General features: G+C 39.8%; 1 protein-coding gene across 6 annotated transcripts; it reads right to left on the bottom strand.

The window, feature by feature from the left end:
- Positions 1–44,088: 44,088 nt before the first annotated feature.
- fgf13a (fibroblast growth factor 13a) lies at positions 44,089–143,393 on the bottom strand. Of its 6 annotated transcripts, none has more exons than XM_039813552.1 (7): positions 143,144–143,393; positions 141,268–141,430; positions 94,367–94,534; positions 68,283–68,393; positions 62,748–62,851; positions 48,603–48,801; positions 44,089–46,083 (listed from the first exon to the last, which is right to left on the bottom strand). In XM_039813552.1, the coding sequence occupies exons 2-7, from the start codon at positions 141,314–141,316 to the stop codon at positions 45,947–45,949; spliced, it is 768 nt and encodes a 255-aa protein (XP_039669486.1). In that variant the 5' UTR covers positions 141,317–141,430; positions 143,144–143,393; the 3' UTR covers positions 44,089–45,946. The 6 variants fall into 6 exon arrangements, with proteins under 6 accessions (XP_039669486.1, XP_039669485.1, XP_039669488.1 ...); XM_039813551.1 differs by lacking the exon at positions 143,144–143,393 and adding an exon at positions 141,693–142,289; XM_039813554.1 differs by lacking the exons at positions 94,367–94,534; positions 143,144–143,393 and adding an exon at positions 141,693–142,289.
- Between the last annotated feature and the right edge of the window lie 786 nt (positions 143,394–144,179).

Genomic DNA, 144,179 nt, shown 5'->3' with positions numbered 1-144,179 from the left:
TTGCCTCTGCACACAACATATGGTGCAGTGGGTATGCAGCCATATGGTAAGTGTCACAAGTATTTATCCATACAGTAACCTGTGCAGTGGAAGGTATATTTTTGAACACAAAACTTGGCTAGTAGAGCACTGCAGTATAGAAAGAAATAACCTGATTTGATGGTGGACGTTGATTATTTAGAAATGTTTTCCCACACGAACTTTTCTGAAAGTAATAAGCAAAACTTCTACAATAAGGATCTACTATTTTGCAGTTACAGAGAGGGATTGCTACTAATTAAAGGGATGCTAATCTGCACATAATCTCTCCAGTGCCATTAGACAGCAGAAAGTTGTTGTGCATGATCATTAATAGAAATGAATCTGCCTTACCACCCCAGGGAGGCCTGAATGTCATAGGTCCTCTCTGCACCTGAAGACACCTCATTACATATTTTCTGCAAAGCCACACAGGAGATGGTAACTAGGCACTTTGCACGAGTTCTTTGCTTAGAAAACCCTTAAAAAAAACAAGCAATCTGGCAAATTCTTGATAATATCCACCCTTGACTGTGTTTTCAGAGGTTTTCCCCACTGCAGCAGACATCATTTTCAACATGAAGTGGGAACAGAGTATTCAGAACTTTGCTCACCCTAAAAAATACAATTCTTATTTTAACTGCTCACAGTGTACTCAATAAGATAACATAATGAACTAATAGTCCCCCATTTGAAAAACTAACTTGTGAAGTGATGAGTATGCTTTATGGCAGCTAATGTTGTGGAGTTTGGTCTAACAGGCTTTGTTTCAAGGCATCACCAGAGCTTTCCCCATACGGGCTGTTTCTGTTCATCTCACTCGGACATTCTGCACAACAACCTTATGAAATATTGAGTAACTCCTTGCAGAATAACAAACCTACGTGCTGCCTGTCTTTGTTTTGTTGCGCTCTTTCCTTGTTCCTCACATATTGGACAAAGTTAGTGCACTGATATGGAACAACATTTGTGCACTCCTATATTGGGGATTACAAAAAATAGACTAGATGTAGCAATGCACTTTCAGAAGTTAAATGAACAGAATGGTATTGGTTGTGTCACAGAGTATCCTTCAGGAAGCTGTCTGGTAGAGAAGAAAGTATCAACATGCCCTAGACTGTTAAAATGTTTCATTTCAACGTGTTATTTTTATGTGCCATGAGAGTGTACAGTGATTCATATATCTTAAATTGTACAGAGTAGAATAAAAAGCAGCAATGTTGGCACCAGAGTGCTGACCCAGCATACCATAGATTATTGATGAAAGAGTAACCCATCAAAAAGCATGCACGTGTTATTGTTTTTAAAATGGCTCTGCCTCATGTCCTTGTTTTATTGTTTGCAAGAATGTCAATTTCTTTCTAAGTCCCTTCTCTCTCAGTCTCGCTTTTGTCTTCTTGACTCACTTCTTGTTTTAGTATTTTTCCCCTCTAGCTTCATCTCTCTCTCTCTCTCTCTCTCTCTCTCTCTCTCTCTCTCTCTCGCTCTCTCCTTCTATCCCTCTCCTCTTCCCCATTATCCTGCTTCACGGTTAAAAACTGCCATTAAAGCTGTGGAAAACTTGTGATAGGCCATTAACAATGGATTAGCCGTAATTCCATTTCCTGTTTCCCTCTGTGTGGTTATCACACTGTAAAATGCTCCAAACCTCTAATTACAGGCTGTTTTAATCATTGTCTCGGGACAAAGGGCTGGGCTAAATCAACTGAATTCAATTTATGCAATGTAAAAGGTACTGTACTGTACAGTATATTGTTACAATACGTACAGTGCCTAAATTGGGTTAAATGCCAGGGGGAATGCTAATAGGTATTGACATAATGTTGGTTTCTTTCTTTTCTATATGAATCTTTTTCAACACATGGAGCTTGGTAATCTAAATCCATAAGGGATAACTTTTAAAACACACACACACACACACACACAAATGTCAAAAAAAATGATCTTAATCACTTCTGACCTCTGCCATGATGCAGAGCTGTTAAAAAAGTAGGAAAAGCATGAAGCAGCACTGTTGCTGTAATGGAAGTGTCATAAATAGTTCATCGCAGTTTTCCTGCAAGCAGCAGCACACCTTGCAGCCTGTGAATTGATGCTCGGCTTTACAGTGGGAACTCCTCCAGAATTACATAATGCACCATAAGTGTGTTTTGTTTGCCAATATGCTGGCACACATTGTGAGTGGTACTTACATTGCATGGAATTAGTGATCTCTCTCTCTTGCTCTTATTTGCACAACATTTTTGCCCATTTACATAAGCTGTAAAGTATATTTTCCTGCAGCAATATGACCTGTCCTCTGCTGGTCAGTCCTTCTGCCCATGTTGTCCAAATTACAATGCGCCATGTATTTTTGTGTGTGAGACAGTAAAAGAAGGTTATCTTGATTTATCTATCCAATAAATCCTGATTTGTGAAATAGATATTTGTGTGTGGTCCCAGCCAAAGTGCCCACTTCACTGTAAATGTCATCTCTCTGTATGCTGGGAAGACATAAGCCGATTATGCTGCAGACAACAAACCTTAAATGTATGTAGCAGGAAGCTCCAATTGAGGCTGATCTGGAACACAACTGGTGAGCATGTAACCCGAAATCCCCTGTCTAAATATTTCCATTAAACAAGCCCTTATATAGAAATAACTTGGGGAGGTGCTTTTGAATGTTTGCCTTAATGCTTATTGTAGAGTTGAATCACAGCTGAGCGTGAAAGAAGTTAATGAAAAGGAGAGGGTTGTTGGGAAACTGCATTGCCTCTGTCACGACTCACTGCTTCCCCCTCTTGTTGTTGCTGCCAACACTGAATGGCCGTAACAGCCTCTGGGATGCTGCTGAGATGCTGGAAAGCAGGAGAATAATATGAAACTAGTCCAGTAAAGGCAAATCAAATTTGATTCAAAGACCGATCCCCAAGACTTACTTTTGCAGCCTGGTTCAAACTGTGAACTCAAATGTGCGCTAGGAGTGGTCGTGATGAGAGTCAGAACCTCCAAATCTGCAGCAATGATGATCTGTGGATTGCCCCCTTTGCTTCTGGGAACAGACTGGTGAAGATAGGAGTTTTATTATCTCTGGGACTTGTTCACAATTGTCTGTGGTGATGCAGGCATTGCACCAGACTGTTTTGATGAAGACAGCTGAGTCCAAAGCACACAATTTACTGGATAATCCATGCTCCAACCCTAAAAGTCACCAAAATAAGTCTCCTTTGGAAGGTGGCAGGGCTCACCCTAAGGTACAGGAGAAAGAAGCTCCGACATCCAGAAGAACCTTCAAGTAAATTGAATGCTCCTTGACATTGAGTACGTTTACATGCACACCAATATTCTGTATGACAATATTCCGAATTTGATACAGATCATGTAAACAGCATATTCCGGCTGGATATTCCGAATAAAGCCTTTTTCCAAATATAGCAATATAGCAGATATTCCGGTATTATTCGGGTTTTAGAGGCATTCTTTGGACATATAGCCTATACAGCGAATTTAGAATTATGCGTCTCAATCAGGGTTTTTACTCTGCCTCTTGCCTGTTTACGGCTTATGGTCAGCTCTGTGCGTTGCCATGGTTGCTGTATACAAACCAACCAGCCAGCAGTTTGCAAGGCTGCAGACCAGATAAGAAGGAGAAACACAGCTACTTTTAAAAATGATCAAAGACTTGGATATCAACAGGTTTTTGGATATGCACACGCATCGCTACGCCGACCTTTTCAAGAAGCTTGTTGAAGGAATGAAAGAGGGACGCTCGTATTTTGTACGGCTAAACGGGAATATAGTGGAATATTCACTTTCATTAGCCATGTAAACAGCTTAGTTGGAATATCGTCTTTTTCGGAATAGGTGCATGTAAACATAGTCACTGACATGCACCACTTGAGGTGGTTAGGGCATCTGATTGGGAGGCCTTCTGGATGTCACCATGTGGGGAAACCCAGAACATGATGGAATACATACTGTAATAATAACATTTTTTAAACGTATTTATTCATATAGCACTTTTCAAAACAAAGTTACAAAGTTCTTGACAAGACAAAAATAAAAATAGCAGGCAAACAATGATGAAAACAATTTAAAAACATTAATGTTGCTCAACACAACATTGAGCAATGAAAATAAAAAAATAAAAATGTTTTTAAGAGGGATTTAAAAGACGATAAGGAGCTTGCCAGTCTGATCTCCTCAAGGAGGTGGTTCCAGAGAGTGGGGGCCCTGACAGAAAAGGCGCAACCACTCTTGTTCCTTGGTCACATAGCCCATCCGGCCTGGGAAGTATTTGGGGTCCTCCAGGAATCATGTGACTGGGGAGACAGGCTTGGTTCCTAAAAGTCACAACCCTGCTAACTGTGATCAATAGAGCTGGCCTCATGGTTCAAGAACATGCTTGAGCAAAACAATGTACACTGTGCATTAGCTATATAAAAACGAAAAAAGCAAACAGTAAATTTGTTCTCAGGTTTTGAAGCTGATTTTAAAGGGTAGCCTGATAAATGAAAGAAAAAAAGAAATTGCCCATTTTCATGTCAGCATTTGTTCACCCGAAACACTCCGGTCATTGATTTTCACATTAAGCAGACCTTTACACCAACATTGTTTCCAGTAGCTGCTCAGAGAGCTTATTGATTGTGGTGGACAGCCAGACACCACAGATGCATCCTCAATCACCAATAGCAAAATTAAAAATGTCCTTACGATAGCTGGCTATCTAATTCTAGTTTGAGTTTCAAGGAGATTTGAGCAATACAGAGAAGAGAGAGAGAGAGAGAGAGAGAGAGAGAGAGAGAGAGAGAGAGAGAGAGAGAGAGAGAGAGAGAGAGAGAGAGCGAGCAACAGATTAGAGAGGCAGATAGACCCTCTAACCTCACATTACCGTAATGAGGTGAATTCCTCCTGTATGCAGATAGGGAACTGCAGTAATTCTGTATAACATAACAAATGGTCTAAAATGGTTTGAAGCATCTAATGTTAAAGTGTGCATATTATGCTTTTTCCTTTTCCTTTATTGTTTTATATATCTTTTTGGTGCACGTTGTAGGTTTACAAAGTGAAAAAGCCCAAAGTCCACCCCAAAGGCACTTACCATATCCAACAGAAAACACTGTTCACAAACTGCTCCAAACAGCTCTATTGTAGTCCAGCCTTTACTTCCGTGACGAACGTGCGTCACTTTGTAACACGTTATAATTCTCGCATAGCTGCTACTGGCACGCCCTCATACTCTACTGCTTCTGACTGGCTAGCAGTGCTTACCTAGCTACTGCGCATGTGCGACTCCCAATAAAGATGGAACAGAAGTGAGATGCCTCACTCTGTAGCTAAAACAGAGAGCTCAACACACAGGGTGAAAAGAGGAGCTGCAGCAATGTGCAGTACAACAAAAATATGGTGTTTTTTGAAAATTAAACCACATAAACCTATTCTGATATAACCTCTAAATACAATTATGAACCGGAAAATGAGCATAATATGAGCACTTTAAGGTAGAATAAAATAACTGAATCATGATAAATAAAAAAACATACAGCAACATAAGAGTCACATGCTATACATAGTGTAAAATGCATCTTTGCTGTAATATCAACATACTTTCATCAGACATTATTCTCAAGATACAGTATATCAAGACTAAAAAAAAAGAAATGTGAGGAGTCGTCCACAGTCTCCATGACAGCGAGATCCGAAGGTGGGTGTTGAACTATTCACTAGGGACTGGCCCCCGCAATGTGACCCTGATCAGTGGAATCAGAGGAACTTAGCTATTCTCCTCTGTTTCCTTGGTCCTGAAGCCAGGCTCTGGGATGCCCGCTCATCTGCTCCAGGCTACAGCCTTTACAAAGGCATATTAAGTCTTGGGTTGCTTTAATAAGGAATATAGTCAATGCACAATTATAGGCTCTTGCATGGTGTTTGGTGTAGAACGGAGAAGCCAGTGGGCAGAATGTGTGGGATTGGATCTGCATACTGTACTTGGGTTTCTGTGCGTGAGCATGATGTGGTTGAAATTGCTCGACATATAAAATATGTATTTATTAAGAAGTAGGTCATGGAATGTGAGAAAATGTAATTCGCTTGCGGATGTATTCACTGTATGCATGTACTATATGGATGTGTGTGTGTGTGTGTCTGTGTGTGTGTACTTTATGGGTGTGTGTACAGTATGTGTGTATGTACTGTATGTATCTGTGTATCTGTTTTAATTACACTACCCAGATGCTGTTTGTGGAGCTTGCCAGGACAGAATGGTTATAAACACTGGAATGAGTTTTGTACTTAGACTGCGCATGCATGTTTTACCATCAGAATATTGTTTTCTACAATAACATATCCAAAAGACCTGCACTACTTTTATATATTAGATACAATTGCATGCATGTATTGCAGGGATCACTGTGGTTGTGAAGCTCCTGAGCACATTCATATACTCTTGATTGGGAAAAGTGACGGAGTGTGGTGGCGGCCGGGCTCTTCTACCGAAGTGAGGTGATCGACAAGGGGTGCGTTTCGGCCCCCTGCTGAGGCGCAGCAGGGGGGTATGTAAAGGTGAAGTTCTGGATCTCAGGGCCCACAAAGCAGACCCCCCGGGGAGGGTAATCACCATGAGGCCAGCAACAGTCAGCACAGCAGTGGCCCCTCGTCACAAAGACACTCCTCTCCAGAGACATGACTGCGCCTTTGTGCTCCCTCACATTCTGAGTGTGTCCCACTCCAGGGGGCTTGAGAGGCACAACAGGGTGCCCATTAAACCATTAGGAGTGGAGGACAGCCCTGACAGCCTGATACACAAAAACACACACACACACACACACACACACACACACACACACACACACACACACACACACACACACACACACACACACACACACTTAATCACGTACAAATACACTCAGTTCTCCGAGATCCTAGACATGTACTGTACGTACACAAATGCCCTGAGATGACAAAAGCTAGTATTGTTTACCTAACATTGATGTCTGCTATTTAGAGCTTGAATGGCAGAACAATCTGTCATTTTTCTTTGCTGACTCACTCACTTCCTGGCCAATCACTCATTGACTACGTTTACATGCAGCCAATAACCCGTTAAAAACCGGAATATTAGCAATAACCCGGTCGCGCACGGCCATGTAAACACCGGCAAAAACCCGAATATGCTCATATTCCGGTTTTTAAAAACCTGAAAATGATCCCTGGGTTACCCGTTTTCTAACCCAAAATTTTGGTCATGTAAACGTGTATCGGCATATCCCCATCAAAAGGAACATTGATTTGTGTTCTGCGCATGTTCTATTCGCAAGGAATCTTGGTCTTTTGAGTAGAGGAACTTCTTGTATGCGCCAGAAAACCTGCGCGCAGTATACCGGAAGTAAACAAGAAGTAGAGGTAAACATGGCGAGACGCAGCACAGCACCACACTTTTGGAGTGAGGAGGAAACCAATTTCTTCATTAGTGTGGTGTAAACCATGAATATAATGTCTTTTGTTGACGGCAGAAAGTACCGAGATAGTGAGATTTATAAGAAGGTGACCGAAAAGTTACGCAAAGCAGGGTTTGTCCGTACATCCAGACGCTAACCGTGCATCGCCGTTTACATCGGGATATTGCCAATTGATTACAAATGCCATGTATACAGGAGTAACTCTCTCTGCTCACGCATGTAAACGGGTTATTCCGAATGTTTCAGAAACCCTAATAGTGACCTTAACCCGACCATAACCCGAAAATTGACAGCTTGTAAACGTAGTCAATGACTCACTTACTAACTGACTAACTGGCTCACTCATGCCCTGTTCAATAGTTTATTGCCATGTGACCTTAGCACTAATATATATATAAAACAGACTACTGTATACAAGAATACTGATTGTTAATACCTAGCTAAGTGTAAAATGTAAGTGTCTGATGGCCTAAGGTTCTGTAGAGATAAAGTGAGAAGTTCTGCATTTCATGTTCCTGCACCTCCTGCCTGTTGGGAACATTGGAGTTGAGCTGTCTCTGGTTGTGCTTTTTTTCTTCCTTGTTATTTTAGTTTTGAGATTGTGAAGTATTAAAAAGCAACCTATACTGTTGGTAAGTATAGGTACCAGTCCATTTAAAAAAGTATGGAAGTTGTCAGCAGCACACGTGAGACATGATTACCAATTTTGACAATTTCTAACCAGAAAGGGAAATGACTGCAATGTGATATCTATCTATCTACTGTTTCAGTGTGTGGAAGCCCATAACAAGAACAATAGTGGTAAACTCTGAACTGATGTCAGTAAAGAGATCTTAAGCATATGTGAACTTCATTATGTAGATTAATTGAATGTATCACCCACAGGGCTAGTTGCCTTAATGCAAATTGGCCAAGTCCAACCCTGGAGAGAAGTTTACTGTACATGTCTCTTGTCATTAAGATGAAGAAGAAGAAGGGATGTTATTTTTCCTAAGGCACTTAAATAAGAACCTATTCCTAGAGCAAACAGGAACCTTGGAGGGTTGAAGTGACCAATTAAAAATGGTGGTGAGTTTAACAGCACAGTGCCCAAGGGTGGCTATAACATGGCTCCGTAGCCATGATGTTCATTTGACAGATCAGGGTTCTGGCTTCATTTTCTGAGATAGTAAAACGTTGGTTGCCATTAACAAGAGCGAGGGGGTGGGTGGTGGTTTCAGTTCCAAGTCTGCAGTTGAGTCCAGTAGAATCAAGCATTGAAAGAAGCATTGCAGCTTAGACTAGGCTATGGCACTTGGTACTGTGCTCAGTGATGTCTGCAAGCCTTGACACCCTTGACATATTTGCCCTGAAGCTTAGTCTCTAATTTTTCTTTGTAGCAAGCTTTAGTTTTTATTCAGAGCCTTTTGAAACTAAAAGTTCAGATGTTTGTACTGACTGATGTTGTTCTTTAAGGCTTCATGTTTCTTGTTACAAAACAACCTGACTTCATCCCTGAACAAGGGTTTTGTTGTTGCTAAAAACAGATGAACAGATGGAAGTGAAATGTCGACATCAATAATGTCCTCTTCATCAGTCTAAATAAACTCTCCAATTGGTACTGTTTTACAGCATGTCAGTGTAACTGACTCAATCTAACATTGTATTCAGCTTCTATCATCAGTTTAACCAAATACTAGATGGTTTGTGTAAATGTAACTACTGTATATCTTCCACTGAATGCCTTTGGTTCCTCATATTAACAGTGTTCATTGATAACACATGGCTATTGTAAACACAGCTGGAAGGTTGTTTTGATGAAATAAGGTTAGTATTTAAATGCATCCATGTAAAAATATTACAGGATTAAGGGCATTTACAGAGTGAATCAGGATAAACAGTAGATGTTAATACAGGAATGGAAATCCCTATTATTTTTGATGATGAGACCATACCAACAAACGGTTGAATTTTACTGTATTAAAATGGAACAATGTGCACATTATAGTGTGGGTGGGGGTTGGCTCACTCACTTATCCACTTTTACATTGCTGACACCCATAGATGTCAGCATAATGAATAGGTACAGGACAGAAGACATACTACCTGCTAAACTGTGATAAATAAATATATGTAGGCTGTTTCAATGTGCTAAGCATTTGTCTACCTATGGAAAATGTTTTTAACAAATCACAAGGACTTCAAAAAGTGTTGGTTTACCGACCTGTCACGTTTTTCAAAGTTAATTCCATTTAGCACAAGTAGCACAAGACTACAAATGTCTAGCTAGGGCCCTTGAACTAGTTAACTTATGGGGTCTGATGGTTGAGAAATTGAAAAAAGTGGATTTAAAAGTTGCTAGACTAAGTTTGGAAGAAGGCCTGGTCAGCTATAGCTGGTGTTTTTCATCAGCAACAGCTGTGGAGGAAAGCTTGATACTACCGAAAAAAAAGTGAACCTTAAAGTATGGAAATATACAGTTGGACTTGTCAAAGGACGGCTGTGAGCTGCGGGCATTGTTACCACAATCTAGACCTACAAATAGTAAGTGCAAGTTTATGATATGTAGACCTATGCATTGTTGTGTTTTGTTGGCCACTGTGCCCTTAACGTGTAGCTTTGTGATGAATGAGATTGTGATCTCTTCGGCTAAACGTGTTCCTGTGCAGCCTGTTTTTATGTGGCTGCTGCTGAGTTGTGGAGCCTTTTCTGATCAAGCTCTTTCACACTGTTGGATTAGTCTGGTTTTATGGCAAATTAAATACTCTGTGATCTTTATAGTAGGACTATGTTTTCTTTAGCATTATATTTAGGTTATTTTGGCTGCCATTCAACCATTAAAACTGCCTGTGCCTTATGTAACCTTTGTCTTGAAGATTCATAAAACTAAACGTTAAGCTCACTGAGATTTGGTAGATGGAGAGAAAAGCCAGCCGTGTGGCAGAAAAAGTAAACATGGTCTGAATATTGGTATTCAATGTTTAGTCACCCTGTTTGAATGACTGCTAAGGAGAGTGACATAGGCCTACGTTATTTCAGTTCAGTTTATTCTTTGTCCCAGAAGGGCAATTTGTATGCAGCAGGAAGACATCACATGAGAATATACAACACAAACCACACAACAATTAACACAATAAAAACAGCAGCTTCAGCCTGAGTTAAAGAATGAATAGTAGCAGAGTTGTGTTGGAGACATAATGAAAGTAAAAAGAACTACAAAAACTCAAGCAATAGATAATAATAATAAAGATATTAACCTACTTAGCCAGAAATGTGAAATATTTGGCATTGAATGTGTGAATGATGCTTATTTTTTTGCACTGATATGACTCTTCCTATCGTAAATTAATATTACAATGCACACATTGCCAGTGTATTTCTGTTGCAGATTACTAAACCTTTGCAGAACTATGTGCTGGTCATCCGGCATTTATATTACATGGGGAATATAAATGTACGGGTTATAATTCCACAATATTCCACTCCTTGCAGTCATATTTATGAATAAGAATAAAAGTGATGCACAAAACATAAGAATGAAAGGGCAAGAGGCTGGTGTCTGTAATTAAACTTTTATGGCTGAAAGTTTTAGAAGTCTTCTACTGCATTTTTCAACATCACTCACTCAGTCTGTAGAGCACACACATCCATACATAAGTTGTTCTTTATGTTTTTCTTTGTGCTTTGATTGCATTTAGGTTGATTTTTTTTTGATAAAATTATAATGCTGTAGCTGGTAATCAGACTGAATTGGCATTTGGTTTCACTTTTATTAACATTATTCATGGAAGTCTGTGGCCCTAAATCATGTGTAATTGGAGAGGCAAACAACAACAACATCATTGAGATCTTTTAGAGCTTTCATGTTATTTATTTTTAATACATGACTGTAACCTTTTAGTAAATACAATATTGCGTACTGATTTCCACCTCAGAGTAGCCCTGAACAACATGAAGTAAGGATGAGAGCTGGGTCATCTAGCAGCAAGTGTCAGTTGTAGAATAAATTGTCAGTGTCAAAGTAGCTCTGCGGAAGTCATGAATCATGAAAGGTGTGGTTAAAAGGCTGAGGTGAATTGGAATTCCCACTTGCATCAGCATTCAAAGTCTTTAAAGCATAACTGCTGTTTTTTCAACCTGGAACAACAATCTTTGACTGTTGTTTAGTTCAGTATTAAGCAAGATCGCTGCAGTCGGCAGTGGAAAAAAACAAACAAGCTAGAATGTAAGTTAATAGGGCAATTATCCTGCTTGTATATGCCTTCATAAAAGTGCTTGTTTTGCCACTGACAGGCTCAGATTAATATTCTAAGTGTCTGACAATGACTTAAATTGAAGCTTGTTTCGCTGCTGCTGACTGCAGTGATCTTATTCTTATTCTTTATTTTATAAAAAGGATAACACACATTAATTAACATTTCTGTAAATGTGTTAGCCAGCTGGCTAATTTTCAACCGTAGTCCTTTGGCCAGATGATTTTAGACCAGAGCAACAGGAAACAGCAAGACATTAGTACAGGTTAAACTATACAGACAGAAGTCAACAAGACACCATACAGACAGCTAGAGCAACAACTCAGTAAGCCATGCAGAGCCACAGGAAGCAGCAAGACATTAGCACAGTTACACATCAACAGTATCCCCATTCAGTATAAGAAGCCATGCAAGCATCAAAACGCAGCCAAGCAACACAGACCCGAGCCATCTTCTTGCACTGTTCAACCATGCTAAGCAGTAACAAGCAGCAATAAAAAGATGAAATAGGGTACATCACTCATGAGGGAGGCGTTAATACAGCACACAACATGGCATCATGACTTTGCGTAAACGTACACGCCACTTTCCTAAAGCCAAATGGCGTGTTATCTGTACGCATTTTGAGCTATCCATGTGTATGTCTACGCTGTATACAGCGGATGTAAACAAACATCCACGTGGAGATTAAAAATGTTCACAAGTCTGACTTTCCAAGAGTCAGTCTGTGTGAAGTTATGGTAGGTGGTGCAGTTTCTTGTTTAATTTGGTAGAATGTTCTACCTATTAGAGGCTCTAACAGAAAAGCATGATTGACTGGACCTGTAAGGGGTTACACAGTCCCCTCTCAGAACAGACCTAGTGGTTCTATTAGAATTTCTTTGCTTAAAAAGGTCCCATGACATGGTGCTCTTTGGATGCTTTTAAGTCTCTATTTATTAAAATTGTTTAACACTGCACTGTTCAAGTAAAATTAATTTTTAGTGCAACCTTAAACCAGATGTAGGCTATCAATCCAACCACAAAATAAAGTCACTTTCAGGAGGAATACAAAAATAAAAACTTAAAGTAAACACAGCAAGTGCAAAAAGAGTAGCCTGTATTTGCTTTTTTTAACAGTAGGTAAAATAATGAATAAGCTCTTGTTTAACATCCAAGCTCTTTTCCCTTTAATTTAACTTTAATTATTTGTATCTAAAGGCTGGTTAAGCACTGTAGGGAGGAGAAGTTGGACAGTGTTTTTTTGTCTCGTTCCAGTGATTAGCACATCTGGGTGATGGTGTCGGATATGCGTTAGCATGTTAGATGTATTTCCACTCACATACCCAACAACTACTGAACAACGCCAACACACAGTCCTCATCTCATCCATCACTCTCTCGCCTGTAGCCTACTACTGGAACTGACCCGAAGACCGAAGTTTTCGAAGCGGGGACGGCATGAGACGAGAGGACATGACACGGGAGGCTCCAGGCTGCAGCCATACAGTCTCAAAGTTTTCCCAAACTTGCGATCTTAAAGAGGCTGGTGGGGAACTCTTGCGGGTCACCACCACTCACCATACTCGTCCTTTCGTGCTGCTATCTCTGACTCACTCACTGGACCTTTCGACCTAACAAAAAAGTGCATGTAGGTGGATCGAGGAGCTCGGCTAGCTTCAGAGCTAAGGCGGGGCTACAGTTTAGGTGTCCCTAGAACCCGCGTATCTAACAGTAGTTCCACATTACATTAGTTCAGCATTACATTAATTAATTTGCACGCAAGTTTTATTTATTTATTTTATTTAGTGACGCGTCAACGCCAATTATGTAATCGATGACGTCGACGAATCGTCCCAGCCCTAATTGAATCCAAATGCTGAACTTGTTAGGCAGCTTCTTAAATACCTAAAATTGGCTAGATTGTATTTAGTTATTCGCATTACTTTTTTCACTTGTTTTTTGAAAGACAAGGTGGAGTCAAGGATGATACCGAGATATTTGACATGAGAGACAACTTATGAGAATATTCTCACAAGACACATAGACTTTGTGATCACAGTCAGATGCGGAGTGTGTCTTTGAAAAAAAAACATGCAGACAGTTTTCTTTACATTTAGACACAGGTGAGAATGTTCAAGCCATGTAGTTAACATTTGCCATTGCTGCGCTAAGTTTAAAAGCTGCTTCTTTTTTGTTAGCATGGACGTATATTATTGTTGTCTTCCCGTCAACCTTGAAAAAAACACTTTTTTTTCCAAAGTTTTTGACTCCGTTTGTTTTTGCTTTTTCCAACGTTTTAAATTGTAAAATTTTTCTTCTACACATTTTCAGCGCTTATTTCTACATCTCATATTTTATGATAAAAAACAAAAATTGAAAACGGGTCTATTTGATCGAAATTCAACACAAGGGTTGAAGTATCATCTGCATACATCTGAACTTCACACTAGGGCTGCATGATATGAGGAAAATATCTAATTGCGATTATTTTGACTGCGATATGATTCACGATATTGGAGGGAATGATCGTTTTTGTATCATTATTCTATATCTCATTGATCATAAAGGGTGATGTTTCACTACCCACCCTTACACATTGAACCCTATCTGCAAGATAGGACTTCATCCAATTCAGCATGTTAGAGGAAAAATTAAAATTTGCTAATCTAGAAATTAGTATTTGATGATTAACAGTATCAAATGCCTTTTTAAAATCCAGGAATATAGCCCCAACGACACCTCCTTTATCCAGTTTAAGTTTGATGTTCTCTAAGAGGAAGCAATGTGCCGTCTCAGTGGAATGGTTTACTCTGAAACCAGATTGCATTGGATGTAGTGTGTAAGGGCAAGTGTTGAGATGGGTGGTCATTTGTTCAAAAACACATTTCTCTACGATTTTTGAGACAACTGGTAAAATGCTAATAGGCCTGTAATTGCTCACATCAGTTGGGTCCCCTGATATATAGACTGGAACAACTAGGGCTGACTTCCAATCTTTCGAAAATTTCCCTTCTCTAATTGAAGCATTTATTAACTTTGTTATTGGCTTAATTAACGTATATGCATGGCTTTTTAAAAGCATGGCGTCCAGTCCAAAAATATCCTTAGATTTTGAATTTTTAAGAGAGTTCAGAGTTGTTTTTACTTAATATTAGGGAAATCTGTTAGGGAGAAGACCGGTTGAGAGCCATCTATAGATGGTAAATCTTGAGATGCAGGATAATTACAGTTTACTATTACCTTAACAGAGTTCACAAAGTAAGAGTTAAGGAGAGTTGCTGTTTCTACAGCTCCTTTTACCAGGCAGCCATTGTCATTAATTTCTAGTTGTTTTGTTGTCATTAGGCAGTTTTTCAGTTAGTTTTTTAAAATTGTCCCCAGATTTGTTTGGGATTTCCCTTAGCTTCCCCTATCAGATTAACAAAGAAATTAGCTTTGGCCGCTCGGATGTCCTTTGTTATCTTATTTCTAAGTGAAGTGAAGATGTGTCTGTCATTCAATAGTTTTGTCTTAAGAGTTCGCAGGACAAGGTCTCTCTTTTTCATTAGGTTCCGTATATCACCATTTATCCAGGGCAGAGTATATTTACTGTCACCTTTACTTTTCTTTAGAAATTGTTCTGTTGTATTTTCAATTGTGAATAAAAACGCATGGGTGTCAGCATCCACATTTGTTCCAGACAGTAGTTTATTCCAATTAATCAGCCCCTCCAAGATTTCGCGGCCTTTTTTTTAGATCGTTGCGGCCCAAAATGCCTGATTTTGCGGGAGCTTTTGTAAAAAATTGCGATAAAAGTTGCAATGTCTTTTGTATGTTTGTTGCAATGAAGTTGTTTCGGGGAGAATAAAACTACTCTGGGCTGAGATTTCCTAGTAACCTTACCAAAAAGGCTCAGGATGCTGCAAATGTTAGTATAATATGAAAAAGACAAAAAAATAATAATTCATTGAATTAATCAAATTTGAGCATATGTGTCAATGGCTTGTTGACCTTTACATTGTTAGTTCATTTCCTATCCTGGCCTGGGACACACATTCATACGGTTTGATAAAGTAGTTATTGGACTTAAACTTATCATTGCACTTGCAACGAGCGTAGCTGTCCTCAATTTAGGTCATTGGGCCCTATTTTAACGATCTGAAACGCAAGTATCAAAAGTGAAACGCAAGTAGCTTTGTGGGCGGATCTCAGCCGCTGTTGCTATTATACCGGCGGGATAAATGACTCTTGCGCCCGACGCAAATCTAAAACAGGTTGGTCTGAAGTAGCTAAGTGTGGTTTGGGCGTAACGGGCAATAAACCTATCAGAGCGTCATCTCACATTCCCTTTAAGAGCAGGCGCGCTTGTTCCATGGCGGATTGCTATTATAACGACGGATTTGCCTGGCGCAGGCCAGCGGGAGCTGTCCGAGATGCGGCAAAGTAATAAATGCCCGTCTTGGCCGGGTGGCGATGTTGCTGGGGCCTCTCGGGCGCATCTCCTGCTCCTGTTGTGCCCTTTCCTCCTCCCCCCACTCCATCTCCGTCCACCCGCTCCACCAGGAGCGCATCGCGCATTGCCACTCCCGGACCAGATTCCGCCGGAGTGTCCAATCCCACCGTAGTTCAACCTCACATCTCCTGAAGTCCTCTAATATTTCCACATTTATGTCATCAACACATCCATAATTTATGGAAATGTGTAAAACACAACAAGCCACAAAGAATGCTGTGACTTTTTGAGGACTGTACTGTAAAGTGCCTCCTGACCTATCCAAACACCTGAAGCGCATTTTCAGTAATATTTTTCTTTGTAATTATGTATGGTTTGCAAAAATGGGAACTGCTGCGTCCGTGTAGATGAGAGAAGCAAAGTGTATGCGCGTTGTGCACACGCTACATTATGGCCAAGCATTCGTCCCTAAAATAACATCTGAATAATGCGCTACTGACTTTAGACTAGCGCCACTGACTTTAGACCAGGTTTTTCCTGATCAGTGGCGGAATTGTTTTCTGAAATTGCAAAATAGCACCAGGGAACATTTCCGCCGGAACACGCCTCCTCTTTTCGCTGAACCGCCCCCGGGAGCGCAAATACATTCCCTAATTTACCGACATGCATCTGTGGAGGGAAAAGTCCGCTGTGCGTCGGGTGCAAAATAGCAATGATACACACGTCGGTGTACAAAGGCAATTGCGCTGAGTGCAAGATAGGGCCCATTGTGTAATCTCATGTCCGGTTTTTCCTGCATCCACCGTGTGTGTTTGTGTGTGTGTCTGTGTGTGTGTTCACGCGTCAGGCGTGGGGGGAACGGAGCAGCAGCTCCGCCCGCGGCAGATAGCCGACATGATTGAAACGGCAGCAGCTTCAGCGACTTTACAGTGAAAAATTTTTACAGCGTACCTACAGGTTGGCAGGACGGTCTGAAATGTTTTGCACGGTCTTTCGCTGTACGTTTTGTTGGTCATTGTGAGATGTTCGAGTCACACACGTCTTGTCTTCATATCAGAAATAAGGAAATGATCAACCCGTTCTCACTCCCGCTTGATCTGTGGCTCTCAGAGTGCACGTGGGACTGCTGGGATTGGTTGAAGTCGCGGGAAACTTCAGGTTATTGGTCTAATTTGCGGAAAAGTTCCGGTGATTGGTCAAAATTGCGAGTCACGCCAAATTCACGGTGATTGGTTGAATTCGCATGAATTGGCGTGATCACGACATCACGAAATTCTGGAGGGACTGATTAATGTTCTTAATTGCATTTTCATAAAATTACATAATTCACGTTTTTTTGTGAGTTTTCTAGCTAAAAGGATTAGATTATGATCTGATAGACCTGTGATCATGTTGAAGGATTTCATTACTCTGTCTGGTTTGTTGCTGAAAATTAAATCAATTTGTGTTCTGGATGATGGTGTTATCCTAGTCAGTCCCTTCACTAATTGCCTGAGATCAAATTTATTTGTGATTTGTTTCAGTGCCTTTTTAGCTGACTTATCATCCCAGTTTATATTAAAATCACTCATTATAATTACTTCCTTCTCTGAGCTGCATTCTCTTAGTATAGCATTTAATTTTTTAAAGAATGCAGATTTTGCATAGGGTGGTCTATATACCAATGAGAATAAAACAGATTTCCGGTGACAGTGTTACGTTTAAACAAATACATTCTATGTCATTCTCAACCAAGGTCAGTGTATGTTTTGGTCATTAGATTTTCATTTCATTAACAGGTATTAAAAAACAAAAAAAGAATGATTATTTGATTTTCGTTTTAAAATACAAAATTGAAAAACAAGGCGTTTTTCCTTTTCATTGTCAAAAGGGAATGTGGAAATTTAAAGGGTGATGCTATTTGCACCCCTGGTACAATTAGCAGTGTATGATATTTGTACCCTGTTGCAATTAGAAGTGCTATTCGTACCCTGGTGCAATTAGAAATGAATGCTATTCGTACCCTGGTGAAATTAGAAATGAATGCTATTCGTACCCTGCCAGTGCACACAGCAATGTGTTCTATTAATACCCTATCTGGTACAAATATCAATGTATGCTATTTGCACCCCTGTGCATTTACAGTACCTTGGCATATATTTACACACAGTTATCCATACTACTCATGTATTACACCTTTTTGGAATATTATCACCCTGACATTCTTACCTTAACCAACCAATCCCACTCCTCTTGCCTAAACCTAACCAACCCAACCAGAGCAGGCAAATTCATGAGTCTTGCCCTACTACCCCGCGTTCGTGGGCCCTGACTTGCGCAATTGCATGCAAATTATCTAATCCAAAATAAAAAAAACAACAACACCTCTGAGGGGAATCGAACTCCAGGTTCTAACCACTCACCTAGCAGTTATTACTGGTTATACCATGGTCTGGGTGAATACTCGATTCTGATTGGCTGCAGGGTGTCCATTAAAAAGTGATGTAGGACACCTACTAAAGGAGTTCGGTGAAACTGACTGTTTACTGTTCTAAATGAATGCGCTACATTAAATCAATAAGGAAATGTGGATTTATTATTTCCAACTCGTCCTCTGAACACCACAGGATGGCGCTAAAACACACAGGCTGCAAGAAGTAAGTTATACTGGCCCTCTGGACTGACTTAGTTTCACAGAGAATAACGTTCGGCTGCGCGTCGGACGGTTCACGCCTCGCCGTCGTCCATTAATACCTGACAATGGACACCTCGTCGGGCATTAACCCTTACATGTTACACAACTGTTTAACACTTGGTGTCTTCAAGCCTCGGTTGCTAGGTAACCATACTGTTTACCAAAAGTAGCTAGGTAGCCTACTATGGAACTAACAAACTAACGGTTGTATGCTTCACTGAAGACAGAAAGTGCAAATGTAGTATCCATTTTCCGCTAGAAAGAGACAAAACTTTCCTAATATGCCAGTTTCTGCGGTCATGGAAGATGAACGTCCTGATTTCGGTGCACGCAAGCAACGTGTTTTGTTGTTACGTCACAGGGTGTGAATAGCTGAGGCTATTCGTACTGGGGGTGCAAATAGACACTCTGAAATTTAAAACATGCTTTGATTTTCATTTTCTATTTCATATAACAAAAAATTAAATCAATAGACAACAGAAATTAAAAAATGCCTGTTTTTTCATATTCTCAGACCGGATGTTGCATTTCCAAGACAATAGCACCGGTGTAGCCCATTGACATATATAAAAGGTGTAGCCTACCAGTTTCGCTTTAACCCAGGCTGCAGTTGAGGGAAACTTGTAGCCTTACTTCCTGAGCGACTGATCATCCGTTTTTTGCACTTCTTTACATACATATAAATATGGCTATTAAATACATCATGAAATACATAAATGAGGCAATACATATAAACAAATGCTTTATTCAGTATAGTTCAATAGCCTAAATACATACGTTTTACTTTTATTTATTTCAGGGGACTTTTATTTATTTCCGTCTATTTATTTGCATGTTCAAAGGAAGTTTGGTTATCTCACAGACTAAAAGCAACTAGCAAGCCTGCCTGGCATCAGTGCATCAAAGCATATCACTATCTGCAAAGAAAAGAAAATATGACTAAAACACGAGCGCGACAGATTCGTCTGATTCCCAGCTTAGCTAGAGCGGTAACGCCAGCTCTGCAGATGGACCAGAGTCAGTCAGCACCGGGGAGCAAACCGCGGGGACCCAGGTCACAGGGCTGGTGCTTAGCTGCTATCTAAAGCAGCAGCAGCAGCAGCAGCAGCGAACATTACAACATTAGACCCAGCACCGGAGGTTTGATCCTCATGATCTGATCCCGAACCGCCGGTGACTTTCTGCCAGATCAGCAAGCTTAACGGCAGCTACAAAAAGTTTGCTGGGATCAGACATTGGCGCTGTAACAGTAACGTTACAGCCGCGAACTGAAAGTCTATTTCCTCCGCCGGTTCGACTGTCTTCGGGCGAAGTTGTCTGCGGCTGGTAGAGACAGAGAGTCAGAGGGAGGCAGGGAGAGAGGGTAATGAATAAATGTGACATTATGAAATAAAAGTCCCCCCAAGCATTATCAAGAGTATAGGTTTCTAAAGTCATTTACACCTGTGCTGAAAGCAACACTGGTACACTGGCGCTGTTGCATTGGAAATGACAACATCCGGTCTCTGAATATGAAAAAAACCGGCCTTTTTTCGTTCGTATTTTCGAGGGATTTGATTTTTTGTTATATGAAATAGAAAATCTAAATCAAAGCATATTTAAAATTTCTCCCATCCCTTTTTGACCACAAAAAGCAAAAAAAACTCCTTGTATTTCAATTTCAAATTTTGTATTTTAAAACGAAAATCAAATAACTATTTGTTTTTTAATACCTGTTCATGAAATAAAAATCGAATGACCAAAATATACACTCACCAACCAAATATTGAATCTCTTTACATGATATTTGAGCTTTAAAAGGTCCCATGGCATGAACATTTCACTTTGAGGTTTTTTAACATTAATATGCGTTCCACCAGGCTGCCTATGGTCCCCCAGTGGCTTCAAATGGTGATAGGTGTAAACCGAGCCCTGGGTATCCTGCTCTGCCTTTGAGAAAATGAAAGCTTAGATGGGCCGATCTGGAATCTTGCTCCTAATGAGGTCATAAGGAGAAAGGTTACCTCCCCTTTCTCTGCTTTGCCCGCCCAGAGAATTTGGCCCATCCATGAGAAAGAGACATCATGACTTTCAAACGAGCAAAGTGGCAGTTGGTCAAGGCCACACACCCACCCTCCACCTTGCCCCCCCTCTCTCCTCCTCAATAGCTACAGACACAGAAATAGCACATACTAAGGAAAGCTCATTGTGGGACTGGCTCTAGTGGCTGTAATTCTGCACCAAGGCTGAATTTCGGGAAAGAGACTTCAGATACAGTATTAGGGAACCACTAAGGTCTAAAAGCATCCAAAGAGCACCATGTCATGCGAGCTTTAATATAAAACAACAAACCTCCACCTCTTCCCCTTACTCTCTTTCGTAAAGGCATTATAGCCGTGGATAGACAGGGCAGAAGATGGGGGGGGGTTTATGTAGCCATCATGTCTCCGACAAAAATGTTTAATTTGATCACTTTTTTGGATAATGCTGCTAATATTCAGGTGCCCCCAAGCAGAACTTTAGGTTTAGCACCAGGATCTCACAGTACTTTAGCACTGTTAACAATTTGAAAGAAGTTCAATCTTCGTAGTTTCGTAATTGCTGGATTTAGTGCTGTGATTTTCCGTAGCTGATTAGGTTGAGCTATGCTGCTGATGGAGTTATATTTGAACAACCATTTAAAACTCTGAGAGTGTTAGTTGGCCAACGGTTACCTGACCAGCCACGGGAATTGACTTGTCGCTTAGGATGAATAGAGCCAGCAAAGTTGGACCCAGCGGTCCGTGGATCATTCACAGTGATCGACCCCGAGAATGCCTCCCCGTAAGCTCGCCACGCTGTAGGCCTTCCCGTAGCTAGCACTGCGGTAGCCTCTGGAACTCGCCACTCTGTAGGACCGCTGCAGCGTGCCATCGGGTGTCCACGCACTCCCCACCTTTCGGGTGTCTGCGGCTCTCCGATACACCCCGTCGGAACACCCACCTCGCCATCCAGGCTCCCAGGTCCCGTCCGATCAGCAACCGAGACCGACATGGTCCACATGGTGCTTTGTTTCTACCTGTAGAACAGAATACACGCCCGTGGTGGTGTGTTTGGAGACCGTAGGAGTTTCTGTTTCAACTTTGGAACTAGACAATGGGCCTGGCCATTGATGAATGTCACCCGCTAATAGCAGGCTAAATACAAAATATAAGTAGGTCCCCTCGTTGGCGATCTGCCCGGATGAGATACTTTTTGTTTGTAGACCGGTTTTCCATACCTGGCCAGATAAAGGTATTGAACAGGGCACTTCTACCAAGTCCAAAGTGTTTTTTTGCATCCTCCTGATTTCTTTGTTGGATCAACAGATTCAGTTCACATGGATGATCATAAAAACAAAATTCCGATTTAAAATGGGGGTTAAACGATCCCCAAGAACCATAAAAGTTTGTGATAAGTGCTTAAATGAGATCTGCTGCTAACACGCCCGTCCTGCCCGCCATTTTTCCAATCCCTCATGCTTTGACAAAGACAGCCTTCTTGCTTAATACTAGACCAATTTCAAAGATTTTTGTCCCAGTCAGTCACTTAGAGACAAACACATAGGAAAATAGGGTCCAGGTTGAAAAAAACGGTAGTTACCCTTTAAGGACTACGGCTAGAAACTTTAGAATAACACTCACTAATACACAGCAGCGTTACTACTCTCCCTCACCCCAACACATTGCATTAATTGTGCCCCTGTACACACACATCCGGGTACTTAATTTGCTGGACTAGCCAACAGACATTTCTGTGAGTGAGACTCTGACTTTCATCCTCTGTGGTGTAAATTTGTTTTGGAAATGATTAGCCTCATCTACATGTGATAAGTTACTCTAAGATTTGTGGATGAACATAATACTAATTTAATAACATAATAGTAATTTCATTTCAAAATGGACCTTTTATGAAGTATTTTGGTCTTGACGGCTTTAACCTGTCAAACATTTGTGCTGTATGTTTGACAGGTTATAACAGTATTTTTATAAGAGGATTGTGCCAAAGCAACTGAAAAAAACTGTAAACGCTGGCCAAGCTGGATAAACCATTTAAATACACAAAAACCCTTTCCTTGATTTGGTCACAGCCACTGTTTTACTGTGCCTGAGTTATGTGTTTTCATATCCGTGAATGGATTATGCTGTATTCTGTCAGTCCTATGACACCCACAGAAAAATCAGGAACTAATCTCTCAAAAAATGCTGCTATGCACATATTATCGTTACATTCATGTCCTCTTATTTTGGCCTTTAAATGGCAGCAAAACTACAATAATTGAAGAATCCCAGCACTAAAACTGCCATAATTTGTTCCATTTACAAAATTGGTGTCAGAGTGACTGTGACCCTTTCAAATGGATGATTGTTTGTTTTGTAACAAATCTGTGCCGACGCTGACAACCATGAATGAGGACTTTGTATGTTAGCTAGTCTTGTTTGTTGTGCCAATTGCCGTTCGTGTGCGTGTATGTTTGACAGTGTGTTTGTGTGTTCAGATACGTGATGGGTGTGGTCAGTCACATAGTGGCTCATAACATCTGGTTAGTTTGAACTGCCCACAGTTTACAGGGTCAAATTCAGTGTGCATCAGGCTATCGTGTGTGAAACAGTCTTTGGGTTTGTTGCTCCTGTAACCAGAGGTGTCAAAAGTATTCACATTCATTACTCAGGTAGAAGTATAGATATTAGGGTTTAAAAAGACTTCTGTAGAAGTTGAAGTATCAACTCAAGCTTTTTACTCAAGTAAAAGTGTAAAAGTACTGGTTTCAAAAGTACTTAAAGTATAAAAGTAAAAGTAATGTAAGGGGAAAAAAATAATATCAATATGCTTTTTCAAATTAGACGGCGACTTTTGGAAACAGTTAGCTCGTGGTTCTTGGGTGCGCAGAGCTTGCAGTGCATTTGAAAGGAGTTGTTTTTGCATCCAACCATTTTGAAAAATTCTTCCAGGTACAGCCAGGGATGTAGAAGGGTTGGCTGGGCTTCCTGGCTACCAACCTTCTCGCTGGTGCTTGGTTGGGACATTTCGCTCGAGTTCTCTTGAGTCTCTGCCACGGACATCTTTGTACTATGATACATCAAGGGGGTAAGCTTCGCTTCAGAACTCGAACCTCCTATGGCGCCATTTTTATGCTACAAATGTATCACCTCCCGTTAGCATTCCACTGACTAGCATTCATTTTGACGTCACTTGACAGCGAATACATCTGAAGTGTTTAAAGACTATTTGTCCATTGTTTAGTTCTAAAGAAACACGACAATATATAAAAGGCTCCATTACCTTGTACCTCACATTATGGCTCCGTAGCAGACGTTTTTGTAAAAATAGGCTAACGATTGTGTCACATAGTAGAGGAATTACCGTATAGTACAGGAGAAGCTCGCAGGCAGTTTCAACTTACATGAGCTGTTTAGGTTTAATTACTAATGTTAACTAGCATTTTAGTTAGCAATAATTAGCCTGTGCCTATGTTATCTCCTTACATATACCTAAGCTCTCTGTCTCTGCAAGATTGGGAATGATTGAGATTTCTCTTGGCACAGCTACCAGAAGACTTACAACTTTCAGACAGGTTGCTCACGTCACATTTACGCTGTCTCTCTCAGTTGTAGGATGCACAGTAAAGCAAGAGATCACCGGAAAAGTGCTTCTAATATCCTTCACTGGTCTCCATCCAGAGCAACGGGGTCTGTTGGTCCATTATATACTGTCTATGGGATACATACGTCTGCTATTTCCTTGCTGAGTGTGACATGATTTGTGTCATGTGCCGGTGCGATGGATCGCATACAAACCAATAGGGTGTCGGAATGGTATATGTTTATGGCGCGATTTATCTGGATAGGTTTTTTTTTTTAGCGATGACAAGCCGGAATGAAAACAAGCCGAACTGAAATAGGAGTAACGAGGCTATTTTTAAAATGTAAGGAGTAGAAAGTGCAGATATTTGCGTGAAAATGTAAGGAGTAGAAGTAAAACGTCTGTAAAATAATTACTCCAGTAAAGTATAGATACCCAAAATTTCTACTTATGTAAGGTAACAAAGTATTTGTACTTCGTTATTTGACACCTCTGCCTGTAACTGTCTTTGTCCTATTTGTTTCCTTTTCAATAAAAGAAATTGTATATGCTAAATAGACAGTCATGAAAAATATTGTTACTGTAGATCGCTTAATAGCAAAGCATAACAGTTCATTAAGTCCAGGTCAAAGGAGAAACATGGAACATAAAGCACATTATCCATTCAGACGTGTCATTTAAATAAAAAAGGATATAACAAAAGGGGCTGTCAAAATGCTAAGTTTTAATTACAAATCTATGGTAAAAAGTCAAGGGACTTTATTTTCTGTCGCATGAATAGAAAAACAAGAGTATGAATCAATACGAACATATTCTGTCAGCTAGTGTTACAGGTGATGTTAAAAAAAATCCTGCTGTGGGAAATTACAGACCAGGATTTATAGCTATGTGAGAAATGCATAGCACTTTATTGAAATGATGAATTGCCTGCTGTATCCTTGGAAGTGAATCAATATTGAGTTCATACATCGGTGTACTACACATTCAGTACAAGTGAATTTTTTTGCATAGTGCTTCTTATAAACTCCATACAATATCTTTGGGACTCTGTTCCGCTCAATGCAGTTCAGTATATCCTAGCAGCAGCCTGAGGCCTATGGTGAGTTTCTCAGTTTAATTTGAATGCCCTCCTCCATCTCTGTCATCAGAGGGCTTATTTTGGACCTGGCTACCACATTATTAATAACGCTGATACATCCTCATTTGGCCCAGCAGGGGAAATTAATTATTCTAATAGGCATAATTCCACTGTCGCTCCAATTTCCCCTGCTTAGCATGTGGGGCAAGATAGATGAGATGTGTGATTGAGGGGAACAGTGACATGGATGCAGTGAATAAATGTTCTTAAGCTGAACTGTGAGCATGACTGAAGTATGTGCTGCGCAGGAAAACCCTTTCACCAGTGACATTGTGGTGGTTGGGAGCTGTTCAATGAGTAATCATGTCTTAATGTAATGAATATTAATTACCAGATATTAATAGGGCCCACTCTGGCCTAACTATCTTCAAGAAGACAGCCAAGCCAGTGCTGTCCAAACAGGAAGAATGCTGTTTGTTTATCGCGAAGATTGCTCCATTTCTTGAGTGGGCCTCTCCTCCAGTCAGTCAGTCAGTCAGTCAGTCTCTCTCTCTCTCTCTCTCTCTCTCTCTCTCTCTCTCTCTCTCTCTCGATTGCTCTCTCCACTCTTTTGCACCCCGTGTTTTGGTGCAACTTTGCTCTTCTACATGCTGAAGATGTGACAGGGGAGAGAATGGGGGAATACATGCAGTTTTTTTATTGTTGGTAGTGTATATCACCACACAGCAGCCTTTAGGCTATTTTCTGTTTTTAGCTGGTAGACGAAATTGATGAGGAGGCACCTTTACGCAATACAAGTCAATGGAGAGTGGAGAGTTCTTTTCCCCTCCGGTGGGGGGCGGGACTTAAATGTGCTCTGTCTCTATTACTCAATTTGGTGCAGAGCCATGCTCTAATTGGAAACAGTGCCATCATGCTGGACTCTAATTATGGTTTCCATAGCAAGGGCACAAAGGAGTCTTAGAGTTGTCATATATAATGACAAGAGCAAGGAATGGCATGCTTTCATCTGTTTTTTCCTGCTCTCATACCTGGTGTCTTATATCTTATCTTATATCTGCATTAATGGGTGCCCGGATAGCTCAGTTGGTAGAGCGGGCACCCATAAGTGGAGGTTTATTTCTCAGCGCAGTGGGCCTGGGTTTGACTCCAGCCTGTGACCCTTTGCTGCATGTCATTCCCCCTCTCTCTCCCCTTTCATGTCCTCAACTGTCTTGTCAAATAAAGGCCTAAAAATGCCAAAAAAATAATCTTTAAAAATATATATATATATATCTGTATTAATGATTTGATGCCATCCTGCCAAGGTGTATGGCAAAGTATTTCAATACATATAGGATTATGAAAATGATTCTGTGTATTTCATATCTCATGCTGCCTAGCTATTATTAGACTTATCTGGGTGAGAGCACAAGTCTGTAAAAATATTAAAGTTCAGAGTCGTGGGTTCAGTGGTCCTATGGTTATTGTTTTCAGCTGCCTCCTCTGCTTATCTCTCTCTATCAACTTGCACAAAGACACACACAAGCACACATGAACATGCATCCACGTGCAATTGTGCAAAGCACAGTAAAATACTTTTTAGGGGCTACAGCAGAAACCTGCTAGCACACTTTACAGCACAGAAGAAGCATTTTGTGGTACTGTATATGTGTGGGTGTGCTTTAGTTTTTCTTGGACACATCTGCTTATTTTTTTATATAGTTAGGTTCATGTGCTTTTTGTGAGAGCTTAACTAGCTCAAGGAATAAAACTGATGATTTATAATTCTGTAAAATAAGCAAGTAAGCAGCATCCAAACTAAATAAACCAACAGATAATTTGTAACTCCACACTTAATGGGTTTCAAAGTTCCCTTTGATGAGCTGAGCGAATGGTGTTTACACTTTTTTTTGTATCTATTTGTGTACATGTCTGTGTTGTTTGTTTGCCATTCATTCAATTTAGATACAACATTGTATTTCTTTTACACATTGTGAATCCAGAAGATGAGTTCTCAGTCTCTACGTAAAGACAGCTGGCGTCATGGTGCTTTGTTCTGTGTATTCTGGTGGTGAAGATGCTGCCACATAAAAGGCTAAAAGCCTGCTAAAGCTCAGTCACACAGTCCCCACTGAGTAGTCTGGTGTCTATCTGTTTGTAAATGTGTATTTGTGGGTGTGTATGTGTGTGCACTGTGTGTGAATAGGATAATGATGACGGGAATGATGTGACACATGTAGGCGAGGGACAGTGCCTGTGTGTTCATGAAAACCTGCGTTGCTCCATCTGGTGCTGTTAGGCAACCAGCTGCCTGCCTCCCATCGGCCCAGCAACACCAGCCACAGCTACTCTGAAACCATGGCAACCAGCTCCTTTCTGTGGGCTGCCCAGAATGACTGACCCACCTCCTCCTCCTTTCTTCTTTCGCCTTCCCTTCTTCTCATCTTCTTTTTGAAAAAAATGTTAAAGGTCTTTTTTATTTCTAAAATGAATCGTGAACTCCTTGTTTAAGATCTGCTTTTCACATGTTGCAAAGACAAATGTATCCCAGTATTGTACTATGCAGTGTAGTGTACTGTACCTGCATGAAACATATGCACTATGTCAATACAGGGTGGCACTGGGAATGAACATTCCCAAGCGCACCCACATTACACACCCACACACCACAGTGTCCCGCTTTTTCAAAGGCTCACTCATTTGCAGACACATAAATTCCAGCCATGCACACACAGACAAATTAACTTTGACCCAAACTGTCATCCTCTCTCCCCCATCCTGAAGTAAACACAACCAGAGAATCCCTTCCATTCAGTGAGGGCCTCTTCTCCACATCTCCTGTTGAGAGAGTGATTATCAGCACTCAGAGCTTCAGAGACCCCCACCACCACAACCTCAAATCTTTATCACCAACAGAGCCTTCACATTCTCTAGTCAACAGGCATCCACACCAAACAAGCACACTCAAAAAATGCTCAGAGCAGATGCACAAAATTCATAAAATGTAATTCATAGAAATTCATATTCAGAAAGTAGATTATATCTGCATCTATATATTTATCTATACTGTACATATATATGTACAGTATGAGTGTCTGGCACCTGTAGCCTTACAGTGATTAGTGATGCTGTTTTTGCGGCTTGGTATGAATGCTTTTCATGAGCTGTAATTAATAAGCTCCTGGTCTCATTACAAACAACAGAACTTATTAGGTTATCAAAGATATTGTTTGACATTATGTGTTCATTATTAAAGGGATTGAAAAGGGGAGTGCTTAGAAATGATGACAGAGAAATACAATATATCCTTTCGCTGATTAGGTCAGCATTGTTGACATGAACATGATTAAGGTGCATTAATAAGATGTATGTAAACACAAGAGCAAAGCGATTCTGGCAACCTCTTTGACAGGTTAATCATTATTCATTTTAAGTGACTGCAGAGCCTCTAAGCAATATGTTCATTCAACGTAGACATACAATACGCTGTAATGGGGTATGACAAATGCAGCAATGCGGTACACACACACACACACATACACACACACACACACACACACACACACTCCTATTACCACCACAGCAATCTCTTGCCTAACAAATACATATAGTATCCGCACATGCAACCACCAACACCCATTCTTAACATGCTGGTGATCTATCACATTTCTCAGCACATCAGGCATACAGCTGCCTGCTCCGCCCACTACAGAGTTCTGGCAATGAAAATCTTGGTTAAGAAGTACAATTTTACTCACTGTGTAGCAGTGGCAAGGTTCTCAAACAATACCTGTAACCCATCATTGATATTGTAATCATCATTAAGCGTCAGGAAGATGATCAATTTATAGCACTCATATTGAAGCAGACTTGGCAAAGTGTTTAAGAAGTGAGGATAAAATGAAAAGACCATTAACACAGGAATGGCTTGAATGTAAATAAAAATAATGGAAAAAATGCATCACTAATAAGTAATAAGGTTGTAAAGTTGTTCGGTCTGATACCGTAACTACTGAGGTGGTTTTAACCCGGAGTGACCTGGCTGACACGCTGATGTTAACATGCTGTGTAGCGTTCAAGAATCGTCTGACGATGTTGCATTGCAGAATAACAGTATGTTTATTTGGTAAATCGTGCAGCATGAAATGTCCATTATTTCATGTTTTCAGCGATAAATCCATAAACAATTAGACAACTTTAGAACAAAGGCTTTGGCGCCAATGCACTCCAGCATCACAGCATTCGGTGTCACAGCGTTAGCGGTCAAAAATCATTTGCCCTTTCCGGGCCAAACACCTGCCAGCAACAATTTGGAGCTCACCTTTATAACCTCACCCCAGGTAATACCACAGCAACACCCAATGTACATACAAGAAACCACACCCAAAGTCTGAACACTTGAAACAACATATTTGGCTCCTACAAAGGTCTATAAATGTGCCTTTGATTTTTTTGTAGATTGCAATAAAGAATAACTCAATTGGAGAAATTGGCAAACAACCTAGATAAACAATGTTTTGGTAGTTTTATTCTGCCTCTCACCTCATATTTCATCACCTTATTATTTCACCTGCATCTGGCTCTAGAAAACTGGTTATGCCTGATAGAAGTATGCATCTCTTATGAATACCACTTTTTATGTGGGGAAATGGCATATCCATGGATTTTGTGCATACCCAGCATTTATACCGTTTATCTGTGTTTTATCTTAGGATCTGATGCATGGCCACGCTGCCTGGAAGGTGCCGTTGGGGGCAAAAAACACCATTGAGCGTTTATACCCCAGGTCTTCATATCCTGGGTTGGGTGTGATCAGCTGTGCCAACAGCTGCCAATAGCAAAACATGCTGTTACTTGACTGATTGGGGTGTAGCCAGAATTGCAAAATGCCCACAATTTTAAACCCACAGTACCACTGCAGTAGAATATTTCTGCCATATGTGACTCAATGTTGAATTGTTTTCTTTAACACACCAAGAGAAGAAAAAAAGAAACTTAATTAACTTGGCAGAGCAGAATAACTATACAGATCTAAAATAATCAGAATCTGCTACAGTACAAAAACGCTTTAAACATAATATGTACTTGTGTATATATGTATGTAGGCCTATATGTTTTTACTGTATATGTTGCATGCATTGTTTTTTGTGTGTGCTTGGGGTTTGTCCTGTACACTAATTTCTTAAAAGGGTTTTGCTAAATGACCTGTCACTGGTGATGCTGGGCTGTCTTGTATTTCTGTGTGCGCCTTTTTGCGCAAACGTGCATATGTGTTGCTGATTAACAGTGGGTGGCGGAGATTCCTTCTTCTTGCCAGCTCACAGTGAGAACTGGCAGACAATTCTGCCTCTCGGTGAAACAAGCTAAACTCTCTGCTTCACAATGTAAACACCCGATGGCATTATGCTAACACAAGATCAGATAACTCACCAAAGACATCCGCTCTGACATACCCAGGTGGTATAAATGTCCTAATGTAAATTATACTGCAAAGCACAGTTGACAGTAGTAACATGGCGTCCAATTGGAATGGTTGTTCACCTGACATGATATTTCATAGTCATTATTAACAATGAATCCTTTTCATGGTGATGGTGGCAACAGAGAGTGTAGAGATTCTGTGAATTTCATTGAATACTGATACCTTATGCCCAGCAGGTCTATAGGTCTTCTGATAGGCTGTTGGCTCAGTTCCACTTAGAGAGCTGAAAGACAGCTGGCCAAGATATGGACATCCTGGTACATTTGAGCTCAGAGGCTGAGCTGTTAATGGGGATTTAAGCCACAGATCTCCAAGCATGTGCATTATTCGTCCTAACCACAAGTCCCACTATTGACAAGTGGAATCAACACGAAATTGTCAGGACGGTGTACTGCATGAAAGCAATTTCCACAACATTACACTACTTGTGTGAAGCACTGAGACAAAAATCACTGATAGATACAGACTAGAGATATCACACACGAGCATACAGCAAAGCACAAGAAAGCTTCAGCTGGGAGGGAGAGAGAACGTGATTGTGTGCAGGAGATAAGACCGGGAGATAGCAGAACAGAGAGCCATGAGAGAAACTGAGAAAGGGAGTTGTAATGGTGTGGAAGAGGAAAGGAGATGGTGTGGAGTTGTGTGATTTAGGGGGAGAGAGAGATGGAGATGAGAGAGGGTGAGAGATCTAAAAGAAAGCTTGCAGCTTTGTGTGTAAAGAAGGACACACATAATTGTCTGGCCTATACTAATAATTCAAGCTGGACTGAGTCCGTTTTAGTCTGGGCTAGTTGCTTTTGACAATTGAGAGATAAAGCTATATATTGGAAATAACAAACATCTTATGTGGACAGCAGCAATTAATTAAAAGGTTCTGAAGCTCTTTAACACACATCTGAGAATATTTCCTTCCTTTTTCAGGGCAAAAACATTATAAAAACTGAAATGACAACAGCCATAGATTGAACAAGATGCTGATTTGCATTTTCTTTTGCTGGCATTTATGTTCAATCTAAATTTGGATGGAAACATAGAGTACCAGTACAGTATATAAGGTAGCATGGATACAGTAGAATTTTTCAGCTTTGGCGGACTACATACTAATCTGCTACAATGCATGCTCCCTTTAAAAAAAAAAAAAGAAATGAATTATTGCAAGCATCCAACCTAAGATTATATAGGGAGCTACCCTGCAGGGAGCTTGATATGTTGCCCCATATTTCTGTTCTGTTGATTTCATAATCTGTGTCTTCTCCGTTCACCCTTTGTGTTTCCTCTGGCTCACGCATGTTTTAAGTCCTTTTTATTATCCTCTGTTCGCTCACTCCCTTCTCGTCACATGTTTAATGTCAATGCCATTTATATGTGTGGGGGTGTTACTGGTGCACACGTAGAGGAGGACATGTTTCCTCAGCAGAGCAAATCCTCAAATATCAGATCAGTAAATCACGCCATCCCATCAATATGATAAGGGCAGCTATATTGATTCATTCCCGGACCTCGGCAATCTTACAGGATATTAAAGCTGCTCTTGTTGTTTTGATAGACAGACATCACAGTAGGGCTACACGATATGACCTTAAATCAAAATGATGATTAATTGCACATTTAACCTCGATAACAATAAATGAACGATAATTAATCACGTTGTTCTAAATCGTCTTTTCTGAAGCAAAATTTTTTCCAGACGACGAAAATTGCGTTTTTTTCAGGCACAAGTTGCTTAGTTGACACGGACACATTACCATTTAATCTTGTTGTTTACCAGTGAAGCATATTCAATGTAATATCAAAATGTTATGACACACATTTCATTTTGTGGTCTTAGTCACTAATTTTATCAGATAGTCTAAAGATATCCATCTGTCTGCTCAGTTCTATACATATTTTCTGGTTAGACAGGCAGTGATCAGAGTTCTCATTAATGTTCCCTCAGGCTCTCTTGTTTCTTCTATCTCTGTAAGTAATACTGTACTACATGTTCCACGTCCCTATTTGGGGGGAGATGTGTTTGCACGAGTGAATGGTGCAGGACTGGAGGCAAAATGTTTTCCCCATGCAGCCATTTACCAAATCTACTGTAGTGTAGCAGGGTAGGGAAAGAATGCATTTATGCTGCAGAGGCTTCATAAATATTAAATATGGCCCCTGCCTGCTTGCTTCTCACTGCCGACCATATTTCTTGACTGCATGCTAACAGAGGTTAGCGCTGGCTGTCTGGCTCATTCGTTACGTAATGCCTGACTTTATCCACTGCAGTGAGGCAAGAGTTGGGATTCCCTCCTGCACATGGAAATGAGCCGTGGGGAGAATGGCAGGAGTGAGATGGAGGGGAGGGAGGGAGGGAGGGAGTGAGAACACCATGCAGAAGAAAGAGAAAAATGGGTGGTTATTATCGATAAGAGTGGAGACAGGCAGAATGGAAGGAGAATGCTAACTGGAATGCATTTGGACTTTAGATGGCAAGGATATGATGCTAACAAGAACAAGAATGACAGGAAACAAGTATGATGCTTTATTTGTGGTGGAAACATGTTTAGTGTTGTTCACTAATTGAGTGGCTGATTATGGTAAATAGAAACGCGTGATTCATAGTGCTGGAGATGAGACAGTGACTGTGTTAGTCAAGCCAGGGGGAAATGAGTAGTACACAATTGTTTCTTCTAGTCCTGAGGGAGTGAATTGGCTTTTTCAGGACTGAGATTTGAATATGTTGAGGTAAAAAGTACTGAAGCAAATCCAGTTGGAACAGGTAAAGAAGTAGTGAAACAATAAATGGAAGCAGTATTGAAATGTGCTGCAGTTGCACAACACACCATGCTGGTTGTTTGGACATCTCTTGAATTAATCTAATTTCAAATAGTTTTTCAGCTACAGTAGTTAAATTAATTGGTGATGTCCCTGTCTAAGAATCGATTACATTTATTTATATAGCAATGTGGTTGAAAGGTGTTAAAGACTGCAGAGAATACCCACATTGATAACTGAGAATAGAGTACAGAAATATGGTTGGTTGGTTGGTCTGATACAAGATCAGTTCATAGTATCTGATAATAAAAACACACAAACCTCTCGAAAACATGATTTAAAAGGTGCCATAATAAATAAAATGGTCTCACATTTTGAAAAGAAAATACAATTATGTAACATCTTCCTTCTTTTGAGGAGAGTGACTGAAAAGACAAGAGAGTGAGGGTATGACCTTAGACAGTGGCTATTTGATATCAAATATCAAAGTAGATGAAATGTTTCTGATCCTATTCTGTTACATAAGACTCACAGCCATACAGTCCCAAACTAAGTGTACAAATAAATGTGTGTTTTCATACTATAAAATGATAGTAAATGCTGAATTTGTTGAACACAAATTCTCATAAAATCTCACACCAAAGATTTACAGATATTATCACCAAATGAAAACGCTACACCTATATTTCGAGGCAAATTATGTTTCAGTGTGGTATACAGTATATTTCTCCTTATCATACCAAGACATTTTAGGAGAGTTAGTTGCACAAAAAAGTTCAAACATATCTGACAATAAACATCAAGCTTTGGTTTCAGTCCCAACATTTTTCACTGACATTTAATAATCCTTGAGGGAGAAATGCATCATTAATGAACCAGAGATACAAACTCCAGACGTTAACCTCAGTAGACCAGAATACAATATAGCCACATGGAAATATTGTAATTTATTGTAATTTTGTTTGTTTTGTGCAAAATAACCTCCTGGCATTTACTGATAACATATTGATAATGTTTAATACTGGGAAGAGAGGTGTTGCTTAAAGCTCTTGCAACATGCTCCATGCCTTTTTTTCTTCCTGATATCAAGTGTAAACATGTTTAAGGCTCAGAGTTGCACATCTCATCAATGTCACATTGAGGTGAGACAGCCCCAGGTGTGTCCACATGTATATTGGCATTTTTGAAGTGCGTGTCTGCAGAGAATCCTCTAGGAGTAGCTTATTTTGGAAACATATTTTCATTCTTTAGAGCTAATTTCCATTTACAAAGTACTGTACCGTAGACGACATCAAGATCTCAGCAGTTTGATAAAACATGTAAAGCTAAACACTAAAGTTTATAAAACTGTTGCATCCCCTATGGACATGCCCATGACCCTCTCGAGTGATAAGAGAGCTTTACATAAAACAATAAGACTACAGCTGGTGGCGTTTTCCCAACAGGACCACTAAAATGTTTTTGGGTGCAAAAACATAGTAAAAAACAGTAATGAACAGCTGCCATACACAATAGAGAAAATATTTCCTCTACATTATCCATAATTCACATTCAAAGCTCCGCTTCTACGTTATTAACTGGGGATTATTCATTAAAGTAATGGGTTGCTCTATTTGTCTGGATTAAAGTAATGCTAATCTGACTCTCCTGGCTGAGACTGGGATGTGTGATCACTCATTGGTTGGTCAAAACCCTGCCAGTATTTCGTGGTGCTGCATCGACCAATTATTTTTCTCCATTCAGTCTTTTAACTCGTCGTGTATTTATTTATGTAATCTTTAATACAATGGGTCTTGTGCAAAACGCATACTGTATAATAATAATAAAGGCCAGGTGTACAGCTGACCTATGACATATGACAGGTGTGCAAATTAACACGTCATTACTGGATTAAGCAAAAGTTGCTCTAACCAGACAAAGAGCTTTTTATAATGGATTTTGTACAAGCTTTTGTGTAATTTGTTATACTGTGTGGTCTAAATCTGTTACCTAATAATACACTGAAAATACAGTGCTGTGCTGTAACTAAAGGCTTCCACAATGATGCAGTTACCCTGTCCAGCCAGAGGTCCTTGGATGTCCAAATTCTTTCAAGCTAAATCAGCAACTTGATTTCCTCTCTTGAGAAGTGATACCTTACTAAAAAGGGAGTAGAGTCAAACCGCCCACAGCATTGTACTCTGATTCAAACATTAATTTGCATTAAATTTGAACTATTGCCACTCTACACTGATCTATCTGCAACTATGTGCCATCCATGGTTGATGAGATGAATGGATGGGTAGACAGACACACACATATGTGTGTGATGTGTTTTTCATGTTTTTTATTTTGCATTTGATTTAAATGAAACGATGACTGTGCTAACTTTTTTTAGCCATGCTAGCAGTAATGTTGGTTGGTCAGATGGTCGATCCACCACTTTTGGTCCAGATGGAAAAATCTCATCCGCTGTCTGCCATGAAATTTTGTCCAGACATTCATGGTCCTCAGAGGATTGTTTTCACTAACTTTGGTGATTGTACCTGTACCTGGAACAGAAATGCTGCAATCACACAGCCAGCGCCCTAAACCCTTGTGACACCTGAAGTGCTGAGTTACGGAAGTTTGAGATCATTCACATCTAAATCGGACCAGTAAATTGTGTAGGACTTGCAGGCACTTTATTTTCCGTTACATTAAAAAGACGTAATAAGCAGTACTTTGTATCAAATTAGATCATAACTAGAAATATTGTTGTTTTTCAAGCCTATTATTATCCTGTAATTAGTACATAAATAAGATATAGTAGGCCTTACTTTCTATCAAATTAGACCAAAACAAGAAATTATTTGGTCTTTATTAGACACAAAAACGAAAACAGTTAGACGCTAATAAGAAACCATACACCTAAATTATGCTGTAAGTAGAAATGCATATATTGCCGTATTAAACTCAAAATATACTATATCTAGAAAATATATTATACCAAATTACACTCTATTTAGAAACCAAATACCCGTGCTTATCAGAAGAAAGGTACTGGTAATGTAAATCCGTGTCGTCACATCTACCGCAACTTCAGTCCATCATGCCTGGAGGCGCTCCAGAGTCCCGTGGTGTTTGTAGGTTCATATATATATATATATATATATATGGCTATACATTTACATGTGTTATCGATGCTCTACTTCCACATTTATGACATTAGACCATGTAATGTTACTATCCGACCACATAAGAATCTTTATTTCCCAGTCACATCCTTATTATTGACTTATTAGTGGGTAATTAACAACAAATAAAAACAGACCTGTACCGTAAAATAAAGTTTGCGATCCGAGCGCATTTTACGAGAACCCTGTCAGCGTCTGCAGCCCTTTTCAGGGGCATGACAGTAGCCGACATCTGTGCAGCGGCTTCCTGGGCATCCCCATGCCCATTCATCCGTTTCTATCTGCGTGATATGAGTCCTCCATGACCCACTCGGTCCTATCCTCACTCAATGACAAATGATGCTCCGCTGCATGTGTGCTTTGCCTGCTGTCCCCATCCCTCCTGCACTGGGTGGCTGAAAGGAATGTGGGTATCACATAATTATTAATCATGATAGCAATTATCACTAATAATGCACTTCTACAATCATGACAATCAGTATTAGGCCAATTCATAATCATGACAATTTTATTATCAAAATAATATATTATTTGATACATTGACTTGTCAGTGTAAATAAGTAGATAAGTTAGTCTATGTTCTGCTTGTGGACCCTGTGTTGCAGGTGGCATTGACTACATCAGCTTCGCCATAACCCAATAGCAACAGCCCTTAGAGGGCGAAGCCTATACGAAATAGAACGATAGTTACGTATTGTAACTCCAGATTCTATGAGTATAGGCGTAGCCCTCTAAGGTTCGGGCCACCTGCCCCACTAACATTGGCTGAAGAAAAGAAAATTGCTGATGTTGGGAGCAGAGCGATTCCGCTTCTGTAATATACAGTATTTGTGGACGTAGTTGAAGCCCACGCTGAGTGCTAGGGCGGGAAATAAAATCTTCACGACTGTGCATGCGCGAAGGGATTAACCCCATAGCGACAGTCCTTAGAAGGCTACACCTATACTCATAGAATCTGGAGTTACAATATGTAACTATCGTTCTACAGCCTATATGTGGTCAGATAGTAACATTACATGTTCTAATGTCTAAATGTGGAAGTAGAGCGTTGATAAAACATGTATTAGTATAGCCATATGTATATATATATATATATATATATATATATATATATATATATATATATATATATATATATATATTAGAGATGCACCGATAGACTGGCTGGTGACCGGAATTGGCCGGTTTTCATGTGCTCGGCCATGACCGGCGACCGGCAGGTCAGTCTGACATATGCCGATTTCATGCCGGTCAATGCTACAATTAAAGCTGCTGTAGGTAAGATTGTGAAGAGCCAGGACTTTGCTAACAAATTTGAACATCGACAACTTCTCAGTCCCTCCCCCCTTTCTGATGCACCCCAAACCGTCTCATAAGCCCCTCCCACACAAGGGAGTTTGACAGAACTGCCGGCATGTCAGACAGACAACATTTTCAATAACTAAACACTAACACAATGTTAACTTTACTCACCAACAGTAAAACGATGCTAACTAGCAGGCTAGCGTTAGCCATTTCAGCATCATATCTGACCGACCACTTTGCAAACATTACTATTATCCTCACCAATGTAGCTTTGTGGACTTTTGACTACTAATAACCAAGTGAAAGATAAATCATTCATAGTAATTATGTTTAATTATGTTACCTGTAGAGAAGAAATGTGGCTACGTCTGCATCATTCTTCAGATCTTCAAAATCCTGGAGCTCATGCCACCTCTGAAAAGCCACTCCAATATTCACTGGAGTTTTGGAGAGTATTGGAGAGTGTAATTTGGTAGAATATATTTTCTAGATATAGTATATTTTGAGTTTAATATGGCAATATATGCGTACAGCATAATTTAGGTGTATGGTTTCATATTAGCATCTAACTGTGTTTGTTTTCTAATAAAGACCAAATCATTTCTTGTTTTGGTATAATTTGATAGAAAGTAAGGCTTATTATATCTTATTCATGTACTAACTACAGGATCATTTAGGCGTTTGGCCTTTAATTAGGGTATAACTGTTCGTTTCCTATCTAAGAAATACAACATTATTTCTAGTTATGGTCTAATTTGATACAAAGTACTGCTTATTATGTATTTTTATGTATGGGAAAATAAAGTGCAACCGCCCTTTCTATACGTAGCCCCAATGTAGCATGCAATTATCTTTAATGTAGAAACAAGGACTCCAAAGAGTGTATTATTGTCAAACTGGGGAATGTTAACTGACCAAGTGAATCACCTCACCTTAGTCTAACTTAGTGTGGTTTTCACATGCTGAAGACAGGTCTACTGATGTCTGAAGGTTACAATATACTATGTATGCTGTTTATCTGATGTGAATGTAAAGCTTAAAGCAAAGCTTAATGTCAGCACTTACACCTTTTTACAGCCATTGCTCCATTTCAAATGCTGTTCCAGGAGGCAACACCCCAGCTGTCCTGCACCTCTAATGGGGGAAGCAGTGATGTTTTATGCTATTTGTGGTGGATGTTATCAATGTGCATTCTCTGGGAAGTGTGTCTTACCCATCTTGTCTGTCCCTGGTGCTCTGATGAGCTGGTAGGACTGATAAGCAGAGGTGCGAGACACTCTCTATTCGGGGTAATCTGGTGAGAATGAAGCTACTGCCCTTACTGTGCCAACCATGGGGAGGATGATGGAAGAGAAGTTGTTTAGAGGGATAAATGGCAGCAGACTCTATTTGGATTCTTGGCTCTCAGAGGGCACTGGGGTGTTGTGGGACTAAGAGGCCTGGCACTTTCAGGGTTAGCAGTGGTGCATTTCATTCAATTTCATCAGATTCTCGACCTGACAATTTTCTCTTGTATGCGCTCAAGGCCTGCAGAATGTTTGGCAGCATGTGTTTATGACTGCTGTCACCTGATACGCTTATTTTTTTAGGTTTGTTTTGTTATTCATGTGAAAGCCCAGGCATGTAACCCTGCTCTGTGCACTGCTTTTTACACAATAACTAAACTCAAGTGTCACTAATTTCTGCTGTCTTCTCCCCAGCAGGGATATGCTTGTTACACTATAGCTGGTTGGTTGACTTTATTTATTTTGCTGTTAAATATTTCTGTCCTATTTCTTTCTCCTATATCACATGTTCTTTGTCCCCTGCAGTCTCCTGTCTGTTTACTCTTGGTATGTCGCCAGGTTTTAGAGCCATATAGCTCGGCATTATTTATAGTCTGATGGCTTCAATTGCTCCCATTTGTTTTGGTATTGTCCATTTTTAGGGATTGGGGTCTGTGAAAAATGACAATAAAGCTTCATGTTCAAATTAGACCTATTCTTGACAATATACTTTTCGTTTATCCCTTTCATTTGCAAATAACACATTCATGTATAGAGTAATTTATTTCTAAATTGTCCACTAGAAACTGATAAAGAAGGAGATTGATAAGGAGAGAAAGAACAGGATTTAATGAGAGCTCCAGCTGCCTCTTGTGGGAGGTTTCTGCATTAGCCTGTCAATTCAATTAAGTTGTCTTTGTCTTCTTCTGAAAGTTGTTAAAGCATCAATATTTCTGGAAAGCTGCAATTGACTCAGTTTGCTGTACATTCAATTGTGTGCAAAATGCGAGGCGCAAATCGCTCTAGCTTGTTTCATAATTGGAATCATTTCATGCATTGACTTTTTGACCGGCAGGTGGAACATTGTTTTCTTATATAACACACTTCTTGTGACAACACTGTGAGACAATTATAATAAAAGGCAACAAGACACATTTGTAACATTAACATTGTATACAAGGAAGAACCAGTCCCAATGGAATATTAAAGAACATAACGATAATGACATTGAAAAGAATTTATTTTACAGCTTTCACTGTAAAACTGATTAATCTGATTATGATGCATATCCTTTACATACCACATACAGTAAAACATAGTCACTAAGGGGTTGGCAATTGTTATTTATGATTTTATCAATGTTAATACATCTTTTATTAATACTTTGCTTACTGTAACTGAATATCTTATTGCTGATTTGTAAAGCATTAATACATAATTTAGTAACCATTAATACACTCAATGATAACAACTGTAAAGTGCCACCAAAAAAAAAGGTCACGCTAAGATCCTTGCTATTTTTCCATAGGCTATAGAACTATATAGAAACCGTCTCATATCAGAATGTTGCACTTAAAATTACAGCAAAACAGAAGTTATCAAAGATGGAGAGACACAAAGGGAGACTAGGTGAGAAAGAGGAATGAAGCCAGTCAGCCTGTGCTGGCAGTGATAAAGGGTAATGAGTTATAGCATTCACAGGTACACAGTGCTCACATATATCACAGCTCCATCAGCTCAGCCTGTTTCGTGACAGATTATTGCAGACTGATCTCGCTACTCGAGATCTCAAATCCTTGTACACTGGAGTGGCAGTAGTTTTGCTTGACATGCGTATATGTGTGGCTTTGTGTGTATGTGCATCAGATGCACCCTCAGGTTTTGCATCTGCTCTTTTCGGGGGCTCTGTGAAGACTCAGACTGATTTTGATTATCAAAATAACTGATTGGTCAATGAGCGAGAGGAAGATAGAGAAAGAGGGAAAAGGAGAAAGAGATACTACAGAATTACAGTAGCTGCTCCTTACATCACCGTCTCTGAATAAGGCAGGCAGCCTTCGTTAATGAATTGGACTGCCCAATGTAATGAATGGAGTCGAGAGATAGGCAAAAGGAAATGAGAGGAGTAGGTGGATGTCAAACTACATGAACGATAAAGTAGCTCATATCGGAGCTTATATTACAGAGGCCTATTAGTTCTACTGTCTCTGCTGGCAAGGGGCGTAATGAGGCATAGACCCTGTCCATAGACCAAATTGATGCCTACTGTCTCACACTCCAAGGAGTGAGCTTAGCGTTGTGCAAAAGGCTGTAGTAACCAGCAAAAGTCTTTTTTGCTCTTATACTGTGACACGAATCAGACTTATATCTTTAAGCAAGTGTTGAGACATGTTGAGGACAACCCATTACGTTACTATAAGTGCAATAAAAGCTTCCCAGTACCTGTGCGCTGCACAGTAAACCTTTTTTTTTATCGTCATGTGATATCAACTTGCCACTAAACACACCTCATAAAGACTGCGACCATTCGCGGGAAGACACTCATGGATATTTTAAGCTATTTGAAAAAGAGGATCAGTAGAAAATTGCACTTTTTTAACTATTATTCTCTTTTTTCATTGGTGTCTTTTGTGTTCAATTCAATGTTCATTTTATTCAATAAAATAAACTTGGAGATAATTTCCTTTCAGTTTTTTTTATTCAACAAGCAATTTGTTGCATTTTAGCAGTATACTGAAAAAAGCAGAAAGGCAGATTTGAGTACCCATTAATATCTGTTCATCCATCGCAAGTAATAGCGTTATTCAAGAATGGTAACGCATATTTTCCTCATGTCATGCAGCCCTACATCCCAGCAAGAGTAATTTATCCATTTAAAACCAAAGATGGACATCTCAAATTCAGGCAATAAATATCTGCGTTTTTTTTCTTCAAATGCACCCAACCTGAATCTGGCAACAGCGGCGAGGATGGTGGAGGCTCTGCAGCTATGGGAGGGACGCTAGTTCTGGCCAGAGCACCAGGAGCTCTTCTGCTGATACAGCTGCAGCTACATTCGATAGGCTTTGATCCATATTGGTAATGTTAGGTGCAAAAGTAGGGAAAAATTATTACAGGAAAATAAAATATGGGAAAACTTGCAAAATATGACTGTTTTGTTAGTTTAGGTCCAAATGTTCTGTGATATTGTGATCATGGACAAAACCCCTCAAGAAAGTGCTTCTTCCTGAGATGACCCAGGTAGCGAGGGGGATGGCTGACCTTATTAACAAAGCCTGGTAGGTTAACGCAGTGTCATGCACTAGTTCCCCTCACTAAAAAGGAACTCTGAGACGGATGGGTCTACATGTGTGATCTTATGCATTGGCCCAAACATAATTTATCTTGTAGGTAGAGAATATTATAAATATTTGATCACTTTTACCAAAACCAAACTCAAGATCAACCTTTGGAGAAAACATTAAAAGTGATCTTTCTTACTCTGCAACCATAGACTAAAAATAATGTCCATAAAACATGGACATATGTCTCCATGACTCATAGGTTTCTGAAGAGCCATCGTAAAGCTCAGTGTGGGTGGCTCTGGCCGTCACCATCTTGGCAGTACCTGACATCGCCTGCTCCAGGCTATTCCAAAAGTGGGTAAAGAGGTGGAGCTAAGGCATAATACATTTTAAATGGGTGAGTTGTATAAAAACTAGTCTGGATGAAAGGAAGTACATTCCCAGGATAGTTCCCAAAATCCCTTTGCTTCACAACAAACTTTGAACTAGCAAGTTACATGCTGGAAATGGCAAGTTTTTAATACAATTTGGATAGTGCAATAGGGCAGGCCTGCTTGGTTCTTTCGGTGAATGATTGTAAAGACTTACAAAGAATATGTTTACGGCATTTACTATCTAACTGGGACGTTTTGGGACTGATTGGCTGGGATTGGTATGGACGAAGTACACACGACGATACACTGGTAAGGGCAAATTTTGTTTAACCATGTATCCAGCTAATTTGAATGGCTCCTGTTACTGTATTGTGTGAACAGTTAACTTCATTTAAAATTGTTTGTGGCGTTTTTCTTTTGCGGATCCAAATATTCCACCAAAACAAGTTCCTTCCCGACACTATTTAGCAGAGCAACCTTTGCTGCGTCTGGAGATTTGCGCTGCCCATGGCGATTGTGATTGGTTTAAAGAAATGCAAACAACTTTTTTTCTTCTATCCCAGGATTTATGTGTGGTGTAGCCAGACCTTACTCCACAGCGCTGTGGAGATAGGTCTGGCAATGCGAGACTATAGAAAACTTCACCCCCCGTACAGTTGACATGAAGGGGGACATTAGCTAGAGACCAAAACCAGGCTGTAAACATGTTCATTTCTGCTATAAAGTTGGGCATTTTAACAATTGAAGTCTGGGGACTGACTTACTTTTGGAGCCAGCTTCAAGTGGCCATGCGAGGAACTGTAGTTTTTGGCACTTGCGCGTTGGCCCTTATTTTTCAGCCCCGGAGGTTGCTGCTTGTTAACAACATTACTTAGCCAAGGCAGCACACATGCAGACATAGGGTAAGATTTCCAAGTATCTAGTCTTCAGCCTTTCAAATCCAAAAGAGACATTGATTTATTAGAAAGGAGCCCTAAAAGCCTGTCCTCCTCTACATAGATAATGTTGAGTACATAAATAAGGCAATTAATAGGACAAAGAAGAAAGTCTGACACATTTTAAAAGTATATCTTAATATAAACATTTTATTCAGTGCATTTTTGTGTATACAACAAATAATAAACAACTGGAAGTTATCAGGCAGCCACAATGTCTGTCTGTAAATGTTGTTTTATCAGATTTAGCCTGGTAGTTTGGAACACATGATCCAACATGGGTTAATACATATAGCCTACATCATGCAGCTCTAGACCAGAATTTCCCTGCTTTCTCCCATGCAACAGATAGGTTCACCTAATACAAATCACCTCTGGAGGAAACCAAGAAAAGAAAGCCTCCCAGAAGCATGTACCAGAAAGAAGTTATGTAGCTGAAGGGAAGAGTACCTAGCCCACAAAAAGGGTCCTTTTTGTACATAATTGTGTTTGTACATGCCCTGTGCAAGAAAGGGAAGATGTTCATTTTTGTATTTTTTTTCTTCTTTTTTTCCACTTTTACAAATATGACGCGACCTATAAAATGTTAAGCCACCTAAAAGTCCACAGTATTCTTTTTTTAAATATAGAAAATATTGTCACCACAATAAGTTACTCAAACACATAACAAGCATCCTGGTAAGGGGCTTGCACCATATTCCTATGGTATATGGTATCAGTCAATAAAAGTCGACAAAAAAGGATGGCGGGGGAGTCGAAGTATGACACAAGCACAGAGGGAGGAAACGGATCACAAGGACAAGAGACGGAGACATTGTGACACAGTGGTAACAGAAGGGAATGGGAACACAGAATAGTCGTTTCATACCATCGAGTCATCGAGCATATCGGCAAAAAGCACAACACCAAGCACGCTGCCAACTCTAAAGTGTTTAAAATCACTTCCTTTGTCCACTGTTCCTTTTTCCACAAAATCTTTCCTTTCTTTCATCAAAAATGTACAATGAAAAAAAAAATTCCAGCTTTGCCTTTGTACTGACTTGGGTTTTACGGCTTAAAGGGACACTCTTTCGTTCTGTCTTTGGTTTGCTGGAACCCCTTTCAATGATGAAACAGCAACACAAATATAAATACTGAACAATGGTGGACTGAAAGAGGAGAGAACAAGAGGTGACAAAAACAAAACCAGTTATCAAATAAAAAGCTCTCTGCTAATTCAGAAAATTAGCAAAAACCAAGGTGCAGCCATTTCTAAAAAGAAAAGAGAAACTGCAAGAGAGCCACACTGCCCCTTTTATATTTCAGGTCAGCTGAACATAGGCTTCATTTTCCCATGCTAGAGAGCTCAGTCTCTGAGCGTGTGCACTAGGACGCAGGAGAGCTACCATCTGGCTGGCCACAGTCCCAGCAGCACTAGGCTGTACCACACCAGAGAGTTTATAGGCTTTGTATTCACAGAAGCATGGATAAGACAGAGATCAGGGCTTGTACTGTACCACTGCAGCCGTGTAGATCAGCATTATTACTGGCTCCCCTGAATGCCTACATGTCTAACTTCCTGACCCTGTCTGGCAGATGCACGAGTGCTTGGTGTCTAATGATCTAATAACCAAAGAAAAGTTATTGTCCACAGGAAATTGAAAAAAATAAGATAAATATGGGCTAACTGGTATGCGATCATCACCAAAAGAGAGTGATCAAGGTAATAGATAAATCTCTAAACCAAAACAAAAATGTGTTTTTAAGTCCAGAATAGTTTATCTGCCAATATGTTTCTTACTATTGATGATTTTTTTTTATGATGATTGACCAGGATGGTACCTAAATGTTTTTTATTGATGGAATTTGGGTGTTTGTGTGTGGTTTGTTGTCATAGCTAGTCCTGAACCGCTGATCGGTGAGAGAAGTCTGCTTGGATTCACGCTCTGCTGGAGGTAAGGTTTCGTGGTTCGGCCCCAGGCCTGGGTTGGGCTACCGGGCTACGTCGACTCATTCTGGCTCACGGCTTTGCCTCCATTGAGCACAGCCGAGGCACTCCGACTCTTTGTGGGTGTGCCGCTGCCAGAGCGGGAGAACTCTGTCAACTCATGGAGGGATGGCTCTCTGTACATTGCCACTGTGGAAACAAAATAAGTGACAATCAGACAAACTGACATTTTTTATACATTAGACAAGCAACAACAGAAAAAATAATAACTGTGATTTATAGTATACAGATAGTAATGAAGTGAGACTGCACTCTGTTTTGTTTAGAATAGTTCCAGTTATGGTATAACATGAGATTGTACTCATAGTTCCCTGCAAACTGCTGAATCAAGAGGTCACAGCAGACCAGGTTGGTGCTGAAGTAAAACATCTTATATTCACAGCATGGCATTATAAATTCAGGAGTTGCTAGTGCTTTAGCTTTGCTGTGTATGCATCATTGGCCCAATATGCATCTCAGCAGTCGCTTTTCAGAAGACATATCAGTAATCTGAGTCTTTGGTTTCAGAATGTTGTCAACATCCTTCTGCCTAGAATGCTATTTGATGTTCATTCCTAAGGGAGTTTGTGGCTGAGACAGCAAACCCAGTCCTTCAGACACTTCACTTAGCCCAGCATTGTTTCTTACAGCAGCAATCCAAAGACCATCATTATACACATCAATCAATAGCAGGGTTTCATTGGGAAACTGCTGATAATTGGTTCCAATCTTATTAGCGACAGTACTGTATTATTATAAAGGTTGGCGACTGACCTCCGGATTATGGTATCGGCGCAACACCGTTATTGCTATTAAACATTAATTCCCAATAGCAACCATCCATCTTGTCATTTTGCACATTCCTTCACAAATCTCTGTGTTTTAGTGACAGATGCCACTTGAAAGACTACAGTACACTTTTTCAGATAAAGGCAGCTCTTTGTGTGTTATGCATCAAGAACTTCCGGAAGAATTGTAAGAGGATTTTCCTGTTTGGGTTTGAATGACATGAGCTGAACTCGCTTCATCCAGACGAAGATAGAATGAGAGGCCATGGGCTCAGACTCATAGACTGAAACCTGAAGAGTAGTAAGTAATGGCTGGAGGAGATGTCATTGCCAATGCAGAGACAGCTTTTTAATTGGTGCCCTGTAACACCACTGCCTCTAAATCTGTAGGAGCTGCTGGAACAAATTCCCCTTTATTTCTCTCTCATTTTCTTGCAAAGCTCTTTCCACACCACTGGCTACATCTGGAATTTAAATTATGTACAAGATTTAATAAATATTGGGCATTACTGGATAATTTAATATGCATGCAAAAGAAGAATTATTTACATCTTTGGGTATTACAACAAATGTAGTTATTTTCCTAATTTTGGATTTATTGTTGGACCTCCAACATACTATATTTCTCATTGTAGATATAGGCAGCATAGGGCGGTGGTTTTTGTAATTGGTTAAATTTACTGTCTCACCCAGCCTGTATATATCCTTGTTATTCTATTTCTCAGTATTTTTTTGTCAGCATAAAGCAAGGCAATTGTTCTCTGGTTATTGCTCTTAAGAATGTTTGAGACCCCCTGAATGGCCCGTTAAATGGAAAGCTCCATGATCTCAGAGAGCAGACATACATTCTTAATTAAACCTACAAAAACAAAATATATTAAAATTAAATTAAAGTATATACTGATACCAACATAAAACTTGATCTTTTAAATTTTTCCAAAAAAAGACATAATCCTTGATCATATTATGATAATATACTGTATCTGGTACTTAACCAAAGGGTTTGACTGAGTTTACGACTTAATTATCTTTTCACCCAGTTACTCTAGAAGCCGGTAATAACTTGACAGTGCTAGTAGGCATGTTAATGTGCACGCACACACATGCACGCACGCATGAAAATAGTGTAGTGAAACTATATAAAGAGCCACGTGTGACAGACCCAAACCTTGGAAATCTACAGAAACTGCCCTCTTTTCATCATTGTTTGGGCTTTATGTGCTACAAGCCTTTTATTCCTTACTGAGAAAAAACATACTCTTCTTTTATCCCGCTGAAGTGAAAACAGACTCTGTCTCTCTCCTCTCTGTTGACAGGTAAATCTGTGTCTTGTTTAAGATGCTGCTATTCAGAGCATTAAAACATATTGTTCCTGCTGCTCCTGGTCGCAGCGTCCTTCTTCACTGTGTCTGCAGCGGAGTGTGACCAGCTAGAGGAAACTAGGCCCATGCCAGAAATTCAAAGGGGAATGCTAAATTGCAGAAGGTTATATAAAAAGCACCTCATTTAGTCTTTAGTTTAAAAAAAAAAACTCCAAGTATAAAGAAAGTGCGGATGTTCAATTAGAGAAAAGCTAGTGGTTCTCAGGAAAGGTCTCTTATTGTGAAAAATAACCACTTTGCTAACTAGAAAAGTGACATTATTGAATACTTCAGAAACTTCCTTAAAGGATTAAGTAATTACAGCAACTTTATCTCTGATACCAAGCATTGCACCTAAGTTGGCATATACTATATGCGTATACTCAGAGCTGCTTGTTGGATGGTCGAATAGCTTCAGAACCCCCTTCACACCACACCTTTCTGACATTGGATCAGTGGGGGGCTATGTCCAACCATTTCTGTAACAGTGTGAAAAAAAAAATGGTCTAGGCAGGCTTACCTTTTAGAGGTTTGGGAAGGAAGTGGGCTGCTGGCTTGTTCTTCTTGACATGGTTCCCCTTCATGATTTCTCCTTCCTTGTTCAGACCGAGGTACCAGCCCCTGCCCGACTGCTGCTGCCGGTACATCATGGAGGAGTATGTCACATAATAGTTCTCAAACACCGACTCCTTGAATTTGCACTCTGGCGTAAAGTGTTCCTGAGGGAAAAAGGAGAAGCAGATACAGTGTATAGTAGTTATTGGACAGTAATTCACAAGGTCCCAATAGCCTTTGACATCCTGGTATAAACAGAAACAGCTGAAATGCAATAGTTCACCGCTTGAGAGTGCAACGGTACATTGTGCTGCATCCTAAACTCGAAAAGGGGGAAGAAGCTATCTCAAGGCTTAGGCCCCTGCTTTAAAAATGATGTCTCTTGAGAATATTTTTTAAAACTATTAATTCCATTTACTGTTGTGAATAATGTAGCACTTCATATCATAAATAATGGTGATATGACAGATACAGAGGAGCATTAATAAAACATACAGGCAAGATGAAGAGTGTATTCTCATTTTGCTCTGAGCTGTTAATTATGTATGGGCAGTTCATTATCTTTCAGAGTATTGTCCGCTATATACAAGATTTTGTGGGACACAATAATTTAGTACTTCCATTTGACTTATTACATTACATATTTAAGTACTAATTCTCTTTTAAACTACAAAAAAAGATTTAAATGCTTTCACAAGGTGGCTTTAATATATATTCTGTATATGCAATTTGTGTGCACTTAGGTAGTGCTTGGAAGGTGTGTGTTTTCTCGACCTATCTTTTTGTTATCCTGGTACTTCCTTATCTCTTTAACTAATGAACTGGCTGTGGGGAGACTCCCTAGAGACATGGGATTTTGCTGTTCATACTCCGGACTCCATACTTTCACTCCCTGTTTCAGTTTGGTTTCTAGTGCCTATATACCATTTGGCCATTAATGCTACAACAGTGTGGCTGAGGTTTATTTCATCTGGGGCAAGGATTTTGTGTGTGTGTGCTGAGGTCTATGAGAGTGTGTTTGTCTAATTTGTAGAGCTGCTTGGGCAGTGAATGTACAAAATCGAGTCTAATCAGTTAGAAAACAATTCCCCCTGAGAGAGTTTGAGGGACAATTTGTGCTTGTCAGCAGTGAATTGTTATTGCCATGCTTTTACATTTCTAAAGTTCTTTGTCCACAAAGGAAAATACATAAAGTATATGCAAAAACCACAACACACAGTTACTTACACACAGTTGGAATAGCCAACAGGTCAAACTCACAATGGGTATTACAAAGTGAGCTCTCTTAGAAAGAGAAGGAGGGATGCCTCTTTTAGACCAAAGCAGGTCTACCCAGGATCAGTCCTATCCTAGTTATAAAAAACGTTGGTGTGTGTCAATGGTGAGAGTGATGTGTCCCTCAGGGCCAAAGACCCGCTCTATGATCATAACAAACAACCTGTCACTATTAGACAGGGAGTCATCTATAACAGCCTCTCGTTTTTTGTTATAACGGCGTCACTCTTCATGTGCAGCAGGTTCATGTCTGGTGATGCACTTTGCTCTCATATTGAAGCTTTTGTATACAATGCAATTAAAAACATACAAAAGCTTTGTAATGTAAAGCAGTGAACTGTAATGGGGCGAAACATGGTCATTTGTTGAACTCCTTAAAAGAGCAACCTAGTTTACTATCATTTCGTATTGTGCCCGTTTGAGACATAAAACCCAGACCCACCTACAGTATCCAACAACCACACTCATTCATCATCCCCCTCACTGATCTAGCAGACAGAAGCAAAGTGGAAGTCCCAGGAAAATTGTGATATATAACCTCAATGGGATACATCCTGTTGGATCAGTCCTGGTTCTCAGTTCAGCTGCAACATCACAGGGGTACCAAAGACTCCATTTCAACAAATGCTAAGCTAGGGCTGGGCGATATGGAGTAAATCAAATATCACAATATTTTTGAATATACCTCAATATTAATATTGCAACGATATTTTAGGGTTGACTGTTGGTGCTTTTACAAAATGTTTAAACAATGAGATTTTTTATTAAATCATCAGCAATGTGGATATAATAACTAAGTGGTTAAAGGCAAATAATAGAACAGCGAGAACAGTCTGGTAAGTTCAAAAATGACATAACTTCAAAGTATTGCATCCTTTACAGACTAGGAAAAGACAACACTTATGCCATATTACGATATCCAAAATCTAAGATCATATAGTGTCATATCATGATATCGATATAATATTGATATATTGCCCAGCTCTATGCTAAGCCCACCAGGAGGGCTGCAGAACCAGCTGAAAGCTTACAGTGTTACAGTTCAGGAAGAAATAAGTCTTCAAACCATAAAGAAAAAAAAGCTGAGGGACTAGTCAAGTAAAATGACAACATGCACTCTTTGTTTCACCTCTTTTAATGTAGACGATGGTTTACGTTCAGGTTTAGGATAACGATAATGATCATATTTTACATACACACTTGAAAATACAAATGTTTCCCCCATTTCCCATTACTGTCCCACAGGTGCCCCATACCAAACAGAAATGATCACTAGTACAGTGATTAAAAACATGGTCCCTAAATGGCTTCCCACAAAGTGATCAAAGCCAAGACAATCTCACCCAGATGCTCCAAAAAGAGTCCTTAACAAGGCAAGATGGGCAAGCAAAGTGGTGCCTAACAGATAATAGTACTCAAACTACATTTTAGACACTCACTATCCAGATAATACCAGTTTGGATCTGATTTGAGTTCAGGTAAGGGTTTTCCTTTACTTTGGCTGTAACATCCAGGAGCTCCTCATTGACCGATAAATCTGTCTTCACTCCTCTTAAAAAAATGGCGAGTTGTGCCGTGTCTGTGATGTCGGTGCTTTCATCAACAGCTAATGAAAACGCCAGATAATCACTTGCTTCTTCATCCAGCTGAGTTGTCAGATCTCCCACTAGCTCCCTGACTCGGTCTGCGATAGTGTTTCTTGACAAGCTGACATTGTTAAAAGCTGGTATCTGGTCCAGGCACACTTGTTCACATAACTGTACCTTCAGCATACACTGCTTCAAAAATGTGCCTTCTGAAAAACACTGACGATCGGGGAATTTCTTCAGCCACAATAAATCTGGCTTTCACTGCTGGACCATTTTTTGCTGCAACTCTTACAAACATATTCTGTTGAGAATGCAGGCTGTCTTTTAATTCTTGGACTTTTTGTTGCTTTTCTTGGTGGTTAAGGTTTGCATATTTGGCTCCGTTTTCGGTGTCACCGCAAATTGTATTCCTTTGGCACTGACAATGACACTGCCTCGTTACAAATAAGACATACTGGCTTGTCTCCATTACGCACAAACATGTACTCGCTTTCCCATCTCTCATTAAATTGCCTTCCCTCCATGTCGACATTCTGAGACATGTAGTTTATAGACATTCACAGACTTCAGTAACGCAGCATAGAATTGTATTGCGAAAACTATATATATCTATATCCTAAAACATGTGATCCACATCAACAATAACATATGAAGGAATTATTTAAAAAAATACATTGACCGCACAGCTTAGTCACTAACCATGTGCTTCGTTTTCAATAATGGAGGTGAGGCCATATAAATTAATATTATAATAATAATTATATACCAAACTCGACCAAACTCCTATGCAAACTGAGCAGATTGTAGCAATATTACATTCACAACAACAGAGTGGTAAAAGATTTGCTTGCTGCACATATTAGACTGCCTTGGCTCTTCCCATAGGCAGAACACTGGTCTGCATTCTTTAGTGGTAAGCTACTATAACAGTATTCTACATAATGAAACATAATGAACACTACAGTGTAAGCAGGAACACATAGCGTAAACCATATTTTCATTTAGGGATTGGAGATATGACGATATATATCATCCAAACGATATGAAAATGTCTATCGTATATACTGTATATCGTTTGTATCGCAATCTTGAAAAACCAGCAGTCTAACTGCATTACGGCAATATTTGGACGCCGCTTTACGTTCTTAACCTTGCATGTTATGTTGATTTTGCTTTGCTTTTATTTTATCTTAGATTTACTACTTCCTATCATCTCTACTTTATTACTTATTTCAGATGTTTTGTCTTTCATTGCTTACTTAAGCCTTATCGCACATTGTTCATTGTTTTCCTCCCTCAATACCTCTGTCTTCTTTCTTTCTTGCCATATGACTCTGATTAGCAGCAGCAGTCTAAGAGGCTGGGCAGCATCCATCTCAGTTATACATGGGCAGCAAGTGAAAGCCAAACAACGGGCTGTGCAGCTCTCGAGCCAGGATCTCTGTTCTACCTCTAATAATGAGCTTATGTGGATTTGGCTGGTTACACTCAACCAGGAGAAGAATAAGAGTCTATTGATAAACATACGCATACAGATAGAGGCACATTTAGAGCCAAGATGGAGGAGAGGCTGCTGGCCGGTACTGCTGTATTGGAGTGGGTCTATGGACAATAGGCTCACTCAGACTGACACAAGGAGGGGCCAAAATGGCAGGGGATCCCCATTTCTATTCTAACAGGACTGTGATAGCCAGAAACATTCAGATTCATTTGAGTGGGCTCCAGCAGCATCTCCTTCAGTCAGTAGCATATCTATTGTTCACTGAAACCAATCCCCTGGCAAAAAAATCTCACATCACTTTAATCATGACTCCAGTGCCAGATGGAGCGAGGGGAAATCACTTTAGAAATAAAAAGCAGGACACTCTGCATAGAAATAATATCAGTCGTGTCATCTCCCTCCCCCCACATCTCTATGCTGGTTTGGCTAAATGGACGTTTAATGATCCTATTACACTACATGGGCTTTTCCTTGAAATATGCAACTATGACAAGTCCTTGTCCAAATGATGTACAGCTGGCAACCTCACTTACACAATGTCCAGGCAAGCGTTTTTGTAAAATCTAAATTATTACTTCATTGTCTGAGTGCACTGTACATAATGCTGTTAGGAGATGTGCCCTTATCAAATAGAACCAATTGATAATCTAGATCTGTATTACATTAAATTACATATAATGTACATAGAATGTAATGTAATAATGTAATGTAATACAGATCTAGATTAGCTGCACAACCCTGTTGTATAAGTCTATCAGCTGTTCCTTGCCCTCGCCTATTTCTTTAGCTGTGAGAAAATGTGTTTTAATGGTTGTGTTGCTGGGAGCTCTGTGATAAATTTCTCCACATGTTATAGCAGTGGAATAGAAAAAGGTCCTTCCTTATTCATTCCTCTTTTCAAAAGCATCTGGGTGAGGGATGAGCAGTGCTTTCATTTAATTTAATAGATCTCTCAGTTTTCACCCATGCTGTTGGATCTGCTTGGTAGATCAGAGGAAGAAAGTGAACAGGAGGGCAGAGGATTGAAAACTTTAGGGTCTTCTATTCATGTTCTATACCAGCCTCATTTTTACCTAATACAATGCTAACGGTGACATCTAGTTTCTCTTCCTCCTGCCCATTATTTACATATTCATTGCTGCTATTCACATGCAGGGTGTTTTACATACATGTGTGTGAGTTTTTTTTCACCCTGATGATGCGCCAGTTATTGTCACATGACAACTGTATGCAAAGCACTTTACTTAACTTTAATTCATATGAATTTGAACACTAAGTCCACAAAAATACAATAACATGACATCAGGATATCTTTTTACAGCTTTAGACTGAACTTTGTTAGAAGCACGAAAGGTTTCTAAGGAATCCTTTGATCCTTTCTGCTCCATCATCCCTCCTCTCTTTTGAAAGTGTCTGTAGTTACACAGGCATGCAGCATGCATCTCATTTCAGTGCAGTGTAGTTCATTTCAAACCTTAACATACATCTGCAGATGTAAACATGTCTGTACATTTGTATTTGTTCTTGCATACAGACATTTCTTATACACAAATTGATTTGCACTTGTCTTTCTAAATTAAGTGAATTTTCTTATAAGCAAAGGGCATATTATGTACTTGTGTTTTACAGAGAGGGGGAATCTTGGCCTAAGTTATGGTAGTGTTGCCTGAGCTCTTTATGATCCAATAACTGCGTATATGAAGGAGACATTTAAAGGCTGATGCAAGATGCATGATGTTGGTTGGAACCTCCTGAAGGATGTTTCCTTGCCCGTGAATGTAAAACACACAGACAAGCAGGCACACACACACACCTCTCTATCATAAAATTTCACAATTTAGCAGTGATAAGGGTAACTGTGAAATGAATATTGCATTAGCAAGACAGTTGTGTCAAGAAAACATGATCAATTATGATGCACTTTCAAACAGCATTCTGTTGGCTTTAGGGGAGGGATTAAAGCCCAATAGTGTTTTTACTGATCCATTCAGCAGCAGGAGAAATACTAGCATAATGGATCTGATCTCCTCTGTAAATATATTGGCTGGATTTTTACAAGACAAGCCAAATCAGTGCTACACACTGCCCCATGCGTATTCAGCTGCCATATCAGGACTAAGATGACACCAATTACGCCAATGGAATCAGGTGCTGTTCTAGTTTCTTTACAGACACTTCAATGCTTGTAAGACTCACAAAAGCTAATGCTATGGCTGGGCAGTGAAGACAAATCTGCCTAAATCCGGCTTTTCAATGTTCCAGTCTTTTCAGTAGAGTGGAGTTGGATTAAAAGGCACCTTTTTCTTTAGCTAACAATAAAGTACACTCATTTGTTTGGGAATAAATTGGAGAGCTTTAAGCTAGTGGAAAAGACCAACCGCAAATAGACATACACACACACACACACACACACACACACACACACACACACACTAGTTAATGACACAGTTCAATGGAGTGAAACCTTACAGCAGTGGTTATTTACCAAAGGGCATTGTGCTTGCTAAATGGTTGATAGGGCATGGGTGTGAGCCAACTCCATATCTAACAAAGGTGTACTAACAAAGCAAAATACACAGACGTCTTTGCAGTTTTTTTGTTTCTATTTTCATTCATGTTTATCCTACATAGGATTTTATTGTTATAAAAATATAAAATATGCTCTTACACAACCTCTGCATCCCTTATTCAAGGTTCCAGTGACTCTCCTGAAGCACTATTTGAAAGTTAGAATTTATACCTAAGCCTTGACTCAGATCAGAGGAAAATACTTAAGTGACTTGAGTGAGAGTGCAGATGTAATGCTGGTGTCACATTCATCCAGCAGCCTTTTCTTTTTACTTCCACCATAATAATCATTCTTTTGTCTTCTCCTGTGCATTATTCACATTACCTTACTTTTCATTTTAGATGTTTAGCTAGCACATAATGCATATCCAGAGTGTGTTTATAAATGAGTGAGAATGTCATAGGTATAATGTCTTATGCAGGAACTCTATTAGAGGATGCATGACCATTGAAGGGATTTAACTGGCCCTGCGATTTAGGATAAAAAGAGCCCGTAAAACCACAATGCTGATCTGATAAATATCTCCACACCAATAGCCCTGAACTCTATTTTACACACACTCGCACAGAGCAGTCTAGACAAGACTCAACTGGAGCCTCAGTGACTCACACTAATTCAAATATGACCCACCACGAAATTAATAACACCACTTCAAAGGCACCTCGTGAGATATGTGGACACCACTTAGCTCACGATCTAAAAATATACCCATGCATCTAAAAACCTATCAAGAAAGCTCAAAGGCTTTTTTCACATTCAGTAGAAATATCCACTGCATTGCTACAGTACAGATATGTGAGAGGGTATTGGGTTGGTAACTATATTTTTGCAGATTATTTTGGGGTTTTGTTGACAACACTTTCTACATGTGTATACTAGAGGACACTGCTGCAGTTCTAATGCAAAACTTGCTCCACTACTTTTGCAAAGGTAGAGGAGCAAATGGTACAAGAGACGATAGTAAAGTAAAATACATATAAATTGGTTCTTCCTCTCCCACACATTGATGTTGATGTATGAATATATTTTCACTGGTGCATTCTGCCTCTCCCACACATGTGAACTCTTTTTCCCACTCCTCCTCTCTCTCTCTCTCTCTCTCTCTCTCTCTCTCTCTCTCTCTCTCTCTCTCATACGTGCAGAACACATAGTTATGTATGTTGCATATGTATACAACTCTAAACTCTAAAGGCCTCTGAAATGAATGCTATCATAGGAAATGCATAATGTTGTGCCAAACATACATACATACATTTATAATTTAGTATGCATTAGAGTTTGTGTCAAAAATGTAAATTGACTATACATGTAAATCATATGAATCCTATTTATTATACTGCAAACATTTACTCACGTTTCCATTCATGCATGCACTTATGTACTGTACACACAGATATGGGAGGCATCCAGGTCCCAGCAGCAGCTTCATCCCCCGACCCAATACGTCATCTGTTGTCTCTCCGCTGTGGATTGGGAATCTCCCTTCAATGCTGACCTGCTATTGGCTGGTTTAATGTGTGGCTTCAAGGCAGCACTTTACCATTGCAGCAATCCCAGCAAGACCGGCACTATTAGGCAGTCAGCTACACATTCAATTCAATTCCCTCTCTAATTTAGCTGAAACAGAAAGCTCTACAACCCATCCCCCAACTGTGTTCTTCCAATTTAACACACCTACAAGATGTACTGTATTTCATATGAGAGCTTGTATTTAAAACGGCATAGATAATATACGTTATGCAGCCAGCAGCACATTTATACATAACAGAAAAACACAAAATAAATAAAAAATTGCAAATTCAGTGCTTGCAAGAAGAGTATAGTTATTATTAGCATATGGATACCTTTAAACTACTTATCTATTTAAGGGAAAGCATATAAAAGACAAACTAAATATCATTCCAGGACAGAACCTTGGTGCACACCACAGATGGAAGCAAAACTGAATCTTATTAAGAAAATTATGCACATCTAAGGTAGTTGTAAGCTGCTTGGCATCCACTTTTTGCCTAAAACATCAGCAATAAAATACAGTTTAGAAATAGGCCAATACTTCTACTGCTGCTACTCCCTGCTTGTAGAGCCTTTGCCAGCAAGATTCATCTTTATTAAATTAATCCTACAGCTTGCCGCATATGCTTAATTACTGAAAGCCAAGTTCATATCATTAACATCACTCACTAGGAGCTGTGGACTGCTGGGGAGCATGTTAAATGCATTGCATGGATGTGTGTGTGTGGGAAGGGGTTGAAGGCCTATGTTTTATTTCAATTATTCCTGTATATTCCCCTCAGGCATGCTTAGCTGGGGCAACCCCCATGCTGGATATGTTGTCAAACAATTGCCAGCGCTCATTACAATGAAATTGTAGGCAGACCATACATTTGCAGTGGTTGTGTTGTCACTCTTGGGATTAAAAATACTATATGGAGTGAGTTTTTTTTTTTTTCTAAACATAATTGTTAACTAGATTAGATATTCATTTTCAATTTATGAAAATATTAAAATAGATTTGGTAAGAACATTATTTCTATGGACAGCAGCTTGGTTGTATTTACTAAATGTTGAATGACAGGTAAAACAACACAGGCTTTAAACTGTCAAATAAAACCTGCCAGTGTTGTGCTGTTGTAATTGCAAAACTGTGGTTCTACACATTATAAATATAGAATTCAGTACTGGATATGTACAATATAATTAGGTTTTAACCCTATTGTTTTTCTCCCAGTTTAGTATTATTTTTTTAACAATTTAACAATCAAAAAAGCAATTTTGGAAAGAAAACGCCCCTCAGGCCGTAAGTCCGATTGACTTGAAATTTCGCACACATATGCAGCTCAATGTGTTCTACAAAAAAGCCTCTTGGACCATAGAGGGGCACAGTGATGGCATTTTTGGCTAATATGCATAATGTGAAAAACAGTCAAATTAATAGAACTTTGTCAATTTTGAGCCTATCAACAACAACATTGGTATGGAGCCTTTCAGGACTGAGATACACATGTCTACTATAAATGAGCAAAATTGGTGAAAAACATGGCCGCCATCAATTAAAGAATTACGCCAACTAATGGTTTGACCAATCATCATAAAATTTGTATCTTCAGTGCGTCATGAGGAATAGGCTCACCCAAGGATTATGAGTTTAACCCATAGGGGGCGCCAAAAATACCACAAGTTTGTACCGCAAAACCCTGTAGACGGAATTTCACCAAAATAGGTACACATGGTCTGGGAGCGAGTAGTAATCAGAATCTGAAGTGTCATATTGATTGGTAAATGTGGGCGTGGCCTATTTTGCATTATATGCTAAATTATGCATTTTCTCAAGTTACTGGGGGCTGGAACGAGCTAGAGACATGCAAATTGTCATCATAACTGATGCTGATGTGCTCATGCTCCCCAAAGAATATGATGCAATTCGGCCTGATGGTGGTGTTATAACTTAGGCCAAAAGTTTTGAAGGCCACGCGCCTCACACGTTTAGTCTGATTGACATGAAATTCCTCACACAAGTCCAGCTCAATGTGCTCTATAAAAAGTGTCTTTTGAACATTGAACATCCGCGATGATGGTATTTAGCTAATTTGCATAATGTGAAAAATAGTTAAATGAACTGCACTTTGTCAATTTTGGTTCTATCAAGACCAAAATTGGTAGATGGCCTTGCGGGACTGAGATACATATTTCTACAATAAATGAGCAAAATCCATCATAAAACATGGCCGCCATTAATCAAAGAACTTCCTAAAGGGCGGGGCTAGCAGAGAATTGCCTATAACTCAAGTTCTGCCTTAGCAATCCTGTCTAAAATTGATGGAGACATTTAACACCATGACTTGAATGTATGTACAGAGTTTCATTAAAATCCAATAAAGGGGGCGAAATCACGGGACTTGCTGCATCTATTGTAGGGATGAAACAGGTGTGTGGTGATTTTCACCACTTTTTCTATAAAGAATTAAATCATCTGAAGCCTGCTGTAGAGTGTTTACCTAATAATCAGAAGGTATGTGGTTTGATCCTAGGCCCTGCAGTCTGATCTCAAAGTTTGTGAATGTGAGTGAAAGGTACCTGTAACAAGTGAAAGCGCTTTGAGAAGCCGAAAAAAGGGTTTGAACCTGTGAATTGCCGCTTGCAGAGCCCTATATTTGACAGAACAATTATAAATGGAAGACTATTTATCCTTTGCAGAAATATTAACAGCTTCATTCTTCTAATGAGAGGTCAGAGCACAGCAAGAACAACAGAACAATACTCTCAAATCTGTAGAGATTCAGTTAGAGGTCTGCAACTCTGTCTATGCCACATTGGACCAGAGGGTATTGGCATAGTCACTCCAGGTTTGGTTTATTGAAAAATAAATACTGTATTATTATAATGATTAATTGACTTGAAGTGATTTAATACAGTGATTGTGCACATAACACTGGGTGATTGCAGTCTTTTCATTACATATATTATTGACGAAATCTATGTATTTACATTGTTTTAATTGCAATTAAATAGCATTGTGTTTGTCCATGCAAAGAACTTTAAGTTAACCGCTTCACTATTAGTGGCGCATACCTCAGTTAATCTGCTACCAGCTTTCTGGGGCCGTTTTAGGAAGAAGGTTTAACAAAGTCTGAGTCTAACCCTGAACTCTGAGTTGATTTACCCTGAGATGGGAAACAGAATTTTCGGTTCCAGAACAGCTGATTTGAGTTAATTCAATCAACACAGAGTAGGTTCATTCAGAGTTAAGCGGGTGCACCACCACTATAAAAAGGCAACATGAATGGAGCCATGATACCACGATTCACCATGGTAACAACCACAAACGGAAATACTCATGTGCACATACAGCGAGTTTGAACATATATTTCGTTAAAAAAGCAACACAGCGGCTGTTGCAAAAGAGAGAGAATTTTTGTGGGAGAAAATTGCTGCAGGAGTAAATGCGTAAGTTCCAATATAGTGTATTAATTTCATACTTAATCATAAGTATAATGGTATTGAACCTATAATCTATTTCATTTAGGTGCAATCCTGTGGGCAAAAAAGTCCTAGGCCTACTAATCCCATTCTGAGGCTGCAGCACCATGTCATTAACAGAATTATAATTCATAATCTTTTATTTCAAAGGGTTTTACATCATTCACCTGCAATACTGTGGAACTCCTTTTTAATGGCTCTTACTGGTTTGTGTCCAGGGAACACTACAGAAACGTTTAAAAAATGTTTCAGAGCGAGTCACATTCTTCTGACGGCTTTACTAATGTGCTCTGCATCACCAATGTTGTAAAGAAAACTGCCGTTTGCAAAATAACGTAATGTGACACAAATAATCTGCTCGGATGTAAGAGCATGTCCCCGATGGGTGACGTTAGTGATATGAGGACGGATAAGGTTATGTAGGCTACATAACTGATAGACTGGGAAGAAAAACCATACCGCTCAAATAGGTAGGCTAGTATCTGGAAATTAAAATGCATCAATAGTCGGGGCATCAATATCATCTCCCGACATATGTTTAACTCCCTGCGAAGTAATACATCTTCTTTATCATCGACAAAAGGAAATGCCATATTTTCAGAAAAAGAATGTTTCATAGTCTGCCTAACACAGTTAATAAACCAACCCTGGTCTTTTATTCATGCAGATAACAAACTGCGCTAAAATGCGCCTGATACAGACTGAATTAATGAATGAGGAAATTAAAGAGCGCTGTGTCAGAGGGAGGAGACTGAGAGAAACTCAAGGTTTATTGAAGAAAAGCTGCTCCCAACCAGGTTAGAGGTTAAGTTACCTCTCTTTCTGAAACGGGCTGAAGTTACCCCTCTCTCTCAAGTTTGATTTACCTCCCTTTCTGAAACAGAAAACCCAGAGTTTCCCTCATCTCAGGGTTAACAAACTCAATGTTTTCACTAAACCTGCTTTCTGAAACAGACCCCAGGTTCAATCCAATCGTACTGCCGATGACAGTTCTCACTATTATTTTACTGATATCTTTATAATGCTGCTTGCTGTTGTAGCTGTCACCAATACCACAATCCCCTGTTTAGTATGTGTAGAACCTTTTGGTTTTGTTGTCTTTGCTGAGATCTAATGGTCATGTGTGTGTTATTTAGGGTGTTAGTCCTTTCAGCAGTATAATAATTGCTTATTGGATTCCTTGAGAGCTTCCTCAAAGAGCATAGCCTCTTTCACCAAATCTTAATGCATAACCATCTACAAATCCTTGACGTTAGTGTGACTGAACTAAGGCTTAGTGCTTAGTGAGAGCTATCACATTAGCCTTGTTTATCAATGCATTTGTTTGAGTGAAAAGTAAGAGAAGAGTGAAGTCAGGGGAGAGAGAGAGGAGCCAGAAAGCCGGTTTTCCTTCTTCCTTCATCACATTACTGTCTATCTATTTAACAGATCATTTGTCAGCAGCAGCTGCAGAGTAAAAAGCTACACGATCATTAGGTTTTCTTGCTGTTTCTTAGCTTGTTTCCATCAATCACCATTGTGTCTGCCTACTGAGACCTTTACCATACAGAACAGTCTTTACTAATTTGACTATGAGGATTTTCTTTAAATGGTGAACATGTGTGTCTGCTCGCCCTCTGGGTGCACATCCAACCAGCCTGTCAGTCTTCTCAGTGACACCTGCCACACAATACGATGGTGGCATTTTGGAGGATGACGAACAGGAACGTTTTTCGGCCTGCAACTGAATTATTCATAACCTTGCACATTTAATCAAAGATTAAGAGCCAGCTGCCACCATCGGATTTGTCACTGCTCCGCCTGCTTACACTATCCTTGAACTTTTTATTGACACTGAATTATATCAGAAAATGATGTTGCTCTATCATCAGACATAGGATGATGTTGTGTTTGAGAGGGCACGGTGATAGTGAGTTACCTATATTCGCAAAGAATATAAATAAAATCTGCCTAAAATATAATCACTTTAAGCCAAATCACTGCTATTTTTTTTAAAAAGTATTTTCTCTCTTGCATGTTTTTGTTGTGTTCCTTCCAATCACTCATGTCACCATAGTAACTCAGATGTTGACCTAACATTCTCTCTGCATACAGCTAGACTCGAAGGTCAGCAACTAGGATAAAAACCAGGACCCCATCCAATATACACACATGCATGCAAACACTCACACACGCACATACATTAAGTTAGACACTTACTGATGTGTATAGGTAGCCCTCATTGTTCATAGCCAGATAGAGTTTGGTCTGCACCCCCTGGATGGCCACCACTCGCAGCCCCACTGGAATAAGGTTGAACATGGCTGGAAAGAGACGGACAACAGAAAAATGATAAACAAAGCGTGTACTTTCATCTCCATTAATACACTTATTAGAATAGAAAATAAGTAGTCATAGTAAATGAATATATATATATATATATATATATATATATATATATATATATATATATATATATATATATATATATATATGTACTTAGTACTTAGCCAGAAATGGAGTTAAACTTGACAGAGGCAAAATGTTCCACTGTCCGAAAAGTGGACACGTTACTGAGAGAAATCCAAATTTTAGAGCAAGTCCAGTGTGAGTGAGTTCTGCCTGTTAGCATTTACCATTAAGAGGTTAAAATAATTGTTATTAGTGTTGTGTATTAGTAGTGTTATTAGAGTATCTCTGTCTGGATGGAAAAGTGAGTCGTCAAAACCAAACCACAAATAGAGGTACGACATAAGCTTGGGGACTCAGTCACTCTTTCCCAAGGGTGTTTTTAAAAGCAAACAAAATTAGAAACAAGAGACAGAAACAGAGAAATTATTAAATGACAGAGCAGCTACACAATGTTGTGTATTCGCACACATGAACTAAAATCCTAGGCTGTGCAAAGTTAAGCCTAGGTATTGCAAACACAATATGTACAATTCTCTAAGTTGGAAAGAAATCAACTATGAAAACAAACCAAATATAAATCTATGACAGCTGTTATCTGACAATGCAGCTATCTTATTATGCCATTTACCAGCGGTCGCTATGGGCCAGTTGCGATGCAGCATATATGAGTGCGATAAGAGAGAGCCAGCGGCAGCCCAGCTGGTCAATGAGGTACACCTCTACCTAATTAATGTCAAGCCTGTACTGTATACAAGTGTGTCTGCCTATGTTTCATAAGATGCTGGCAGGGAACCCACGGGCTGAATAGAGGGAAGCACATGTACATCCACCTGAAAGTCTGTAGTCGTGCTTCTATCCCAAAAAATGAAACTTCTCGCCTTTTGTTTTGACTAGTGTTGGACATACTGCCAAACAGTGATGCCATATATGATGTTTGTTGATGCCAAATACAGTAAATAATGAGCCACAGGAGAATCATAACATTAATCTCAAGTGTTAAGAACCCTAACCCTATACATTCTCACATTAGGATAGGGACTTTTGAGTTCAGACACATGAGAGGAGAAATTAAACTTTATTCTCACATCAGTTAAGATGTGAGTCAGAGTGCCCTTACTATAGGTCCTCTTGTCAACCACTTAGTAGATCCCTATCTGCAGACTCCTTTGAGCGAATTGCACTATAGAGACTTTTTGATGGGCTATTTCATCTGCCTTTATCACTTTACCACTGCTCTCCGGGCTTTCACTGTAAACAACAGCCACAGGAATACATAATGTATTTACTCTGTAAACAGGCACTGCCAGCATATGTCTGGTTCAGTGGAAAGGCATTTAAGTCCCAAAACCACTCGCGTTGTGGTTCTCTGTCTTCCCTTTCTCTCTGTTTCTCCCTCTCTATCTCTGTCTTTATCATTTTTTGTTCAAATGCCATGTTCTCAACCTACACTCTGTTCTCATGTCCCCAATGACATATTTGAAATGATTTAATGGTCAGAGTATATCAACAATAACAACAAAAGAATGTCAGGCTTGTGGACAGACAAAGATCCCATGAGTCTATTTGTCAGCAGTACTTTAAGATTGACAGACACATTGAATGGTGACTTAGCTGATCATTCAGCTGTCATAAACATATCAAGTTTTAGTCTAGCCTGTAGTATATCACTCAATAGCATTTTTTTCATGTATTTTTACATAATCAGAACTCCTGTCCATTGCTCCTGAAACTGACTCCTCCAAACTGATACTGATGCTGTTTTCTGCATGGTCAAGGGTCCTCCGTACATCTTAAATTCTCAATTACTGTATATTATCAGGTACAGCATGGTCGAGTTACTTTGTTAACTACCTTCAGCTCACAGTTAAATTGCCCCTTTTTTCAATTACATAGAGGCAGTCCTGTAACGGTACATCAATCAAAAGATGGCTCCCTAGGTAAAGACACACCGCTCTCTATGGTTTATCTATGTTCTTTTTTTTTGGTGATGCCTGCTTTGGCAACTATGTACAGGTCATACTGCCAGTAAATGTATTGTAACAGATAGGACCTACTGTTTACAACCTTTATATCTGCAGTGTTTTAGGCACACTTTACAGTAAACTTGTGCATTTATTAAGCTGACAAACCAATGATAGATCTGCTTGCCAAATTTGTATTCACAGACTCTGTCAACCAAAGACAGAGAAACTATAACTATAAATATTGCAATTATGGGTTAAAATTTTAGCTGCACTGGGATGAACTTTGAACAGCATATCTCTCAACCCTAACATAAACTATACAGTAATTAGTAGTAGATGTACATAATTACTTAACTAGTTACTACAATAAATCACTTCCAGCATTTTCTAAACAAATAATTAGAAAGAGTGAACGAGCATGCAATACTTTTATTTAGATAGTTCATTTTAGTAGTTGATTCATTTTAACAAATGCCCTCACCAACTTTTTTGGAGCAATCTTCAATACTGCAGCGCGGAGGCTTAACTATTTCTTTACAGAAATTCATGGTTACAGGTTACAGATCAGCAAAGTTTCTCCACAACCATTGCTCACAGTGATCCATCTTGGCTTTGCTGTATATGGAACTAGAGGTCGATGTTAGTAGTGAGAAGAGATTTCTCATTAAAACACTACCTATGTCACGATTTGCAGACTTTAACAGACATAAATTTAACACATTTGCATCTGTGTAAATACATGTTGTATCCTTTGTTCTTGTATGTAGCATAGTTTTAGATTTGATGATTGATTTCTTCCTCTCCTGAAATATCTTACTACCGCAGTTCTTGTCTTCTATAATTGCACCGTTCTCACTCTCCGTCGCTTACTGAGTTTTCTCCCATGGTACTTCCACCACGTTGCACACGTACACATCTGCAGTCCACTTCATTTCAGAAGGATTACCAGTCGGTGTACTGATGGAGATTTTCAAGAGGGGAAACTCAATTACTTCCTGGCTCCTAGAAACACCTGAGCACACTGAAGAGGATGACAGGGCCCCCACCCACTCACAGACCTTTTCGTGCAGGGAGGCACATAGAAGAAGGGTGAGGAGGCCTGAGGGACAGTTTTCACGATTGCTTGCAGGCTGTCTTAGTGCTTAGTTTCACCTATTAACAGCCTAGGAGTCATGACCAATTCAGTTCGACAATTAACCTGACTGTTTACAACAATCACTAGTCACATTTTAAACATTTATCCTATCTGTTGCTCGTTCTGGGAGCAGCATGCCTGCAATTTAAGCAGCCTAAATGTGAAAGCAACGACAGCTAAAGAGTAAGCTGTTGTGACAACATTACACAGAAGTTCTGTGATCTGTTTACCTGCTGTGGCTCTTTGGTTGAGGTAAATTGGGTTACTTAAAGAAAAATATGGGTATAGTGCTGTTGCATGAAGGATGGCAATGCTTTTTGACTATTGCATGCTCAGGAAGCTCAAACGGGAAATGAATGGTTCAGTAGTGAGAAACATGACAACTTGTTTTAGGATTAAACCAAAAACACAGAAATATAGTTATATATTAATAACAGGAGTCAAGCTTGTCAACTTGAACAAAAAAATGTCAATGGCATTTAAATTGGCACTTATCTAATGTAAAATACACATCAGAATACTTATACATGTATTTTGTTTGCCTAATTTTGTGAACCAGCAGCTTTAATCTTGCTGACAATAAATTGGAAAATTGAACATATTAGTAATCTTTCATATTTGAATTGTATTTTCTATTTACAAAAGATGAGGGTTGAAAGCATAATATCTAGGACAAGACTGAGAATGGACTGCATCTTGAACACTGAAACCGTACCCTTCATCTTTCGAAGAAAAGGATTTAGAGTTGCCCTATGTCTTTTTTCCTCTTGATACCCAGTGGGTTTGCTCAGTTGTGATGCAACACAAGGCAGTGGTTTAAACTGGGATATATGAGACTTGGATGTGGTATTTCTGAGTTTGGTTTTCTAATGAAAATGTCACAGAAATAACAAACTTCTTTATTACCACAGCCAAATGGCCAAATCTGTCTTCTCAGCAAGCTAATGTAGCAAAGATCAATTCCTTGGTGTGTGTGTGTGTGTGTGTGTTGTGTGTGTGTGTGTGTGTGTGTGTGTGTGTGTGTGTGTGTGTGTGTGTGTGCATTTGAGTAGGTCCTCTCCCACCATCACAAGACACCAGTAGCTCCAAGAGGACTGCGCTCTCCGTCACCATGGAGACAAGCGCACCCAGCGCCTAACAACGCTATTTTTGGAGCAGTGCAAAGAGCTTCACTCTTTTTCCTTTTCCTATTCAGCAGCACTCTTTAATTTTCTCTTCAAAAACTATTTTGGTGCCAATGCGGGCCAGTTGTTATGTAAGTCAACAGAAAAGTGAGTCCATGCAGACATGATGGTGTGTGAAGAGAAGTATAACATTGCGTGTGTGTATAGGATGCTGTCACTTCATTACCGTGGTTTCTACTTGCTGCAGCTTGTCTGCTCTGTGTAGTATTAAGTAGTAGTAGTAGTAGTAGTAGTAGTAGTAGTAGTAGTATTTTTATCACATCTATTTGCTATCATTTTATTTAGGAAACAAATTCCACACAAATTCCAAGGTGTTGTTCTGCTATGACAACATCCCACTTGCACAGAGCTGTTATTTATATGTAAGAGACACACGCCATCTCCATCAGGGGAGTAATTGAATACAGAGGTAGTAATTCAGAGGTTTCAGAAGTGTTTACATCCGCTTAGTGTCTGGATTATACAGTAAGTATTACATCACAGCTGTTTCAGTGTGCCATGCAGATCTTTTTCTCAACAATATTGTGTTGGTATGGGGGGCAAAGTGGATTTCACATAGGTCACCAACTGCGTTACTGTTCTAATCTTTAAACGCATGGAATGTTCACTGCACTGTCTAATTATAAGGTGGTCTATTTCTGCTGTATTGTTACCAGAAAAGTCGTTGTGCTGCTTTCATTGATCTTCTCTTTAATCTGTCTATTGGAAAACAAAGAGCTGGTGGGTGTAATGGCGATGATAGGGATGCTTCAAAACATAGTACAAGACAAAACTGGCTCTCACAACAGAGGCAGTGTAGGAGAGTATAAAGCCAATCATCAGTGTTAAGGTTAACGTAGGATGACTGATTAGATGACATTAACCACTACTAAGTACTGCAGCACGGAAATGCATTGGCAAAGAAGAAGTTCATGTTTTTCTCTGTTTTCTTATGCAGTTCTGTCTGTAGTACATGGAATTGACAGTAGCTGAGGTGAAAGGGCCCCTCTGACCAACAGTACAGCATGGCAATGGATGTATAATAAACAGTAAGGGAACACAATCTTAGAGTGAATCTTACTGTAACCATTGTCCTCCTCCTTCGTTCCATCAATGGTTCCATCTGCCTGCAGCTGCAGGTGGAAACCTTGTCGACTGTACAGCTTCGTCACAATCCCCTTCAGCTGTGGCTCTGTGGAAGCAGAGGGGACAGAAAGACAGGAAGACACAAGAATGAAACCACATACTGAAAAGCATTAATGTAGCAATGAGATGTCACCGTAGCCTTCTAAAGGGACATTTTGAAGCTTCATTTTCAGTTTACAGCTCAACGCCATTTTGGAAACAACTGGAGCCACAAAATCCCGTTTAGTTAAAGGGTAGGGAGGCTGGGTGGAGCTGAGGTGGGACAAAAAGGAACAATTACGATGACTGACTATAATAGGCTGATACTTCTGTCAACCAAGTGAAAGCGATCGCCACCAAAAACATGTCAGAAAAAGCTGATTTAACTATTAAGATATGATCTTCTTGTGGAAAAGATAGTTGGGAATCCTGTGTTGTTTGATAGTTTTGGAGCCAGAATGTGGTATCCATTAGAAGAGCTGCAATTCAAGATACTTTCACATTGGCTTGACCACTTAGTGGTGGTTGCCCCACTTTATGAAACTAGAGGACTGATATACGCTCTGTGCTTGCTGATATCCTATATGCAAAGTCCCCTGTACAGTCCTGTAGCCACTTTACAAGGGTCATTTCACTTTTATATCCAGGGGGTATATAAACAAAATAGCAAGATTTCTGATGAATTGAAACAATATAAGTAACATTTCTCTTGTTCTTGTGTTGTTGTGCTGTTGCTGTGCTGTTAGATCAGACACAGACATTTATGTTAATAGTATTTTATGGCAAAATGGTAAGAACTACAGTTTGATCAATGTTGCTATGTCCACAATAAATTATTCTATCTTTCCTTTACAGCGGAACAGAGGTGACAAAAAAGGCAGCCCCTAGAGAAATAAGACCACAGGTGGACAAGAGCAAATTGGGGCTTTGGGGGGGTGTTTTGGCTCAGTGATCTAAGATGGCTGAGGACATTTCTTGTACATCACCCCCTCTTTCTCTCTCCATGCTTTCCGTCCAATATATGTCAAATTTCAGAAAAATTATCTTTTTAAAAAGACTGCCTTGGTTTCCAGAAAATCATAATAACGTGTTTGGCATATGTGCATCTAAACAAAACAAAAAAATCCAGTCTGGCTCAACAGATTTGCATTGCTGGGATAAAGCCTGTCTCTCACATCCCGGATGTCCCTCCACATTCACTATCTCTGCTAACTATTTTGCAAGGGCACCGTTGCTGTTTCCGGGGTTTAGCTCCACCCAGGACAGTTATGATTGGTTTAAAGACATCCAAACAAGCCAGAGTTTTTTTTCCCCTTCCCCAGAATAGATAAGCAGTGTAGCCAGAACATACTGCAGCGCTGACACAGTGCTGTGGAGATACAATGCAAGACAAAAAAAAACCTGGTACATACTAGAATTTGAGTACATTGCATTTCAAATTAAATTACACCGAAATGTACGTGCAAATGTATTACTTGTGATAAATATAGTGCTCAACATTTTAACATATTTTTGACATAGTGAAGACGGAGCTGGATTTTTTTAAATATCTGTTACTGTAGGAGACTTAAAACAAGGACAAAATAGAATAGTTTTACTAATCAAAAGGGCAAAAGCCACACTGTGTATCTATCAACATATGAAACGAGCCCCAAGACAATAGTTTGAAGTGGCAGATAATTTACTTTTGAAGTGGCTGGGCAGTCTGACTGTGTTGCATCAGTATAATATCTGATAAGAGCTAAGTGCTCTCCATTCCCTGGTTACTGTCCCTGGTGGAGTGTCCTTTACTGTGGTTTACCACACCTTTCATCTATCCTTTCATCTCACTTGCCTTTCAATACTGCCATTTCTGGCCTTACAAAGGTTACAAAAAAAAGAAAGGTCCAAGGCAAAAAGTTAAAAAAAAGCCTTTATTTGAGTGACTACTACTAGTACATGCTAAAATAGAGCTGAGGAACAACTCACGTGTAGCAGCACAAACAAACAGCATGTTTGTGCATAAAATACTTGTAGCCATGAAATAGCATTAAAAAAATATAGGCTTTTTAACTTTTTGCCAAAAGAGTGCCTTGGACCTTTCTTCTTTTTTAACTTTTGTTCCCTTCCATAGAGCACCTTCATTATTTGTTTGAACTTCCAAGCACTCCGAACCTTTTCTCTCCTTAACTAACTAAGGTTATGTTTGCTGCAGAGAAGGGTTATTCAGTGTGAACACCGGAAATATAGTAATTATTCTGTTGTAAAATGTTGCACTTTTCATTATCGAATTATGACACCTAACTGTAGCCTGAACATAAGCATCAGATCTACATTGGATGGTTTTCACACATGGACATACATTGAGAAATGTACATATGTCAGCATTTACTGACACGTGCACACTGCATTACCAGACAATGCACCAAACTACATACACGGTCCACACTGTTTTTCCGAAAGATGCCAGTTCTTGTGTTTGGTGTAAGTCACAGACAACGCCTTCTTCTTGGCGCTCACTGTTTCCTCCTTAGAAATGGAAATTGGAAGTGAAAGGGGTGCAACATCTGGACGATATTTATGCTGTTTAACATGCACCATAACCTCCAGGTGCATCGTATACGGTTACAAAACAGCTTGGAAATGAATCATGTGGATGAGATTGAATAAAGTTTGGGAGAAAACACAGAGCTGAATCTTCGTCGTCATCATTTCCACACACACAAAGAATCTGTAAGAACTAAGGTGAGCTTTTGGCCGGAGTAAGATATGATCAGATCAGGTATGCAGCCGTGGTCACTTCTGCACTAAGAGAGCGGGTGCTACAGACACACTTCTGTCACTGCAATAAGAGTGCTTTAAGAGCCACATGTCCTTATTATATATATATAATAAGTGTACGTATATTTATAAAAGCTAAGTTATGACAATCAGGTCCCACTTATTTTGTTTTATCTGACAAGTATTGTTTTAATTGGATACATATCAGCGACAAAGAACTTGGCCAACAGTAGGAAAATATAACTTTTGAGCTAATTATAAGGGCTGCTTGCAGACACCTGCATATTTAAATCTAAATAAACATGTGTCTCTCTTATATCTAAATTATGACCCAAAGGTAGCATCCATGTATAGTATTAATCCATTTGGAAACTCATAATACAGAATTTTTTATTAATTACATGTGATGAAGTTATTATCCAATTTACATAATCTGAACAGTGAACAATGACCCATAAGTGACAGTGAAGTGATTTCCAAAATTGACTTAATAAGCACTTATGTATATCTTGTCCAGTGTTGCCTGAATAAATGAAGGATTAAGGAAGGATGAAGTAGTTTAATATATCCCTCAGCAGTCTGAGATGCCAAAGGTGACTTCTCTGTGGACAAACTTCATAAGGGAGCCCCGTTATTCTCCCACCAACTTTGGCAGAGTCATTAATTTTTTTTTTTATTTGCATAGCAATAGAGCAGTACTCAGTATGTTCTATGTTGTTTGGATGATTTATGAAATATAATGGCATCCTCCAATAGATAAAGTGTCCTGAGTATAATAGCCTGACAAAATTGCACAACAGACCTGGTCGTCTTCTTCGCCTCTTCTTTGAGCCAAAGAGTTTGACCCGGGAGAAAACGTTCAGTCGACTGGGTTTTTCACAGCTTCCTTTGGCTTTACTGGGGCTGCTAACGCAGCGGCAGGCATTAGACTTCTCCCGCTCCCTCGCCTGCCTTTTCTGCCTTATGAGGGAGCTGGCAATCGCTGCAGCCATGGCCAGTTTGGCTGCGTTTTGTAAAAAGAAAAAACTTCCGAAGAAGCGTAAAAACAATCACCCAGAAAACTGGATTCCGAAGTTAAACGTCCAGGCGCACTGGTAACAAACTAAGGCAACTACGACGATTCGTTAAATGAAGAATTTGCCAAGTGGACTATGAAGAGTAGACAATAAAATAGTCCCAGTAGTGCAGTAAAGCCAGTTAGATAATGTCCGAATGAATACTTTTCTCGTGAATGTGGGCGTTATTCAGGAATTGTCCGTTGTATCTCCGAGAAAAAAGTGAAACTTAAAAAAAAAAAAACACACACGTTCCACTGTGAAGCTGTACAAAGACTTTCACCAAAGCACGTTGCATGTTCCTCCAACTCCATTATTTTCTCTGCATCACAACAAACACGCACAAACCCAGTCTCGTAAGCGGTTTAGCATCATCCCACTAAACTACATGGCCGCACACATGCGGGTAGGCAAAGAGTCGTGAATGAACCTCAATGCGACGCCAAAGGATGGAAACACCTGTTTGCAGACACCGGGAGTGTTTGCAGTGCTCTTTATCTGGGTTCTTTAATCCCTCAGTGAAGCTGTCATAGACTTACACAGCGTTTTAGAAAGGTAAACGCAGAGGCTGGGAACCAATCACTAAATATATTCCATTTGTTTTTCTCTCTTTTGTTGAAGCGAGGCAAAGCAAGACAACAGCAGGCGCATCATTCTGTATGCAGTATCCGAGCACAGCGCAAAGCAAAGACTGTGCTGCTCAGAGCATCACACCGACAAGCTGGAGGATGAGCAGTGGGGAGGAGGGAGACGACAGCAAGTTTAACTAGTGAGACACAAACCCAGTCAATGTGCACAGTTAAGAAAATATCCCTATATGCCGTCATATGGGATAATTCATGTTATTTATCAAGAGAAAGGGGCGTATTCCGTGGGGGCTGGGAGTTGGCAAAGAGGAGAAAAACAAGAGCGTGAGAGGAGTGAATGCCACAGATTTTCGATTTTTTTTATTAGATACAAAGTCACTGAAAAAAAACTACTGATACAGCTGGGTCGCTTAGGCTGCGACGAACTTCAACAAATAAATCCCATGTTTCTAACTTGTGTGATGGCGAGCGTCCAACCTTTTTTTATTTTTTTATTCCATCTTTATTTTACAGGCAAGTCATTAAGAACAGGTTCTTATTCGCAATGGCGGCCTGACAAGTGAAAAAGCCACTTAGGGGGAAGGGAAGGAGGGCTAGGAAACAATATACATTAGACATACAACCTGGACTACGGGCCGTAAAAAGATTAACTATAGCCTAATAATAAAAAATGTGATTTCCCGCTTTAGCGTGCAGATAACTGCGAGGGATAAAACAGCAGGTAGCCATCATCAGACGTCAGCAGTGATGTTAATGCAAGAATATAGTGGAATAAGCAGTAATAGGATAGGATGAAATAACAGAAACAGCCTTAAATCGGTGGATTATATGGCATCACAAATTCCCATATAATTACACTATAGAGAAGCTGAATATCCATGGCATTCCACCTTTAAGGCGTCTATCCTCATATAGTCTTTCAATTGGTTACCACTGGTAAATTATGAATTTAGATCATAAAAATGCCATCTGAAAACAGTGCTACATTATGTGTGTCCTGACACTGACGTCGCTGACATTTCCACCCCTGACTGCCGGCCTCAATTCTCGCTTGCTTCCCCTCAGTCCTGGATTGGCAGCCTAACCAGTGGTGCCATCTGCAGTCCTCAACCAAAACTGTCGTAGACGTTGTATTTTCTTTCCTCTGATTAATTAGGTGCCAATAACACAACTCAAGATTTAGCATTTCACGTGGCTTAATCTTAAGAAAACAGAACTAGAAGTGAAATAGAAGTAAATAGAACAACTCTCTAAAACTAAACATTACAACTAAAATATATATCTCATACCCGTGTTCTGAATAAACACAAAAGCTCTAATCGAACAGCGCCAAAACTCCAGAGCAGATATACTGTAAAGTGCTCCAACTGTTTATCGTTTAAGGCATCTCCACTTCAGCACCACGGACAGCTCCAAGGCGGTTAACTACTACAGTAGCCTACAAAGAAAAACGCCACTTATCAATAGAATAAAATACTACTAAAACTATAACTAACATATCTAAAAACCATATACAACATTTTACTCAAGATAACTTTATAAGCTTTGTCTCAACCACACTTAAACCTATTTTGAAGATTAAAAAAGGCAAAAAAAAAAAAAGTGCAGTAAATTTTAAAACAAAACAGCAGCCTACCTGAAACTGATTTTCTCAATGGAAAAGTCATGATTCTCTACAGCGATGCCAAAGCAGTGACTCGGATACTTGCAGCGTTTGGGTAGTGGAGTGAAAGCGAGAAGTCTACATTCAGAAGTTCAATCCACTGTCAGACAACTGTCAGAGGCGTAGTGGGAGAGAAAGCATCGAGGCGTGGCCACCAACAGGAAGATCGTTACAGGACATTAGCGACATGCCATTATGACTTCTAAAATGCTCATTAAACATTCATTTAGAGGTCTTGTTGATCCGGCTAACGCGGGCGTGTGTTTACTGTATTGCTGCGCATTGGTCGGATTGAAGAAAAGTGATCGAAAATGCAGGCTGAGATTGTACTTCCTTCTTGGGGCAGGGAAGACTTTGCTCTCATATTACAAAAAAACGATGTAAAATGATCCGATAATGCGTTGACTAAACCGGTTATACAGGCCTGTCCACTTTGGACTGAAAAATATCGATGTACAATCAACTAAGACAACATGCATTATAGGCAAAGTGTTTTCACAAAGACAATCCTCTGTTCTGCGAAACTGTAGAGGACTTTCTTTTGTTCACAAATCGGCCTAATACTGAGATTGACCAAATATGGCATGTTGTTTTCCAGCATCAGGGCATAAATGATCAATGCAATGCATGAAGTGTGGTCTCTTGGCTTGTACAGCTCTATTTCATATCAATCCAATTAAGGCACAATACTGCTTATTTTGTACGATTTTGAAACCTAATTTTACATACTTGGCGATTTTATAATCATTTAAATTTGGGTGGTTTGGGTTTCTGTGGTGTGAAAACTAAGAATACATATTTATTGTTGCTTTACCAGGACTTTAAATGTAGAGTATCTCTTTATAGATGTGATTACAGAAGTGAAAGTAGATTTATTGATTCCCTGTATGTAATGAAAGACTAAACAATGAACAAGATATAATGAGCCTTACACTTAGTACTTAGTGTAAGTGGACTTTGGTGCCCACTGACTATGAGCAGCTTTGAACACTAGATGGAGCAAGTGGACAGGCTATCAAGAGCAGTAGATTCACCCTAAAGGAAATATCCACCTAAAACAACAAAACTCAAGTCATTTATTAAACGTGTACCTCTTTACACAGAGCACCAGGACTTACATTAATAATGGAATCACAATTTGGTCTGTTCACATGAAATTAGCTGCTGACTTTTTGATCTTGACGAACATCACTTTAACATGCAAATGTGTTTCATGATTTAATGTAGCTCATAGTCAGAAAATGTCCAGTAAAAATCGCCACTACTCATGAAGTAGTTCCAGGATTTATCTATAAATTACCATAATTCACAACTACTATTTATTTACAATTACAAATACCTATCTGCAATTATCTTAAAACGCAAGATGCTGACCAGACAGCAATGTGGACAAAAGCTATTTTTGTGATTATGTACTAAAACTAGATAGCAACATAAATAATTCATGGGCCAATACTAATATATTGATTTACAAGGGATGTGGCTCAAATTACATGAGGCATGCTGTAGAGATGAAAGCATTTGTTTTCCTTTTTTTTTATAAGTGATTTTTTCTTATATTGTTTTACAGTCATTGATATTCTGCTTAATGGCATAGAGGGAATTTAATCTTTAACCCCACACATAAAAGATGATTGCCCAATGTTGAACTGGGCTTTATAAAATCATCATTATTTCAAGAACAGCCGGTACCTTAATATATAGTCACAATTATATCTATAGGGGCAATCTTCACTGTAATTAGAAATAGGATGCTTACAAAGATAGGCTTTCATAAAACATAGAGAAACCAAAGCTATTAACTCAAGCAATACCGCAATACACAATAAAACATTTTCATTGATAAGAAAGCAGTCTAAGAATAAGCATATGTTTCTCTTTGTGAAGCATAACTACATTTTTTTCCTTTCCTTTAGCCAGTGATAACCTAAACAATGTAACACTGTTAGTTGGTTCAGCCAAGAATGTTGTAATGTTTTAGTGCTGTTATAATCAATACTGCACAATTTCCTCATTCCCTTCCATCTCTGTGTTGAGCTCACAGGAAACGTTTTACACAGCAAAAACAGTCTAGTGCTACAGTTTCAGTAGAGCTGTATATCTTTCACATACATAACATAAATAAGTAGTTTATAAGTAAAGTAGGTTCTCAATATTACTGTATATGTGCAATACACTGTAAGTCCTTGTCAAATGTGATCTTTCCTACTAAAAAAGTGCACAATAAACCTCTATACTCCAACCTGATTTACACTGCAGCATATAGTATCACTGCCTTGTACGATCTGATACCTCTAATTCTGCCATGAGCAAACACAGACAGACTCAATACTACCAGAAGCAAATCCCAGGTTTTGCTTCAGTCATCCCACTACTGATAAACCTGGGCCATCACTCAGACAGACAGGGTGGCTCTTCAGGAGGATGGCTGGCGTTATCACTGACAGTTAGGAGGACAGAAAGAGGCGACGAAAGTTAGGCTGCATTGTACAACAGCGACACTAATCAAACACCTAAGATGATACTAAAAAAGTGCAAATGTGTATAGGCCTGATAAGGTCTGTCACTCTGTCAGGCCTTTATTTTAGCAGAAGCCAAGCAATGATGGAGGAGACAACAATACAAAATAGCATAACCTGGCACACGTGGAAATGGTGAGATAAGTACAGGATAGAGACGTTTTATTTTTTAAATAGACATGGTGTTAAAACAAAAATAGTATAAATCATAGAAATTAGTTTTTTCCTAATTTCGTCTGTATTACTTTGTATTCAGAAGTCTCTGAAGAAAATATAGCTCTAGTCCCCTTTTGTCTTGCAAAAAGACAAAAGAGGACTATAGCTATCTGCCTGCTATATTTGACTCACCTGACATCTACCACAGACTTAAAGTGTGCTAATTTGCAAGTGAAAGTTGGCCACTGATGAGCGCTGCATTCATGAACTATGCTGTCGCAAAATAAAATCTGTCTCAAAACATACAGACACAAGTGACCTCTATAACCTACACCTGTAGACCCTATAAATAAGACAAGCAAGAAAGACACAAGGACATTCATTCACAAACACACACACACACATACACAAAAACTGCCTCCTTGTCTATGTGAGTGAGTGTGTGTGTGTGTGTGTGTGTGTACTTTGGTTGCTTGTGTAGCAATGTGCCATGGGCACATTAATTACTGTAGTGCCCCAGAATGCCAGTCTACTGTGGCCTCCCGGGGGCACCTTCACTGTACTGTACTGCACTCACACACAAACACACACACACAGTGAGAGAGGGAGAAAATAATTGAGATTAACTAAAAGGGCACACTTCTGTTAGCTTCCATCATAATGCAATCATAGTGATGTGTACAATAAACTCTGTATCACAAAAGGAAACAGTCCAAACCTACAACACACATGCTAAATTGTTTTGTTTTGCAATATACTAAAATGTATAACATTATTAACCGTCCAAGATGAAATTTAGATTTACTACACTACTTTACTGCTAAAAGGTACGTTTAAGAGACAGAACTGTGAGAAAGTGTACTGCAGAAACTTCTGTCATAGAAAACCTAGTGTTTACTCTTACATAAACTGATCAGACATAGTCCTACGAAAGCACCACTCAGGCTGCAAACATCCCTAACTGTGCAGGGACCACATGACTTCACACAGATCCAGAAGGTCCCAGCACCCTGCTGCTCTTGTCATTTCTGGCCACTAGAGAGCAGAGCTCCAAAGTAAAAGTGGGAGATAGGCCTGTGTGCTTCCAAGGTTGAGCACTGTGTTGACCTTTGTATCATAAATATAACCAAACAATTAAAGCTATCTCTTCTCATTAATAACCCAAGGCTGTCATGATAACACCCAGGGTTTAATTAATTTTTAAAGTCATAGAGAAAAGTGGCCTCCGAGGGCAAACACTGGATAAATGGGGAGGTTAACCTTGCTCATGGTGTGTAATAGAGGGCAAAGTTGCATACTAGGATTGTGCCACTGATTATATCGAGAAATTAACTCTCCAAGCAAATGCATATCTTAACATACCATTGGAAACTGCAATAGCAGGATTTTTAGTTGAACCTCTCAGTAGAGAGTGAGGGGATAAAGTGAAATATCAGGGGGAAAAGGAATGATCTCTGATAAGCCCAAAGGGTTGCTGCTCAAACCATTCAGCCCTTTGGCAGCATTTTACTAGCTGTCTGCTTACGTGCGTGTGCTGGTACAGTAAATCCACTATAACAGCAGCTTGCAGCATGCTAGGCCACCAGTGCCATAGTGATACCACGCGTTACCATGGAGACTCCACATACGTAAGAGGGTGTGTGTGGAAGATAGACAGAGTGTGCACTGAGAATGGGGGTTGGATACTACAGAACAAGAAGCCATAAGTCACTGAAGGTTCCTGTAGAGGAGGGGGGTAGAATACAGTCATGGCCGGCTGCCAGACTCATGGCATGTCTTGGTTGTAAGGTGTGAACGTGATGTGATGGATCATACAGAGGGCTGTGTTCAAGATGTGAAAGCAAAGATTTATTAGTAGGAGCTAACCATCAGCGAGGAACAGTTATATGTCACATCTTTTAATATGCTTGAACTCTTAGATATCATGGATCATCAACGTGCTTTATTTTTGGGTGTTTTATCCCGTGTCTAAAGCACCAGAACGATTTGAGTCATTTATTAAAAGGGTAAATGTAGTTTTTAGTCACAGTGAAAATAACATAAACAAATATATTTTTAAACATCAATAACAGTCTGCTCCTCATTAAGCCACCACCAGTTCTATCTGTATCTTACTTTAAAAAACCAAAACTAATTAGAAGCATATGAACACAACGTCTGGCATTTTTCATCTAACCTCTCACCTTTTGTTTAACAACTGACTTCAAAGTCTTTGTCTACTGATCAGTCCTGCCATATTTTCTCTCGCACAGAGAGAATAACTGTAGATATTTTTGCTACCCAAGTGTAAGGATCATAATTGTATTTCATACATCAATAAAAGCTAAATATGGCACTGAAACATAGAACTGAAACAATTTCAGGAGCTGAGGATCTGTCTGCTTGATAATGAGACAAATAGATGAGGCGGTGCACTGCAGAATAATGTTCATTCTTAGATCTTTATTTGCAATCTGGACCTTTACTGCTAAATGCAAGAGTCATAAAGTGGGAGAAAACGAGGTTATGATCATCTTAGAAAGTGGAATTTCAATGAATCTTCATCCACGTGTGACGTACATATTTATGCAGTTATTTCATTTTGTAAATAGGTCATTTTAACCATTAACTACAAGAATATCCACCAGTGTGATTATGATTGGTCACTGAAATTGAGGACATTACAAACACAAGGACATAATGAGAGGTTCATTTTTTGTTTCTTTTGCTATCTGTACTATCTGTACTATCTTTTATTTTATTTTATCTTTCATTCTCAGCCTAATAAGCAGTGATGTGAGGTTCAAATTACAGGGGCTTTATACTGAAAATTAAAATGTTTATATGTTCCTCTTCAACCTGTACTGTCAATTAGAAAATAACAATTCACTTGCACGGTAGGTGTTTGGGAGTAGATCAAATTAGCTCTTCCTTGCAGGTACTTTGTATACCCTTTGGCAGATATCAGTGAATAGAACACAGCTAATACACTAGTGAATATATTTATTCACACAAGCTTTGCTTTACAATCTGTCACTTCTTAATTGAACTGTATGTGAACTACATCATTTAGCTGGGAAGCATACTGTGGGCTTTCACATGCTATGGCTTTTGCACTCTTGGTGTCTGTACAGTACTGTATGTGTGTGTATATATGTGTGTGTGTGTGTGTGTGTGTGCGTGTGTATCTGTAAGGCTGTAATAATGTGAAGAAATCTCAATCAGAGGCACCAAACGCTGTGTGAAATGGCCAGAGTTCAGACAGCAGCCTGCTCGGAATGACTAATGCTGTACCAGCGATGTGCTCTCATTGCCCCCGACACAAGACTGTAAAACTTCAGGCCATAGAGGCTCCCTATTTCTCTTGTCTTCTAACCAGCTGACCCTTACTTCCCTTCAAAATTCATTTAAAAAAAGATGTAGATGGTTGGCGAGACCTTGAAGCGGATTCTCTCTGATAATAACAAAGTCTGGCACGTCCTCTTTGTTCCTCAGGTGCCCTAAGCAGGAATATGAGAAAGCAGCAGCTTTATTTAACACTCAGGATCGGTTATGAAACATCAATGAGATGATGTCAGCCGGCTATGGTTTTGTTTGGGCCACTAATGGAAATTGAAATGTAATATCTGTGTGTGTACGTGGAAGCAATGTGTGTGGTTGTGTCTACCAATTGCATGACCCTGCAGTTCTCATGTCCCCTGGGGGATTGTAGTTGAATCATAGCCAATATTGTTGTAAGCCTTAGGAAGGTGGCTAAAAGTCCCTGAGACTGATTGCTGTGTATGGAGACTTAGACAGTGCAAATTTTTTTAAACAGCAGCAGATCTTACAGAACTAAAGCCACATTGTAAGGTTGATTCAATAAACAAGAGGACACAGTTCAAAACGATTACAATAATAATGTAATTTTATACATACTATGCTGTACACAATCAGCTTGGTGCATATGATGCCTGTTTCTAGGTTAGCAGCAGCACACAGTCTCTAATGCCACATACTTTTCCATCAGCTAGCTGAGGCAGAACGAGTGGAAGATAAGAACATACAGTGTGATGTATGCACACATGCGCTTGTGCATGTAGATAATTCAAAAAGCACACATAGATACATACACACAGGCAGCCAGCCCGCCAAATCTAATAGTAGTCTCTAAATGCCTGTTATCAGAACAACATCCAGTATCTATCTTTGCCAGCATCACAACAGGAGGTAGCCGGAGGAGGAAATCAAGTGCGGGAGATGATCCCTTGACAAAATGGATGACTGAACAGTAACGTATGAATCATAGATGGTGAGTCAATAAAATCCCTTGGCAATACCCATCACGTTGGCAAAAGCTACAGAGAGACGACATTTAGCAGTTGAGAGACCATAAACAACAACATCACTTTTATTCTATTACAAGTTATCCCTCCTCCATTAACCAGAAGACACCCAGAAAATGGGCTCTTGTCACAGTGAAGAGGGACATCTGGTATCAAAGAGAAGTCAAGGAAGTGTGCTGCAGCCAAAATAAAGAAGCTCAGACTTTTTGAAAGTTTGTATTAATAACTCCATGCTAATTATACCCCTTCTAGCAAGAGCAGTCTTAGTCCCAGAATACAGTAAGTGAAGTGATGTTGTCCTACTTATCTTTTCCAGTATGATACATCAAGGAAAGGAATGTAGTGAGATTAAAGGCATCATCTCAGACACCAGCTGGCTTAAACTGTCTTCTTACTGGAGACACAAAGGAAAGCTCTGAGACTGGCACGAGAGCACAAGGTCATGCTTGCTTCTTTTTTAAGAGTTGCTATCTTAGGACTCATTGTTGTCTTAGGTGATGGGCACTTCTTGCTCACTTGGTGAGAACTCCTGTCTAGGCGTTTGTCATCTCTTTCATCCAAGTATCTGTAATAGACCCTGATCTTTTCTATTTCTATTAACCAGGTCCCTGTCCTCAGAATAACCCTTTTACATCCCTTGTCTGGCCTCAAGAATAACTGTGAATATTATGCAACAAGGTCAAATGTGCAGTGCAGTGAACTCTGTGTGAACATTAATGAAGCTCATTAAGTCTGGTTACACACTCTCTATTTTCCCTGCTATTGATACATTTCCTCGAGGAAGGTATTGAGTGTTTCATTCCCCTGACTGCAGATCTGAGAGACAGGGAATCTGCATGGAGAAAAATGGTTCTTCCTACAGAAAGCGTTGAATGGTTGTTTATTGGTTTTACATCTCCGATCTCTGGCACTACACTTGAGTTTAAAATGATTATTTATATTTAAAAAAAGATCAGAATGAAATTGCATGGTTCCGTATGGCATGGATTATTTCAATGTACTCAAAAGCCCAACGTGTTAGGTGGAAAAGATCAACTAAGCTGAATGACATGAAAGGGACATGACTCAACTTATGGGAGTGCGTGGGTAAATAGGTCATGTTCCCTATCCAACACAGAGTTTCTCACTTTTCACTTTCAATCCCTGCGCTTGTTAGGAAAGTCAGCACACAGAGAAATCAATGGAAACATAATGACAATGGATGGTAGTGGACCAGTGTTTGGTATTTAGCAGGTGGGAGGAGCTGTGCAGAGCTGATAAGGAACCTCACAGAGGAATGAAAAAGTAGGACAAAACACAGCAGTAAAGCAGTAATGGCTCTCTGTGGTCTTTAGTAGGTATATAATATCAAATGCAACCCTATTACAGAATAGCATTGAACTTCAAAATCATAATCAAGTCTGCAGCAGTAACACATGTCTTTGTTGTCTAATCCCTTTGTGGACATTACATCATGCCAAGATATTAACACCAGCCACCAGCCAAATGCTTGATAACTATACTGGTTACTGGTAATCACAGTACTGTGTCTAGTAACAGTGTTTTTAATTACTTTTATTTAGCTAAAATAAAATAAATAAAAGTAAAACTAATAAATAAAATAAATAAACTCCTTGTTTCGCTAACCTTGTGGTAAAATTGCAGCCCACATGCTTTACTTCTGTTGTTTGTTTACATAACTGACTCACTGGGAAGGCAAAATGTTTCCACACCCTTCCTTCAGGGAAGTAGGAAGATGTTCTGTTGTTCCTCCGTCGTTCTTTGAATGACTGAATAATTACACAATGTCCCTCGTTCTCTCTGACCGGGAATAATCACACAATTTCCCTCGTTCTCTCTGGGATCCTTCTTCTATCAGGCCATATAGCCAGATTGATCCAATGTGGCATGCAGTGAGTCAGAGGTCATGCTTTAAGATGAATTAATGATTGCACTGAGCCATCTGCTACCGATTGAAGGATCAGTGCAAATGACTGGAACCCGTATCATATTACTAAGGCTAAGATCCCCAAGCAACACAGCTGGTTGTGGTATTTTGTATATGAAGCTCTGTCAGTTTACAAAAGTAGCTGCCACAAACATGCACTCATATTCAACAAGTCAGAACAAGTTTGTCTCAGTAATGCTGGATCAGATTTGTACCACAGATTGTAGGGAAATGACCATTCCTGAATATCTGGGCATGACCTGTGACACACATCAGGTTCAATGTGTGTGTTTGCAATTAAGGAGATAACATGGGGAGATTAGGACATATTAACCAATGCTTTGGCAGTTGGATGGCACAGATTAGAGATGGGAGGCTGATACTGGCCTGTTGTAATGATGGTTTACGTGTGGTCATCTGTACTGCCGAAGGACTACCTCCCTGCATGTCTGATTGCTAGCCATTACATCATACTACACATACAGCTGAGGCCTGTGACATCCTACTCACAAACACCGATAGAACAGAGCCAGGAGCCATTTCTAGTATTACCAATATATTGAGGAGGAACAAGACCCCAAAGTACTTGCACTCCTGGGAAGTACTGGGCAGAATGTCCCAACCCAGATGGAGCAATCCACCATTTTCCTGCAGAGAACCATGGCCTCAGACTTTGAGATACTGACTTTCATCCCAACCGCTTCACACTCAGCTGCCCCAGTGCGTGCTGGAGGTCATGGTCTGATGAAGCAAACAGAACCACATCATGCATGCAAAGAGCAGAGATGCAATTCTGTACAAACCGGACACTCTCCTCTCCACCCTGCCTGCACCTTGAGATCCTGTTAATGAAAATCACAAACAGAATCGGTGACAAGGGACAACTCTGGCAGAGGCCAACACCCACTAACAAAGTGCTTGACTTTGTACCGAGTATATGGACACAGCTGGTCAGGATGGAACCCGCATTACTCCTCCTGGATCGGTCGGATCCTCCTTTCTAGCACCCTGGGATAAACTTTCCTGGGGAGGCTGAGCCATGTGATGTCCCGATAATTGGAGCAGACCCTCCAGCCCCCTTTTTTTAAAATGGGAACCACCACCATAGTCTGCCACTCCACAGGCACTATCCCCAACCTCCACGGAACACTCAAGAGGCGTGTCAGCCAAGACAGCCCAACACTGTACTGGACCATTATGGTGAAGGAGCTGTGCACCGTGGTAGACCCAAAACATGCTGCATAGATTATATATCTCACCAAAGAGGTGAAAAACATTGCTGGGGACTAAGGAGAAAGCGTCTGAAATACTTTCCTTAGCCTTCTGCTCCCGCAACCCGGCCCCGGATAAACCGATGAAAATAGATGGATGGACATTAAGGAGGCACTCATTTTATTACAACACGTAAGTAACATTTAGTTGCCATTTTTGATTCACATTGTAGCACTCTAACCTGTTATAACATTTAGAACACTTATGTTTTTTACCTTTTGAGAAAAACGAGAGAGAGAGAGACAGCTGTAAATGTATGCTGGCCGGGCCTGATGAGATGTGCAATGTCTAATTATCTCTCGAGCCAGTGGATTAGCAAGCTAACACTAATAGCTGCCATAAGGCCATACTGCAGGTCCCGGAGAACAGGCGCACACAGACTCTCACAGACCCTCACACTCACACACTCACACAAAGCTCAAAAATGTGGATCAGACAGACAAGTGCAACCAGAAAATTCTCCTCATACAAAGGAGGATAGATGTGCTGTCTTTTAGTACTTAACATTAAGGGGTTTGTTGCTATATGATGGTCAATGAGGCAACAGCAGAAGGCTCTGAGGCCAGGAGGAAGCAAAGGGAGGACATTTGGCAGAGGGGTCTATGGGATCATCTAGGTTGGACAATGCATGGTTGGCTGAGTAGTGGTAGAACGTTGCTATGTATGCATCTGTCTTCATTACTGCAATTGTTTGCATGTGTATATACATGTGCGTTTGTATGTGAGCATGCATCCTGCTGTGTCTCCCGTGCCTGACAGCTAAGGTTAACCACAAATGCAACACCTCTAGGTTGTTTATTCAGTCCAATGCCCCAGCCTGTCCCGCTTGGTCGCTCGTATGCGTGCTGTAAAATTAGATTTGGGTCTAAGATAATGACTTGCGGGCTCATGTTCACAGCATACTGATATAAGACAACCGACTGAGGGTGTGTGTTTATGTGTAGTGAGAAGGATTAGGAATAACAATGCTGTACGACACAGGAGCACTACACTGCTGGAGCTGGTTGGAGGTGAAAGGCACGTCATACAGGCCAATAGACTTACTTTCATCAGGGCTCATTTGACAAACACCTGCAGACGGTAATAGAGGAGCACTATACAGTAGACCTTAGTGAAGTGTAACGCATGCTGGAGGGAGCTGATGAAAGGGAGACGACTGCCAACTGGGAAAGCAAGAGAGAGCACTCTTTGACAGGTGACGAATTATCATTTTATTACCAGTATGCATTATTTATTTCTAACCCATCTATTGTTCTGGCACATACATTTACAATGGCCTTGAGCGATAACACTGGGCCGCTAATGATAGAACGAATATGATATGATGTTTGAGAAGATTGCTCTACATTTAATAAGTATTAACATGCTCAAGTGTTTTCATTTAATATTAGCTTTTTCTTGTAACAACAGATCCATGCCATTATACTTATTATATACAAATAATTATACAAATCCTAAATTTGAGTGACAGAAAGAGGTCTGAGTATTTGAACTATGACTCATATATACACACACCTGCCTACAGTATATAACAATATAATGCACTTGTATGTCACTTAGATGTACAAAGCTGTGGAGGGGTAAGGTTAAGCACACAAATCAGGAGTGAAACACAAGACTGTAAGCATAAGTGCAGAATACCAATGCAAACAAGAAAATATAATTCATCATCATAATGATTAAATATATAACTTGGATGCTTGAGCTGTTATTTACAGTAGCTGCTGTTCCTGAGTCGGCATTACATCGACTAAGGGCAACTGTGGAATACCCTGGACACTTTCCAGACATTTAACCAACATTGAGAAAGGAAGTAAAGAAACAATCTCTAGTGCAGCACACAAAGATACAACCGAGAAAGGGAGACGGGGCAATAAAACAGAAACACTGTCTGGCTGTCACAGCATTTAACACGCTGGTGTTACTGTACCTGATCCTATTCTTGACTAAAGGTTCTTGAATGTAAATTTACCAACTTTTTGCAACATCTGGCAATACCACTATATAGTATATTATTTGTATGTGGAGGATGGCACAACTTATCTGGTCCTTAATTTGGGTTTCATCAGGCTTCCTGGAAGAGCCATTTCGGGAGCTGGCAGGCAACATGATGGGAGAAATTGGGTGTCTGTATGAATCCTAGCCAACATCAGCCCTGGCCAGCAGGCTGGCACATTACTCTGTGCCCCACGAGACGAAACATGCAAGGTCTTTACATAACCCCGCCTGCACCCAATATGACCCTCAAACTGTCTGCATGTGCCAGCCAAACTGGACTGTTCTCTCTGCTAATGTGGTGCGCAGTTCTGATGTCCCCTGCACAGAAATGAGGAAGTCTACTGATAGTCACAGTGCAATCTTTAGTGTCCTTTTTGACAATCTTTAATGTCAGGGCAACATAATTGAGCATTGGTTTTATAAATTATAACGAGTTCAATCACTATGTTACAAATACTATAACTTAGATTCCAGTGTAATCAGGTTGAATACTGACATTCAGGTTGGAGTGCATTATTTTTGTAAGCTTGTGAAACCACCATGCTTAGCGGAACAGATCGTCCAACCTGACAACATCTCGACAGGAGACATGACCCAGCTGACGGTAGCAGATGGGTACCATGGAAAGGAAATAGTGATCGAACCTGTGATGATTCTTTGTTATTCGGTATTCAGTGCCATTGTCTGTCCTGGGTAGTAGAGTCTAACCAAAACTGGACTTTTTAGGCAGATAGAGAAAACGACATGTCAGAAGAAAATTGTGTGCTCACTCTACACTTGTGAATTCTATGGACTTTTGCTCCTGGCTGGTTCTCAAGAGACTTCCCTTTCAATTCTGGTGATTTATTAAAAAAATACCCTGTTGGTAAATTTCTAATTTGTGATAGTATATAATGTCATATTATCCATTCTTAGTTGTAGTGTAGAAATAAATATCCGTGTGGAAAGCCAAAAATATCAAACCTCAATGTTTTCATATATTCATATATTATATTATTTTTAATAAGGTACAATAACTGTGTTGTCCACTACTGTATCTTGCTCCATCATGGATTCTGTGAGTTATTAATCAATAAAAACAATGACCTTTACATAGGGCAATGTTTTCCAACTTTTCTCAACACATTTCTCAGTAATTAAAGCTCCTATATTGTATGTAGGAATTGAAACTTCTGATTTTGGCAGTACTGAGAACAAAGGATTATCAAATATATCTACTAACAAATAGTGAAAATAAGTTTACAGATGCCATAATGACATATACAAATCTACACATGATGGTCCTCAGATAAGGTAACTTCCTATTCAATTAAAGATACAGGAAAACAAAAAGTGTTTGTTACTACACTGTTGACTTGGCAAAGCTGACCATACACTCAGGATGAAGTCGTGAACACTTTAGGATCACGACTCATCCTTTGGGAACTTTTGAAGAATTAATTTATAGTGTGACCTTTAAATGAACAAATACAGTAGAGGTTCGGTCTATTCATTCTTCAAAGTATAACATTTATTAAGACAAGCGCTTGGAGGGAGACCAAGAGGGTCTGTGTTGCAGCGGTATCTGCAGTAAAGATAACAGAAATTCACAGAGGTAGCAAAAGAGAATTTAAATCTTTCTCTCACATTAGCCATTGTAATTAAGAGTATAAAAAGCAAGGATATAACATATTATACTATCTAAAAACAAGATTTGGTATTTGTTCACATTTAATACATTACTACTAAATGCCGTCTTCTTCCTAATAAGTGACACTATTTTGTGTGTATCTGTAATCTCTATCCTGGCAGCTGTATTTCCTAGACTAATGTGGTGCTGATTCAGCAGTGTGCCTCATTGCCCCAATTAAATAGCTTAACGCTTGTTCACTCTGGGGAAAACTTACACACTTGCTTGTGTCACAGTTACTATAACCTGACTACTCTACCGATTGTTCCTTTTTAGCTCAGATTTAGAGTCGGCCTGTACTTAAACAGGAATTCTACTGAATAAAACAATAAACATTATATCCATTATTGACATAAGCTGGGATTTTAGCTTTGTCATATCTGAGTCAGGCAGTGGGAGGGATGTGGAGTAAAGCTGCTATTTGGACATGGAGGATAAATACACATGCTGCATTCGGCTATGTGGTATATAAAACAGCATATTAATAATGTACACTACCTGCATTTTTTATTTACTGGTATGCAGTAAATATTAATTATTTCACAGCCCATTAAAATAACACCAATTGTAAAAGTCAGCCTCAAAGCATGCAATATAAAAAATATGACATATAATAAAGTCTTGTTCAACAGATGTGGACTGTTGAGGTAAAGCATCCCACTGGTTGACTACTACATTCTGCTTCCTTCCACTGTTCCTGCCAGTCAGTCAGCAGGTTAATTTGCCACATGTACTACTGTAAATGTATCAGGAGCACTGTGCAATTTAGGCCTGCCCATTCATGATTCTGATTGGTTTAAGAGATTTTCAAATATGTTTAAATGACATGCAGTGGCTGGCACAGCGCAACGTCAGAGTAAACATTCACAATATTCATTCATAACAAACATATTCACTGTATTTCTGAACAAAAAAGTCCCAGCCTGTTTGGCTATTTCTGAGTCTGCCATGAGGAGAAGGATGTGGAGGCGAATACGAGAGAACTGCTAACGATATAGACAATGATGGAATGTAATAGGTCTGGCAACTTTACTCTGCTTTGCTTGTCTGTTGGTCTCCAGAGTAGTTCCTCATTAATGTTGTCATAAACACCCACTCGTGCTGTTTGTTTATGACTTTTGTGTAAGCCCCAGAGAAGCTAGAAATTAACACTGTGTCAGCATTTCTGCCTAAATCTGAGGAAATAAGTATTTAAAAATTGTCTGAGTGTGCTATCACATTAAGCATTTTCACTTGTGCAGGTAGATGCCAACTATTTTGTGCTTACGCATGAAACACACTCTACCCTTTTCTTTTTCCCATTATATAATGGTCATATTCTACTTTTGAACAGCCAACATTAAATTTGCATTGTAAACTAGGCTAATAAAACACTAATCCTTCATACATGTGAGATTATCTGATATATATATATATATATATATATATTGTCTCTTGAATTCTTGGTCTTTTTATCGCCAGTTGTTTAAAACAAAGTAAAGCATATTCACTCAGTGTCCATCGGTGCATGCTAAAACTTTGTTGCATATGTTGCAAAATGCACACTTCAGGGTACCGAGAGGTCAGGTAAGCACAGTAGAACTTACAGTGCTGATATGACATTGACACTCCCCTCCCAGCCTACTCTCTGCAGGCACCAAATCACATTATCATACACATTATTTATTCATGCATAGTCTATTTATGTAGTGCCTTAGACAAACAGAGTTTGTTGCTTTCATGCAAACAGACTAAGGAGGAAAGAAAGAAAGAAAATTAAACAAGCTGTTATTGGAGCATGAGTGCATCCTGAGGCTGCATGTTTGTCTCTTGTCAACATTGCAGTAGTGTGCAGGACTTGGTGAGACATTGCAATGGGATACTCTGTTATAAGGGGCGACGCTGACCCCCGAAAAGTAATTGTGCTGTGTCGACTTTGTGGTGAATCACCTCTATGAATTTCCCACCTGGTGTGGCAAATAGATAGGGCTACCATTCTTTCCTCTTGTTCTTCTGCTTACATTTACTTGCCTGAGTGTGCAGCAGGTGAGTTATTTTTTAATAAGGCTGAAACAGATTAGATAGTGGCCTGCATGTTGAGCCACACAGGTGCTGGACTTTATTCTGTCTGTAAGAGACATATGACATTACTGATTTAATTACATTGCTATAGATACAGTAGTGCATCCTAGGGTTCACAGTTGGTTATGACTAACACAAACACGTGTGATTCCCTATTGATGTAGATTTTTCCAATAAAGCTTTATATTGGCACGATTAGACCTTTTTTGTTGACCCACTGCTCCTAAAATGTACAATCACTTCCCTGCTGTTGGCTTGCACTAGTAAAACTCAGAAATCAAATAATCTTAAAATGCAGAGTTTCAAAACAGTCCCTGCTCCCAACTGCATTACCATACAAGAAAACATAAACATCATAAAGTTATAGCGGCACAAAATTCATTATGATTTCAGATTTCTGCAAGCTATAGTAAAATGAACAGAAACAAAAGGCTGCTGAGAGGGTTGGAAGCCAAACTAACAATTTCTTTAATGCTCTACCAAAAGGTCAGCAATAATGTGCAATTTGTAGATCAAGGATAAAACACACAACACTACCAGTGTTATACTTTAAAGGTTAGGTTCACATTTTTCAAATACTGTCCTAAAACAATATCTTAAGTGCCCATATGTAAGTAAAAATATCCGCAGTCCTTGTTCCAAAGTTTATCTGCGGCTAACATGAGGCTTCAGCCATCTGAGTTAACTAAATCAAGTGGATGTCTTCCAAAGTTTTAGTCTTTTTATACTGTGAAATGAACCCCTTTTGTGTTACTATCCTTTCATTACAGCTTAACAAGGAAATACTTGGAAACGCAAAGAACATTTTGTACAGAAAAGACTTAAAATTTGGAAGATACCCACATTAATTGACTAACTGAGAGTGCTATATATATATATATATATATATATATATATAGTATATATTCAATATGTTCATACATTGTATTGTTTTAAGGCAGAATTGAAAAATTGTGAACCTTTCATTTATAGCTGCACTTGTCAAGATTGCTATGTACTGTAAAAGTATGGTATACTTTTCAGTCTAAATCACTAACGCTGGCCCTAGAATAAACAATGTTTGGACTTTGAGTTTTATAATGAAAACAGCTGGCTCAACTATAACTCTTACAGATAAAATTTGAACCCTGACAACATTTACATCCTTTTTAATTTTTGCGGTAAAATGACGACTGTAAATGTATAAAAATTAAGAGTGTAGCAGAGTATCATTGGGGAGATAGAGAAAATATATCTGTGATAGCTAGAGTACACAAGTGTGTCTGTGTGTGTGAGAGAGAAAGAGCTTGAGGATACATGTTAAAGAGATAAAATGCTGAAGGTGGTAAGTAACTTCTGATGATTTTGTAATATGAGCATTTGTGCAGTCTGTGATGCAGGTACATTTCTAAGTCGTTTGGCATTTTAAAACTCCTGTAATCTAAACTCAGCCCACGTGAGGGAAGAATGTATATGTCCCAGCCAGGACATCCTCTAAATTAGTGCAGAAGAAATGCAAATATTTCTAATTGACAGTAAGTATTCTGATTATCAACTAGAAAAACACTAATTTCTTGAGTTAATCTCACAGAAATTAAAACATGCACATACTGCTCACGACCTATACTTATCTACATGGATATCTGTCTATCTGTGTATATATAACATAGCCTGGAACTATAAACACAAAGTCTTGCCGTCGTCTGAATTATGGATGGGATATTTACATAGATCGGTCCCCTCGGGCACCATCTTTTGTTGTTGCTGTGGAGAAACGGAAGCAGAGGAATTAGGAGACAAGGATTTGAGAATGAAGAGGAATCGAGAACTTGTGACACAGATTGAGCCAAAGAGCGTGTCAAGTGAATGTCAAGATAGAAAACAAACTGTCTGATTGACAGCTGGCGGCAGCACACGGAGACCTGAGGATTGTGGAGGCAAGTACAGTGCTCTCTGTTTGTGTTCTTAGGCTCTGTAGCTCCACAGAGATGAACTGATATGATTTGAACTCATTCTCTGGGGTGCCACAGTCCAACCCTGTGTGCTGCTGATGTGTTCTGTCAAGCATGTATTGTGTCTCTGTATCAACCACCTCACTGTAGTGCTGGGATATGCGTCAGAGGAAATTATACTGCGGATAATTAATCCCATCAATGCCTCACTGCCAGCGACTCACCTACAGCAAACACACTCCAGAATCTCAACTGAACAATCTTAGAAACACTGCCTTTTACAACTTACAGTATAATAGCTATCATTAATATAATCTAGCCATGTGTTCCTGACTGAATAGTCTGTGTTGTGATCCACTGTGATATACAAACTCTATTTAACATGTAGCTAAGTGGTCGACAATCCATGAAAATCATTAAGTGCAACACAAAGCAGTTGAAATGCTGTTGCCATGGTAACAATGTGACAAGGCTGACTTTCCTGCTCATTTAACCGTCTTGTTTTTTTCTTTTTTAAATCAAGCACCATTTGTCCAAAAATGCAAATATATCAAAATAAACTGTTTGTGTTATTTACACCTATTAGCAAGGATATTAGCAGACAGCTCTGTATTGTAGGTTGTGTATTTGTGTATGCGTGTGCGTGTGCATGTGCGTGTATAGCCTGCTCCACACACGGTTATACACAGTTTGCATCCGCATCATGCATCAACATTAATGACGTCTTTATGAAAAGCTTACGTAACAGCTGTAGTCTCCCCTCCTTCCTTTGTAAATTCAGTCACGTCCAACTGGAGCTGCAGCCAAAGTGAATAATACATCTGTACTTTTTTAGCCAGACCTCCGCTAGTATTCCACTTCTCTATCTCCCTCTTTCTCTCTCTTTCTCACAAGGATGACAACATGTGCTTGAGTCCTTCAGCAGGCACGCAGACACCCGTCAACAGGTTGACATATCTAAGTGTAGCACTACTGTACCGATCACGGCCCTCTTTCAGATACAACAGATGACAGAGCAATACATTGCAGAAAACATATCAAGAGCGAGATAATTCATAGCTTACCTATCAGGTAGTCTGCAAATGAAAGCAATTTCTACAATCTTAGAACTCTATTGTGGGATATGTGATACATAAGGCAGTCAAAGAGCCTGAGTGCCAGACAGTGCAAGGGTATGAAAGCATGCTTGGAGCACAAGTGGGAGTTTTTTTGTTTTACTTTACTGCGTGTCCTAACTGTACAAACGTTGATAGCATACAGTACAGCATACAGGCACATTCTCATGCTGCTACAAGCACTCAATAAGTAAATATAAATAGAGGTAGAGGTACAGGTAAACAAGATTGCAGCAGGGGGGAAAGAAATGTTAGGGAGGGAAGCACTGAGAGGGTAGGATGCATAGAGCCACAGACAGAAGCATGGGAAGCACAGGGAACAAGAAGGGGTGGGGGGGAGACTTGCTGACTTGCAGTCTGCAGCTGAGAAGATCACTATTTAGTCATTCATATGAAACATTTCAATCTCATAGTCTTCAGGAAGGGAAGATAAAAGAGCTTCACCTTTTTTGTTCTATGAGGCCAGTTGCAATGGAAGCTATACCTCAAATTGCCCAGTCATTGAACTCATTAGGGCCGCAGCTGCCTCCATCTATTACCCCTTTTCTTTTTTCACTTTGTTTTGGTCTGTGCGTGCACCTCAGGGTGGCAATGACCGAGTTAATGGTTTGGGGTAGGGAGGAGTGGGCGGGAGCTACAGATGCTGTGCTCCTCACTCAGTCCAACATACGTAAGAGGTATGCAGACAGACACATATGCACATACACACACTTGTACAGTACAAAGACACCATACTGGACAAGAGCAGAGGGGCCCAGGGGCCCTCCTACAGGTTCAGTACAAGCTAACATGCCCTAAGCATTCAGTCTAATACTAGGCTCAAACACACATGAGCATTTACACATGAGCACTCACACTTTCGCACGCAGCAGAAAAATGGGACAGGAATGAAAGAGAACTTAGTTTGAAGGGGCGGAAAACTATCAGTTCACACAGGATATGAGAGAGGGGGGAAAACAAGATGGGAGTGGGCAGGGGGTACGAGCATCAGCAAATCAAAACAAGGAGGGGGTGCGAACAAACCTTCGGGCTCTGTGCTCTCTTTGTGGACGGCTTGCTTCAGCGGGCAGCAGAAGATTTCGTGACACTTAGCACGAAAGGGGGACCCTTTACTCCTTATATCCGCAGAGTGGATGGAGTCCTGCCGTAACATAATGTACTCCTGGGTACCTGGGGCAGCGTCATCCTGGACTGCGGTGGTGCCATAACAGAATGAACTGGGGTTAGAAGGCTCACCACACAGAAACAAAAGGAAACAACAACAGAAACACAGGGCAGAAACACAGGCAAATAAAAATACGTCACAAATTAGCAACAGCAATAGCTTTAAATAACAGTAATATAGAACATTGTGACAGAGAGATGAGGAAGATAGAGGAGAGAGGGACAGAAGAGAATAAGAAAGAAAGAGACAAGCTTAGATCAAGAACACCAAGTTCACAAAACAACTCAAATAAAAGACAACCATCAACAGTGGGGGCTGTGTTAAATATATCAGTGGTCGCTGAAAAGGAAAAGTGATACAATAACACAAAGAAAGGGGGAAAGGAAACATGTTCAAAATCAGTGTTATGGCAGTCTTAGCAGGCACAGGACCATGGGCTGCTGCACTTTAGAGGAGGAGTAAAAGGTTGTGGGATTGCAGTGCAAGCGTGCAGTCTGCTGTGTATACTGAGGTCAGGTGGTGGGTGATTATGGCCCCCCTGTCCACCACAATAATCCACCCAATTTACTCTAGGAGTAGGCAAGCAGATGCAAAGGCATGCACAGGCCTCCAGGTCACATTGGAGCGGCCATATATTGCTTTCATGAAGTCATGCTAACTGTACACGTAAGTGACGTTAAGGAGAGCTTCTCTAACATTGCTCTGCATGTGTGTCTATAGAAATATCTGTCCTGGGATCCTGTGAAAAGCCCTATGTTTCTGTCTGTCTGTATTGGAGCTTTTGCTTCTATCCTCTTCTAGGCACAGTCCCTGCTTGGCTTCGACCTATTTTTTCTGTATTGATGGATTAGCTGCAAGTGAATCAGCCCAAATATATTGTGTCGAATTCTTTTCCTTTTTCCTAATAGATGCCTCTCACTGACACATTTACAACTGAATGTATCAGTAGCCAATATCGAACCACCACAATGCTCAATTTATGACATGTGTGACCAGAACAATTATTTTCAGATTAACTAAACTCAGCAGAAAAATGGCATCATGAAGTGTTAACAATTCACACATGGAAGGAACTGATGTCCCGTTTTCACACGGAGAGTTTGTTCTTGATGACCCGATATCCACTCTTTGATTACTGTGATAATAGCACAATCTTATACTGCATGTCAGCCAGCTTTATTCAGAAAGCTGAGACATGAATGGACAACAGTACCGCCTCAGTTTCTACTCCAAGTAAGAATACACAAATCTACTAAATATAAACGAAAACATTATGTAGACAGACTCCCACACACTGACTTCCATGTACTGTATTTTCACACAGTGCAGTGTCTTCTTCACAAAAATAAGATTAGAAAGCACACACGTCTCCCCCTCTGTGTCTCAAAGAAAACAAAAACACAGGAAATACAAAATAAAAAACACCACATGTATTAGAACCACATGGGTCCAAATTAATATTGATTTAAACAGTACTTAAAATGACAGGCAGAATGAGAAGATACCTGTGTGAAAAGTTCTAACTAAAATTTAAAGGGACAGTGATTGGAAACAAACTATGTAAACACCGAATGAGAATGAAAAGTGAAGATGTATGTACTGTATTTAAACAGTTTTATGCATGAATTTCACTATACTGCTCTATTGACTATTAAGTTGATCAGACCTGTGTGGGTGCGATGTGACCAGCAGCAAACTACAGCGAATTTGTGCTCTGTATTCATAAACCCGACACACTCACCCTTTTGGAGCCAACTCGGAATAAAGAGCCACTTACTGCTAATAATTGGCTGTAGCTTTACTTTCATTCATAAAACCATTTTACATAACATAAACATAAAGTGTATTTCATATCAGCGAATTGGTCTCAATTTGAGTAATGTCTGCCAAATTGTTCTTAATGGGGGTAAAATTGTGAAATTAACAGGAAAGTGCAGGATAAATTTACATCAGAGAGGTAGTAATGACCCCTAATCGTACAAGGTAACAACATTTTGGGATTCAAAGCATTTAATTGTAAGCATACAGTATGCATAGCCAACACAAGCCCTGCGTTAACAAAACGGGAATACCTTGCCTTTACATACAAATAAAAAATTGGAGATTTTCTCAAAGCCGCCTATAGTGTAATTGTATTCTGGTTTGGCAGAGCGACGGATAAATCAACTTGAGAAAGATGGTCATTGATAAAGATGTCAAGTAGGCTGTACAGAAGATGATTGACAGTCTCAGCTCTTTCACAGAAACAAAAATACACTCCCGACATCAGATTGGACAAATTGGACTCCCTGAACTTATTGATCATTGCATGTGCTTTTCAAACTAAAACTGACTGAAACAAACAAAACATGACAGCTGTTTATAAACATTGTCAAATCCCTCCAAAACTTTCGACCAGTGTATTTTTCTTTCTTTCATACAGTATGTCTACAATATTTTAGTATGTTGTGTTTCTTGTATTGTTGTTAACATAGCTCATGGATTTAAAGAGGCATCACCTGATCTTATCGTTTAAATGGTCAGTGCGTATCTGATGATTCTGGAGTAGTTTTATCCAGACTTAAATATCATAGTCAAAACTGAACATGCTATACAGAACTACAGATGAGATAAAGTGGGCCACAGGTCCTGAAGACAGGTCCAAAAATGAATTCTCTTATCATCAAGAGCAGGTCCACTATCCAGTATGTCATCCATTTTCTGACACAAGCCTCTCTTGTGTTTTACCCCACAAAACACACACACAAGCAGCAGATAATCAGGGTTCCATGCCCAGGGCCATTAATCACCACATTCCTTTTATCCTACGGGACTTATCAGTACCTCTGCGTCTCCTGGATGACCTGCTATACTAACACCTCCACTCCAGCAGAAGGTCCTGAATACCCCACAGATACTATCCATCGCAGTCCCTTGCCAAGAAAACCACAGCACAACTGAAACTTTAAAGGTGCTTTGGAATGAAAAGAGAGGAGGTCTAAGTTTCCTTAAAACAATATGACCCCATTCTCTGCCCCTGGGGCACACAAGTGCTGCTACTGTACTGGATTCAGTAGAAATTGAGCTAAACTAATCTGCCCTTTTATTATACCTGTAAACTGCACACATTGTTTGTACTGTATGGTTCATTTGTGTACTGCTGCTGTGACATGCACATTTCTCCTTGGGGATAAATAAAGTATCTATTTATCTAGCAAACAACATTGATCAGTAAAAAAAGTCAAATATACAAACTTTTCCTCTAAACCAGTGATAATCTAGTCTAGTCTATTTCCCCGTTGCCCAATCCGTTTCTTTTCTCCCCAAACAAACTGAACAAATATATATAATATAATGAAGGGTTTGTTTCATCTGCACAAGACAGGTGTTAAGGTGCCATGAGACACTTAATAGTTGGCAAGTGATAGAACTTTAAACTGCTTATTGGCACAACACATTAATGCAGTCTGCTGCAGTTGTTTTCTCTTTTCCAACCTTGCTAATGCTGCCGTAAGGCTACTCACGAGGTCAAATAGACGGTCTCACATTACCTTTGTACTTAAAGGGTAACTACCGTTTTTTTTTTCAACCATTTCCCCTTGCAATTGTGTCTAATAGACTGATGTGACCAAAAATCTTTGACTTTGGTCCAGTATTGAGCTACACCAAGCTACAATGTAACCTTTTGGGGCAATTGTGGAGCCTTGCTTTTTGTCCAATAAAAGTGATTTTTTTTTTGCTACTGACAGGCTGAGATTGTTACTAAAAGTGTCTGACAACATTATCGATCTCAGGACATGACTTTTTGTCTGAAGACAGCGGTGTGGAGAGTGAGATGCGAGACGAGAAAAAGGCGTTCAGGTAGTCTGTTGTTACGTAGTAGGCTACAGAAATTATAGGCTCCTGTTATCTAAAAGATGTTCAATGCAATGGCTCAATATTTAAATGATTTTGACAGTGTGGATGAGGTTGAAAAAAATGGTAGTTACCCTTTAAGTCTCTTCACTGGCTCCCTGTTGTATATAAGATTTAGTTCAAAATGCTCACTCTTAAGTACAGTGTATTGCACAGTCAGGCTCTTGCATATGTGGCTGAGCTACCATATTTGTCGGCCAGCTCTCTTAGGTCTAATATGTTAAACATGTGCTAACTTGGTCATTAAATCTTCTATGATTCCTGCCTTGTATTCTGTGTTATGCCCTGTAAAAGCACTTTAGAAATACATTTTTCTAACTTACTATCCTGTCTACTAATTTGTAAGTATCCCTATCAGAGCTCATAGCTGAGGAAGAAAGTGTGTGTGTGTGTGTGTGTGTGTGCGTGTGCGTCGTAGAATAGACTCTCGAGAACTTCCACAAATTTGTAATTCCAGCCAGTGTTTATTAATGAGCCCACTAACTGTCGACTCATCTGAGGTAATAAAAATGAGTGACGTGGGGCTAAGAGAACGAATCGAGGAGGGGGTGGGGCACCATCTTTTACAGCCTATCTCCTTCATCCTTGCTCTAGCCTTGATGAATAGCACATATTGGGATTGAAGAATGCATGATGAATAACACAGCAGGACCTGGGACCTCACTCTGTATCAGACCAGCCACTCAGAGTGAGCTGTCTCCTGGGTTCATGATAGTCGGTGATCTACAGGCCCCAGTGTTGCCACACTGGACCTTCAGCACACTGCAATAGATGTCCTTGCCCCTCTGACAGGAATAAATCTCTTAGCAATGGGTAGGGGGGTGAGATGTATTTTGCTTCGGTTAGTTGCTCATCTATTTAAAGCCCCTTATGAATGACAGGGCATGTTCAGATTTTATGGCAACAGTATGGTGGATGTGCTACCTGTGTGGGCAGTATTTACCTTAAGGAGTAAAAAGCAAGTGTTATGCAATGACTGTACTGTGTTTATGTTCAAGTGTGTGAACAGAAGAGCAGGCTTAATGTGACAGTGTCATCAGTGACACCCAGGCTCATAAATGCCACCTGCCTCATGTTCAAGTGGGGTTCAAGGACATGTGTAATCAACTGAAGCACTGTCAGGCCCAGAGAAATGAACTACACGTCCATATACGAGGTGCAATCTGTACAATTTACTCAAGTCATGGCTTATAGCCATCAAGAAGGTGGAACACCTTCATTGTGACTTGACGAATAGCATACTTACTAAATTAGAATCAGTATTAAGCACAGAAACAGGTCTTTTGCCTGAGGTTTGTGTTTCGAAAATAGCCTGGCCTCAATGTGGTTTTACAAGGAGCAGAATCTAGCACATCGTCTTCTGGGATGCCTACAATTCAGTGTGGCTCCATCTCAAGAAAGAATAGTTTAATTTTGGTTGTAAGTCACCTTGCAGGCAGCAGAGAAAGTGAGTCGAGTTGAACTTGAGGTTTTCATTGAAACGCAGAATGAGCTTGCGTTTTTTATTCATGCTCTTTCATCCCTCTGAACTTATTGTTTGTCTCTCTCTCTTTTTCTCCCTCTTGTTCTTTTCTCCTTTGCCTTTTTTGTTAGAAACAGAGCGACATTGTACATGATAGCATGGGACTAATATTGTAGCCTCTTGTAATCAAAACATGAATCGCTGGATAACTAAGTGATGATGACAATTCAAATAAATAGGAAACTGAAAAGAAGAAATCAACGGTCTCAACTTTAGGTGTCACTGTATCCATGGCTACATCTTAATCAAGGCTTTAGTATACCTACATTGTTATCTTTCATAAACAGTGTTTAGCCGTATGATACTGTATAACATAGTGCCATTAAATGTAGCAAAATGTAAAGTAACATGTATGTTATTAAATAAATGTGTGCATGCTCCATTGGTAATATATTCAAACTTACTTGGAGTCTAATTCCATTAATATAAAGGTGTATTGCATAAAAGAGCACAGGAAAACAATTTTCACTCAGGCTGGCAATCATTCAAATGAAATACAATATGGCCATGGCTCTAGCCATGCTCTCTGCATAAAAGCAATCAATTTACTCTAATAGTATGTAAATAAGTAGTATGTAAAGTATGAAAAGAAGCTATGAATCTGTCTCATAAGGAAGTCTGCCATCTTATTCTCTTTATTTATCTGTAAAAAAGCTGTGTGAAGTGGTCTCATCTTTCTTTCATCTCCCACCCAATGTGCATCATAACAGTGTGAAACACAAACACAAATGGAGGTCTACTGAATTAAGACATGATTGCAAAGGAATTGTAACTTAACTTAAATCATAACTAAAACTAAACCTATGTTCAGATTGTATGTCTTTCAGAATGTGAGATATATTCAGACGGACTGTATGGAGTTGACCTTTGAGGCACCTCCATGCTTTATGATGAGGGGAAATTCTGGGAATGAAGCACAGAACCATATTTAGTAGAGGCAATTCTACTCTGACAGACTGTCACATACAGTACAGTATAAGTCCCATCATCAGAGGTTAGGTTGATTGGTTTGGTGTTTGTGAGTAATAGTGTATGTGTTGTGTGCTCGCACAAGAGGAGGAAAACAAGTGTAATACTATTGCCTGCCAATGCAGCTCGTCTACAGAGATGAATGTAACAAAACTGTTGTTGAAGGCCAATTGATAGACAAATACAGGACTCCTATGAAAAAGTATTGATCCAACATCAAAGAGTGGCCTTGCAGAAAGCCCATTTTACCTCATTCTGACAGCTTCCCAGTCTCAGGGTTAGTTGTCCATGCACACACACTCATGCAACTCCCACTTGATGAGTCAGAGATCTGCTATATGTTGTATGCCATGTGTTTATGAGCATGTTTGTGTGGTGTGTGATAGGTGGTGAGGTAGAAATGTGTAATGTCACCCTGACTAAAAGTAGGTTCACCCTGATAGTACTTTAAAAAGGAAAACATCTCAATAAAATTTCGGACAAAATAACTGAATTGACTTTCGGTTTAATTTGTGTTTTCAGGAAGTAGGATAGGGGGCCACTCTCAGTTCTGAAATTGTGAGAGGGGGTCAAAAACACTGCATAGGCACAGATAGTCCATAAGCACTCAACATGGTATTATGATATCCAGTACCACATCTAAAAACAATGGTCAGTTAACATCTTCCAAAGTCCTTTCACACTGACAGGAGAATGAAGTGATGTGATTTCAGTGGTTTTTCAACAAATTTGGCCCGTAAACTGTTACATTGCAGCAGTATCTACTTTGAACACCTTGTTTCCTCTGAATAACTAGGCTTTAAGAGGTTGAACTGCCTAACAAGCTAATATTAGAGAAAAGTCAGAAAAACTAACTACAGTTATTATAGCAGTATAATACTTTGTTCTTCTTTACTAACCCATCAATAATCTTACAACCCCTTAGATTTATTTTGTGACCCCAATGAGGACTCACAAATACAATCCCTTTTTGACATTTAATTTCATCTTAAAAATCCTACACCTCCCAGTTGTGATTTATAATAAGATATACAGTAGTACTGCATTTTTGACCTGGCTTTTGTCTTGCCAACTATATAAAGAGTTCGTAGATCGAAGATTTACAATTCTTATCTAATCTCCACCTGAATACTTGTGTTTTTTTCTCAATTGTTCTGTTTCACTCAAATGATGCAACTGAATTAGAAATGACACCTCCATTACTCTTTAACTCTCATTTAAGAGACAAATAACAGCAACATATTTATAAAAAACTATTTTTGTTTCACCTTTTCACACTGAAAACTATTTTGGCACCCAGTAGTTTTATAATGGCGGTCTAAATTCCTGGAATGCATCAGTTGTCTTGGAAATTTGCCAAGTTGAGAAAAATCAATTTGGAGAGACTTTTGGCTCCAAACTCACTCACTCTCTCTGTCTCTACATATTACAGGGCCACATAACAAACACTCGTCCACATTCACTCCATAACACACAGACGCCTGCATGCAGTCACACACACACACACACACACACACACACATATATATATATATATATATATATATATATATATATATATATATATTTCCACAGTTTCTCTAACCTTTTTAGTATTACTGCAACATGCTACTTTGGATGGCAGAGTGACAGCAGATACAGTAAAACACACAAATATGTAAACACAATGAACGCTCATGAACATAAAAACAGTTAAAAATGCAACTAATTTCTGGCATTTTAATGAGTCAACGCAATGTCTAGAATTAAATTTCTCATTCTTCTTTAAAAAGGTATTCAAAACTTGTGTAAGACTACAGTATACTTTACTGTACTGTAGTGTACCTTCTACTGATAAAGGGCAACAACCTTTGCAATATAGCAAATGAACATGTACACACACAAACCCACAAAGATCAAATAAAATATTGTCACGCACACAACCTTCATCCCTATTATGGATTCAAATGTTTCATGGATATCATGTCAACAGACAGGGATCAAACACACACTTCTGCTAAGGCGGATTAATATAAGGATCCCGTTCACGACAATTAACAGCTGACAAGAGCAAATAGGATTGTAAAGAATATACTACTCCCTGCCGATCATTAGGCCTTTGAGATTGGGAAGACTGAAATACTGTGGGAAGAGGTTCAAGTGTAATAGGATCAACAAAGCCTGACACCAAGTAGCTTATGACATATCAAATGTCAAATCCACTCCAAAGTCACATATGTTTCATATGTGTTCTGTACATGTCAACTCTGTGCTTGCTGTCAAACATCACACAATAAGGTTGTAAGGATGGAAGGATGCATTGCCTGTCCATCTCGCTATGGTTTTCTGCCAGCGGACAGTGTATTTTATTAGGTGCGGTTCAGTTTTAATTAGTGCTGTCAAATGATTAAAATAGTTAATCGCATTAATGTCATAGTTAACTCACAATTAATCGCAATTAATCGCACATTTTTATTTATTCTAAATGTCCCTTGATTTTTTTGTCCCATAATTTTTTCTCATTTTAATGCTCTTATCAACATGGAAAAGTGCATCGGCTTGCTTTGTGCTTTTGTCGCCTGACTTTGACGAGGGGGCGGAGAATTGGCATCAGCTGTGTGCTTGGCCATCAAGTGGTATTTCAGACTGGACGTGCTGCGATGATAGGTCAGTTCACAACGACAAAACACACAGATCACTTTGGTCTTGTCAATGGAACCATTTGGCAACTTTTTAAAAATAAACTTTCCATTCAGAATCTTATTGGCATCCATTTCGGCGTCTCACGCTCGCCATCCACTCAAAACGTAATGTTAGCCTACTACTCTTTGGCCGGCTCGCAAGCCCAAACAAGTGTGTGCGGCGTGCCTGTTGTTTTGTTTTCGGTCTAGCTAGATCCGGTGTGGTGTTGTAGTTTTTCTAACGTTACTAGTTGTTGCAACAGCATGTGCAAAAAACTACAAAGTTTGCTAGGCCAAAAAGAACGTTAATCTCTCGATAAAAAAATTTACGCCGTTAAAATGGGTTTGCGTTAACGCCGGTAATAATGCGTTTAACCGACAGCGCTAGTTTTAATAGGAAACATCCGTCTTCTTTTAAGCATAAGACAATTAGCACAGTGTCAACTACCTCCTCCTGTTTCCTTTGCCTTTGTATTGGTAGTTGTGTCGTTTGGTTGCTGCTTTACGTTTACCTAGCAAGCCTACAAGACAGAAAGACAAACATTTCCTTTTTAGATCATGTGCTGTTTTATAAAAAGTAAAATAACAGTCAGTATCAGCAGACTTCCACTTGGCTCCAAGCAGCAAGTTTGTTGCTTCGTGCTGAAGAAAGCATATGCCATATACACAGCTACACCTCTTCTAAATTCTTAGCCACAGCATAAAGAGTGATACATACACTATGGATAACTCTAGGATACGGTATTAGACTAGAAAGATGTTGATCTATCTATTGAATCAAACTGGCTCCTGCCTTTATGAAAGCATACAAATAAACAGGCCCACATTATACGATCTTAGTCAACAAAGTGAAAGCAAAATAATTTACCTTTACAGTTTCCATTGCATTGTATAAACTGCTTTAAAATGGGCAAAATTCACAAATATGTCCTTCATTGGCCCAATGGCCATAAATACTCAACGCAGAAAAAAAACCAGAAAAAATATTCTGCCAAAAGAGAGCTGTCATCTAGTCAGTTACATAACAGGAGGCAATTTCAGTGTGAGACCTGCAGCTCAGAGCAAGAGAGACGGAGAGTCACAGCTGCTGGATTATGAAGCCCATAACTGTCTGCAACATATCAGATAGAAATATTCAATCAAAATGTAGAGATCTGATCCAAAAGCAATCTAATGACTATTTAAAAGGACTGGACCACTGAGGGCTACGTCACACATGTACTTTGTTCTGGTCAGAATAAATAGCATAATATAATGGGAACAGTATACTTGCTATTTAGCAGGGCCAGTGGTGACCGTCCCAACCTTCTGTTCTGTCACAACCTTTAGTGCACTTACTGATGTCTCAATGCACAGCTAAGTGAAGAGGCCCATTCCACATCCATCCATCGCTATAAGTAATATGGGGTCGACAGGTCCTGACTCAGTGTTCGAGAAGCAGACATTGAAAAAATTAATTATCTACCAGCATCCCTTTCTCTGACATCCTCTCACTCCACATCTCAGTCTCAACACTGTAGGGCTGTGTTGGAGAGACAAAAGATATAGCAATTCCAAACATTCAATCATTAAATTCAACCCAACAGCAGTTATGTAATGATTGCAAGCACTATATGATCATATCACCACTAAACCTTCATAAGTGCTAACAAGCCTCTTTATTAATTACTTTACAAATTTTTTTTTTTAAATCAACACTTGATCCAAGCGTCTCTGCAAGAGCACAGTCCTTGGCAGAGCAGATATGGAGGGCATCATCTTCCTCTGCCCTCTGTCAACCAGATCAGATCCCAGATGGGCATCAAATCCACACACACTTTTCACAGTTGATTAATGCACATTTACAGCCTTTCCTATTTGTTAGAGATGGAAAGGTAGCAGAGGGAGAGGGGGCGGAGAAGGAAAGAGGAGGAGTGAAGGCATGTGTACAGTTTTAAAGAACAGGAATAAGAGGTGGAGCAGAAAAAAGGAGGGTGACCTTAAAACGGCATTAGTGTGAGTCTCAGCACTTTTACTGAACATTTGCAGCGAACAAAAACAGTCCTAAAATCTGTCATTTGTTACAGATCAAATTTTTTTACAGAGAAAGAGTGGGAGGAGGTAAATGAGAGACAGTTAGATTGGAAGTTGAATTGGACACCATCAATGGCCATGTTGCTACCTATATAACATTTGTTCTGCAAACACACTTTAATCTGATTCTTTTAGTTTGGATTTATAATAGTTCCCTTCACATTAAGATACCATGATTATTTGTTATTGATTGTGATGAATGAAACATGAATGTGTGTATTTCATTTAAATAGAGCATCAGGCCTTTATGTCATCAGAATTGTGGTTACTGATTGATTAAATACTAAATAGGTTGTAATTCTTCTGAAGGTTTCTACATTAGTTGTGAGTCTTTATGTGAATCAGTTTCTATTTGTGCAAGGATGTTGAATTTCATGGCTTATTAATTAGAGGATTGTAATTTATTTTTTTTTGCTGTCAGATGAAGATAAATTCCAATGAGCAATAAAACCCTTGATGAACCACCAATAAACTCTTGATAAATTCTGAAGCATTAAATAGACACTGACTTTATGAAGCGATGGAACACTCCAGAATTAAATGTTAAAATAGTAATGAAGCTGTTTCTAGTGTTCACCCAGCCCTTCCATATGAGAGTTTGGATGGCAGAAAATGTGGTTCTGTAAAATAGTTTTTTTTATAATTATTGTGTTGTGTTGTGACTGATATGTCCTGTCCGCTTAGTATGTTGCACATATTACTCCTTTGCAGTTATTTAGAGGGAGTTTATTCATGAGGAAATCAGCTCACAGCAACCCATGACTTTTAAATGTGAGTGTGTGATGCTTTGTGAATATTTTAATAATGTTTTCATCACATGAATCACTTCATCTATACAAGTAAACATGTTCCTGTCTGTGTTTCACTGATATACTGTAGAGGTTCAACAACAGCAGGTGAAAATTGCCAGAGGAGAAGTTGGGAACAAAGAGGACTGGCCCAAATAAAAATGAGAACAAGAGCGACAGGATTGAACAGTTACAGCTCCTTACATTACCGCATAAGTAAATAAAATAGAAAATGCATCAGTAAAAAGGATTGAGCTGGTATTATGGCTAAACCTTCTGCAATATTAACAAGTGAAGAACACACTGTCAATTCCAATTGACACAAGAGTCCCAACTAGCTTGGCCTTGATGCAGGATTACATAAAGGATTCAAATCCAGGCATTCAGAGAGAGGAGATTTAGGAACAGCTAACGCCAACGCTATCTGAATCATCAGAAATATGGGATTAGTGTTTGATGGCTCAGTTTCCTGATGATGCATTTTAAGAGGGACAAAATCCACACACACACACACACACACACACACACACACACACACACACACACACACACACACACACACATACACACACCCCCCTTAGTTGTTTTGCTTGTGTCTAGCTGGGAAAACATCCAGGCATTTGTTATGCTTTGTGATCGGAACCACAGCAAGAGACGAGCTGAACTGGAACAAACAAGGTTATTCCACAACAACAGTCCTTGTCGGAGACAGTCCTTCTGAACTTAAGTGACAGGATGGCTCACCAATCAGACACATTTTTTCTTTGTGCTCCTTGCATGTGCAGTCACTTTAATGTAATGATGTTGACTAATTCTATTTAAATGTCACTACTCATACCACAACTTTCGCAGAACTCTTTATACTTTTTATGAAGATGCTAATCCTGCATACATTTTACAAAATTTTACAAAACTGTAATGGAAAATTTGCTGATGTCAAACAAGGTCTTGAAAACAACCCAGAAACACAGTTAATCTGACCCAGAAAGCTGTATAAATAGATGCATGCTGTACTTTGGAAAGTTTGGCTAAACTAGAAATAGAGATTATGTAGTGATTTTTGTTTTGGCAGATTTAGAAGACCCTGTCTGCAGCAGTTGCCAAGTTATTAAACTAACACAAGTTAAATGTGTCTCATTTAGCAAACAAAAATACACCGGGTGCATCATTGTCACTGTAGCCCACTATTTAGAATATGAATTTAAAAATATTTTCCAAGTCTTGTGGTCTGACACCGGACGGATCCTGTTCACTCGCAGCTGTTCCCCAGCCTGTACATGTCTTACTACATCAGCCAAGTCATCCCAGCTGTTCACCTATCATGTGCTCAACACACTCTCCTAAACACACGCCACAATACTGTACGCAAATGACAAACCAGAAGAAAGCAGATTCGCTGGGACAATGAAGGGTGGTGCCGTGGCGGGATAGTAATGCCAGAATAGTTGTGCAATGGTGACTGTATAGCATCTATTACATTTTACTAAACAGGACCCTCGTTATGGTTTGTGTGTTTGGTTTTGACTCTCTAAGTAGAGTTGGACACACATCCAGACCCACTATGTTCCCCTGTTCCACCATGCTACTGTTCTGTGTTGAAACATCAGATAACCAGTCAGATTTTTGCCTTCAATGTTTTGCAGTGGTGGTTTCTATCAAACTCATGACTTTTTTTATGCATGAATCTTTCAGTGCCCAAAAGAAGATGTCCACAGAAAAGGTGACTGTCTTATTTTGTCACCCTGTGCAAATACACAATGTCTGAGGACAGTCTGCCAGCAGCACTGTGAAAATAGCAACCTGTTCTGTGAGCTCTGTCACTTTGAAGAGAATCAAAACAGAGATGTTGCACGTGACACCCACGTCACAGCACGACAGCAATGACTTATCAAAAATCGCCTGACTCTTTTTGGTGAGGTCATGGTCTCTGAACATCTTGCCTTTCATGTTTCTCAGAACAGACTCACACAAATGTACGTGCATGTGTGCAGTGTTTCCAATATGCGTGTATAACAAATATCACAATGCATACTGCAATGTGTTTAGGCAGGCTTGGCTGGGGAGTCCATCTGCCCAAGGGGCCTCGGGGCATGTGTTTGTGTGTGTGTGTGTGTGTGTGTGTTCACTGTGTACACAAAGCCACAATCTCGATTTTACAATGTCATGAACTGTAGCTTGTAGTCATCACAACTAAACATTCAACCATGACATTTTAATGGATTAGCTCCATGTTACTGGAACTGATGTCATTTCTGATATGGAAGGAGGAGAGATTCTTCATAGAGATTTAGACTGTAGAAACCTGGTTACAAGTTTCACTAACTGCCTGGTAACCCTGTTTTGCTTAAAACTAAACACCTGGGTGTGCCATTTTGATTGAACTGTGAGTTTCTTGTGAGGTATATTTAGTTTGTGTACATTGTTTACATGCATACATTTGTGTCTGTCTGTGTACGGTTTGTGTAGCATAATCTCTGGCTAACGTGTTGGTGTTTGTGTCTGCTTTCCCCATGAGTCCCCCGTGAGACATGTAGACTGCACCGGTCTTATCCCAAGTGGGACTCTCCCCATCTTAACACTAATTCACTCCAGCAAACGCTGTCCAAACACATGCGGGCACAAGCCTGTACACCACCAACTTCAGGGCACGGACCTCACCTTTCTACTTATTTCTGGCTTCATATAATAGCTCTAGATATTAATTGATAATGTGTCAACCTAGAATGAATGTGGAACAACAGGCAAATAAATTAAGCAATCCTCTTAAAGGGTGCATAGACAGTAGCGCCTGATGAATTCCATAGCCTTCTTCATACATTTTTGACGATATATCTAAAAAGTGTGTCACTAGCTGCTTTTATGCAGGCATGACTGTAGAGCAACTACAAATACAACTGGTGAAAAGGGGATAATAGCGAATGGGATAAGAGAGTGCTCAAAATATAAATTGCATTGTCCCTCTAGTTTATCAAATGCAAAGCGGAATGTATAACTTAAAACCTTAAAAGCAAACAAATGTTTCAACGGAAGGACGGTGTGATAAATAAAGTATGGCTACAAAGAGTTGAGTGCAGTTCTGGTTCTGACTCCATAGCTGTGTATGTGAATGTGTGTGTGTGTGTGTGTGTGTGTGTGTGTGTGTGTGTGTGTGTGTGTGTGTGTGTGTGTGTGTGTGTGTGTGTGTGTGTGTGTGTGTGTGTGTGTGTGTGTGTGTGTGTGTGTGTAGGAGGTAGGGCATTAGTTGATGCTACCAGCATTTTATGACTACACAGAACCCATTACATAGTTGGGGAGTACAGCAGAGGGAGATGGAGCGAGGATTTAGCTCTACACCAAGATATGAATTATGCAGTCGGGCCATCCAGACATGTAGCTGTGTATCTTTTATAAATGCCTTACACAGGCAAAGCAAGTTTAGCTAACATTTCCATCCACCACTCAGTGCTTACGTGTCGAGAGAGAGCGAGTGGGAGAGAGAGAAAGCAGATAAAGGGAGGGTGGGTATCTCAGCAGAAGCTTCTGGCGTGATAAAAACTGAAATCCAAGAGCAATAAAGCAAGAGTCCATTCCATCAGTCTTACGCGGCCACTGCACTTGAAGGATTTCAAATTGTTCCATAGAGTAGAGTTCTCTCTCCTTCTCACTTTAATTCTGAGTGTGAGTTTTACAAGAATCGTACTTCATAAGCACACATAGGGAAAGGGGTACCCTCTTTGCGATGGATGAGGGGGTCATCATGTTCAGCCCTGCAGATGGTGACGAATCAAAAACACAAGGGCTGTTAGTGGCCACTCATTTCTTCAATTATTATACCCTGTAATTTTAAAGGACAATTCACATATGAGAGCTCCACAAAAGGAAAAAGATGTGGCTGCGTGCATGGACGCATCTATAAGTGTCTTTGTACTGGAATGTGAGTAAGTGTTTATGAAAAAGAGAGGAAGAGAAGAAAAAAAAGAGTGCGCATGTGTGTATGTTAAACGCTAAGTCAAGCTCCAGGCTAGGTTTACTATCTGGTGTTTACAGAGCGCCTGATCAGAGGGATTACAATTACACAGAAACTGCTTAAGACAGCTGCTTTACTCAGCGTTATCAACCCACCCACACTCCCCATACACTGACACCCGACAACACACACACAACAAGTGGTAAATGAAAATCTACACCCTTCCCGGTATTTACGAGCACTTGCAGTAGCAACAGGTGACAAACCAGGGTCCTGGTAGTTTTTGTTGACAACATTTCACCAAGAATTACTGGCATCCAGACATTTCTAAAAAACAGGCGAGTCAAACAGTGTCTGAAAATAGCATTATTTTTCAGTCTGTCTTTAAGAACAGTATAGACTGTGCCATATTACAGTTTCCTGTAACTGTATGACAAAGCCCATCAATTATATAGATATAAAGATGGATTTATAATGATGCAAGAGATTAACAGGACTCCCGCAATAGATACGCATGCTGTAGGTGTTTTGATTTATAGTTCAGCATCTGATTTCACCCGTTGATAGCACCACTGCAACACTAGACGGATGGATTGTAAGTGTGTTTACGTTCCTTAATTTAGTTTGTTACATTGGGCAACACACATACTCGTAGAACTGGACTAACATCCAGGTAACTCTGTATCGATTCTTACTGAAGAGGAGACAACTATCGGGCAATAATCGTTGTGTTATTGCAGCCTGGTCTCGCTGAATTCCATGAAATGATCACAAACTGTTAACAAACTGTTAATTACGTGGTGGTGGAACAGAATGTGTGAAAATTCTGTGTGGCCACCACGGAAAACAATGCCAATGTAAAGTCAATGAGAAGATGACGTAGCATTAAGAGCGACTACGGTAGTGAGTAGTATGAAAGGCCGAAAATCCGCGTAGGGAGGTTGGTTGGGGTGGTGGATGCGTCAAACAACAAATGACTTTCACCCAGGAGTCCCGTTTCCTGAACCCAACCGTCGCTTTCTTCTTTTCCTAAACCCAACCATCCCGTGTGTCATGGAAACGTAAGCCCACCCACGACCTTTTCCTTAACTTAAGGGGCCGTTTTTCATTTCACGGAATTCTTCCGTGGGCCCATCATGGAATTTTCAGCGATTCTGTGAAACTGCCACAGATTTTGAGTTAAGGGGCCGTGTTCATTTAACGGAATTCTGTGAGATTAGGTTGGTTAATGTTCTTCAACTGACAGACAGAAAGCATCGATCAAGGTGAGCAGAAGGTTTACAGTGGAAATGGCTTTGCTATCAAGTGAATCAAGTGTGCCCCTTTAACCCTAACCCTTAACATGAAGAACATTTGCTTAAACCCTAGCTCAAAACACTGTAAAAGATGGTGATATAATGAGGCCCAGAAAAATATAACTACATTAGTGGCGGTTTCAGGTTGTCCCAGCAACGATCTTTAACACAACACAACTTAATCGTTAACACCTGGTAAGAGAAATATTTATGGATGTCGTGCGAGTGAACGACACCTTCGGGGAGGGACAGTGTGAGATGAAGGAAAGGGCCAGTTGTGGATGATCCCCGTGTGAAAATGTGTCTGAAACTGAAAACCGCTTGTTACCCTGCCACACTATTCCAGAACAGTCTACACTGCGAGGCCAGTCGAGCAGCTGGTGAACCACACCAAAATGCTCTGTCTCAGGTTTACCTCCAATTTCATGTTTTTGTGACATAATTGATTTCATTCATTTATTCATTCTTATGGATTGCTGATGGATGAATAAATCACTGAAAGTACTTGCATTCTCTTCCACCTGCACAGAGAGATTATTGTGTTCTTCCCTCATTAATGTTGCCACAGCTGTTTGGGTGTTTGTATTTGTGTGTTTATATGAACAGCCAACACTGACGAGCAGGAGCCAAGGCCACAAAACACTAAACTGCTTCACAATGTTGCAGATAATTACCATGACAACACCCACGGCTTGAAAGGAGAAACGCTACAGAATGGCTGGAGTAGAAACACTGCAATGTTACAGAAATATATCAAATGAGGCAGTATTTCCCATGGGATACGGGCTATTAGTGTTGTCGATACCTGTTTAATGAGGAACAATTGTAACAATTAAGCATTAATTGCTACATCATACTTATCTTCTCTAATGCCTACATTGTTGAGTAAATTGTGAGTGGGCTTCACCTGCTGATTCGTGTCAGAGTTGATTCTCTTCCAAACGCAGCCGTCCATCATTCAAAACAAGCAGTAGTGAATCAGTATGCACATCAGGATCCATGCTGTCAACATGAGCAAAGTGTGTATGTTCTTGTCTATACTGCTATCTTGGATTTTGCACTGTTGTTCTTCTGAGCCAAACAAATCATAGGCGTCACTTCAGCAGACAGTCCTGAAATAAAAGACGTTTGTCTACTGCTCCTCTGCAGTAAAAACCCTTGTCAACTACTATGTTACTATGTTAAATATTTCATGGCCATATATATGCAGCAAATGGCTATTTACAGCACGCAAGGCTGGCTTTGGCTCAATCACGGCAAAGTGCATTTTTGTTACAGATGTTATTTGCAATAGATTGCAATGACAGTATAAATTGTATTGATGCTCAAATGTTAATAAGCACACAAAGGCCTACAGTTCATGCTAAAACTAACAATACTGAAAAAATCCTACTGCTTCCTCGCTTTTTACTAAACACTGATAATTACTGCCCAGTCTAAAAAAAATCACAGTTTACAATTATAAACTGATAGCACAGATCTTATGTATCTTTGCACCCATTTGTCAGTTTCATAGGTTTGTAATAACAGCCATGCCCTTTTGTTTATAACACAAAACCAAGTAGCACACTGGAAAGAAAATGCCACACTGCTGCACTAGACCAAAGAAAATGGCACTGAGAGAGAGATTCGTGATAGAGCATTCATTTTCTCATGTTATTATAGTCGTATTGCTATAGGGCCAGATGTCCTATTCAACTGAGATGAAGAGATACTAATAATAAACCCAATATTCTCAGTGCTTCATAATATTACAGCATGCAAACACATTAACGAGTGCAGCATTTGAAATCATGCAGCATGGCTCACATGACATGATGATCGATAGCAGCAGCTCTTGTCTTGAATCAGAGCCAGAATATGACCTCATCCATGGCACATGATGCAGATCACTGGAAGTCAATATCATCTCCAGATCCATCATGATCAGACTATGCCTCCTTTTTTGTGAAGGCTTCAAGGACCACCTCGATAGTCTTTGCATTTTACATAGATACAGAAAGACAACTGTTATCACAAGCCAAGTAGTACTCCTCGTAACGAGTAAACTAAACTGTATATGTAAAATCAGTGGAGTGCCCCTTTAAAATGTTTTTTTTTCATGAATTACATAAGATAGCACATTTGAAACCTCAAAGCTCAAATTTGTCTTGTGTGGATTTCTAAATTGTTACAGACAGGAAGTCCTCTTCACTACAGGAATATACTGTCATTATTGATCAAAATGATGGCTGCAGTCCACCAGTGCACCAAATGATATTTCAGTTGTTTTCTTATTCTAAATGACAGAATTAAAAAGGAGAGCTAAAAGGCCAGGTGTCCCTCTTTCAAATCACAGCTGTTTGCCAGAAATCTGGGGTCATGGATCCATTGTTTTGGTTGGAGGTTGTTGTTTTTTCTGCTGTTACCTATGTCAACGTTTTACTGAACATTCACACTTGCACTCTAGAGAGGACATTTTCTTTCACAGTCTGTACACAATCAAACATTTAAGTAACTCAGAAACAAGGTATGAACAAGAACAACACAACACAAGTCTGTGACAGTGTGCCCAGGCTAGTTAAAAACAGTAACGGCTGAGGGCACAAACATCACAGCACTTATTAATGTCAGAGCAGTAGACCTTAACCAGCAAATATGAACATGCTACCACTGGCGACATATATGGAGGAGCTTACAACTGTACCCATCATGCTCACAGACTTACAACTGGTGCTCTCTCCACACTCCATCAGGTTTCAATCAAATGCAGGCTGGACTAGCCTTTGTCCTTTATATGACCTAACCACAAACACTCTATTATGGCTTGAGGCCATAAAACCCAGAGGGACCATAGTTCCGTACATAAAGCACCTACGGTCCTGCACAATTCCCTTACCGAACTTTTCCGGCATAACTCTGATTACCAGGGTACGTCAAAAAGCCATTAGGGTCAAGTAGCCATTCTACGCAGTGAGCTTCTTGTGTGCTTCTGTCTAGTTTGCAATGTCAGTCACCAGCCTTTCACTAGAAAAATTTGAAAGTTACCAAAGGGAATTGGAGTTAAAGTGGATTGTTACTACGTAGTATGATATAACATCTACCACATAACAGAGTAGGCTTAACAGCAAGGTTTAATAATGTAGGTTAGGAAAACTAATCAACAAAGGGAGCAGCAGTGGTTTTCCATGACCTTTGCTTCTGCTGGCCTGCAGTTTCACTATCCACAGGGGATTGTGGGTAAAGCAGCTAAACTTGATGGGAGGTGTCTTTCAGGATCGCACCTTTCTGAGGAAGATGCAAAATACATAAAATATTCATCTAAAAGTACCATCGTTCCATCTACTGCACCAATAGCAAATTCACATTTGTTATTTAAACAAACAATATTTAAAAAATTTCAAAAAGGTTATGTTTCTTACAAACAGATGGCATTTGGCTGTAAAAGAGGGCTAAATATAGCACAGTCAGGCTATGTGTAACCACAAGGACCGTATTCCTTTAATGTCGAGGCGCAGAACGCTCTTTATCCCTCCACCTGTCACACCCCGGCACCTCAGGTGTCAGCATCATAATCAGGTAAGGCAAAAAACACAGGAGCAATCAACACCACATCACTCCATCTAGCATCATTCTCCTCATCCCCGGCATGCCTTCAGACCTACTCAGTGCCTGCCCCCTGACCTGTGCCGTAAACAGGTGTAATGACACTCTGTAGGAGCAAAACTGTGAACATGGCACTCCAAGGCTAAGAGCACAATGACAGTTTAGCAACCAATCAATTCCTTAAATTAAATAAATCTTGTTCTGCAGTACAACAACTGACTACAACCTTGGGTTTGACAACTTAAATGGATGGGGGATTTTGACTGGTGGCACCCACAGAGCTGACTTTACTACAGGCCAGAGGGAATATGTGAGTTGAAGAGATTGCTGCAATTTGGCTTCTGACCTTGAGAAAGTGTTAATGTATAAAGGCAAAAAAGACACATAGTGTATGTGGTGCTGATGTTGAAAAATATCAAAAGCACAGCTTTATGCACTGCATAATGTTTTGTATTACAGTTTATACAATCTATTTACCTTGTTTCTCCCTTTTGTCTTAATTTAGAATATCTAAATCCCCCTGCACTGCAGTCGTTGTCCCACTGTTACTACAAGTCCCTCTGTCAGATCAGGGTAAGATGCAGACTGCTATGTGTTGTAATTGCGTTTGATAGGGTGCCAAGCTAGTAACTATTCAACTGTGAATTTAACCTCTACCAGAGTGCTGCTGTGCCATCTGGGACCCTAAACATTATTTTAAAATATTTGTATTTAATGAATTGTGACTATTTGCCATTTTAAAATGGAAGGAAAATGTTTTTGGCAATATACATAAATAAGTCCCTTAAGCCTGTCAGTAAAACAGCAATCACAACCAGTGCCTTTGTGCACGACAACTATATATAGAACAGCTGGAATTGCATTAATTGCTTTATCTCACTTTCAGTATGTATTTTTCACTGTCTTCAGCAGGGATGGGATAGATATGTGCAGGCTATCTCTGCACACCAGGGACTAGATTCACTAATAGAGGCAGCATTAAAACATGTCAAATACTTTTTTCAAACCCTTGAAATGTCTTGTCCTCCTGCTTAAGACAGTAATCAAATGTGTTTTACATTTGTCAAATAAAGAACAAAGGACACAAAAAACATGGCAACATATTTGAGATTTCTTTATATATATATATATATATATATATATATAATATTCAAATGTGACTTTCCAGAAATAGCTTATTGTCAGCTCCAACCAGTTTAGCACTCTGTCATGAATAATTCAGCGAACATTTTACAGGTGAGAATGAGCTCATCCACACACTCCTACAGTGCTGCATCAGAGGCGACAAAGACGTTCGAAAATAACAGACCATATATAGTCATATTCTATCAACCACACACAACATTAAATACAAGCTCTCATGTGCTACATCACATAAGCTGGTGTCACAGAGAGAGTGGGGCACTCCAGGCCGATCCCCCCCATTTACAGGCATGCATGCTGTGTGTGTGTTACCATGCTTAGAATATACATAGGCTAGCCTACAGCCTACATTATGACCTAGATAGGAAAAAGGGGGCAGTGAGGAGACTTAAACACTTTTCTGTGTCTGCTGTCTCAGTGGAAGTGTAAGGCCCTCCTTTTCCGACACACTTAGCCACTTAATGGGGCCTAGTTGAAGTGTTTGTGTGTGTGACACGTTAATCCTACCTCCCCTGCCACCAGTACCACATCCACCTCACCAGCCACACTACGTTCAAGCAGAGAGCACGCACTTTTAAGTCAATTGCCAACATGTGAGCCCTCAAAATGCAGGGCTTCATGGGAAATTGCCTGCTGCTCTCAGGCCTTTATAAAATGTGCTGGGGATGCAGGTTTCTGCAGCAGAGATGAGAAACGTCATACCGTGTAAAGGCACAGTCCGCAAAAATAATTTTTGCTTTGCAAGGTTAAATTGTTTGAGCTTAAGTGGACTGAGTAACTGGGCTAGTCTGATCTGGTCTAATGTGGGCCGGGTTGTTCTGGGTCTTTCTGTTGACTGTCCCCTTCTCAGCTCTCCCAGTCTTTACCCAGAGGGCCTGTTATTTTGGGAGCTCAGCTGAGAAGAGATGACAACATCATGGACTGCTTAAGCTGCTTACATTTCCTCAAGCACTCCCAGTGCACCCTGGGATCGACACCCTAGTGTTGCTACTGTCTCTGTTGCTCCACCATGCACTGTTGACAGGCATTGTGTTGGATGTGCACACGCAAAGCATTCAAATCTACATAGACACATACATGATTAGAAAAACGCTTACAGTCTGGGCAACAATCATGTGGAGTGATGTCACAGGGAGGCAGGTGACAACCTGATGAATGTGTGCGGATCAAGCAGCGTGCAAAACATGAGGACAAGTCAGTGAAGCTTGAACATGAGAGAATCCCAGAAGGCAATATAGAGGGGTGAGATGGGGTAACACAGGAGTGAGGTGATGGGGGGGATGAGTGTGTGTGTGTGTGTGTGTGTGTGTGTGTGTGCATGCCCACGTGTGCGTGTGTGTCTGTGTGTGCGTGCGTGCGTGCATGCATGTAAGTGTATTGACACAAGTCTCAGAGGCTCTTTTCTACAAGTTTAGGCATATCCAGTGTTTATAGAATGACAGAATTTTGATATTATATGAAGAAAGCTATCTAATTGAATAGCTTTATGCGTGTTTCTCTTCATGCATTATTTTGGTGTTCAAATTTTACTGCACTTTAATTTTACTCAGCAATTATTAGATGGGCCGCTGTAAAACTTCTGGCCCAGGAAATGACAAGCTCGTTGGCCAGCAGAGCGACATAAAATTTGACAACATGATATCTAAGTGTCGCTAAGGGAGGAAGAGGAGTTGTGGCGTCATGTTATTCTCAGTCCAATGTTAAGAGTAAGTTGAAGTGGAAGTGATAGGAGGGAAGAAGACAAGCAGAGATATTGAAACCCTTTCTAAAAAGGGATTACTAATGTGCTGTTAGAAGTAGTTTGAAGTGATGAAAAAGAAGTGGAGTGAACAGATTGGAAAGGTGATGACAATGAGAAGAGTTTTCTGAGGGTTCCAGAAGTGGGCTTGTTACTGAAGCCTTTAAATCTTTGGACAGGGTAACCTAAGTGATGATTCTTCTCAGTCAATAGACTATCATTGTAATACACTTGAATGAGACATCAGTCCCTAACTGCAGCTACTCATTTGCCAAAACTGCACTTTGTGTTGTTCTGCACAACTTCCAAGTGCTACGTAAATGTGTGTAACCCCCTAGTCACCAGGCTAATGCTACAAATAAGTATGTATTTCTTTTTTTTTAAACTTGCCTGGCTACACAAGGGTTACATTTGAGGGGAGTCAGACAGTGAGATCAGTCGCAGGTTATCTGTGTAGACATTCATCAGCATTCAGACTGGTGCTGGCTCAGACAGCATCCTACAGCACATAGCACGCTTCAAAGTGGGAGAGATGGAGAGAAGCGGGAGGAGAGCGAGAGAGATGCAGAGAGAAACCCTCCAGCCAGCGGAGTCACATGAAATAACCTTGCTAGACCACATGCATGGGCCTCTGCCATGTACACTCTATACTGTACATACGCATGCACGATAATCAGACAGTTGTGTACAGTGAGTGAATGCTCACATGTGATAATTTCTGCATGTTATCTTGTGAAAAAACCCTGCTACCTGGCTTTAGCCTTATCCCTTTACACACAGTTTACTGTCATAAAAGGGCAATTCACATTGAGGGTCTATAAAACTCTCTTCAAACTTCTCTTCAACATTCAAATGCAGAGGTGGGTAGTAAAGAGTTACATTTACTCGGTTACATTTACTTGAGTAAGTTTTTGATAAAATTATACTTCTAGGAGTAGTTTTAAATCACTATACCTTTTACTTTTACTTGAGTAGATTTGTGAAGAAGAAACTAATTAATTAATTTTTATTTATTTTAGTGATTGGATGAAATATAATTTGCCTAAAGATGATTATTTTGTATTTTTTTCTGTCTGATTGAATGCTTGTGTTAAAAAATAAATCAGACATTACTCAACAGTTACTCAGTACTTGAGTAGTTTTTTCACCAAGTACTTTTTTACTCTTACTCAAGTAATTATTTGGATGACTACTTTTTACTTTTACTTGAGTCATATTATTCTGAAGTAACAGTATTTTTACTTGAGTACAATTTTTGGCTAATCTACCCACCTCTGTTCAAATGTAAAATGTCGTTTTGCACTGAATGTGATCAGATATCACTGAAATGATGATTAGTTGAAATCCTGTTGACCTGTTTTGATAGGAGTTACTATTCATTTGTAGTAATCTGAAAGGTGATGCTGTGCCTTGACCGAGAATTAACGTGTGTAGATTATTCTGCGTGTTACCACACGCTGTGACTTCATTCGTGTTACAATATTCATGCTACAACGCATCTGCATGCAAATGTTTATTTATATACACGCCAACATGTGCATACAGTACACACACGCACAAAGTCTTTAAATACTATGATCATAGATTCAGTCAGACATGCACACACTCACACTTTGTCTCCAGTAATGTCTTTAGAATAAGCTAAAATTATCTGACTGCTCTCCCTCCACCTCCATGTAGTGTATTAGATGACATGAAGGAGCACGGGGCCCCTTGCCAGCCTCACACTGCCCAGACACAGCAGATGGGAAAGCCATTAGATCTATACTAGCTCACACAACCCCTGCCTCTGAATGTTTGCTTTTACAAAGTCTGATGTTAAAACACTGATCCTTCAAAATAAAAGCTAGGACTTCCCACTGCTATAATAGTCAGACTCAACACATGTGGTCAGCATGATAAGCTACCTGTTAGTTTACTATCTTACTGCCTTTCACTCTCCCGTTCATTCCTTGTCATTTTGAAAGGGATACTATGCAGGAATTGCCCCTTACTGTTTGTAAACACGTCATTCAAAGTTGGCCCCTCCTCCCCCTGGCTCAACAACACCCCAGAAGCGCACGTCCCCTGACCGGGGTTGCCAGAAAACCCAGTTTACCACCTGCAGCATCACATACGGCAGAAAAAGTGAAAGCCAACCCCAGATTCCCTCTCGGTTTGGAACAAGCTGTTTCCGCTTGGCGTTTCGCCTTGCTATTTTTGCATTTTTTTCAGCACTGTTGCTGCCATTTTCGTAGCTTCCTCTTGGATGCATGCTTGCACATACATGGGTCTACACACCCAGTGCCCAAAGGCTGATGCCCAGAAACGTCCAAAGAAAATACATATACCTTTAACATCCCCATCTACGTGTACGTGAAACAACAACAGCAAGCACACAAATGATATGCTTCAAAACTGACAAGAATGGCATGTAACTGGGCATGTGCAGAATACCCCTATATAGCACATTTTGATGACTGTTTGGTTCAGGACATTTCAACCACACAGAATATAGTCTATATGTGCTTCAAAGTGTTTCTTCACCCAAAACCTTGATAGATTTGGGTATCAAACACTGATTCCTTCTAGACTTTACAGTTGGCTTGAATCCATCACAGCTGTGAAACAGTAAAACTATTAAACATGGCTTTATATAGTTTGGGCCATCACAAAAAACTGCAGCAGTGGTCAGCTTTTTCAGGGAGGAAGTTTTTAGGGCAAAATATAGTATATATATAGTTTATATATAGTATAATCCACTTTTCCATTGTCCATCTGTGTTCTTAGTGTGTTTCAGACATTGTTTTTCCAAGAAATTAGTAAATACACTGCTTTAGTGTCGCTTTATTGGCCTCCTCAAGCCATGCCAGTATTTAGTAGGTCTGGACGATATGGCCAAAATCTTCTATCCAGATACACAGTAGGACATTTCATATATCGGTAACAATATATATCACGATATAGCATGTTTTCTGGTAATTCAATAAATAAATAGTCTATATTGAATAACCACATAGTAAAGCCTATTTTGTATGTACACCTGTGAGAATTAAATACTTGACAAATGAAATGAGTATTTTCTCATTAATTTATTAAAACATGTAGTGCAAAATGAACATAACATGTAAAGCGTCCAAATGACGTAAATATTGCCCTAACACAGTTCGGCAGCTGAAGACAGAGAAGAAGTGGATTATCCTGCAGGAGTGTTATGAAAGCTTTTCTTAAATGTTATTATGTTTTGATAATTTTTTCCACTGTGAAAACTTTCTGCCATGGGAATGCATTGTCACAAATTCAAGCAACCCACAGTTGCTGTTGTTATATAAGTAAACTTTTAAAATGCTTTTTTTTCAAGCTTATAGGGCATGAGTGTTTGATAGTAAAAATAAGATTTAGAGTGCAGTATCAGCATCTTTCTTCTAATATTATAATTATAATGAATAAGACTGTAATATGCAACTGTGTACCTCAATTTCTCCTTAAACTTCAGTTCTCTTAATTGAAGTAAACCTGTATAGTCTATAACATCCACAGGAACCTTCAGAGCACCCACACAACTGCCTGTTAACAAGCCCAAATTGGCACGATTTAGCGATGACGTGTACGACAGCCTCGGCACTGCCTGTTTGAAAATCTGCCACCATCGGGTCATTTTTCTTCCATTTTTCTGCTTTCATCTCCCCTTCAGTCAGCAGGCAGTGTGCCGTGATTCAACTAATCATTAGTAAGCAGCAGTGGGCAAGCGGAGATCGCTTTGCAAAGACAAACTACTTAATTAGTGGCGGTACAGCTTTAATAAGTTCAGCTCAAACTAGTTTAAAAAAACGGTTGAGAAACATAACATCACCAGTACGGTAATTATGTCTGAGCTAGATTTCACATTTAAAGGGGAGGGCACAATTATTGTGGCTGAGGTTTACTGAAGCTTTTACTGTATTTATGGTGTTCTTCTGGATGTGGTGTGAACAAGCCAACGAGTGATCCAACTGTTTGTATTGTTATGTAATAACGAGATCTTCATTAGCCTTCAATAATATGGCATCCTTCTATACTGAGCACGTGTACACACATGTACATACATATAATGGTACACATGTACCATTATATGTAAGTCACTTCTTCGAGGAAAGATTTGCTTTATAAAAATGTTGCTTTGATTTAGTAAATCTGAGAGACGAAGAAGATGTTTGCACCTGCAATGACAACCCATATCCACTGCTGAGTTCTGTGTGTGTGTTTGGATGTTACAGCCTGTGTGTGTGGATTAGTGTGTATACTCTTGTGTATGCTCAGACTGGTAGGAGCAAAGAGAGAAAAGCGCTGTGTTTCCTGTACACTTTCACGTTTTTATCTGTCTCAAAATCTGCTACAAAGGAGAGCAAACACAGAGCTGATTGAATAAAAACACTTCTGCACCCTTACACAGCTGCACATAATGCAAATATATATATCCACCAGGGTTATCAGTTTTATTCATAGCCAGATGAGCAGAGCTGGAGAAGCCGTCATCAAATCTATCACAAGCTCAGGATGTATCAACCCTTTCTCATCATTCCTCTGTCTCTACACTGTAATTGTATATGTGGGGGCCATATTTCCGCAGAGCATGTTCACCCAGGATCTTTCATTCAATTTGCGCTCGCAATCTGCTGGTAATTAGTGCTTAATTATTAAGGTAGTGGCTAATTATGCAATCAAGGAATGGGACTGCCTTCTAACGTGCAATTTCACTGGGGTGAATTTGTTTTTTGTTTTGAGAATAGCAAACTCAGAATAGAAGTTATAAAGCAGAGATGCTGCATACAGATACAAATTAAGATTCCAACATATTTACAAAGGTCTGCAACAGAGGCAAGATATCTAAGTCAGAGGTTTTTAAACTGTGAGGTGCGCAAGTGTTGAAGGTGGATGCAAAGGAAGAGACATGGCGCAAAGATAGTGCATAAGGAGAAAGGGGCAGGTGGAATGTGTTCTACAAACAACTGGAAGTTAGTTATTGTAGTTTATCCCGCTGACTTTGCCCGCTCATCAACACAGTCAGCAGTTACAGGCAGCAGTAGTGGCTTTAAAACACAGCTCGTGGAGGCAATTAAAGTGATGGTTTGGAGTAATTTCACCCTAGGGTCCTTTGCACCATGACCTCGAGCCAAACACCCCCCCAGAAGCTTTTTTCACCTGGGTCTAACATTGGGAGCGTTAGCGTAGAGTAGCGTTATCAGCTGAATAGCTTAGCGCAGGGGCTAATGGACCCACGTTTTTATCTCGTAAATGACCCCACTAATAATGCCCGAAATGATACCAAACGTCTACACTAGTACAAATAGGTTATGCACTCATAAAACGATGGATTGGAAAGTTTGTAAGTACACCAGAAGTTTATGTAAATAACACTTGCCTGCTGGCTTCTGCTCTCTGCTGTTGTTGTTGTTGCTGCTGTAAGACGAGTGCTTAGGGACGTCTACAAATTACATCACCGAAAAGAGATACAACAAAAATATTTTTTAATTTAACTTTTTTTTTTTTAAGTAAGTGCTGTAGTATAACTAGCAGGAGACAAGTAATAATTGAGGTAAGTTTGGAGACATTACCTTATTTAATCATTAAATTAATAAATATTTTTGTTGCATCTCTTTTCGGTGTAGTAATTTGTAGACGGCCCTAAGCACTCGTCTAACTGCAGGTAGCAGCAGCAGCAACAGAAAGCAGAAGAGAGCAGGCAAGTGTTCATAAACTTCTGGTGTAGTTACAAACTTTCCAATCCATCGTTTTATGAGTACATAACCTATTTGTACTAGTGTAGAAGTTTGGTATCATTTCGGGCGTTATTAGTGGGGTCATTTACGAGATACAAACGTGGGCCCATTAGCCTCTGCGCTAAGCTATTCAGCTGATAACGCTACTCTACACTAACTCTCCCAATGTTAGACACAGGTGAAAAAAGCTTCTAGGGGGTTGTTTGGCTCGAGGTCATGGTGCAAAGGACCCTAGGGTGAAATTACTCCAAACCATCACTTTAAGGTTGCTACACTCGTCTCTGATGTTCATTGCAAACCAAGGATTCATAAATCTGCTTAGAAATCATAGAAAAAAAGTGATTCTCCTTAACTGCAGAACTTGCTTGAGAATCATCACGTCATCACATTTTTAAGTTTTCTTCTTTACAATATGTAAATGGGAACATTGCAAACAGGAACTATAAAAAGCTAATTTTGCATACATTTAATGGTGCCAATTTGCCAAAATGTCAACAAATACTGGCTGTAAAAAGGACACAATTGTTTCGATTGAAAACCCCTGATATAAGATGCACTGGCATAGTAATTCACAGAAAGCTAAATCCATTTACTGTACTACTGCAACTAATGAAGAGCAACTCATAATGTGGACACTTTTACTGTGAGTTAAATTCATGTTAAAGTAAATTCCATTGACTTACGTATGCTTGTAATGTAACCCTGCTGAGCCAGTCGCCTGTCGCAGCGTTTAGCATGTTGCTTTAGATTCCAGCATGGGTCAGGTCACTTTCAGCAGCAGGGTTAGTGGTTATCTCAGAGCAGGCAGCTTGGTTAGCCTGCTGGGTAAAAGGAACTTGGATACTTCCGTGTGTGTGTGTGTGTGTGTGTGTGTGTGTGTGTGTGTGTGTGTGTGTGTGTGTGTGTGTGTGTGTGTGTGTGTGTGTGTGTGTGTGTGTGTGTGTGTGTGGTCAAAACAGGATAGAGACCCAGAGCCAAAGCCAAGAGACCGGTAAAGCAACTCGCAATGAGACTGAGCAGCCATCTGTCCCAAACTTTACAGCGTGGAGCGCTGAGTAACCCACCCACACAAACACACACAAACCCTACACACACACACACACTATACACAATCCCCCAACACATGTAGCTGATGGAGCCTGTGCATTATTTGTAGAGTAGCATGTTGTAAGCTTCAACACTTCCTGAATCGCCAGAATTGGTCGCAGCTCCAGTTCCTACTCTGAGCATAAAGATCCCTCAGAATCCATGAATGAATGGATACATTTGACAAAATAAAAACAATATCCACATTTTGTTTGAATGACAAGATTTTTTGTCAATGTACTACCAAAGTAAAGCATCTGCTTTGTTGATGCATTACAGCCATTTTCATCTACACCAAAAAACAAATGTCAGGGAATGGGTGGAGTTTGGAATTGTGCACCAAGCTTGTTGTCGTTCAAAGAAAATTAATAAAGTTCAATGAACCGACAGACAAAAATATTATTCTTTTTCACTTTCCTGTGTCTCACAGCTAAGGAGCCATGCAAGTGCTTTTTTTAACGGGTGTGAGGACTGATTTTAGAGCAAGTGTGAGGACTGCCTCCACACAATGTTAAACAACACATTCTGTTCATCCTACCAAAAATGCCCACAGGGTCCAAATAGTTTCTAAGCAGACACACAAGTTCACACAATGCGTAAAATCATCCTATAAAACTGTTGGAGCGGTATGGATGTGTAGAAGTAATGACGTCGTTCACTGGATTGATATTTTTAGAGAGCTGCTGAACTCAATGCTTGGTATCAAGAGCCATTCTAAAATATCAATATGTCTCGCTTTTGTTACGAGGATGTTCATGTTTTCACTGGTGACATGAGCATGAAGGCATGCACTATAATTATGTGGAAATGTGCGAGTGTCTACAGATGTTCACATTTCTTAAATTATTCATGCTCCAGTATGAATGTTTGGATAGTTTTATTACATCATTATATTTTTATTTAAGAGATATGCAGCATATTCTCAATTTTTTTTGTCAATCGACAAAATCAAAAAATAATCAATTGACTATGGGACTAATTATTCCTTTTGTACCACACGCTTTCACACTCACAATCATACAAACAGACTGCATTTATTTTCATATATGCACAGTGCAGCACACAGAAGACTCACAATACAAACAAAAGACAAAGATAAAATATGGGCTATAAACAAACACCAGATGCCTTCCATTGTGAGCTACAGAGTACAGCCAAATACAAAGATAGCCCTGCAAAACCCTGAGAATACACTGGCAGACCAGAAAGAAAACACATAAACACATACACACACACACACACACACACACACACACACACACACACACACACACACACACAGAGACACACACGTCACATAAAGACATTTATACAGACTATTATCTGAAAACAAGAGCCATCTCACACTCAAAGTAGAGTTCCTTCGCTGACAAACTTGCTCTAAAGGTTGCTGTGATATAAAGGTCTTTGAGCTATGAATAGTACAACAAAGAAAGAATATATATAAAATATTTAAAGAATGTGTCTGTTGTGTAAGGACGGGGAGAACAACTGACCACTTGAAACATGAAACACAGGGACATGACATAAAGGTCAGAAATCCAAGGATTGGAACAACTATTAAGTATTGAGCAGTACTTTATTTGGACCTGGTGTACTGAAGTTCATCGGCTCTCTTAAAATGACAGAGTGGAATAGAGTCAAACTTGAATCAGAACTTAAACTGTTACAGTGAGGGCCTGAAATTAACTTTTTCACTCACCGGCCAAATTGGCAGGTAGGTGAAAAGATCCACCAGCCAAGCATATTTTTTACCAGCCAAAATATTTATATTGCAGTTTTTTTTGTTTGTTTTTTACATTGTGTACATCACAAAACTTTCTGGTTGGGGTTTCAGGTTTTAAGGGTTTATCCACCATTTTCATCGACCCACATTTGGTGCAAGGCGAATGTTAATTTCGGACCCTGGCTACGGTTACTGTAGATGGTATTAGTGATGGAAGCACAGTAAGGAGGGCAAATTACCATTTTCACTGTAACCTTTAAGCAAAGCTGAGGCATTTTGTGGTTATAGCGTGTAACCTTTTCATCTCGCCTACAGCACAGTTCATCTTCTTTATGGTAGCCAGATTACTGTTAGATCACTGACTGTCATTTCTCTCTCTCTTTCTCTCACTATCTCCCTCTCACACTCCCTCTATTTGTCCCTTTGCTTCTCAGTCCATCTCTCTCTCTCTCCTCTCTCTCTGTACTGCAGTGTAGGCAGAGACTTGTCTCCTCTAATTACTTTGAAAATGATGTGATCATTCACCACAGAGAATCTCTGATGACATCTGACAAAACTAAAACAAAAGTTTGTTAGGTGGGAAACTGAATCACACGGCAGTCTAGCTAAAGGTATAAGTTAATGTTTTTGTAGATCTACAGGACCAGTGTATGTTTCAAACCATTAACCATCCCTACAGTATTAATTGCAAACACTGCTAGCAAAAATGTGATTGTGTGAGGCTAATATTTTTTTTATTCTATAGTTTTTATCAGAGATGTGTGGAAACAAATGTTTATGCTAGATGGGAACATGCTTCTCCAGTTCACATCGCTGCTGCTTTTATATTTGTACAATTTGTAATGTTTACACATTTTTTATTCTGCATTTCTGCCTCCCGATGGAAGTTGGATCAAACAATCAGTTTGCGTGACATTCAGGTCACCACACGTTGTGGTGATTTGAGAGGGGGTCCCCCAGATTCTACAACTGCCACTGGCTACTAGGGTTGGTTTTAAAAAATCAATTTTCTGATTCAAATCTATCTTGACTGGACTGATACGATATTGATTCATTAAATCCCAAGATCGATCTTTGAAGAGGCTCCGTTTTAAAGTTACAGCGAAGATATTGGAATCCATGTCATGCTAAATAATGCTCCAAAGTTAGGCGAAAGTTTGGCAAGGGAAGAAATAGTATGGCCATTTTTTACAGATACATAGCTTTAGATATACTGTCTCTGCACTGAAGAAAACACTTGTACATGTTTATTGTGTTGACTACTGTAGTGTGTCCGTGTTAAATACATTTACAGCATTAGTTCTCTGAGAATTTCTTTCATATTCAAGCAAATTGGTATTGTAACTGAAATATCCCTAATCGAATCAATATTAAATCAAATTGGAAATTAAATTGAATCGGGACATGGTGAAACGGAATTGAATCAATTCAGGAAATCAGCAATATGCAGCCCTACTGGCTACAGTATGTTAGCTTACCCTGCTAAAAAAGATCTTTCTGATTTTGGAGATGTTTCGACCCTTGGAGGCGAGCCTACTAAAAATGAGAAAATACAAATGGCATTTGAAGTCATTTGGTGGATAGTAGTAAGAGATGTTGTCTCAGTCCCCTTGTGTTGGAGATTTGGTTCTACGTATGTATGGTCAAGGATTCTGTCTTCTGTCTACATCATTTTTGTGAAAAACTGTTGTTCATTGGGAAAATCCATCCAAAATACTTTAAAGTAAAAAAATAGTGATATGTCTTGTGGCATACTTTCCACTTTCTGCTTTTATGGTATGTTTTAATCACATAGAAAACTGGCCAAACAAGACATGCATCAACTAATGTCTAAAATACTGTATCTACGTGGATGCTGGTTGCATATAATTGCTTTGTATCAACCAAACATAAAAGGATGCATATTAAGATTGTGATCTTGGTTGGCAAAAAAATACCTCTTTCATGCTGACAGCAGCAGCAATAGAATGCAACAAAACATTTAACTCTTTAAGGAAAAACTCATTAAACTCTTCCTTCAGCTTTTGCAATACCTCTAACATGATTGCTGTTGGTATCTCCACACACAAATCATGTATATTGGAGCCTACATCTTGTTGCAAACCAATCTGGGAAAAGTATAATATAAGAAAAGTGAGGGGAAGTGGATTCACCAAGAAAAAGGACATTACATCTGAACCCATTAAACAGCATACAGTTGATATCTGAACTTGTAAGACCTTGTAAGCAATTACGAATAATAAAATAATGGAATAATAGAAAAGAAAGAAGAGTGCAGTGTCAAACACCTTATAACAACCAGGTATCAAAAACAGACCAACATGCCCAAAACAGCAAACCACAGATAACTCACATTCATAAAATGTGTACATACCAAATGTTCACAATGCTCCCACACACACACACACACACACACACACACACACACACACACACACACACAGCTCCAACCCCTCTACCAACACCACCCCAGAGGACCGCCCATTCACAGTTGCCTTCCCACCCTTTATTTTCTAATCAAGTGTGTCTCTCCATACGGACTCTCTCTCTCAGTCTCAGACCATATGTTTGTGTGTGTGCATGTGTGACAGCGTTCACAATGCTGCAGCCCGCAGCACATCAAGAGCCCATGTTAGGAAGGCACCTTGGTATCCACCCCCTCCACGACTGACGACTCCCATGCTTATTGGGGCTTTGTTGCCGTGGCAGCGTCTCATTATGTAAATGATGTCTCACTGATGAGAAGGAGGCAGGCGCAGCCGTGATGTTCACTGCTCCAGACTGTGTAAAACTGGCTTCAGGGACCAGTGAAGGATCGTTGCTATATTTAGCAGTCATCTTAACAATGTCTTTATTCCCCATTCTTTCTCACATCCTCGAAACAGAAAGCCCCTCACATTTAACACTTGCTTTATCATTCTCACACAGTGAGTACTAAAATATATCTGAAATTAACCCACAAGCGCATATAAAAGCACACGCCCACATTTCATTTGAGAGGTTGACATTTATTACTGAATTTACTGTGATTTTAACCATCCACCATTTTATGTGAATTTTCTTTTATCTTCTTTTCTCTTTTGAATATTTCACTCCAAATGTATTAACCTTCCATCCTCTGTCCTCATCAATGCTGAATGAATGAGCTTTATCTGAGGAATGGTACGAGTAGCTTTCTGCTATATATCATCGTTCATATTTCAGCTCAAGAGAAGCCAATACTAAGTGCCCCAGTCAATCCAGACATTAAACATGGCCGAAAGATGTAAATCTATAGGCTACATATACTGTATATGACTTTAAAGTTAGTGCAGTTATTTATTTTGTCCCCTTCACAGCATCTATGTACTATTCATAATCATCTTTCAGATGTCTAATGTCCATCTTCATTAGCAATCTAACACACACCTATGTTTAGTCTGTGTTGACCCCTCCTACCCGTCAGTCAAGACACCTGGAAGCTAAAACCAATACAGTCTTATTTCCTGTATCCTCAACCTTTACTCTGGAGACTGAAAGAGCTATTTTGAGTAGGTGACGGAGATCAATATGGTCAATAGTATAAACCACCGGAGTGCATGCAGCATAATGAAGGTAGCGGGGGTCAGTCAAGGCCTTAAATAATGAGCAATGACTCAAATTGCTTACTCTTCCTCAGGCTTCCAACTACATCTTCTCATCCACCCAAGTCATTGGCTGGTTGCACTGCACCGCTAAACCCTATCTCTTATAATAATTACTTTAATGCAACTATTTGGCACTAGCAACGACATTTTTGGGAAAGCTTAAAGGTCCAATATGTAATATATTTACTGTACTATAACCCTAACCCTAACCCCAATGCGTCATCAGATATTAAGGAAACATGCTAAGTTTAAATACTACTTTTCTGACAACAATGCTAATGCCAGTATTTTCTCCTTTTGAAATTTCCGTTCCGTGACGGAATTTCTGTTTGTGTTGCCAGATATACCTTTAACAACGTAAACCCAGAGCACTACAGCTGTAGTACAGCCATGAAAGCAGCAAACAAATGAACGGGATTAACAGAGATAGATTATACCCGACCTAAAAAAAAACTGGCATGTTTCTAACAGTTGCGTGACCAGAGACGTTACAAACCCCGGTAAATATTGGAGATGTATTTGAAAGATGGAGACAGCTTGGAGCCCAAAAGCACTCAAGAGTTGGCTAATTTCCTCCTGAACTGGTAAGCTTTAGCTTCAAGCTAATTTATCACAAATACAAGGGATGGGCATTTTATGTCATTTGAACATTTCTATACTCACATTAAATTATATAGCTTGAGTACCCGAGTTGGTTGCTCGCAAAAACAAATAGAGACACAGCCACTAAAGTGATCCCGACTGGTCCTGGCTAACACCGCCATGCTAAACCTGCTAATGTTGTTTACAACATGTAGGCTGTAACTGTGAGTTATTTTAAGCCAAGAGAGGGGGGCTGTAAATCGGGAAGAGAGTACAGTGAGTTTGCAGTGTGTTTAGCGATTGTTCCGTAATTCTAACAGTACAGATCAATTTTTGTGACACGACTGAAGCGTGGTGTCGCGACGTCATACATCCACGGTTGATGCTCCACGCCCTTGACCAGCAGCTGATTGGATGAACGCATCACGTGGGTCTGTCTACTCCCGAATTTCAAAACGACCATCATGGCGGCTCGTTGAGAATACGATCTCGTATTTTACCGAAACGTGTTTAAATTTTTTAATTTTAAGCGAGAAATAGGCCATACAGTTGCTGAATCTGTCTTCATTTCAGATCCACGAAGGTCAGTTTGAAAGATTTTCATCTACTTCTATTGGGTAGTCGCGTTCAACGGATTAATTTGCATACAGATGGGCATCGGCCAGCTTTTTGGACGCGCAGCAGTTTTTCAAATGCAGCGGCGGCTTCCCGGGATGCTTTGCGGGCGCGTTAAAGTCGCTTGACGTCACCCATAGGAGTAAAGTGGAGCGCGGCGCAACAGAAGCGTTGCACGGCCATGTGGATCCACACCGTAAGACAATAGAGTGCATTCAGTCGGGTGGATAGGATGGCAAGGTAGTGTTATTTTTAGTGGTTCCTACCGTAATTCTAAGCCTAGGAAGTGTGTCTGTCCGTCGGGTGGCGAGGTCGGCGAGGTTGTTGTTTTTTTAGCGGTTCCTACCATAATTCTAAGCCAAAAAAGTGTGTCTGTCAGTTGGGTACAGAGCTCCGCGTGAGCACGGGCTTCTATGACTGTCAATATAGCCAGCATCTAACGTGAGCTACTCTGCTGTGCAGCAAAGTAATGTCTGGCTATGTCAGACAAGCATCTAGCAACATTGTTGTGGATTCTCCTTCAGCGCGCTTTGGAGGAGGGTCTGGCAAGGCGAGACTATGGATGCTGCGGTCTCAGCCTGGCAACCTCCGTGAACTTCGAGTCTGGGGATGAGGGGGCGCGGGAGACGACTCTTTCTAGTATTTTGAATTTGTACTGCAGTAAATAATTTAAACACTAGCTGACAGTATTACATATTGCACCTTTAATGTCGCTGCAAATGTTTACTGTAAGTGTTTTTCTGTTGGTTATTCCTTCAAATTTTGCATGTTGGCAAGGTTGAGTTTTGGCAACAAAAATCATTTGGTAAAGTTTGGAAAAGGATTGTGGTCCTAGTTAAAACACTAAAAAACAAACATTTCTGGCCAACATTTGTCATACAAAATAGTTGCATATGAATTTATTTTACTGCAATAAAAGATTTTGTCTAGAAGTGCTGATAATGAGTCCAAGCCATTCCAGTTTATATAAAATATATGTGACAACTGAATAGCTCTGCTTTATGAAAATATAGTTTGCTTATCTTTAACGGTTTCTAAAATAAACATGACCTGCAACACAAACACAATACCCAAATTCAAATGCAGTTTTAGCTAACAGTAGCCATTTGGGGACATGTTGCACCGACAGAATGTCATTAAAATAAATGCAAAACAATTATATCTTTCAACCTGAACCTGCTCTGCTCATTCCTTACTGTCAGTGTGGGCTTAACTGCAACTGCTGGTGCCTATTTTGTTCATGCTGCCACACACTTTCTCGCACAAGTCTGTGTTAAGGAACACTTTCCAGGGTTTTAAAAATCACAGTTGACACTTGGCATACCCAGAACGCTGTAGGTTACAACAAACAATGAATCAGGCTTCAAAAAGCCACTACCAGCCTGTTAAAAAAATACCTTCATCAGGTCAGCTCAGGACTTCCTCTTTGCTTTCTACACTGATAGTTCTCCTCATAGGCAGTGAGACCTGCTGAGGTGGAACACTGATGCAAGCGGATGTGACTGGCTGGTGAAATGAGCTGCAGGATTGGGGAAGAGCACAAAGCGGGTAATCCTGTTAACTATTCTCTGCATGTGTGCAGAGGAGATGGTTGTTTGCTGTTCTGGTGTCTTCCTGGTGATTCATCACTACAGTGAGTACAGCCTTGCTCAAAGTTAAGAGACTGCCAATCACTAATCTGCATTCTGCTCAAACCCGAGGCAATCATTTGCCCTTACCATCAGCACTACAGAGGCCTTCTGGCCAGTTAGACACTGTAGCCTGTAGCTCCTGTTTATTACCACTGGTCCAGCCTTATCGCCTCCCTTTCTTACCTCGACTTAATCCCCGTTATAATTTTCACCAACTTTAATTAGTTCATGTCCAGAGCAACTATTAATCCTGAGCATGATTTAAAATATAGAATCCAGCCGGCTATAAAACCTTTGTACACTACATGATTTTGACACTCTGACCAGAAAATGCCCCTCTCTTCAATCTTTAACTCAACACTATGGTGCTTCCAACAAGTCCTCCAAACCATACGGCCAAGGGAACTAAAATAAAATAAAAATCTGCCTGCCTTTATGGGAATTTAACATAGGGGTGTACTCACTTTTGTTGCCAGCAGTTTAGACATTAATGGCTGTGTGTTGAGTTATTTTGAAGGGACAGCACATTTACACTGTTATACAAGCTGTACACTTAATACTTTACATTGTAGCAAAGTGTAATTTCTTCAGTGTTGTCCCATTAAAAGATATAATGAAATATTTACTAAAATGTGAGGGGTGTACTCACTTTTGTGAGATACTGTAGGTTGTTTATTCCTACCCTCTAATACGACCCACAGGAGTGTTTCATAAATTAGCGCCCCTGTGGGTGGCAGAAAATAGGAACCACAGGAGTGTTTTCCGTCTTCATATCTAAACCAGAGAACGTAACAGTCGTGGTTTTAAACACGTCGTTTACGTTGTGAAACGGTCGCAGTTTGGTTATGTTTAGGCATCAAAACTATTTCAAGTTTAGAAAAAGATTGTGGTTTGGGTTGAAATCAGTGGTAACTTCACTTCCAGTTACGTGTGTGACGCAAAACGTGACATACTCCTTAAGCGGAATTTGGCACTCTCATAATTCATAACCTCACTTTCGGCTTTGCATTCGTCATAATTACTATAGCCACTAGAGAGCGCTGCTACTATAAACGTGAATATGAGTCATAATTGCTGCTTGAACAAACAACTTATGTGGTCGCTTTCCAGGGGAGGACAGTCTTGGTGCTTCAGTCCCACCAGGCTCTATGTCGGTGGTTTTGATGATGGAAACTCTTGGCTTCTACAGTGTCCCTTGTATACTGTAACTGCTTCTCTGACCTCTCTGTGCCCTCAAAACCTCCAATAGCTATTCCGTTTGGGTTTCACTTCTATTTTTTGGAAATATGTTTTGCAAAAAATATTATTCAAGTCTGAAGCAAACATGATGAAATGTTCTTGAAGGACTTGACAGAACAGTTACAAAAATAACCACTTGAAGTTTTTCAGACCTTCAGTGGTGCCTTATTCTGTTTGGAGATAAGTGAAAAAGACATCTGTGGAATTTAGCTCCAGTAATGCATGTGTGCACATAATGTACACAATGTGAAAGTGAGCACAGGGTGGTGTGAAGGCTTACAGACAAATGAGTCAGTGCTGCCACATGCTCAGATGAACAGATGAGCTTTCCTTCATCTCAGATAGGCTAAAAGCATTTGATCAGCAGTGAGCCCATTAGCAATGAGAGTTGGGTTGCCACACGCCTGGCAAAGGTATTCAGTTGCCATTTGTCATCTCCTGTATATAACGAGCGCAAGAAAGGAAACTAGACAGTGTCATTAAAGTGTGATCTCTTCAGAGCAGCAGTGGAAAGCAGACTACATAAAGATACACTGAAGGACCATTTTCTGCTGATGCTATCTTTGTCCAATTTAGCAGATAATTCACTGAAAAAAACTGTCCTCCGCTTCCTCGTCCCTGCACCAGATAAAGACTCAAATCTCAACTTGGCTTTTAGGTAGCACTAATAGGATAGGGTTAAGTCTCATATAGCTGATGTCAGTGTAAAGCCTTATGTGACATAGTTTTGAATATGCAGTGAAAAAAAACTAAAAAATTGTCAGCGTTCTGGCCCTGTGGAGAGACATCATTTATTGTTATCCGGGCAGTTTGACACACACAACCACAATTACTGGGGATTATTTTTAGATGGGATTAACTACTGTGGCATAGAGTGCATTTCTGAAAGTGAAATTGCAGTAATCCAAAATTCACAGGTAGTAGTCGATGCCACACCTATTTGTCAGAGCACCATTATTTAGATGAAATAATTCAAGTGTAGAAAAATTACATTATCATCATAAGCAATGTTCAACATCTTGGGGTAGAGGAAAATCTGAGGCAGGAAATGATATGTATTACAGTGCCAAGTCAGTGTTTTGCTGCAATAAAATCCACTTCAACACTGAACACTTAGTCTATGAAACTTATTGTTGACAGAAAATCTTGCATACAAAGAATTCTAAAATATGTTTTGTGCATCAATTTTCAGTTTTGGCATGCTATTAATGTCCAGTGTCACTACACACTTTATAAATGGCTGGTGTGTGAGATTACACTAACACAAAACCACGTATGTTGCTGTGTCTGTGTGTATTCCCGTGTTTGCGAAAGAGCAGTGAGATTTAGCGGAGAGGCAGATGTTTTAACATTCATGACCATTTTGGTAACAAGGATTAAAACCCTTCAGTCCCTCTGAGTGTCAATATTTAGAGAGGAAGCCAGATGACATGAGCAACTTAATGTCTACCAAGAGGAGTATTACCACATCAAAAAATGACAAGAATAAAAAAGATGACTGAGACAGTGACATGTTTCCACTGGTTCTGCGGCCTGGTAAATTAAAACCGGAGGCAGGCACGTCCCAGTAGGCACTGAGGGGATGGCTCACAAAGCCATTCACCTCAGAAGACATGCAGCTCTGTGGATTACTAGCAGCAAGCTGACTAATGCACCAGAACAGTCAGGTATTTAGAGATTTTAAGGGCAGTGCACTTCTGGCAGTGATGACGTAAGACAGAGCATGATTTCTCATTTCAAAGTCAAAAGAAATTAATAGGATGGTAACATGTTGGTAGATATATTTCACCACTAATTGATCAATAACTGACCACTTCAATCTCAGTATGCTAACCGACGATGTGGTTGGCATACTTAAAAAGGACACACCTTTCTTTTCAAATAAACAAATCAGAAACCAAAGCACCAGTCACAGGGCACCGTGTGTCACTCAGAAACCTAAACTGACAGAGGAATTAAAGAGAGGGGCTCTCAACATTCCCAAACAGCGATCAGCTTGCGAGTCAGTGATGAAGAGTGGCAGATCTCTGATGCGAGGAGAACCAGTATCCTCCGGGCAGTGTGGCCGGACCTGCGTCAGTACCAGGAAAGCATCCGACAGGCAACAACTTCACCACCCTGACACTTCCAGGAGAACATGTCCTCACAAACCCCAGTGATTGATTTCATGTGACAAAATGTTTTTCTTGAGTTTAACATATATTGTTATAGAAATGACTTATACTGTAATTGGGTACTTTAACTTTTAATTTACTTTTTGAAGTATTTTTTTTTTGAATTGCATGCTTTTGGTTAGATTTTTATTTCAAGCTTGTTTCTGGGTCAAATCTACACCTTAAGCGACCGAGGACATCCATGTTTTTAATTTGTGCTTCGACAGCTTTTGCTTTGAGAAATGGTTATATACTGTACTGTGTTAAGATAGTTGTTGTTAGCCTGGTTGACACCAGACCCTTCTCAGTTGTAACTGAGAGTGGGTCTGGGCAAGCTTCATTCACAGCCCATTTCCAAAGGGGCGTCACCAACGGAAGCCGCTCAAATGCCTCTGGGTGCAATTGGATAGTCCTTCAACCAATCAGACCAACGATCCGGGTGACGTAGCTGCGACAGCGGCATCAACGGGTTGCTGCCCTTCGGTGGCCGTCATGTTGAATGTAAACAAAAAGCTGCTTGCTGTCGCTGCGCTATCGTCATCATGTAAAGCCCGCCTCAATGGTTGTGATTGGTGCCACGATTTGGAAAAATTGGAAATGGGCTCGAATGGGCTCTTGGCCAGACTGACTTGCAGAGCAAATCTCAAATTTGCCGGAAGTTTGTCAGGGTTTTCCCAGGCTAAATTGTTGTGACAAATGGTAATCCTAAAAGTTCACTATTTAGATTGTACAGTCACTAAGAAGGATATAAATGGGAAAAGCCTGAATTTTGTAATAATATCTTTGAGAAAAAAAAAAAATTTAAGCTGACCCTGTCGAAAAGCAGGAAATCCTGTGAGCTTGCTTGTCAACGTCTGCACTGTGGGATGTGTACATTGACTGCTGGTCACAGCTAAGACCAGAGACTTGGTAACCTTTGCCTTCCAATGAATTTTAATATTATACAGATATATTTCACACCAGGAACTTTACATCTACTCAACAAAAATTCCAGCAAAGTTCTATTACCACCACTGCAGATATCAGTGAGAGATGACAACTTAAGAGGACAGTGCAGATATTTACTAACATCTGAAACAATGTCATAATTATACAATGGCCAAATTCTTCCTTTGACCAAATGCTATTCAAAGGGGCTTCTCTGAGATCCAGCCATTACAGCTAAAGATTTTATCAACACTGTGGACGGCGCGTGGTTTGCCGATGAGATTAGAGCAGGTGTCAGTGTTGTAGAGGACTGAGCTGCCTGCATTGTGATTAATGAAGCAGCTTCGAACTCCTCTCCGGGCATCTATTGATTCAGTTCTGTGGCTGGCCTCGTGCTGAATTAATCTGCCTGCAAATATGCAAGACTTGTGCCTTCTGCTCGGCTCGGCCCTGCAATTTGAGGCGGACATGAATCCGCTGGCTGACACTGACACCCAATAGTGGAGTCTATCAATGCACTGGGATGAAGTGTGAGGAGGGTGACAGAAGTGCAGACAAAGTTCTTTCCTCACACAAATGTGGCATTTATGAACTGTCTGCAAGAAATGCATACGGTTGGCTTTCTTAAACCTGAACATGTAAAATGTGATGGTGACTATTAGATGAGATTGTATATTGTCAGTAGGCCAAACAATGCGGACATGTCTGCATAATCTATGCACAGTACATCAACTGGTATAAGCAAGAGTTCATCTAGCTGAGTTTTCTGGAAAGTTGTAAAGCTGAGAGAGTGTGTACGTCATGCTTTGACACATCACTTTTGTCTGCACAGCTTAGCTTCACAAGGACAGGGGGAAACTAACACAACGTGATTCGCTGGTGTTGATATTAGAGCTCCGCTGCACACCACCTCCCTCTACCCCACCATGTCTGTCTCTGCATACGTGAGGTTTTCACATGTGCTGCTACAGGATGAACTATATTCTTTTCACAGAGGAAAGAGGAACTGATTGCTGTCAAAAAACTGAACTGAGAAAATTGAATTTTGTCCTAAGCTACACAGTATTGATAGCCTGTCAGTTTTTTATATGATTACAATTGGGACCATTATAGAAAATATATAATTTCAATATAATTTATTTGGAGACAAGTAACTCCTGAGAGTTTTCTTCCATCAAACTGATTTCTATAATGCTTGTGCCGATCAACTTTTTCAATAAATTCTTGTGTCAAATAACTTTTTCAGTCATTCAATCAGAGATCTGCTGAAGTTATGGATTTGGCTATGTTGAATCAGTAATCTGCTGTAGTTGGGTGTACATGTTCAAAGAGCTTGATATGGGGTAAATGAAACTGAAAGCCTCATAAACAAGTAGAAACAAAGCTAATATAATAATGATTACATTACATTCATGTGTATTTTTAGCAGCCTGGTAAGTTAGCAGAGATAGCTGAGACATTCTGGAACAAGATTCCAAAATGATGAGAGGAAATGGGGATATCAATTCAGTCCTGAATAAGCAGAGCAGTCAGGAGCTTCTGTCGGCCAACAGCTTGCAAGAAAAAAAGCTGTGGAGATGGCAGGTGGTTTCAGCTTTAATAGACTGTTAGGACCCTAAAATAATTTTTGGGACAGGTGGTTGCCAACATTGGCAGGGTCTGTACTGATTTCCCCTCTGTGCAATTCCCTGCTTTTGTGCCGTTCAAGTCTCTGATGGAGGGCAGCTGGCACCAAGTGACCCTCTCAATGATGCAGATAATGAACTGCAGTTTTTTTTGGAAGGCAGCAGAGCCACACCAGCTTTTAGATTTGTGCTGTGCATCTATAAAACTAGACTGTGCTTTTCTGAACATTCTTGGTTAAGGTGAAAGATGTTTTTTTTTGTTTTTTTCTCTTATCTGAGAGTTCGGTGACTGTGCCCTAGGGCTTAAATGAGTCAGCCGTTCACACATGCCATTGATTTTCAGCGGGACATGAGAGGGAAAGTTGCTGTGGAGGTTAAACTTAAAATCAATACTTTAGAGCATATTTTGCACACTGTATTGTCAGCACAACATGCCGGGCTATCTCTATCCTGTAACTGGTGTTTTGTTTGTTTTGTTTTAGCTTCATAAGTTAGTTTTGTTACATGCATTTGCCGGGCACAACGTACAAAAAAACATGAATCATATACAAAGAAAAGGGATGCTCTGTACCAGATTAAGCTATTATTAGCTCTGCAGTCCCAGGGCAGGAACATCTAAAAAAAGTATTTTTCAAAATGATCAGGATAGATGAGACAAAATAATTGTTGTCATCTCTAAAATTGAGAAGTTTGATGGAGGTTCTTGTAGATGAACAGGAAATGCATCATCATTGGCATAAAAAGGAAGATATACATCAAACACTAAGGCCTATTATGTAATGTATGATATACGTAGCTGAAAAAAATGTTTTAGGTACTTTATTTTTGTTCAGGCTGTATAGGTGGATCATATATAGTCCTACTGAGTGTGACTTAGTGCAGTCTCTTTATATTGTAGCCTATGATAGGGTAATATTCATATCACAATAGTTTATTACACATTAATAATTGGTCTCTAAGTTGCTAGTATTTTTCAAAGGATAATAACTCACACTGCTATGAATGAAATAAATCTGAACAACAACTGAAGGAAAGTTTGTGCGCACAGACTATGTTTAGTGTAGTGCCACCACCATTACTGTATGTACCATTTATAGTAACATCAACAGGCCCACGTCCTCACTTGTTGCAGTGCTGCCAAAATAAACCAATTAGGTTTATTGATTTGACAACAATATACTGGAATTGCTATACTGTAAATAAACAGGAAGGCTGCAAACGGGCAAGCTGCCACAGTGTAGTGCAGGTTATTATAGTGCACTCAAGTAAACCATGATTATGCATTGACCATAGAAATATCTTCAGGTTATAGAAAGTCATGATTCAGGCAAGGCTAAAACGACAATGCAGTCTGATTGTTAGGCTATATATCTTGAAATACATTAACTGACGCAATAAAACTGCGTAATTTTTAACACCATGTATTCATTTATTATTATAAATAGAAAAACGAGCACCAAGACAAAGGCGCAGTAATGTGTGTGCCGGTGCGTAAAGTGTCGTGCACATCCCTGGTGTAGATGGAGCGGTTACAGTGGTTAGTTCTGCCAGGTACCTCTGGCAACCCTGTCTCCACTCCGTGTCCATAGCAATGGATAAGCAGTTTACTTCCCTTTTCGTCCCTGAGAGGAGAGATGATTTTTTACACCATAAGTCATAAGCTCAGGGCTACGAGACCGAAAAGGCTCTGCGCTTCATGGTTCTACAGATGTGATGAGAAGGTGTGGATATCACTCTGCAGATATAAGGTGCGAGCCAGAAACACAAAGGTACATTTCAACATGATGCCAGTGACACAATGCGACGTCACTGTCATCATTTAAACGTGATCATGTTTACTTTGAATGTAAACATAATTTCTTATGCTCAGGCTGTGACACTAGCATACTGCTCTGCAACAACACTGGTTCTTCGCTTTGCCCAATTGCCTCTGTCGTTGACGATCACCAAGTCAATGCAAGTAAAGCATGTGATCTCAAAGCAACACATCGTGCAGCATGTAGGCCTACAGATCGCAAACAGCATGGATCCACATGCACCGTGCTGGGAACGGCTCGCCATCCAGTGGCTGCTATTGTTTTCAGTCTAACCTGAATGGGTGATTGGAGCAACATGTAGGGATAAATGGGTGCATGGTCGCGTTACAACCTGTGATTTTGGGGCAAAGCAGTCTGTGCAAGGCAAGGCTCGCGTCTTACCCTTGGAAGCATCCTTGTCTTCTTTGGGCTTCGCCACTTTGCCGCTCATAGATCCCAGTTTGGATGTGTAATTCCCAATTTAGACAAGAATCGCAATCCTTTTAATTGCTGACTGTCCTCAACGAAGTCCTCACCACAGGTTGCAGGTGCTGAGATAAGGGTTCTGTGAAGAGAGAAATATTCATCAGAAATGTTTCTTTAATAACACGGTAACAGCAGCGTTTGGTGTTGAAGCAGGGCCAAATAACGAGACAATAGACCGTGGGAGATACGGCAATTCGATATCAGTGGAAACATCCAACTATTGATGATCTCCAAACACACTCACACGACAAAGAGGCCATATGGTTTCAATAAACACCAAGAATCAGCCTGCTGATCTTTGCACAGTCTTCCCAGCGTCTTAAAACCATGCTTTAACCTACCTTATCTCCTCCACGTTTCCTGCTACATCAATGCACATTTGATGAAAGGAAATGCTCCCACCGTGAATCCCGTTATGTTGCATACAAAAAAATCACGACCTGCTTTACTGTGACAAAGGAGAGGAGCAAAAAAAGCTGAGAAATGGAGCGCAGTTTATTTTTTTTTTTCTTCCCCCACAGATCTTAAATCAATATTCAAAAGAAAAAATAGAGGTCAAAGCACTCAATCGTCCTATGTGTAAGCAAACGGGGGGAGATATGTCATCCAGTGCAGCTTGAGCGACCAGGTTTCCTTGTCTGAGGCTTTCCCTACTGACGAGCTCTGCTCCTCTAAACGCTCGGCAGGCAGGATCAACAGGATACACAACGTGAGAGCGCTCCCCCCGTTACAGCGCCTATTCACACCGTGGACGTTTGTTTTGTTTTCTTTCTTCTTTTTTTTTTTACTTCAGTAGCACCGCTGAGATGAAAACGAGCCCCATCCGTAAAGGCAGTCAGTGTGTGAGCTGTGTTCTCGGTGTGGTGAAGAATTAAAGCAGGAGGTTGTGCTGCATGGTGCACACCATCTTGCTGTTGCTCTCAATCAGTTGCCTTTGCAGAGCTATGCGTCATCCCATTCAATGAGGCTACAGCTCGCGCACGTAGGCTCCCTCTTCTATGATCTGAGGTGTTTTCTTCGACTTTATAAAATGCATGAGATGCCATTTGCAACAAACTGCTCGCTGGAGACTATATCATAGCAATCAGAAGCTAAATAAATAATAATACATTTATATTTTCAGACCGGGGAATTAAAATGTTTAAACAGGGGAACTTGCCAAAATTGCATTAAAAACTAAATAGTTCAGTAAAATGTTCCGCAATATGATATAGACTATTATTATGTTATGTTAAACAAGATCACCTTAATCGCTGCAACTAGATAAAAAACCAAACCATGTTGTGAAAATGACAACTTGTTTTTTGTTTGAGTAAGGAAAAAGCACACTTAGCAGGTGCTGAAAAGTTTTACTGACAATGTGGGACAGCAGATAGGGTTTCCATCTTAACATCTTGTTAACTTCATTTTGTAAACATAATATTGAGCCCTTTTTCTCTAACACCAAATAAAATACATGGAATTAGGTGGCACAATTTAGATTGGTTTTAAATTAAATCATCAAATGTCATAACAGAACAGAGGAATCTACTTGTGCATGTTTCAAAAAGCTGACACCTGTTTAAGCCTAATAAAAAATAAGATGCAAAATGTGTAGGTTCTCCCATCCTTTTTTCATTTTGTCAAGAAAAAAAAATTAAAGAGGGGTTCAAGTAGGTGTGTAACAGAAAGTAGCACATCATATCCTCCTTTTGGAAACCTTGACTTAACCTTTAGGCTTTTAATTGTGAAATGTATTCTGTACAGCATGTAGGTGTAGTGTATTTGATTTTAAAGCTTGTGGGGTCCTTACCTTCAAAATCTGTACAGCTGAAAGCCTAAAAGTCGCACCTCATCCTCCTCTTGGATTTGCATTAAACTGTCCAGTTCCAAATGGTGAGTAAGCGACACTTACAGACAAAAATCCAAATAGTTTTTAAGCCTCTTAATCCACTTTTAGGGTAACTATAATAATTATAATTCTAAGTATTCATTTTATCAGCTGTCATTCAGAAGTCCCAGTCCAATTTTTGCAGGCTTTATGTCACATCTCTTGGTCCTGCAGGTCTGTTAGCACTCAGGGGCAGCAGAGGAAAAAGACCTGCCGGTTGAGGGTTACAAGATCTATATAGTTGCTATTTTTAGAAGAAACAGGACCCCTTTTAAACTTTCTTCACATGCACAAATCATCCTGAGACGTCTAAAGTTTCAATGAGTGGCTCTGCCTCAAATGGTCAAATGATTTAAAAAAGTTCAGTCATATTATTTATTTCTCTATGGTTATTGAGACAAATTAAAATCAAGTTAAGCTAACTGTAATGCCAGCAGGCTTCCACTACTTCTCGTCATTTTATATTGTTGCATTGTGACTGTTTCTGTCATACTGTAAGCAGCAAGCTACACTATTAGAATCATTGACTGAATGCATAAAGTTGTATGGATCTAGAATTTTAAATTGAACATGCTTCAAGCACATACAGACTGGTTATTACTCATTAAAAGTTCACAACATGGCATATGGTATTTTACAGTACATATACATTTTGTTAAGTATCTTTGCATTATCTTTGTTTCTTTATATAGCTTAATAGATAACAGTCTTCAGTCTCTGGTTGTACACTCATGGAGTAGTTCACCTGTCCTTTGCATTTGTATGACCCTTGACTATTCCTGACAGATGTTATACTTGTCCTGGTGGTTATTGCCATTATTCCTTTATGGAGACAGCTGAGTCCTTGTCCATGTGCCTCTTTATTGTTTTTAAATCATAATTTAAAGCTTACTTACAACTTTCAGTCCTCAGAAAATTTATTGATTTATTCCTTTTTCTTAAATCTTGAGATCTGACT

The sequence above is a fragment of the Perca fluviatilis genome, chromosome 10 (assembly GCF_010015445.1).
Source record: "Perca fluviatilis chromosome 10, GENO_Pfluv_1.0, whole genome shotgun sequence".
Classification (NCBI taxonomy): domain Eukaryota; kingdom Metazoa; phylum Chordata; class Actinopteri; order Perciformes; family Percidae; genus Perca; species Perca fluviatilis.
This window is presented reverse-complemented; position numbering and strand designations above follow the sequence as displayed.

Bases quoted from the DNA above. Each gene is read 5' to 3' on its own strand.
- fgf13a (XM_039813552.1), bottom strand. From the start codon at position 141,316: ATGAGCGGCAAAGTGGCGAAGCCCAAAGAAGACAAGGATGCTTCCAAG. The intron at 48,802-62,747 runs GTAAGTGTCTAA...TTTTTCCCTCAG, and splicing joins AGGGCTACCTATACACATCA to GAACACTTTACGCCAGAGTG. The intron at 46,084-48,602 runs GTAAGCCTGCCT...TTGTTTCCACAG, and splicing joins CCTTCCCAAACCTCTAAAAG to TGGCAATGTACAGAGAGCCA.